The following is a 144179-nucleotide window of genomic DNA, read 5'->3' as shown; positions in this document are numbered from 1 at the left end:
GTAGTGTTCATGAACGAGTTTTCCAAGATGGAAGTGATGTTGAGGGGATGCAAGGAAACGCAGTAATGCATGAAAAGTCGCTCTTGGGCCAAACAATCCCAGGACTGTCACCAAAAGTAAACAATGTTATTTGAAGTAATGCTAGTTCACTTTTTCTTTTTAGGTTTTTACATAGCCAACATAACTACGTCACTTCCGGAATTGACAACCTTTGAAACTACTTAATTCTTTACATTTATGTGCAGTTGTTATTCTTTTGAAAGTCTGTTTTTATAACAGTTAACCAGGATTTTTTTAGTGAAGTAGTTTTGTAAGGTGAATGAAACGGCAGCCTTTCTTGGTGCCTAAATTTGATAAAAGTAAAAGTGAAATGTAACGAAACAGTGAGCCCATTGAATGGGCAGGGAAATCTGTTGTTCTTACTTGTATAGGCAGATAAACCCACTAGAAGGTAAAATAGGAGCCCACCCCTTTTGTTATTGGCTGATAAATGCACATTATTCTGGTGGATGATGTGTCCATGTTGTGTTCTAGTAAATATTCTTATTTTCAGGTTTAACGATGCTAACTACAAAAATCTGTATACCATTTTAGAATTGTTACAATAATGTCCAGGATAAGTCATTTATTGTACACCTATTTACATATTATTGCATATAGTTTCATAAAGCACACAAATTAACCACAATATGCCCGGAGCATGTGATACTTTTGGTTCTATTTGAATTTCAGCCGCTGATATTCAGAGTGATTTTTAATGGATGACAACCATTTCATTACCTTTTCAAGGACACAGACGGCAGCAGGGATGGAAACTGTGACATTTTCGTTGTAACACAGCCATTGTAACCACGAAGTCAATGAGTCATCCTTTCACTGTCTTCTGTTCTGTTTGAAGCACCTGGCCAGGATTTCGGCTGTACATACACTATCCTCTATTATAGAATAACAATAGCCTCGGGGCTAGGTTCCAGTCTCTATTGTCCTGATGGAGAGGACAGCAGCTCAGCCTGTGTTTATCATTTCCCATGCAGCCAGCGACTGAGCAGATATTAGCTTGGCCTTATCAGCAGGAGCCACAAAGGGCTGAGGGTGAAGTGGAGCCGATGCTGAGGGGATGACGGTTCCTCTGGGAGGCGGCTAATGATCGTCCCCACTGACGGAGTGTGACACTGGGCCTGGGGCGCCGCCACCAGTCTCTCTCTGTGGAGGACCAACAGCAACAGCCATGTAATTTCAATGTTAAGAGACGAATCTGCACTGAGTCTGTGACGTCCAGCTCTGATTGTAATTCAGTGGAAGCAGCCGAGTGTTTGGAAAAACCTGCTGATGGTTGGCAGGTCACTGGATCAGACATGTTGGGAAAGATCTGACACGAATGATTACTCACATCTACGGTTTACTCCAGCTTCTAAAATTATTGAAATTATTTAAACTTTATTTAAAAAATGATTGCATCTTCATACATGATGTAAGACATATGTTTGAATTCAAAGGGTAACAACAATGTGTGTTTGTTTTATAGAAAAAAAAATATTTCTATGCAGTTGAATGCTCTGTTCAAATTCAACGGAAAATGGACACTACCCAACTGAAAGATAGTCTTCAAGGGTCCAAAACTACGTGTTTAAATTCAATCTAAAGGTACACTGTGTAGATATTGTATTGTAACTAGTAATGCTTTTAAGACATGTTTTTTTAATGAGTCCCCATTTTGCATATCTTGTGGACATGCATGAGGATGCACATTCCTGATGATTCCACAGTATTCCACTGATTGACAGCTGGTGGTCATGGGGCCAAGAACCACAAGACAAAAAAAGAATAGAAAATACCTGGCCTGGTTAGACTGACAACATTGTCAGGCAACTGTCAATATTTCTGGTATATATTTAATTCCAGTGAAGCCAGCAGATATCCAGATAACTGATATAGGACCAAGACTTCCAGTTCCAGTTGTTCCAGTCATTGTTTACAGTACAATTGGCAACTTCATCAATACTATTTGTAAGTGCTGTTGCATTTGTGCACCAAGCATAATTTGTGAATACATACTTTAATGTAATAAATAGAATAATAATTGTTTGATGTAAGGTTAAAAGGCTTAAAATGTGATTAATAAGTTAAAATACAATAATCTGCTGATGTTTTATAAATAAGCCATGAGTCAATTTTTAGTTGTTTGCATTTTATTTTGTATTGTGGCGTAACTACGTTTCCTGCTCCTGTTTTGTGTTGTGAAGTAAGCCGATGGTTAAATGCACTTCAAAAGACTAAGAAGACTTTAAGGAACTCTTTTTCATGACAATCAGCCAACAAGGTATTTGTTCAAGTTTAATGCCTCTCAGGTTGTTGTCGTTAAGCTTAATTTGCATATGAAATGATGTATGACATTTAAATGATTTGTTTGCACCTGATTTTAATGCAGTTCTTACGGCATGAGATGGAGGAATGAATGAGAAAGATGAGACTTTCTCAATAAAGGTGCTTTTCAAAGAGCCACCCTGTGTTGGTCGTCGTGAAAAGAGCTACACTATTTATGAGTGTTTTACGTCCATACGGCCCGCCAGCTCATCTCTTTAAACGGATAAATCTGCAAATCGCCATCAGACAATAGCTGCCTGGTCCTGAGATTGTATTTCGGCCAATGTGTTCCACCTCCTTTGAGCTCTTCATGAACTGTTTATATTCAAACAAAGCCCACTCAATCATGATTGGTTAATACTACTTGGACTAAAATAGGTAGTGAGTTGTTTGTTTCCAAAGTGGGACGTCTTTAAGGCAGCTTCCTCAAAAAAAAAAAGAGTAATATTTGTATTTCATTATTCTGTCACTCCCCAGTAGCATGCTGTGAGAACTTATTAAAAAGGTTTTCATGATAGACGGAGAACCCTTCCAGCTCTTAAAGTAACTCTCCACCTGCAGTGAAGACATTACAATTCGGATCCACCGTCATATCTAACAACAACAATCCTCTCAGCTGGTGTTTGTGAGGAAAACATGTTATCAGGTGTTGATCTGTGGGCTGGAGCACGCGTCCTGACATGAAGAAGAATCTGAGCCTCTGAACCAGAGGCTGCACAGCATGCAGTTTGTTTGCTATGTTCCTGCATGGATCTGTCTACTTTCTATGTGCTATTTCACACATGTCTGCCTCCCTGAGTGCTGTGATTGGAGGTGTGACCGCTGCTGTACGGTTGAAGAAGTCGGCAGCTATGGGTTTAAGCAGATAACTTCCTCGCTGAGCTATCACTTTTTTGAGGTTATAAATCATAAAACCAATCAGAAATTCCTGTTGAAAGAATCCTAAAGCCTGCTGGAGAACAAACACCTCTGTAATGTGTGGCGGCACAAGAGATATCTAATACATTTTTTATGCAAGAGCAGATTACTTTCCTGTGGATCTGATGCACCGCAGCAGTCAAATGCGATATCAGAGGCCAGAAAACAGCAGGAAAGTCAAAATTTGGCCCGATATTTTCCACCGCAGAATAACAGAAAACCTTTTCTCCTCTGCCAAGCGCTTTGCATTCTCCTTCTTACACCATGATATCGCTGATAAAAGAATCCATTTGCAAGCTTTAACCCACAGCAGACATCAAAGATCTTGCAGATTCATTTCTAAAAGGAAAACTGCTGCTTTTGTGAGCATCCACACAGAAAAATAGACTTTGTGTTACGCTTCAATGTGATTTTGTTTCTAATTCTCCTTTGGAAATTGTTGTCTGATGTTTGTCCACAGCTTTTTTGTGTTTGAAAAGGGAGATCTAATCTCAGGGAAGGCTCTTGACAGAAATCTGACAATGAGACTGTGTGTGTGTGTGTGTGTGTGTGTGTGTGTGTGTGTGTACACTGATATTTATATTTCAGCATGCTTGTATTTGTACCTTCTGTTCCTGCTGTTTATGTGTATTTTTTTGCACCTGCAGTCAATGGATGTCCCCTCTTTGATAAGATGTAAGTCCCCACTTGGCGTTTCTTTGAAAACTTCAAAAAGCACATTTGCAGTTACATTATCAGAAAAGACCTTTAAAGTTTCTGTTCTTTTTATTTTTTTCAAAATGACCAGAAACAGAAGTCCACACTTGGCTAGTTTAGTGTCTCAGTCCACTGTTGGCAGTATAGGCATGTATGTATGTGTGGTTGATGGATCATGTTGCTTGCTCCGTTAAGAGCACAACAAAAGCTCTTTGTCAGTAAATTTATTAGATGTTGCTATCAGAGGGCTGTCATGCTGACTCATTCCCTCTATGTTTCACTACAGGAGGAGTGGACAAAATAATAGGAACACCTGAAGCTGTAGTATGTTAATTGTAATGCAACAACATAAAACTACAGCCTGAAAATCACTCTAGAATTCAACATGACACAAATAAAACTGTAGAATCTGAAACAGCTTCACAGGTCGGATTAATGGTTGGACCAATAATGCTTATTAGCATTATTAGATTGATCTATTGATTATTAAATGCATCCACACAACAGTCACATTGTAACATGAGTGCAACACCTTTTTATTCAGTTTTTTTTTATATTTTCAATGAGGTTTATTCTATTGTAAAAGTTGTTTATGGTTTTTTTTTCTCTCTCTCTGCTGTTTTTAATGCTGCTTCTCCTTCTGTTTATGTGTGCCTCACCTTTATTTTGAAAGCACTTTGAACTGCAGTTGTAGCAGTAAATCCAGCATTTGTTCTGGCGTTGTGCTCGGGGAATGACTTCTGATCCAGTTATGTGTAAATTTGCCTTCGGCTTCCCAGGTTGGTTGAAAGGCATCATAGTAAATCACAACACACACAATAAATAACACAACATGTACACAACAGGCAGTAAATTACAGTACATATAATGAAAAGCACAACATATGAAGTGAAAAACAACAATAACAGACCTGGTTCCAGTGTTAATTCTTTGCAGAAACTTGGCAAAATAAAGAACTTTTTGTAAGTGTTATTATTTGCTGCTGCGTCTTCCTGAGGGCAGTTAATCGAATTCTTCAACAGATTCAGACACAATTGGCTGAACTTTTATTTTATCTGTGTTATTTAAGTACATCCTATTTGTTTCTGCTCTTTACCAATAATTTTTATCTTGCTATGATTATAATTCTGTAATAGGAATGTATTCTACCTACCATGTCTGCACATTAATAGTTCAAACTTTCTACGGCTTCTGTAAACATTCTTTCAAATGTTTTTGCTTATATCGTCTGGATCCACTGTCATGATTAGATGCAAGTGCTGCATTGCTTTATTTTTTAAATGTATCAAAAAAGGTTTCCTCAATAATAAACTTCTCTTTTGCTGCAACCATCTGATCCTCAATCAGACGAGCTGGAAACTGTGTGCAGGAATGCAAAATTCACAATGTTAAGCATGAAGTTCTTTACAGGAAGGAAAAACTAAATGATTTCCTGTGCAAAATGAGCGATAAAGGTACCAAATACAGTATTTTTGTTTCCCCCAGAAACAGCGATGATCCTAGAGCAGCAGGAATAAAAAGTGGCATATCTTGTATGTGCAGGGTTGAGATTACAGTCGAGGTTTACTTTTGCCCCATTAGGTCAAACCAGAGAGGCACTTGAGCTAACCAGAGGGGCCGCTGGGGCGCTCCAATTACACTCTGATGTGACTTCAGATGGGTTCAGGTTTAATAGCAATTCACTGAATCTGCTCACAGCATTTCAAGTTTGATAAAAATGCATAAGCTCAATGACAAAAATAGATAAGATAGATAGTTAAATAAATTTAACTTGTGTTCATTTATGAATTTATTTATTTATAAATAACTAAATAAACACCACCTGTTTCTTGTTTTATGCTATTCCTCTAAATTGCTTATATTATTTTTTACATTGATCTTAAAAGAAATAATGTTTAAATTTTTTTTGATGATGATGGTTTGGTCTTAACTAATCTAAATTAGTTAATCTTTAAAAGTTGGAACTGAATTTAAAATAGAAAAAACTAGTAGAACTAGAGTAAAGAAATAAGAGCAAACAACATTCATTTCAAGAAATTGAAAAAAAGAGAGAAAAATAAAAAAAGGTTTTTAAATAAATATTAATAGATGAAATAATTAAACATATAGGGGAATAAATACAACATTTATTCAATAAAGAAGCAAAATCAAAACATCATTTTATGTCACATTGTTCACAATATTATTTTTGGTAGATTTAATGGCATATTCATTTCTATCAAGTCATTTTTTTTTTTTTTTATTGAGTTTGAGTTTGAGTCCTCCATACAGCAGCACCGTTCTTCAGTGGTGATGTTTTGGTTATACCAGAAGCAGTTTTACCTCTAAATCTTCAGGAAAGTATCTTTTTAATACATTATGAAAAGATCACATTCTGAACCACACTGGGCTGAAAAAAAAACAAATTCCAAAAGAACATCTGAATCCTGTACAGTGAAAGAAAGTCACACTGGCCTTGTTCCTTCATCCTAACCAACTCTGATCCAGCTGAGGATTTCAGTTTTGAAATCTCTGTTCTCTGTGGTGAGACAAGGGTTCTCGTCACCATTCTGGGAATATTTTTCCCTTCTCTGCTGCACGTTGCTGCCCTTCTGTTTGACATTTCTATTAGAAGTTGGCAGGCTGATCAGCTTTTCAGCAGCTTCTCAGTGAACTGAAGATTCAGAGCGGCTTCTCTCTAAATATTATATGATCATCTGAGTGCAGAAACAGTGAAAACACCTGAATTAATCATCACATGTGCAGGGGGTGATTCAGCATTGTGGTTCCAACTATTAACATTGTTAATTTATCCCCACATTTTTCTCACCTGCACAAATGTTAATCATATAAAACCCATGTGTTTAATTAGATTTCGGGGGGTTAGTAAGAATAACATCATTACTTATTTAAAGGTGTAGATTATCAAACTTGGCAAAGTGTTTAGTCTAAAACATTCTACAAATGATCAACAGAATGTGAAAAAGAGACAGTGTTGATGTTAATGTCAGTGACAACAACATATCCAACAGCAGAACTACCTATTTGATCGTTCGCAGTACGGAGCAGAGCAGATCGCTCAAAAAATATTGCACGTTATTATACATACATTTACAGTTTACGGTTGAAAAAAAACCCAAAGATTTTGGCTTTGTTGAATTTAGGCTACACAACTACTGATCTTTGAGGTTTAGGGCCAAAATTGCCTGGTTTGCCGTTATAAAACACAGTTTAAACAGTTAATAAATGTACGTAAATGCCAGAAGTGAAGTAGTTACAAGTGACGTGACGGAAATGACATAGCAACGTAAATATGTGAGGCACGGTAGTTCAGTGATCACATTGTTTATTTTTGTTTTCATATTGGACACGGACCTCATTCTCCTGGGTGAGAGTCCAGGGTCTGTTCAGTAAAGCCAGGCTAACAGCAGCCCCATACTACTGGCTCACCAACACCTGGCTCTCTCATCAACAAGCTGGACAACATGAGATTGAAGATTAAGTCCGCACACCAAACTATGCTTCACATCCGCCTGTGACTGCTCCTCTCTGCAGGGATGTTGCTCTCTATGCCTCAGCTGAGCAAATAATCTCAGTCAGTATGGTTTCTTAAATGTAGAATTTCAATCCCGGTATTATAGTCTAGAAAGTTGGCTATACATTTTTGAGGACATTGCAGATTTTTTGTATGTGTAACTGTACACAATCTTGACAGGTTTCACTGCTGCATTTAGTTAAAAAAAAAAATCAAGGTGAAATACTGCCCCCTATTTTCTTGGAAAGCATAATTACAAATTGCACTTTAATAAGCATGGCATTTGTCTTCCCAATAAAATCTCATTACAGACTTTTACCTTCTTCTGCTAGTGATTTAATGTTTGTTTGCTTGCAGATTTGGTTAATATTGTACGAATGGGAAATGCACCACTGAGCCATCAATGCTAAGGACAGACCTTTTCATTCTGCTTTAATTTCACACAGGTTACATTAATGCTTGCACCTGAAATGGCATGCAGACCCCCTACATGGAGGGTGTGAACTCCACCACTGAGCGATCAATAATATGTTGTGGTTGAAAGGGCAGTTGTTGTTATTCTTCTCTGATATGATTGAGTTTAAAAAGGTTATTGCAATTTCCAGGAATCAAACTTTGGCCTCCTGTGTGGTAGGAGAGCTTCTACTGAAACACTGCTGCTATATTGTTATTACAGGGAGCATTAATGGGGGCCCCTGGAGACCTGTCACCATTATTATTTTCCACACCTGAGTTGGTTTATCATGATGCCCATAATGAGCCTGACACTGCATCATTTGTTGGTCTTTTATATGTCAAGCATTTGACAAGTACTGCTTCTCACACTCTGATGTTGCTGTTTATTGGTGCAACACTGGTTTGTAAAAGAAAATCATGCACTATCAATATTTATGGCTCTGCATAAACTCATTCAACAAGTGATGTACGAGCCATTTCACAAGGCTCATTTCCAGTCATAATGAGCTCCACCTGATGCAGATAAATGATGACAAGCGGCGGTGCTGGGAGGAAGTTACCCTCATGCTGACCAGTTATTTGTTTGGAAATCTTACAATTGATGATGAGGTCACTGAAGGTTTAATATATCAACATTGTCCTTCCTGAATATTCCTGTCACAACAGCTTATTAGAATTCAAAATTCATATTGACTGTGTCGTGATGCACTCATAACTGCTGCTGATCTGTTGCCTGCAGCCTGCAGAGGAGCCTTGTTTTCTCCATTTTTAACTGCCTTCTGCAGCTGTGACACCACTTATTCCCTTTAGTATTTTTGCCTATTATTCCCTAGCCAGTTGGATCCTCCATTTAAAACAAATTAAAAGCAGTGGTTTATTTAAAAAAAATGCTACAATTCAGAAACAGCACAGCCTTGTACAGTTATAGAACAATTTCAAGGTTTGCAAACTGTTTATACTCTGGAATGTCTCTGTTTTATGGTTTACCATCCATCTTAAAGTCATGTAACATGATTTCAGTGCATTTTGGGGCCATTTCAAGCACTTTATTAAAGAATAACAGTATGGAAATTAAAGAGAATACAGGGAGAGATGTAAGGAGAGATGGGAAATAATATGTAACAAAGGTCCCTAATCTAATTTAAACTAGTGACTATGTGATTCATGGTTCCACTGCAGCTCTGATTAACTTATATTGACAGAAAAAGACTGAAGAAAATGAAAATGTGTTTTTCCCTTTTTGTGTAAAATATAAAGTCACATAAAAGAATAATGAATGTACAAGTCTCTGAATGACACTTTATCTAGTTTTGTTTAGTTTCTTCTTGAAAATGTTTTTATTTATTTCATCAGTGCATCTTAATTCTTCTGTTTCAAACAATCAGTTGCAATCTTTTGAGTGATAAACAAGAAATATTTACTAAAGCTTCACAACATCACAAATTTAAGAATATATCTGAGTGAAAATGGGTGAGAAAGCCGAAGTAAAACAATAAAAACGGTTCCCAAAGGGCAAATATAATCACACCCAAGGGTGATAAAAAAATGTTCTTCCAGCTTAGAGAAAATGTGTGCTTTTTATTGGTGTTTTCCCATAAGAGCAACCAGTCAAATAACACTTTAATTTAACAGACAATATGATTTCTTGCCTCGTTGGCTTTTTTTTCTCACCATTATTATTTACAGCTCATTAACCACAATTTATCTTGCTATATAATGTAGTTAGACGAGTATATTTCCTTATATTCCTTGTCATATAGGGTAGGAAAAAGTAGAAATTTTGCCAAATTGTATGTAAAATACCCTAAAATTATATTGAAACATGGTGCTTGAGCAAATTAGATCTGCAAAAGGAGGATTTCTAGTGGAAGAAGGGTTAATGTATAAGGCTTGTTCTAGGTTGTTCTATAATTTACTTGTTAAAATAAAATAATTAATTTGATTATTTGTTTAGGTTTATTATTATCATGAAATGAGGGATAAAATGTGCTTTTTCCCCCTGTTTTTTTGTTTTGTTTAGTTGACAATAAAAGAGAATGAATATCTACCTCAGCCTGTGTTAGTCAGTACCAGTGTTGGCCTGCAGGGGGCAACCTGTAGCCACTCATCCCACCGGAAGACAGAACAGACATGTGACACTAAACAGGAAGTAAATAAACCGCCTTCCCGCGCAGTCAAATCGGCTAAACGAGACGGCAGCTTTCACGGATAATCAAACAAAAATGGACGAGCTTTATTTGGATAACATTGACGAATTCGTCAACGACCACGATAAGATTGTGAGTGCACTCTTTAATCGTTTTAGCTCCTCTTTTCTCGACGTTGTCCCGGGCGGGATGATGCCAAATTACCGACGTTAGAGCCGAGTTAGCCCCGACATGATTAGCCGTTGAACTGCATATGAAATACTGCAATATTTACTGTTTGCTCTCTTCCAAGCTAATGTTTATGTTTCTCATTGTGTATCTTCAAACTATTCATGATTTACTCGGGCTTTTCGTTAATTCGGCTAGTGGCTGATCTCGAAAATATCTTTGAATTGAACTAAAACGTAATTGTTAAGTTAACTATAACTATATTTCCCTTACTGCTAGTAACCGCCAACTGTGTCTTTGCCATGGACCAATACCGTAGGATTTATCAAATGTTGATAACAGTCAAAGGTTTAAATTGTGTTAAACTAAATGAGCTGTTCCCATACATATTCATCGTGTTTGATGATGGAAACAAAAGGGCTAATGTTACAAGTAATGGCAGGTTAGCTAGCCTGGTACAAGACTGTCTACTGTAACTTTTGATACTGTAACGTTAGTCTGGTTCATTAAACGTTAATAGCGGTTCTAGACCCACATGGTTACGTTGGTTCTCTATAGTCTTTTTCTAGCACACAAAATGTGAATGTAATTATAATATTATCGTGTATTTTGTGTTTAACAGGTGACCTATAAATGGCTCAGTCTAACTCTCGGAGTTCATGTCAACACAGCCAAACAGTGAGTTATTCCTCTTTAGGATAACGGTATACAACTTTGCCAAAACTGGGACAAAGATTTATTATCAGAGTCAGACTTTGATTGCTCAGGTATTCCTATCCACATTAGGTAATTGGCTTGCCAATCACTTAAATCACATAACCTGAACGTCAGCCAAGTCTGTCTAGGGCTTTTTGACAGTGGTGTCCTGACATAAAACCATATATTGATTGTATATTTGATGCAAAGTGAAAATATTACATATCTAATACATGTCTTTTTCTTTGAGATACACCTTTATTTTAAATACATTTATATTATCCTTTTTATTAAAAGGAATAGATTGATTTTCAAGCTTATTCAAGCAAAAGCTTGGAAATAGCATTGTCAAATCATGTTTGAGTAGCTTTTTGTGAGGTTTTATAGCTGTTATTTATTGTGTTAAATGGACATATAATGTTACTTGTATTAATCGCAGGCCCCTGAATTAAATCTATGTGAAATCGTAACATGGCATACTTTGTGATATCGGCAAATAACTTGTTGTAAAAAAATGCAAAAATACAAATATGTCAACAATGTTAACAATCAACAAACCCTGCATTACCAAGAAAATAAGGTCAGAATAATTACAATGTCTGAGAATTTCTTTAGAATAAAACGAAAACATGTGTCTTGTTTTCAGAATGCTCTACCATTATTTGGATCACAAGAGGAAGGAAAGTTCAGCTCAGATCCATGCCACCTATCTGGTGTCAGGAAAGTTTGTGGACAATGGCCAAACGGTGAGAAACAATAAATTAAATCATGTTTTTGTATTATTTGCATATTTCTGTACATAATGACTCTTTTCATATCAGGTTTTTCTTGTGTTCATCGCTGATGTTGTGTTTCCTTTCAGTGTCACAAGGTGTCAGTTGTCAAAGAGGACCAGTTGGAAGGTGTGTGAAAGTGTTTCCAACATCACCAGGGTTTCTGGCTGGTTGTAGCTGTTTGCTTTTAGCCTCCAGACTGCACACTTAGGCTGTTTTTGGAAATTGCATGTGTTCTTCAGTGTGATTATTTGTTTTTGTTGTTGTCGAAGCAGAGGCAGCTAATTTCTGGTGTTTTCTTTTGCAGATTTCAAATCCAAGTTGAGCCTCCTAGTCAGTGTTCACGTCTACAGCGTCCAGAAAGCTTTACTGAAAGACAGCGGGCCTCTCTACAGCGTTGACTATGATGCTGTGAAAGACAATCTAAAGAACTGCAGCAGGTATGTTGATCCTATTTTGTGCTACAGAGTTGACAGTAATCAGGGTTTTAACACAGGGGAGGAAAAACATTTTTATACAGGTATGCTGCAGAGATTTTGCAGATGTTGTAGATTGATAACTTGAATTGATAGTGCCTATAGGAACAGTTCAAATTATTTCCTGGAACATCTGCTTCTTCTGTCCAGTTTCTACTTCGTAGCCTACTGTAATTCAAGGTAGCGTTATCTAGTGAATGAAGTAGCCCAACCAGGAGTCTATGGGTTAGAAAAGGCCAGTCAGTTTCAGGAAAGAAGTCAATTATTCCTTCTCTTATCAGATACAGTGCGATCCGCTGTGCCAGTGCTGTGCCCATGTCTTCTATGGAGCTGCAGCAGACGAGAGAAGTCCAGCGAGCTGTTACACCAGAGCCAGAAATCAAAAAATCTGGCATGAATGGAGGTTCAAATCTGACTTCAAAACCTTCCACCAAGCCACAGAAAGGCATCATGGGAATGTTTTCAAATAAATCGGCTCCTAAGAACCAGGACAGCGGGAAAGACGTGAAGTTGGAGCAGAAAGAGGAAGCACCTGTGGTACGGATTGGTGGTCTTTTGAGTGGTTAACTGCTGTTTAAAGAGAAATTAATGACTGCAGTAGCAGAATGATTTCTGTAGTTTTTACCACTTTTTTTTGGTATTTTTTTAGGTTGATGCACCTAAAAGCAAACCCGCCGCAAAGGCCAACCCTGTGATGAACTTCTTTGGGAGTCAAGCAGCAAGTGAGTAATGTCACTAGCTTCCTCTGGTCCTTTTTTAACTGGATTGTCTGGAAAATACTTGTAATACAGTATCAGTCTGTGTTTTTAATTTTAGAATGCTATAGAACTTTGTTGATTTAATTAAAAATACTTCAGACTACTTCAAGCTCTTTAACCTTTAGATAAACCCAATACAGACAGCGAATGCCTGAAATGATCGGTTTTCTTATGATTGTTGGTTGTTTCTGATGTTTTTTTTAAAGATTTTTTTTTAAATAAATTTTTGAGCACACCTTTTGAGGAGAAACTAAGTTGAACAAAATCTTTTGAGCGTTAGTCCACAATTATTTTTTTTTAACAACAATTTTTTTGTTGTTGTCATGGACAGCCCGTTTTTCTTTTTTTGTCATGTTCAATTCATGCAAATAAGTAGCCTGGGTATACCCATACTGCCTTGCACACTCGATTTCGAACTGCGAAAGGGTTTGGCAACAATGGCCGTTTCTTAGCCCTGTTTTAGGGATCCAGTCACAGAACGGGGAGGGGCGGCAAGACGATGACGCATACTACTCGACAGATGGAAGCTTGTAGTTTTAGTAGTTTTCTTACGGATACAACATGGCTGCAGCAGACGCGAAGCTCTCTTTCGATCCAGCTGTAGACGACTTTTTAAAATAGTTTAGAGCGAAAGTTGATTTTAAAAGAAGAACAACGTTTGACTTTACACTCTTATTTCACCACCAAAAAGAATGTTTTAGCCTTGCTTCCGGCAGGATTTGGCAAAGCCTAATCTACCATTTAGCCCTGCTACCGCTCGCTGCTGTAACGCCGGTGATCTTGATACGAGCCGGGGGGCAGCGGAGCCCCCAGAGACCCGCAGCAGCTCGTCTATTGCCCATATATCAGTGGATGTGTGTGGCTGAATGACATGAGGGGGAATGAGGCGTAAAAATAAATAATCTTGCAGAAAGTGAGAACTGGAGAAGCAAAGCAGCAAGCAACACTCTCTCACAGACACCCACACCCCCGGTAGACTGTGAGCTGAAACTACAGAGCAGCCAGAGTCAGAACATGCTACAGAAAAACGTTGCAGAAGCAGAAATGAGCATTTTAGTCTCACAGTAGAGATGGGCTAGTCTGGCTATGTAAACATAAATTTCTGTCGCTCTGCATACGTCATCTTGTATAACTGATACGATTGGCTAAGAGCTACCTACAGACGCTTTTGATAGACATTCTTAGCGTCCAATAAACGGCTCTGGGGGATCGTAAACCACGCCTCCTCTATGGAGAAATGAATTGGTGGTGTCCAGACTAATCTCATTTGTGATTAGTCTGGCGTTAGCCAGGCTATCGAATAAGAAAGTTTGGCATGAATGGACATGGCTGATGTTTTAAAAATGTGATGGTAGAAACACATTTTTTTAAAAGTGAGGGCTGGTGAATGTGTGGTTCCGTTATCACCAGAGTTACCGATGTGCTGCCTTTATTCTGCCACTAACTTTCCAACAAAACCTTCCTCACTTCTGCAGAGAAACAAGAGAAAACTGTGAAGCAGGAGGAAGCAGCTCAGTCATCCTCAGCAGAGCTGCAACGTCAGAGTTCACAGCCTGAAGAAAAACAATCTGCTGCTGCTGCTGCTGCAGTGGAGCCACCTAAAGACACCAAGAAAGACTCCAGGAGGTGTGTGTGTGTGTTTCAGTAGAACACTTCAGGGGAGAAGGGCTTCAAGTATAGATTATTTCACACTATATTATTGATTTGTGCTCAAAACTTAAGATAGAAATAAACAGTTTTGTCTTGAATTGAATAACTTACTTTAGAAAGGTGAGTTCTAAATTGGTGATTGACTTGGTTCACAAAAGTCAAATATGGCTATAAATGTATTTAAATAAGTCTTTCTCTTGTTGAAGCAAAACTAAGCGGCTTGAGGATTCTGACAGCGAGGAGGAGAAAATGGAGAAGAAAAAGAGACGAAGGATTAAGAAGCCTGAACCAGACAGCAGCGATGAAGACGGTGAGCTGTTTAAGCTACTCTCTTGTTATTTTTAGTTTAGTTTTTTATTTGAAAACTTATGAATAAAGATTCCAGAGTCTAAAAAGTACATATTGCTAAATAAAATGTTTATATCAGAAAATTTAATGGAATCGTAATCTTGGAGTTGAAAATCTAATCGTGCATTATGACACCATAAATAATATTGTGGTGTAGGAATGTTTTTGGCTACAGTTCAAAGAAATATGGCTCTGTTTATGCAGATTGTAAAGCCAGAATATTATAAGATATAAAAGACCTTGTGTGAACATTTCAAAAGCCCCTATAAGAGCAATAGTAAAAACTAATACTCATTAATCTCTTCAGTCATCCCAGATTCTCCACAGCAGATGGAAACTAGAGAACCGTCACCGAGTCCTGAGAAGAAGGTCGAGTCTGTTCCACATTCACATGTAAGTAATAAAACCTGATGATTAGATTTAATGGTCAGTATGGGAAAGATTAAAGCAATTTGTTCCTCTATTACACATTGATAAAACGTTTGTGTTTTTGTTTCTGCAGCAGGGAAACTCTGAGATGAAGACGAGGAAGAGGAGACGAGTCCTGAAGTCTCGCACCTTTGTCGATGATGAAGGATGCATCGGTATGAAAAGCAGAAAGATGACTGAAAACCCAAACCCTTAATGGATTATGTTTATCGAATACATACTAAAAACTGCAGCAATATCCAGAATTTTGCATCTTCATGACCTAGACTGATGCAACAATCAGTGCGTTTACAGGCACAGTTTAATCGAGCTATGCTTAAAATTCTAATCAGACTTCTGTCCTTGTCCCAGTTTACATGCAACTTAAAAAATCAAATGACTGACGGGAACGTGTCCTCCTCAACACAGGGCATCGATATGCGTTGTTTCAGTGGGTTAATATGGACCCCTTTCCTAGTGACCCATTACGTCATAATAAAGTAGAAAAAGGCGGGAAACCGGCATTTTCGAAAAACAAAAACAACTTCACAGTTTCACTTTGACTGTATCAAAATAATGAAAATACTCTCAGAAAAAATTTAGCAAGCCTATAATAGGGCAGCTGTGGCTCAGTTGGTAGAGCAGGTTGCCCCCCAACTGAAGGGTTGCTGGTTCAATCCTTGACCGTCGCAGCCTACATGTCGAAGTATCCTAGAGCAAGATACTGAACCCCAAATTGCTCCTGATGCTGCGTTCATCGGTATGTGAATGAATTCCCAATGGTGGCAGGTGGCACTCTTTAGGGTAGCCTCTGCCACCAGTATGAATGTGTGTGTGAAAGGGTGAATGAGCGCAGTCTGTAGTGTAAAGCACTTTGAGTGGTCGCAAAACGACTAGAACATCGCTATATAAGTGCAGAACCATTTAATATTATGTTTTTATTGACATTATGGATGTGCCATATCATGTTGGTCACGATTAAACCGGTATAATTTTTTATGAGTAAAAAATGTTATCATGATATTGGCAACATTTCTACTTCTTGACATAGTGGCGGAAGGGTTTCCCATTAATAACCTAGACTGTGGCGGCCCGCCAGTCTAATGCGCTGAGCTAACGTCACATTTCAAGCTACTGAAACTATATGTACACTATTCATAATATAAAGTTATTTTACGTTGTATTGCCATTGCTCAGTGTCCGTCACCGGTCAGTCAGTCAAAACCCAACCCACCTCTTCGTCCTCCTCCGAGACATGCGCAGAATATACCGAGCTGCTGTGCCTAATTGTCTGTATCAGTCCCGTCCCCACATCATCTCTCCGTGTGTCACCACCTGCGAGTGTGCGCACCCCAAACTAAATCCTATCAATCAGAGGTCCAAACAGTCCAAACATACTGCTGCATTATGCCGTTCGTTAGCCACTAGCTAATGTTAGCTAACAATTAAAGTTATGTTAATCACTAAAAGCTACTATTACTTCCTGTCGCTAAACACATGCAGTTTTCAAAATAAGAGCACAGTGTGTTAACAGAATCCACCACAGAATTTACTAGAATACTGTCAAAATAAGATGCCTTAAATAAAACATACAAGAATCCTTAATCTTCTTTTCAAAATTTCATAAATATGCAATTATTAAGACCAGTGTATATGATGGAATAGTGGCATTAGAATGTGTAAGAGGCACCAAATATGAGCTTTTATAAAAAAAAAAATCTCCAGTGGGACATGCACTGTCCTGCTACTCCATGTCCTAGTGGAAAGTGCTGTTGACTGTAAAAAATGTTATGTGGGGTGTTTGCTCACATTTAGCTCTCAAAGTGGACGAGATTGATGCATTGTACTTAAAAATGTACAACATTTTCTCCTGGTGGGGCCCCCAGACCTCCTAGAGGGTTGTTGTTATTATTTGCTAGTAATCAAGAGTCAAGAGTATTACTTTTAGTTTTATTCATTTATACAGACTAAAAAAATCATATTTTCTATATATTTTTCAGTATTTTGTAATATTGTCAAGAATATCGTTATCGCAAAAATACCCTGAAATATCGTGATAATCTTTTAGGGCAATATCGCCCACCCCTAATTGACATGACATTTTTTACATTTAGGCCTGCAAATATAACTTTGACATTTTTTGCTAAAAATAACAAACTTTTACTTGTAAAAAATTGTCAATTAATTGAGTAATGGTGTGTTCACACCAAAAGCTAACTTTTTGGATGGCCTGATTGCGTACAATGTCAATTTAGAGACATGAATTTGCATCATAATTCATGTTTGCCACTGAATCGTAAAAGCAAATCAGCATTGAGATTATTGTGCAGAGCATAGCTCCAAAAGATCCAAACTCCATTTGGACAACATTTTAGAGATTGTTTTCATTTTTCAAGCAGACAGATTGCATAGTGTATGTACTAATTTCGCATTGCTTTTTGATATAATGTGTTCTATTTTTGTTTTTTTTCCCTCAGTGACAGAGAAAGGCTACGAGAGCGAATCGTACTCTGAAGCAGAAGACGAAGTTCAGGCAACCAAACCAGCTCCAAAAGATCCTTTCTCTGCAAAACTACACGCAAGTAGCAAACAGGATGAGAAGAAGAGTCAGAAGAAAACGTCTGCAAATGCAAATAAAGGAACTAAACAAGCTTCAATCATGGGATTTTTCCAGAAGAAATGATGGACGACAGAGTCGGACGCTTTTATTGGCACTGAGGAACAACAAGCACTGCTGCAGACTTTCTGTAATGATCCTTTGCTTAAAAAAAAACAAAAAAAACAACCTGAAACACAAATGGGGACTATCAAGGAATGGAAAATCACTTCTCAAAAGGATTTCAACTACATAGACATGTCCACATCAGGAACATTTTACTTTTCACCTTACTGCTACCAGCTGTTAATACATGACTTATTCAATAAACATTAAATAATGAAAGTAAACATGTTTCTCTCAGAATTGATGCAAGCTTTGTAATGTTTGGGAGTAAATTATAATTGCTGTGCAGCAGTGGTGGTTCTAGACCAATTAACTATGGGAGCCAAAGAGGGGCCAGTGTTTAATGAGAGGGGCACAATAAAAACGATGATATTTAGTCATTCAAAACCTTTATTTTAGCTTATTCAAAAATCTCTTAAGTATATTTGGAAGATTGAGTACATTGATTGAAACAATGAGACTTGCCAACAATAACAGTTATTTTTGTAGGACAATGACATTTGTCATTTTTGTGCACAATTTTATTTATTTTGAAAGTGCAGTACAGTGAGAATTATCTTCATTTATATATATATAATCAATTTTATTGCACAATTAAACTAGTATACAATGCACACATTCTGGGTTACTTTGTGTAAAATGAGATCAATCAAATCAAAATTACTTTATTCATCCCTAAGGGGAAATTCAGTTAGTCTGGTAGAATCTCTTGAAGAATATTAAGATATTGTTTGAACAAAAAATAGGTAAGAAATGTTCCATCGTTCCATCAATCATTTTATTATTAATTTGACACAAGGGCCACAACAGAGGCCAAGGGCTTCTTCACGGGGGCAGTGGCCCCTGTAGGCCCCTGTGTAGAACTGCCTGTTAGCTGTTACAAAAATGATGCTCCAAGTAAAGCAGAAAATTGGCATCTTTGCCATAAATTTACCACATTCTCCGAGAAGGGGATGCACCAATTTTTACTTTTTGTTTAAATCTTGTAAAACTAAAAACTTCTAAAACCTTAATATGGGATTACAAAGTGAGTGCAGAAATAAGAATTTGCCATCCAAATCTTGTATTAGCCCAGTACGTTATTTTAATAAAATAATGCTATGATTAACTGAGTGTTGAAATGGTAAATGGACCTGCACTTATATAGCGCTTTTCTAGTCGATTTGCGACCACTCAAAGCGCTTTACACTACAGACTGTGCTCATTCACCCTTTCACACACACATTCATACTGGTGGCAGAGGCTACCCTAAACAGTCCCACCTGCCACCATTGGGAATTCATTCACACACCGATGAACACAGCATCGGGAGCAATTTGGGGTTCAGTATCTTGTTCTAGGATACTTCGGCATGTAGGCTGCAACGGTCAGGGATTGAACCACCAACCCTTCGGTTGGGTGCCAACCGACTCTACCAACTGAGCCACAGCCGAAATGTGGTTAGTGTCTTGCACTGTGTTCAGCAAGTATTTAAATTATCTTAAGTTATCTTATTTTCAACCATTTTTTGTGTAACAGAGCCTCAGGTGTCTTACAGTGGAGTTTTATGAAGTTATTAATTCAGCCCTAAGGGAAGTGCAGCTCAGAAAGCTCTCAAAATACTTCAAATGCACAGAACAGAGCAGCCTTAGTTAGTTCTGTATTGTACTTTTCTTACTAATGTGTGTGTGTGTGTGTGTGTGAGATAAACGCATAAACGATTATCATGACTCATGCACTAAAAGAAGATATTCTCTCATAAAATTAAACTAAAATTGAATTTTCGTTATTCACCATGGTAAATTATATATTAATTTATTAATTCTCAACCACTTATCTGAACTCGAAATCAATCCCAGCTGACATCGGGTAAGAGGCCTGGACAGGTTGCCAGACCATCACAGGGCAGGGCAACATAGAGAAAGACGACCATTCACAATCTCATTCACTCCTACGGGAAATTTTGAGTTACCAATTAAACATAAGCTGTATTCTTTTGTACTGTTACTGTCTAGAGGGACTTTTGGTAGCTTGGTAGGACTTTGAATATGAAAAGATTTTCACACGAGTCGGAACAACTTCTCTCATATTTTCAATATGAGGACGTTTATTTACAATATCCACAATAACTATAATAAAACTATAAAATTTCCTCTGGGGAAATTTTGAAAGGGCCACGGGGGCTACTGCCGGTGTGTGTACACTATGATGAGATTCTTCAGAGATTTAAATGCCCTTTAACCTCAAAGTGTGTGTGTGTGTGTGTGTGTGTGTGAGAGAGAGAGAAACATGTATGTGGAGGAGTGTGCGCGCATACGCGCACATTTGTGTGTGTGTGTGTGTGTGTGTGTGTAGCGAAAATTGCATAAAGTTACCTGTGTGTGTAATTAAAATCACAAAGTTACCTGTGTGTGCGTGTTTGAAGCAGGTGTATGCATGTGTGAGGAGTGTGCGCACTTAAAAGGCAATCAGATCAAAGCAATCAACTGAATTAACTGATACCACCTGTTAAAGTTCCGAAAGAGTGACAGCAGCCAGAGGTGAACTGGAATTTCTGGCCTCGAACAGAAACCATTTTTGGCAAAACCATAATACCTATCATTGTCGACTTCACTTTGAGCGTCCTGAGTTCTTCCTGAGCGTCTACATATGTTTTTTTTTTTCAGAAAAATGAAAAAATAGCTTTGTTAGAGCGATCTAAAAAAACTTTTCCATATCCCTTTTTCAAATATCTCCCTGCGTTTTTAATATAGGACCCAATGAGGCTGTTGGTGGTGTTGGTGCCGCATCTGTGCGTTGTACGCCCAAACTATAACTCTGACAGCTTTACCAGAGGATTGTGAGGGAGAAGACAAATTTTCCTACGTTTCTATGTATAAATTATTTCTGTAGCGTGAAATTTGCGGCCTGGAGCGCAGTTTTAAAATACATTTTTTGACAGTTTTAACCCTCCCTCTACACTCTGAGCGATGACATCACACACTCTGACGGTGTGTTCAGACCGGACGCGTAGCCAATATTTCGCGCGACAAGATTACATACAAAGTCAATGCAAACACGCGAATAGACGCGAATTTTTTCCGGCGGCGCGAATCGCAGGTTTCGCGCGACGCGAATGCCGCGATTGACGCGAATGTCGTGGCGCGAATGAAACAACGCGAATGAAACAACGCAAATTCGCGTGAGTTCAATAAATTCAACTTTGGCGAAATATTCGTGTGACGCTGTGTCGGGACAGCCTATCAGCGTTGAGATTCTGGACGACAGTGTCCGAGATACATACATGAGAGAGAGGAGAAAAGAGGCAGGAAGGAGGAGTGGGTCGGCAGGAGGGACAGGAAAAAGGTGGAAGTACTCTGCGGTCCTCTCTCCGTGCTGAGTGCGCCTCCGGATGATGTCACTCACCCAGACACGACGGTTTTCCGACGTATCTCGGACTTCCAGAGCAGGTACAGGGACGCTATGCTTGTCATGGTTGATGACAGAATGAAATGGAGGGAATTATTTGGCGCTAAATAGTCTCTTGGGCGAAAATTCGCGAGTTATTTACTCGCGCGAGTGACGCGAGTAACGCGAGTAAATTCAACTACTCGCACGATCAACTCGCGCAAGTAACGCAACGCGAAAATTCGCTACGCGTCCGGTCTGAACACACGGCGACACAAACATTCCGTGCAATACACACCCATTATAATCTCAGAATTTCTCCAAAAATGATCATGGTCATTGAACAGGGATTGATAAAAAACGATATGACCTATCGAAACGTGGATTAATACACCGATACACAAGACCTGTGTCTACTGTTTAAAGTTTAAATGGAGTCTCTAGGTGAAATTATGCCGGAGAAGTAGACGTTTAGAAATCTCCAATGATTGTTCTTTTTCGCTCATTTTTTGTCGGCCGTCCCATTAATTTCAATGCAAAATTTTGAGCATTTTTTCGCGACTTACGTTGCGAAAAATTCGTATTCTGTCAAGAAAAGTAATAGCACACCGATCCCGATCAAACCGCACGTTTTGATATATAATTTGTCCTGCAACTCTTTAAGTTGTAGGACTAGTAGCGGGACGAAATTGCGTCCGCAAGAGGAATAAGAAGAAATCCACAGTATAACAGTAGTGGCCCTACAGCTATTGCTGTATGGGACCAGTGCTCGGTGCGATTGCCCCGAGGCCCTAATAAACAAACTCTGTGTATGGAGGCAGCCTCCAACTAAACTCACAGTCAGGAAATGGACACCAGAGGCAACTGAGGCTCTAAAGGACTGTTTTGAATGTACAGACTGGAATGTGTTGCTGGAAACAGAGGAGAACAGTATGGACATTGACAGACAGGTTGACTGCTTTACTGATTACATCAACTTCTGTAGAGACACAGTCATACCCACTAGGACTGTACGATGTTTCCACAATAACAAACCTTGGATTACTAGTGATTTAAGGCAATCCTCAATGAGAAGAAGGCAGCTTTTAGAGATGGTAACAAAACATGGCTCAAACTAGTACAACATAAATTGAAGAGATTAAAGATGTCAAAGGTGGAATACAAGAAGAAACTGGAGAGAAATCTACAGAACAGCAACATCCGTGAAGTGTGGAGAGGAATCAACACCATCTCTGGCTACAACAACAAGAAAAGACAGTGGCGGGTGATGTAGAAAGAGCTGATGAACTCAACCAGTTCTTCAATAGATTCAATACAGCGGCCTCACCCAATGCCAATGCTGCTGCTCCTCATCCTCCTTCTCCTCCTCCTCCTCCTCTTCAACATGTGTACATCTCCAAAGCAGCATCCATCCCCCCTCTTACACCTCCACCCTTGTCTGTCACAGAGATGGGAGTGATGTTGGAACTGGGAAGACTTTGCTCTGGGAAGGCTGCTGGCCCAGATGGTGTGTGTCCAGAGTATAGAGTGACACGTCTACAAGGAACTAAAGTGATCATCATTCTTAAAGTTACTTATCAGAACAATCTAAGAAAAGAGTTTAAAATATAATGTTGGGAGAGTAAATAAGTAATAAGTGACTGCAGCAGTGTGAAATATTTAGAGATAGATGCAAAAAAGCACATAGTGATATTACTCATAGCTGAGAATTATACTATTTCAGCTATTTCTCACCACAAATACAAAAAAGTGAAATGCATCAAAACAAAGTTTTTAGCTAGTTGATATATGACTCAATAAAACAGATAAAAAAAGTCTAATTACATTGATTTTGCAGGTCACACTAAGTCCTCAGTTCAACAGTCATTCCCTCCTCTTCCATGTTTCTCCTCTGCCAGGCTGGCAGCACAGACAGACGCTGGAACAAACAACACAAGTTAGTTGACACACTGACGCAATCATCAGGACAATTACAGTAAACAACAAACCATTTAAACTGCAGCAGATGGACACCGACCTGTCTGGAGGTTCCAGCTGTCACACACATCTGTCCAGCTGAGGACAGACGAGAGGGTCATTGTCCATCCGAGTGCGTACGCCCAGTCAGGGAAGATGTAGCGGCCGTTAATCCTGAGGTGTTTGTAATCAACCAGGTACAGGAAGAAGGAAATCTGCGAATGTGTAGAAACAGTTTTTAGGTCTTAGTTATTCTTCACAAAAATGTTTCACATTATTGCTGCAAAACTGGAAAACTGGAGAAAATCAAGACCCGTTTACATTTTGTTTCTATTAAAACTTTTCTGACTCACCAGTGATAGCAGAGGAATGATGTGTTTCCAGCACAGTTTGAAGAAAAGAGATGGTCTCTTTCCTGTCATGTCCTCAATGATGTTAATAACATGATCAGCTCCTGGAAGAAGTCTGAAAATAATCATGCTGGTAATTTCCTTTGAAGAATGCTGTAGTGACTTATGAATTATGACGTGAATTATGACATAATGTTCGAGATATTTTACCTGGATACCATTATGTGTTAATATAATGTATGTATGTATATATATATATATATACGAATACAAACTCACTCCCAGAACTCAGTAGCAGCAGAGGTGATGTGATTGGTTGTCAAATTAGTTAAAGGAGAATCCAAAATCTGAAGACCGATAGTTTGCTGGTTTAGAAAACAAAATAAATGTAAGAAAATGACTGTTATACAAATGAAGACATAAAGATAGACTAAAGTGCATATGTTGTGGTATATTGAACATGTTTGCCAGCTGTAACCATTAAAGCAAATAGTGTAACCTCACCTGTGTTCCAGGTGTTCTCACAGGTGGCCCAGGGGAGCTTTGACCTGAAGGAGAACACCAGGTAGAAGACAGCCCAGACCTGGATTATAATGTGGCTGAAGTCATAAAGTTTGATTATGGTATTTCCATATCCAATTCCTAAAAAAAGAAAAATAATCTTTTTCTAGAGGTTTGCATTTTTTAATAATTGAAGATGGTTTAAATATTTAAGGGAATCACATTTTCAGAGCTTGATGAGCTATCTCTTAAATATTTAATTTTTCACGTTGTTGCAAGTCTTATGTACAAAGTAAAAAAAAATGTATAACGATACACCTTGAACTCCAGCACAGATCAACTCACCTTGTGCCAGTGGACACAGTTTCCTCCAGCAGGTGATGAATCCTTCCTGGGTGTATGACCGACTGAAGTCTCCAGCAGAAACAAAGGTATTCAAAGGCTCCTGTGGTTAATACAGACATATACACTCCAGGAAATGACAAATTATATGAGAAATATGTTTTTCACTCACCAATCATCAATATTAATGTTGCACCAAACCCAGAAAAATAGTTTGTATGATTTACCTCCACTATTCTTGTAGCAGAGGTAAGGAAATCTCCACACATTGCCGAGGCTGACCACATTTCCTGCAACAACCAGAATATATTCTGTTTTACTGGCCTTCTGTCCTCTGTCTCCAGCCCTCTCCTGAATTTCTGTTTTTCTTCTTTGCCTGTTCATCTCAAGATTAACAACTTCATCCATTCTGAGTTTATGTTACAATTCAACAGTGCTGCAAACTGATCTTTGCATCTTTTATTATACATCTTATACTAATTTGACTATTACCTTGTATCAGCCCATGAAACAGCTTATGGAAGAGCCAGAGGGAAATATTCAAAGAATCACCAGTTCTGACTCTAGTTAGAAGCATTCATTTGAATGTGTGCAAATTGATCGTTGCTGCTTTTATTATGTATATTTTCTTAATTTGAGTATATTTTCTTAATTTCAGTCCTGGTGTTTTGGGTGTGTGTAATGTTTCAGAGGAGCTATGATGAGCAATTTAAAGTAGCTTTCTGTTGTAACATGCAGAAACATCCCAGTTACAATCACCCAAAGGTTCACACTCATTTCCTGCAACAACCAGAATATAATCTGTCTTTATCGCCCCTCTCTCCTCTGTCTCCAGCTCTCTACTCTATTATTATTATTATTATTACTACTCTATATTAACTTTTTCTTATTCGTGTGTTCATCTTAAGGACTGTAGGAGCAGTGTCTAAAATCTGCTGCGCTATGTTAACAGAATGTGTGCAGCTTTTTTTTTTAATGAATTTTATTTTTTTATACATGTAACCTAGTTGCAAAACATGGTTAGTTAAAAAAGAGATAATTAGAAATATACAAATCTATATATATATATATAAATACATTTAAACGAAGTATAGTGAGTAAAATGTATTCAAAAGTATCTTAGAAATGTTTGTTATCATTTTAAGATTTTATTTGTTTATTCATTTGGGTAGGAACCAATGTTCTGGTAATTGTCTGTACTAATTGTATGAGGTGGTCTGTGCGTCCGAGAGGCAGGTGTTTCTCACGGAGGAAAAAGGGAGGGGACAGAGAGTAAGGGGAAGAGAGAAGAAAGATGTATGGAAAGGCATGAGTGAGCATGAATGTAATGACCAAGTAGCTAAAGTTTTTCTAGAGTTAAAAAGTGTGACACTGTGTGTATTTGTGACTGCGAGTGTTAAAGCAACAGTCGGGACAGTGCGAGTGCATGACAGTTTTTGCCGTGACTTCAACACGAAGCTGCACGGTGGGTCGCGCTGATTAAGAAGGAAGCTAGCTACGAGGACGGTGCATTAGTTGAGTTTCGCCACAACACGTGGGCGTACTAGAGGAACTGCCAAGCTAACGCAGCTGGACGGAGCCGAGTGGAGCCGCTGTTTCAACGAGATACGGAGGAGACCGGAGCGGTGCGTGTCATCCCGTGGACGGACGTGAGGACGACTGCTGGAGGACGTAGCGGCACCTGTGCGGTTGGTTGCAGACACAGACAGAAACGTGAAGGTACCGATTCATTTATTTTGCTCAGCTGGAGCATAACGGTCATTTTGTTTGAGGCCGCAACGAACCCGAGCCACGCATCAGGCCTGCAACTTTATTTTGATTTGCATAATTAAGTAGTGCCGGCTTGTATTGTTGTGTGTGTGTTGTGGGCCCACATAGTGTGTTTGGTGTTCATGAGGGAGATTTGAGTGTTTTTCTCATATATTTGAAATAGAGATATCTATTTTGTTTCATATTGGTGAACATAATTGCATAAAAAGGTAGAAAATAAGTCATTTTAATTTACTATTCTGTATGTTTAAAATTGTCTTTTTTATTTTTGTTCAAGTAAATAATTGAGGTTTCTTTACTTCAAACTGGTGTTTGATCATTTTATTTGCATGATTCTGAATAAGGATTTATTTCATAGGTTAAAAGGACAAATAGGTTAAAGTTTGAATAAAATAATTTATATTAAAACCAGTGAATTAGAGTGTTTAAAAAACAGAGCATTAATAACATAGAAATACAAGATTATATTTAAAGTCTGTAAAATTAGGGTTAAAAGTAATATTGCTAACAGAATAAAAGAACCCAACAGCTCTCCCCTTATTGAATATTATTGAGGGAAGCGCTACATAAAATGGAGGCACCGCTGGGATAGTCTTGTATTTCTTAGTCAAAATAAAGTTAAATGTACCAGTAACTAATCTAACGTGCAAAAGTATAACAATGGAAAGAGCAGAATTAGTGTCAGAATTAAAACGCTGGTGTCGAGGTGAGGGTTTAGATGAGACACATGCCTTAATGACCATTGTTCCAGAAGATGTGGATATCAAGGAAGTGGAAGAAACCTTGGAGTCCATCAAGACTCTAGGACGGGTTCGTGTCCGTGGAAGAAATTTCAATGCCGGACTGAACAGACGGATGGTTTTGTGTGAGAGTAAAGAGGTGGTAGAGGAAGATAGGGTTCCCCCAGAAGTTGTGCCGTTTGATGGTGGGGAGGCGTGGCCTGTTATCATCAGTGGAGAAACACAGACAGATTCGACAGAGTTCAATAGTAAACTCCAAGGACTGTTGCAGTCTGAAGGGAAAACAATGGAGGACCTCAAATCCTTATTCCCGAGTGCACCCCCGCCCACCAACTCCACTGAATCCATTCTTCGTGCTGTCGGAGAGCTATTGGACAAGACAAAACCATCTGATGGTGGGAATTATGGTCGACTACGCATGTTTTCAGGGGCCTTACCAACCCCACCAGGTGAAGAACCATTTGACCATTGGCTAGAACAGGCATGGCTTATGGTCGAGGAGACTGAATGCTCCGACAGAGAAAAGAGACGCCGACTATTGGGAAGTTTGAAGGGGCCCGCACTGGAAATTGTAAAAGCTGTGCGGCAAGCCAATCCTGACGCCACTCCAGGCGAGTGTTTGAAAGCCTTAGAAAGTGCCTTTGGAAGTGCTGAGTCTGGCGATGATCTCTACTTCGCTTTTCGATTGATGCAACAGCACAACGGAGAGACCTTGTCAGAATTTCTCAGACGTCTTGAAAGATCTCTGACGAAAGTGATCCAAAGAGGTGGACTCCCAGCGAGCCACATGGATAAAGCCAGATTAGAGCAACTGTTAAGAGGTGCTATTGATTCAGACATGATGCTGATCCAGCTGCGCCTGAGAGAGAGAAAGGCTGCACCCCCCAATTTCCTGCAGCTGTTGACTGAGATCCGTGCTGAGGAAGAGTACGAAGCTTCCAGGAAGAAGCTCAATGCCTCGGTACGTCAAGTACATGCAAATCCAGATGTGGATATCAGGCAAACTGAGATCCAGCGTTTAAAAGCTGAAATGAGAGAACTGAAGTCAATGATGGCATCTGTAGTGACCAAAGCAACCCATGCCAAAGATGAGTATAAAGAGGCTGCAACACTTCATGCACCCTCTGAGGCAGAGAACCGCCAAGACACAGAGCTGGCTGCTTTGAAAAAACAACTGAAAAGACTACAGCAGAAAGCTAGCCACAAGATGCCTGAGCCAGAGGCAGCAGTTTCAGTTTCAACCATGGAAGCTTCTAAACCAGTCTCCAACTTTCCTAAGAGCGCACCAAAAAGATCAGAGGAGAACTTCTGCTATCGGTGTGGCGAGGGCGGACATTTTGCTTCAAAGTGTCGCAACCCGGAAAACCAAGCCAAGGTCATCAAAAAGCTAATTCAGGCTTTGAAGCTTACCAAAAACAAGCAGTCATTTGGTGATGCTCCAGACAGTGAAGTTAACTGTGGAGTCAAGAAGAGTGCTGTTACCATATCAGAGCCTGTTGGCATCCCCGAAGGTTTGATTGGCCCACCTAGTATAGTACCAGTGAAAGTAAATGGTCATTGCTGTGACGCCTTGTTTGATAGTGGATCTCAAGTGACCATTATCTTTGAGTCCTGGTATCAGACTTACCTGTCTGATGTTTCAATTCACCCAGTGTCAGGCTTAGCTCTGTGGGGGCTAAGTGAATCAGAGATCAGCTACCCCTACCGTGGATATGTAGTGGTCGATGTGGAGTATCCAGCAAAAGTCGCAGGTGTAGACCAGACAGTTGCAGTCTTGGCTTTAATCTGTCCCCAACCCCGCACTGCGGACCAGACTCCTATCATCGTGGGGACCAATGCCAGTCACATTCGCCGTCTGGTACAGCAATGCAAAGACAGTGGCATTGATATCACTCAGACCTTGGGGATACAAGCATGCCACCAAGACAGCAAACTAACCTCCCATAGCACAGCCGAAGCCCTGGGAGAAGAAGGTGACATTGGTTGCGTGTTATGGCAAGGTCCTGGCCCACTCACTCTACCCCCGGGTGGTGACTGTACTGCAGACTGCAAAGTCCAGTACAACCAACAATTTAGCAAAGAAATCCTGATGGTAGGCTCGTCCCCAATCGCTCCGCTCCCAGCTGGTGTGCTGCTGCAACCTATGGTGGTGCCCAGCGAAGAAGTGAATGTAAATCATTTCAGGATCATGATTCAGAATGAGTCCTTGACAGAGACTGTTATACCAGTGGGGACAGTTATCGGGCATATGTATTTGACAGATGCAGTCACTCCCCTCTCTCCCTCAAAAACAGCTGCCAATGGGTTTGATGCAAATCTGATTCAGTTTGGAGACTCACCTGTCGCGGAGGACTGGAAAGAGAGACTTCGTCGAAAGCTATCCACAAGGTCCCAGGTGTTCTCTTTAGATGAATGGGATGTGGGATTGGCAAAGGGAGTCAAACACACGATTCGGATGTCAGATCCACGGCCATTTAGGGAGCGTTCTCGTCGCCTAGCTCCAGCTGATCTAGAAGACGTGAGAAAACATCTCCAAGAACTGTTGCGTGCAGGGATCATCAAGGAGTCTCGCAGCCCCTATGCATCCCCCATCGTGATCGTTCGCAAAAAGAATGGGGCGGTGCGAATGTGTATTGACTACCGATTGCTGAATAGCCGAACAATCCCGGACCAGTACACAACCCCCTGCATCGATGATGTGTTGGATTCAATGACTGGAAGCAAGTGGTTCTCCGTTTTAGACCTGCGAAGTGGATATTACCAGATTGCCATGGCTGAGGAAGACCAGGAAAAGACGGCATTCATCTGCCCACTGGGGTTCTTTCAGTTCGAAAGGATGCCGCAGGGGATAACAGGAGCCCCAGCCACTTTCCAAAGATTAATGGAGAAGGCTGTGGGTGATATGAACCTCCTTGAGGTACTGGTTTACCTCGATGACCTGATTGTGTTTGGCCGAACTTTGGAGGAGCATGAAGAGAGACTCCTTAAAGTCCTTGATCGTTTGGCAGAGGTTGGACTGAAAATCTCAGTTGACAAGTGTCAGTTTTGCCTACCAAAGGTAAAATACCTTGGGCACATTGTATCGGCTGAGGGGGTATCTCCTGATCCAGCCAAGATAGAGGCAGTTACCAAATGGCCACAACCTACACACCTGAAGGCTCTTCAATCCTTTTTGGGGTTCTGTGGCTATTACCGCCGTTTCATTGCCAACTATGCAGCCATTGTCAGACCGCTGTCTGAGCTGACAAAAGGCTATGCCCCAACCCAGAAGGGTAAGAAACAGGACAAAGACCACACAAAGACTTACCTGAAAGAGTCGGAACCCTTTGGTGACAGATGGGACGAGACATGTACAGAGGCGTTCCATAAGATCATCTACTGTCTCACCCATGCACCTGTTCTGGCCTTTGCTGACCCCAATAAGCCATATGTCCTGCACGTGGACGCCAGCTTGAAAGGGCTTGGTGCTGTTCTTTATCAAGAACACAGTGAGGGCCTGAGACCAGTTGCATTTGCCAGCAGGAAGCTGAAGGCATCAGAGAGAAACTACCCAGTTCACCAGTTGGAGTTTCTGTCTCTTAAGTGGGCCGTCGTGGATAAATTCCATGATTATTTGTACGGGGTCAGGTTTACCGTACGTACGGACAATAACCCACTTACATATGTGCTCTCAACTGCCAAACTAAGCGCTGTGGGGCATAGGTGGCTCTCTGCCTTATCCACCTATGACTTTGATGTCCAGTACAGACCAGGCAGACACAATATAGATGCCGACCTGCTCTCCAGGAATATGCCTGATGAGAGTTCAGATCAATGGGAGACCATAACACAAACTGGTGTCAGATCCATCTGCAAAAAGATCTGCATCATTGGGGCTGCAGGCCATCCACCGAGGTATGTGGATCAGTTGGGAGCTTCTCCCGAGTGTGTGCCGAACATTTACGCTTTCCCGACACACTTGGAGCTGAAGTCTCCGATGCAACTGTCGAAGCAGGAGCTTGTTAAAGCCCAAGAAGAGGATGTCGTCATCCGAGCTGCGATACAAGCTGTAAAACATGACAAATGGCCTGAAGATAATGTGTTCAGCCCAGAACTCTCTCGTCTCAAAAAAGAGATGGGGAAGTTGATGATGAAAGAAGGACTGCTTCATCGCTTGAGCAAACGACCTTCGGGAGAAGAACTCACTCAACTTGTCCTACCGAAAGAGTTCAGAGAAGTTGTGTTGAAGACCACCCATGATGATCTGGGTCACCTGGGCATTGAAAGAACTACAGACTTGTTGAGGAACAGATTTTTCTGGCCCAAACTGGCAAGTGATGTTGAACAGTATATAAAGAACTGTGGAGAGTGTGTTACTCGAAAGACCCCCTGTCATAGAGCAGCACCATTACATCACATTACAAGCAGTGGACCAATGGACCTGGTTTGCATTGATTTTCTGTCCATGGAGCCAGATTCTTCAGGCATTAGCAACGTGTTGGTCGTCACAGATCATTTTACACGTTATGCTCAAGCTTTCCCCAGCAGAAATCAGAAAGCGCAGACAGTGGCAAAGATCCTGGTGGACAAATATTTCATAAATTATGGCCTACCAGCAAGAATCCACTCAGATCAGGGGAGAGATTTTGAGAGCCAACTCATCAAGGAGCTCTTGAAAATGATGGGAATCCGAAAGTCACGGACCACTCCCTATCACCCGCAAGGAGATCCGCAGCCAGAGAGATTTAACAGAACTCTTCTTTCCATGCTGGGAACCCTAGGGTGTGAGAAGAAACGGGCGTGGAGCAAACATGTGGGCTACTTGGTTCATGCCTATAACAGTACCAAATGTGACGCTACAGGGTACTCGCCCTATTTTTTGATGTTTGGTCGCGAAGCAAGACTTGCCGTAGACTTGTGCTTTGGAACTTCTCCAGACGGCAAAGCTGAGGGTTGCCATTCACGCTATGTGGTCAAACTCAAAGAAGACTTGCAAAGAGCTTACAAGCTTGCATCTGAAGCTGCCGGTAAGACACATCAGAGGAACAAGAGGTCCTATGACAAAAGAGTGGGATTCCAGACACTGGATGTTGGAGACAGAGTGTTGCTAAGGAATCTGGGACTGAAAGGAAAACACAAGCTGGAAAGTCGGTGGAGTCCTATTCCTTATGTCGTTCTGTCAAAGATGCCGCACATTCCAGTGTACAAGGTGAAACAAGAGGATGGGGGAGGAATAAAAACTCTCCATCGTGATCATCTTCTGCCCATTGGACAGTTGGTGAGATTGCCAACAGTGGAGACTGAAGTCAAGGCACCATCGAAGGCAAGGACAAGAGCTGAAACAAAGAGCAGATCAGAAACACTCTCACCTGAAGCACAGGACACTCTTCAGGAATTGCAGGAGTTTTCAGATTCCTCTTCAGAGGTGGAGTGCTATGGACCTGCAAAACCCTACAGTACTTACCTGAAGGAGATCCTACAGAATGAAAGAAATACTGCAGGACAGTCAGCCCTCATTCAAGAGGACAGTGATTCTTCTCAAGCATCTGACGTAAATCCTGAGGAGGACATTGTAGAAGAGGAACACGGCAGTATGGCAGGAGCAGAGGACGAGCCAGATTCTGATGAAGAGAGTGACCTGGAGTCTGACAACGCTTGTCATATTGATCAGTCAGGGACAGTCACTAAAACTAGTGCAGGTAGCAAACCTGAAAACCATCCAAAAAGAAAAGTGAAACCAGTCATTAGGTTAACTTATGATGAGCCTGGTAATGCAAGGGATCAGCCCATCACTATTGTGCATAGGGGGGTAATCATTAAGGTTGGCAAAAGTTAAGTTGAATGAGTCATTAACCCTTTCCAATAGTGAACTGTAAAAAGTTGCATGCTATATTGTTTGATGAGGACATCGAAACCATTTAGAAGGGGGAGTATGTAACCTAGTTGCAAAACATGGTTAGTTAAAAAAGAGATAATTAGAAATATACAAATCTATATATATATATATAAATACATTTAAACGAAGTATAGTGAGTAAAATGTATTCAAAAGTATCTTAGAAATGTTTGTTATCATTTTAAGATTTTATTTGTTTATTCATTTGGGTAGGAACCAATGTTCTGGTAATTGTCTGTACTAATTGTATGAGGTGGTCTGTGCGTCCGAGAGGCAGGTGTTTCTCACGGAGGAAAAAGGGAGGGGACAGAGAGTAAGGGGAAGAGAGAAGAAAGATGTATGGAAAGGCATGAGTGAGCATGAATGTAATGACCAAGTAGCTAAAGTTTTTCTAGAGTTAAAAAGTGTGACACTGTGTGTATTTGTGACTGCGAGTGTTAAAGCAACAGTCGGGACAGTGCGAGTGCATGACAGTTTTTGCCGTGACTTCAACACGAAGCTGCACGGTGGGTCGCGCTGATTAAGAAGGAAGCTAGCTACGAGGACGGTGCATTAGTTGAGTTTCGCCACAACACGTGGGCGTACTAGAGGAACTGCCAAGCTAACGCAGCTGGACGGAGCCGAGTGGAGCCGCTGTTTCAACGAGATACGGAGGAGACCGGAGCGGTGCGTGTCATCCCGTGGACGGACGTGAGGACGACTGCTGGAGGACGTAGCGGCACCTGTGCGGTTGGTTGCAGACACAGACAGAAACGTGAAGGTACCGATTCATTTATTTTGCTCAGCTGGAGCATAACGGTCATTTTGTTTGAGGCCGCAACGAACCCGAGCCACGCATCAGGCCTGCAACTTTATTTTGATTTGCATAATTAAGTAGTGCCGGCTTGTATTGTTGTGTGTGTGTTGTGGGCCCACATAGTGTGTTTGGTGTTCATGAGGGAGATTTGAGTGTTTTTCTCATATATTTGAAATAGAGATATCTATTTTGTTTCATATTGGTGAACATAATTGCATAAAAAGGTAGAAAATAAGTCATTTTAATTTACTATTCTGTATGTTTAAAATTGTCTTTTTTATTTTTGTTCAAGTAAATAATTGAGGTTTCTTTACTTCAAACTGGTGTTTGATCATTTTATTTGCATGATTCTGAATAAGGATTTATTTCATAGGTTAAAAGGACAAATAGGTTAAAGTTTGAATAAAATAATTTATATTAAAACCAGTGAATTAGAGTGTTTAAAAAACAGAGCATTAATAACATAGAAATACAAGATTATATTTAAAGTCTGTAAAATTAGGGTTAAAAGTAATATTGCTAACAGAATAAAAGAACCCAACAGCTCTCCCCTTATTGAATATTATTGAGGGAAGCGCTACATACAAACCAGAAGAAGGACAAACCAGTGATTCCAGTATAGAGTGCTGTCAGTTTTCTAGCATGCATAACATGTTACATTTGCATAAACAAATATTATCTTTGTTTACCTGGTAACTAGTACTACAAATCATCAAAGACCTGTGAGTGCAGCATGACAAGGGGTTAAAAAGATTAAAGATCAGGACAGTATACAATATGCAACGTGAATATTAAAGGGTCATTCCAGTGTTTTTGCATGTTTTACCCATAGACTAGGGAGATATTGTTCAACAAATAACTGCATAAGTTTTGAGTGGAAATAAAGTGATTATTTCCTAATTTGTGAGCACTAATTAAGCCTGACAGACAATGCAGATTAATGTAATGTTATTCCCCAAACACATCTACACCCACAGTCTAACGAATTAACAATGAAAGTTAATCTACACGCTACAAGACTATAATAACCAAGACACAGCTGTCAACTAATAGGCTTAGTTGGACGCTGAGCCCTTTGGTACACAGTTCGGGGTGGGGTGGAGGTATCTGGTAAATATGTAACTCAGTGTGATAAATTGACACGTCAGCCTGCTTTCAAAGTATCAGAATGTGTGAAGAAAGGTAAAACAAGTACAAAACCAGCTCATATTACTGGAAAAACACTCCCATTCCCATAGATGATGAAACAGTAGACAATGTGGTCTTTGGGGACTTGTTGCTCAAGGACAACTAGACGGCCCTGTTAGCTCACACAGAGGCACCACACCCTCTCGCTCCCAGTCAAACTGGTATTTGGATTAGCTGAGCACTCCGACGTGAAAAAGGATATCCCTCACTGTTACTGGGAGTGGCCAAAAAATGTGTTCAGCAGCTAGTGGTTTGCTGTGGCTTCTGCTACATTAAGGGCATCTGTTGCATGAGGTCAGGCATGATGCATTTTTATTTAGGAGGAGGTCTCACAGCTGCAGCTCCTGCTCTGTTAAAGACAGCTGACTCACAGGCTACAGTAATATCCTTTTTTGGGTATAACAACAGCACCAGTGTTCATCACACTTACCTTATATTTTCCTCACAGGAGCTTACATAACATGTCCTCCACCCTATGAGACATCATACTCTGTGTCTTTGAAGCTTTATCACATATGTCACAAAGTCACCAGGAGACTTTTTTGTGTGTTTTGCAGTGTATTGATTTATCCTTAATTGTTTTGTTTTTGAATCATTAGCTGTATCCCAAAGTCAAGGATCCTTCCTTGGTAGGATCCTTCCGTAGGAGTCGGGTCCTCCGGAGGCGAGGCCAGAGTCCTTCCTTTCACTGGTGTAACGCACAAATGGGACAGCCTACAGAGTGTGCAGCTGTGCGTCATTGCGTAATTGGACCTCCTGCTTAAATTCAGCGCCGCTCTCTGCCTTTTGGCTAAGATCAAGCATCTGTTATCAGTTTAATAAAAATAAATAAACAAATTCAGCGCCGCAATTTCAAAATCAGTTCACGACATGGATGTGGCTTTGGCATCAGCACTGAATGACAAATGACACATATTTGTGAAAATGGAAGAAGATGCTTTAAGGTTGAATCTGCACGATTTAGCAAGTAAAAGCCACAAAGTGGATTAAGCCTGAATATTTCACTGATCCTGGCTGAATTTGGCCGCTACTTAGTTTCATAAAAGCAGCGGCGAAATATGTTCTGTTATTTTATATTTTTTATTTTACAGTACAGTACAGTACAATAACAGTTATTTATGAATAACAATAACGGATAATAGCGGACTTTTGGAAACCTGTGACTTTTTGGCGTTGTCTGCAGGATCCTGGTCAGCTTCGACTCGTTAGAGGACGTGGGCTCGTTTCTCTACCAGCGCCGTGATGACTCGTCCCAGCGTCAGCAGTGATTGGTTGATGTTTCCCGCCTCACAGGCTCTCTTATCCACAGCGCCAGAACGCCCAATGTTCTCACTGCCCGCCAGAGCCACCAGGTTGAGTTTTCTGATCTTGACCAGCTCCTCTATGTCCACAGTGACCTCCTTCATGTGGATGGAGACGGAGAACAGCGAGTGGGAGCGACTAGAGTATGCATGTATGAGCGTGGACGCGGTCCTCCTCTTGGCCGATCCTCTCTCCAGGATCTGGTAGACTTCGTCCTTGATGTGGACTGTGCCCCTTCATCACCCCCAGCATTTTTTTACTGTTTTTGCCTGTGTGAATAAATTGCCTTAAGTGATCTCTGACTCCGTGTACTTGTGTAACCAGTGAACAAAGAAACCTGTGACATATATTCAGTGAAACATTTAAATCTAAGACGCAGTTCTTTTTTATGGCAGCACTTTATAAAAAAGCCATCATTTGTTTCTTGAACTGCGATTCCTCAGAAGGCCACTTGAGGCTGACACCAAAAAGGAGTAAATCTTCATTAGGCAGGTTTAGATTAGGGTAAGAAGTGGCCGCTGGGAAAGTTTCAGGCCACGCACTCTCACGCTCACTTGGCATGTCTCCATCACAAAAAAAGGCCCAGAGGGATTTATGAGACTCCAGTGGTGACATATGGTTTTCTATTGTCGCTTAGCGGCAGTTTCTGTGACTTCATATATGCAACGGATTTAACATGGAAGACGTGCCAAAGTGGAAAGTGCCACATCGGGTGGAGGAAATGGGTGGCTCCAGAGCCATCCTTTTCCAATGACTTCTAGCTCCCAGCATAGATATATATTTTTACATATTTAGCTAGTGCCAAATGCCTTTAATGATGACCCCTTTTCATTCGTAATGAAGCTCTGCCTAATACTGGCGTCCCCAGTCTGTAAATTCACATTGCAATTCACATTGCAGTCCAGCATTGTGGAAGGAAGTGGGAGGAGAGTGTAGCGGCAAGTGCAGTCAAAACAATAATGGTGGAAGAACCGCCCGTCATATATTCTACAAACTCAAGCAAAGTTTTTCTGCATTTTGCTTTACATGATTCAATTACTGTCGGATTAAAGTGAGAGGCATGTTTCAGTATTATAACATTATCGTCTGTTACTACCTCCGAAGGTGGTACAGAGACGGGATCACATGGTCCCCCCTACGCCACTGAGATGTTCAAATTAAAAGTGTAAGGTCACAGAGGTGTAAATGTTGCGGTTTGAAATGGCAGTAAGCTATATAATTATACCCCCTCAAAATTTTCATGTAGGGGGTAATCATTTATTTCTGCTGTAAAGTTTTTAACATTGGGGTCAATGGGTGCGTTTCCACTATCGTCAAATATCCAGAGTGAGGTGCGTCTCCCTCGTCAAAACGCCCCTAATTTGAATGTGAGCCCTAGCGGCCATTTGACCGGCTATTTTTGGCCCTGTCGAAAAGCAGGGCCATTTTTCTCCCCTGAAAAAGGCCTGGTTGCTGATTGGATAGAACGCTAAGCAGGATGGACATAGTACTCAATGCCACAACAACACACATTTTTGAAAGCCGGCAAAGTAACGAGTAGTCACAACAATAAGCTCTGCTCCTTCCATTTCAGTGTGTCCTTATTGTTTACGTTTGGCACGTCTTCCATGTTAAATCTGTTGCGTATATGAAGTCACAGTAGAAATTGTCTCTAAGAGACAACAGAAAACTATATGTCATCACTGGAGTCTCAAATCCCTCTAGGGCCTTTTTTTGTAATGGAGACATGCCAAGTGAGCAGCCAATTGAGAGTGTGTGGCCTGAAACTTTCCCAGCAGCCACTTCTTACCCCAATCTAAACGTGCTTAATGAAGATTTACTCCTTTTAGGTGCCAGCCTCAAGTGGCCTACTGAGGAATTGCAGTTCAAGAAACAAATGGCTTTTTTATAAAGTGCTGCCATAAAAAAAGAACTGCGTCTTAGATTTGAATGTTTCACAGAGTATATGTCACAGGTTTCTTTGTTCTCTGGTTACAAGTACACAGAGTCAGAGATCACTTAAGGCAATTTATTCACACAGGCAAAAACAGTAAAAAAAATGCTGGGGGTGATGAAGGGGCACAGTCCACAACAAGGACGAAGTCTACCAGATCCTGAGAGGATCGGCCAAGAGGAGGACCGCGTCCACGCTCATACATGCATACTCTAGTTGCTCCCACTCGCTGTTCTCCGTATCCATCCACATGAAGGACGTTTCTCTGGACGGAGAGGAGCTGGTCAAGATCAGAAAACTCAACCTGGTGGATCTGGCGGGCAGTGAGAACATCGGGAGTTCTAGCGCTGTGGATAAGAGAGCCTGTGAGGTGGGAAACATCAACCAATCACTGCTGACGCTGGGACGAGTCATCACGGCACTGGTAGAGAAACGACCCCACGTCCTCTAACGAGTTGAAGCTGACCAGGATCCTGCAGACAACGCCAAAAAGTGTCACAGGTTTCTTTGTTCTCTGGTTACACAAGTACACGGAGTTAGAGATCACTTAAGGCAGGTTATTTACACAGGCAGATTTTTAAAAACAGTAAAAAATGCTGTGGGTGATGAAGGAGCACAGTCTTTTAAGAGTCTTTACCAGGGGTTCTTTTACTTCTCCTTTACTGCAGGCTCTCTCTGATCTGCTCTACTGTGTCTTTGTCAATTCCCCACTGCATGTTGCTCTGCCTCCTCCTTATCTATCTGGAAGGTGATTAGTGTTTGCAGGTGTGCCAGGTTGCTGCAGGGGGAGGTCCTTCAGCCACAGGAGAGAGAGGCACCTCAAAACAATGATTCAAACACAAAACAATTAAGGATAAATCAATACACTGCAAAACATAAAAAAGTCTCTCCTGGTGACTTTGTGACATATATATATATGTAATAAAGCTTCAAAGGCAGAGTATGCTTTCTCATAGGGTGGAGGACATGTTATGTAAGCTCCTGTAAGGAAAATATAAGGTAAGTGTGATGAACACTGGTGCTGTTGTTATACCCAAAAGAGGATATTACTTTGGCATAGTGGAAACGCACCCATTGACCCCCATGTTAAAAACTTTACAGCAGAAATAAATATGATTACCCCCTGCATGAAAATTTTGAGGGGGTATAATATTTATATAGCTTATTGTCATTTCAAAACCGCGACATTTACACCTGTGTGACCTTACACTTTTAATTTGAACATCTCAGAGGCGTAGGGGGGACCATGTGATCCCGTCTCTGTACCACCTTCGGAGTAACAGAGGCGTTATATTGGCGATAATGTTATAATACCGAAACACGCCTCTCACTTTAATCCGACAGTAATTGAATCATGTAAAGCAAAATGCAGAAAAACTTTGCTTGAGTTTGTAGAATCTACTTCTTCCACCATTATTGTTTTGACTGCACTTGCCGCTACACTCTCCTCCCACTTCCTTCCACAATGCTGGACTGCAATGTGAATTGCAATGTGAATTCACAGACTGGGGACGCCAGTATTAGGCAGAGCTTCATTACGAATGAAAAGGGGGTCATCATCAAAGACTTTTGGCACTCACAGGTGGTTCACTGGTGCATTTAGCCCACCTCAGCTCACTGCCACTCCACCTCTTTGCCCGTCTTTTGGGCTAGCCCGAAGCTAAATAGCTAAATATGTAAAAATATATATCTATGCTGGGAGCTAGAAGTCATTGGAAAAGGATGGCTCTGGAGCCACCCATTTCTGACACCTATGGGTGATGTCGTCGAGAGTGCATCCATATTTTAAACAGGATATGATCATAAGTGAAGATACTTTTGCATGAGTCTATGCATTCGTTTAAAAAAAAAAATCCTGCATAGTGCAGCTTTAAATCCTGGAAGTAAAAGTGTCCATTATGCAGAATCATGACATATATTTAAATACAGTATGTATTGTATATAATGTACTCGTCACTTTAATGTTGAAGCTGGCAAAGTTTAGTTTTTTTTACTGTTAAATCTATCATTTTATGTCAAATTATTTGTTGATTATCTCAATCTACAAACTAACTTAAGTTTAAAAATAAAAAGTGCAAATCAAATGTGGAGTAGTGTAAAAATGAAAATACTCAACTAAGGTACACGGTACCTCAAAATTGCACTTTTAAAAGCAAAGCATTGAACAAATCAAACAGTGCTGCATGGCAGAAGAGATCTAAATAGGGCTGTTTCCTGTTTAAATAAAAATGATAAAATAAAATGAAGTTAAATGATTGAGTTTCATGACAACAACAGAGACACAGTGAGGAGGGGAGCGGCGGGGTGACGTCATGGTGATCCACATCCCCAGCAGCAGGAGGGGCGAGGCGGCCAGCGAGCCGCTCTATGAGCCGCTCTACACCGGCATCATGGCTTCCTAACAGCAGGGGAAGCGACTGAGAGGAAAACAAGGCTTTCTGTTGAATCCCCAGGCAGATTATCGTCCTTCACAGAACCTGAGCTTGGGACAGAGGGGCTCGGCCTCCCTTTTTAGCCCCCCGCGGCCGCCCCTGGGATCCAGGATCCACTTTAATTTTTATTGGTGAATTTCCATTCGTGAACCGTGAAGATGGCCGACCCGGCGGAGTGCACCATCAAAGTGATGTGTCGTTTTAGGCCCCTGAACAGCTCCGAGGTGACCAGAGGCGACAGATACATTCCCAAGTTTCAAGGGGAAGAAAACATTTCAATCGGGGTGAGTTTTTTTGGTGCTGATGGAGCTTTAGCTACCTGTTTGACAGAGCCCTCTGGCACAGTCAGCAGTACGCCATTTCTGATTGTCTCGTAGCTCCGGTAGTTAGCACCTTAGCTTGTTAGCTTAGCGGTTAGCTCGGCTGACCTGCTCACCGCTGCGTTGTCCCGCTGGCCCTCAACTGAAGACAACAAAAACAAGCAATTACATTAAACTTGTTTCTCATTATGTCTGTAGTTCATGGAGTAGCGTTTATTTTAACATTTCTCAAAGCCAGCCAAGTCGACGTTGGCTTAAAATGTCACTTTTCTCAGTTGCCCTGTCATGGCTAGGAGCTGTCATTCAACAAAGCCACAAACACTCCGGCTGGTTAAGGGTTAAAATGTCGCCCGCAAATCCCAAACGCCATTCACTGCTCTTATTATCACGATATTAATGAATAAGCAGCCGTGCATCTGTAGCGATAAAGCTATTAATTATAAATAGTTTGCGTCAGCATAAACGTAAGCCAGCTTTGATTTAGTAGTGGCTAACAGACTGCTGGCTAGCAGGCTAGGCCAGCTGCTAGCTGACAGATTAGCCGGCCTTGGTTAGCTGGCTAGTTTTAATACTGTTGCTTAATTAAAGCTAACGTTAGCTAGCTGACCAGCTGGCTTCAACCCTTTTTGTAAACAAAGTTTAAAAACTAACCTGTTCTTGAGAAAGAAATAGCAAACAAAGACAGTGCAAATGTCAAAATGTTATTGGCAGTGGAAATGTCAAATTATATCAGGCCAGTAACACTCTGTTGGCCTTCAGTGACTGGACACTTTACAGTTAATAACCCAACAGCTTCTACATATTCAACATTTTGGATAAGTACTTTCTGTTAATGAGGACATTCAGGTTGGGATCAAACCAAAGTTTGTTGTCTGTGGGTTAATTAGCCCTCTAGTGATACAGATCCAGCACTCGATAAGGATAATGACATGGGCACAGTTTCCATTATGACAAAAGAAGGAAATGCCTTTACTAATGCAGTGCCATGTTACCTCCACTTTACTGAATAAACAAAGAATTTGCCCTGAGGTCCATTCACAAATGATGTGCACTTGATGCTTTGTCATCATGCGCCTTACAGTATGTCTTAGAAAGGAACTGTTTACACAACCTCTGTTCATGCCATTGCGTGCCTCTACACTATATCTTTAATGGCAGCAATTACAATCATGCACAAAGGGGAAAAGGTTTGTCTTTTTGTGATGACTTCAATAGGTAGAGAGCATAACAACAGCATAAAATCCAGGCAGACATCTCAAGTTCGTACATGCTAAACATGCAAAAAAAACAATGTGGTATCATAAAAAAAAATCATAAAAAAAAGAAAAGAAAAAATATCATGGTTAAACATTAGGTTTCCTTCACGACATTATCATTCTCTTTGTGGACTTTGCATCTTTGCTTACCTATGCGTTAAAATGGTTTACAAGGCAATAGAAACTGACATTCACAAAGTTGTAGGTTTCGGTCAAGTGGATATGAATTACATCCTCTTTGGAGTTGAACTACTAATTTAGGTGGTGAATTTAGAATACAACAGGACTATTCATTTTTTTGCCATGCATAACAGAGAAGACTGCTGTGGCTGTGGTGACTTCTTGAATAGTTTTGCTGACACTGACTTGAGGCCTTTAACTAATAGCAAGCACACTGTCTGTGCCCCTCAAGCATGATGTGGCCCAGCCCAAGTTCAGAGTGCCAGTCATGGTGCCAAAATACCAGTGCGCATTGTGAAGGGCGCAAGTGTTGCAGGCAGAGCCCAGTAACCTATGCTGGTGCATCTGCTTCGAGAAGTACAACACTTACAGTGCCCATAAGCAGCAGCACAGCCTCCTGGGTAATCCCCCTGTGTTTTCTCTCCTGGTAACCAGCTGTTCGACCAATCAGAGCAGACAGTTGGCCGGGCGCTGGGCGATCTCTCCGGGTGGGGAGGGTAATTATTATGGTGATGTACTTTGTTTTGCAGATGCTCTTATCCAGGGTGACTGACTCACTTAGCTCATATTTGTATCCGTTTGAAACAATCTAGGGTGTGGATCCTGTATTAGGGCTGAAGCCTCAACAGCATCGCTGAGCCAGTCATGGAGCTGACCACATTGCAAGTTGTAAAGGCATCAAACAAGCAGTTTCACCATTGCAGGCTTTGATGCTTGCAGATATTCATGTAGATATTCACTACACCAGTGACTTTGTTCTCCCAGAGCATATTCCTGCAGTACGCCCTTACTCAGCTGTGGCTTACTTAAAAGTCCTGCCAGTCTTTTACCGGAAAGGGAGGGAGACAAAGTTTCCAGATGAGGTGGTGTGGGTGTCTTAACTAGCTTGGTTTGCCAAGCTAGGCTTGCCAGCGTAGTGTGCAGCAGGTGAATTATTCATGCATCCATTACTTCCGTGTCACTTTTGCACATAAAAGATCAGGTCATTCCCCTCATGCTTTGCTGTCACATCTCTTATTTGCATGCAGCAGCCTGGGAAGCCCTGCAACAATACAACTCTGCCACATTTAGTTTAATTGTGGAGTTGTGTGAGATATGATAGGGAAGAAATGGATTAGAGAGATCAGTAAAAGTCCTCCTAACACATTTAAAAAAGTAAATAACATAGAAGCTAGTCACACCTCTTTCTCCTCTGCCAGCTCTGTACCAGGAAGCAAAATTGCTGAATAAACAAAATTGATAAAATGTGGAATGCTGACCTATTTTGCCTAGCAGCAGTAATCTAATTAGATTTCATGCATTTTACAATAAGGATCATGTGAATGCTGCAGAATAACCTTGGGCTGTGTGTTACTGGCTCTCCTGAATGGCTTAGCCTGGGCAAGTATCATAACAAAGATATCAGGAAGCATGAACGTGACAGAGCACTTATTAATACTTTAACAATGCTTTTCAATGTAATTACATTTTTAGCAAGTAATCCCATTAGGCAGAAGTGTAGGTAACGCGGCCAGCAGCGGCAGCAACAATGAGGGCTTTAAACTTGGGCTGGGCCATTGTTTGCTGACAACGTCTGGCAGGCTCGATAATAGCTCAATGCTCTTGTTCTGGACAGGGTTAATTGCCAGGATGTGGCTAGCTGGACTGAATTATCAACGTCTTAAGATGCTGCAGCTCTGTGTGCTTTAGATGTGACCGTCTGTCAGGGGGGATTATGAGACGGAGTGCAAACTGAGGACATCTCGGCTGTAGTAGTCTGAATCATTCTGGTACTGGTAAAGGTGCCTGTAGTTTTTAATGCCAGGCAGTGACACATTTGTAATTTCACCTTGAGTTATAATGTATCTACATGTAAAACTATCCCTAAACAAGACTACCCTAATCTGTGGTGAAACCACCTGTTTGTCAAAATTCTCAGATATTTTCAGCTCTTATAGGTGTTAACACCGAAAACTATTTAACTAACACTAAGACATGTATGTTTTATAACTTAGGGTATCACAGCAAATCTAATAGGGACTGTCTTGTTCTTAAACTCTTAATGCACCATACTTGAACCCCACCCATCATGCTGGAGATGAGATGAGTCAACTGGGACCTCAAACTCCCTTAAGACAGCATGCCATCTCGGTTGAACCTCAGAATTGCTTGTAGCATAAGTTTTATAACCCTGCGGTTGCCTTTTTAAATCCAGATATTGATTGCCATCTCACTGGAAGTGTGCTTTGAAGTTTTAACACACCCGTAGGATTTCACAATCAGCTTCACTTTTGCTTGTTTGAAGCCGGCTGGCTCTGTAGTCAGTCGTTAAAAGCTCTGGCTCTAGTTTAGTTCACTGTTAATGTTAAAAGGAGTTCAAATAGGATGGTAAAGTTGTACCAGGACAGTTGACTTTCCAGCAGAGGAGGAAATAGATTGAGAACATTAAAATTGTGACAGCTTTAGAGCGTCCTGGTGACAAGGCTGAACCATGTAATGTAGGGCCCGTGGTTTGAATCTGACAGGGGACCTTTGTTGCATGTCATCCCTTCTATTTTCCTGTCACCTCTCTGTTGTCGCTATCAAATAAGTGCAAACATGTCTGAGAAAATACTTGCCCATCAGAGAAGACATGTTTTGAAACCCTAGGTACAATTAGCAGTTAACAGTGGTCGATGACTGTCAGCAATCGCCGATGGTCCGTTGTCCAAACCCTAATTAGCAGTGAAATGTCTCAAGAGTCAGTAGGGACTGCCTGCATATGCTGTTTTTTTAATGTGTGCCTTTGTGAATAGATCTTTTTTTCTTCCCCTAAGCTATCACAGCAACCACTGCTCATGCTATATTGATTACAAACAAACTACTGTAACTGCCACTGGATAAGCAGAATGAATAACATCCTGACTATGAATAGATGTTTCTCAGACACCTATCTGATGCTTGATGTCAAACTAATGTTGAATCTCTTTTGTATTTGTTGGTTAATTAATTGGTGAAAGAAAGTCGCCCACACGGATCTCTTTACATATTGTTATTGAGGTTACACAATAATAGGTTTGTTTTTGAGCTATTGCCATTACTCACTGACCCTTTTTTTTTTTTTTTTAAATCTTCTCTTAATTTCAGGGCAAAGCGTACAGTTTTGACAGAGTGTTTCAGTCAAATACAACACAGGAACAAGTGTACAACGCCTGCGCCCAAAAGATTGTAAAAGGTAAGGTCTCACTTGTGTTTTTTCAGTATGTTTACACACCAGGCTTACTATTTAGATACATGTATACAATAATCATCCTCTTTTTATCCTGATTTAAATACAAAAACCTCCTGTGGTGTCTTGTAGATGTTCTGGAGGGATACAATGGAACGATTTTTGCTTACGGGCAGACATCATCTGGCAAAACACACACCATGGAGGTAAGGATGATTTCTCACAACTGGTGTGATTTTCCAGTAACGCTTACATCACTTCACATCATCACATTAACTTTGTTTGCTCTCTGTTTGCAGGGGAATCTCCATGACACAGATGCAATGGGCATTATCCCCAGGATAGTTCAAGATATCTTCAACTACATCTATTCCATGGATGAAAACTTGGAGTTTCATATCAAAGTAAGTAGTTAAAATAGGTAAACAGCTGAAAATGGAGGGCTATCCTCCAAATAGAAAGTTCAAATTCAGCTAATTTAAATTCCAGCTTCAGATAATGTGATATTCTGATGCTTATGGCTAACTAACACGATCAAATATGAGAGCTTGCAACAGACTACGTGCTTCCTGTTTTACAGTTTGCTATTACCAAGCATTTTTGTATAGATAATTTAAATTATGTGTAACATGTCATTTGGTGTTGCATCATATTCCCTGGCTGACTCTCCACTGTATTACAATACATGGTGTACAATTTTTGGAAATTTAGAGAAATAACGAAATTTAAACATATAAGTGGTGTGACCTTAACTTGATTCAGTATGTTTTGCTTTTTCTAACTCATGTTAACTTTAAAATATCTATCTTATTAAGCTTTCTGTCTCAAACATAAGAAACTAATGTCAAAACTCCTTTTTTTTCTGTGCCTCTTGAGTTTTCCCCTTTATGTAATTCTGACGCATGAATGTCATCTTTGTCTTTTGTGTATTTTTTAAAAACCTGTTCATGACTGTGCTGCTTTTTAAATTTTTTTTATCATCTGCAGTAAACAAGACAGCCTTCTCTGTGTGTGTTTTGATTCTCTGGGCTGATCTCTCAGCTGGATTGCAAAATAATGAGGTGCTTTCTCTCCTCACAGGTGTCATATTTTGAAATTTACTTAGACAAGATCCGGGACCTTTTGGATGGTAAGTGATGTGATGATGAAGTAAACACTTTACCTCTCATCTAGTGTCTAGTTTTACCAGACATTTGTAACAGAAGTGAAACAACAAGCTGTCAGAAAAATTAACGAGCATCTGTGTAAGGAACATGGAGGGAGACGTTAGATTTAAACACACTTTAATTGTCAGTTGTAAGGGTGCATACTATACATATACAACAACACATAAAACACATGATATTCTCAGCTGAGTCAAATAAGAGTCTAAGACAACTGTTTACACCTGAAAATTAAGGTATCTTTTTGTTTTATCCGTTATGTTTTACTTGAATCCTCTGAACAGAGACAGAGCAGTTTCACATCCTTTCACATTAGAGAAGAGAGAACTCAAAATTATATTTTGTGCAGTATAACACGATTATTGGAATTTATGAGTACAATATCTATTCTTAGTGTCCACAAGTGTTAGCAATATTGTAGGAAAAAAGCTGGTGTCACATGCTATACAAACTGAATATTTACATTTTTACAACTGCTCTTGTCCTCTCTGCTCTGTATAAATGCTGCTGCGCTTCAGTCCAAGTGTGACTGAGTTTGTGTCACATGACTGTTGCTCTCAGCTGAGTCACTCATGGTTTCCCAGTTGTTCTGCAGAGTGCAGAATTATGTTTTTATGGGATCTCCTTAGTGTAAAATGATAAATGAGACATGTAGAGTAAAGTGATTTTTGTGGAACTATCATTGGATCAAGATTAGATGAGGGGGGGGGGTGGTTCTGACAAAAGTTTGGCATTTCCCACTCCCCAAAAGAGAAAAACATATCTTTAAAACCCACCGGTGGTTTGTGAGATTTAGGTTCTTATATTACCCGGTACTGGTGCTGACTTGGTAACATTCATATGTATTTGTAGTTAATTTTAGTTTAACGAAAAGGAAATTTGAATACAGTATCCCACAGTACTTGTTATAATTGGCCAACAGGTCTATCACCTCTATTTCAAGGTATTTAAACCTGCTGAGTGGACATTTAGTAATTTGTACACTGTTAATTGGGCAATTAGGACATATTTCAAAAGTAGTTCACTGATGAGTCAATGTTCAAGAACATTTGAGATGTGTTGACCAGAGATGTTCCTCACCTGCAGTGGTTTTAGAAACTAAGGGTTAGAGCTGTGATACACCCACACTATGCCTTGTGTTCTTCATGCAAGCTCAATTTCTCTGATGCCTTTTTCTTCTCATCTCCAGTGTCAAAGACCAATTTGTCAGTGCATGAAGACAAAAACAGAGTACCGTATGTCAAGGTGAGACTTCACCTCCTGCCACATGTCAAGTGTCCAGTAAAGCTTGTTTGTGAAGATCAATAATCTCACTTCATATTCTGCTTTTCTTTAAAGGGCTGCACTGAGAGGTTTGTCTGCAGCCCAGATGAGGTCATGGACACGATTGATGAAGGAAAATCAAACAGACATGTAGCAGTTACAAGTACGTAACCCTGATATCTTGTAGTCTGTCACAAATCCATTCACAGTAATTTTTGCTGTTATCCTGATACGTTTTAACCACGCGGGTATCGTTTCTCCTGTAGACATGAACGAGCACAGCTCCAGGAGTCACAGTATCTTCCTGATAAACGTCAAACAGGAAAACACTCAAACAGAGCAGAAGCTCAGCGGCAAACTTTACCTGGTGGATCTGGCTGGCAGTGAAAAGGTACAGAAAACCTTTATACATAGTAGTAGATTTTTTGGGCTTTGGCATATTTATTATTTAGTGATAAAGTATTGGGATCCATATATTTTCTTTTGACTTGGGTTGGGTTCAGATTAAAGTGTGTTCTCAAACACTGAGACCTTGTTGGATTTGTTGTTTGTGATTATCAGGTCAGTAAAACAGGAGCAGAGGGAGCTGTGCTTGATGAAGCCAAGAACATCAACAAGTCTCTGTCTTCCTTGGGAAACGTCATCTCTGCTCTGGCTGAAGGAACGGTCAGTAACTTTATTTCAGATCTCTTTGGGATTATTTATTTTAATCTGTTGGTTAAATTAATGCTCGGTTCACACGTTCTTATGGATCCCACTACATTTCCTCCTTACACTTACCGCTTACCACACTTGACCCTAACCGAAAAGTAACGGTTACCCGAAAGTTAGCAAAACTAATGAGTGACATTAATGTTAAGCCACAAGGACGTAAGGCACCAACCGGACCAATCCTAGCCTCACAGGGGCGGGTCTTGTTAGGAAATGCACTTAGGATCCAAAACAATGCTCAGTTCTCAATACATGACTTTCAATGTTGTTACAATTCCCAATTCGGCATTAATTACATCCACCCACTGAGTTTTCAGTCAACAAAATCTGCTTGTGTGTTAACTGCTTGCCAAAATAATCGGAGCACACAACGTCAAATAGCCTCCTCAGTTATGACTTGACCAGTTTCTGACAAACAATGCATAATTTAAAAGGCTAAGTTATTTTTTAAACTGAGTCCATTGCATCCCCCTTCACATAATACGCAATGGAGCTACAGAAATACTTCTGTTACTTCCAAAAGACTTCAAAAATAGCTCAGCTAAGGACATGAACACACAGAGTCTATTAGCACACAAGCGGGTCTTTAGCGGTTGTTTACTACCAAGTCTGCTTACAGAGATTATCTTGTTTCTCCTCCCTTCTTGTCTGTATGTGCAGCACGTTGCCTACACGGGAAAGTGCTGCTTCGATAGTCAGTTTAGCAGCTTCTGTTGATTATAACGGACATGCTCTGCTGCGGCAGACTTGTTGCAGCCATACTGCGTCTGCACCCCATGTTCTTCAGCTGTACACAAGAGCGGATGATATGACCTTGTGAAATTTTAGCTGCAACCCTCATAAATCTGTAGCTGTGGTGCATAGCTGCTGAATGAATGTAGGGGAAACACTGACTTTTGTTGATGCTATAAATGCAACATATAAAGTAAAGTTCCTATTGCTTTCATCCACTCATTTGCAAGCACTGAGCCAATGCTAATTTGTCTCTGATCTCGAGCTAAACTTCTTCACTGTAGTGTGAACTGGGCTGAAGGAGATCCATTAGTTGAGTGTATTATGGTGGTGTTGTTCTGTGGATTTTGGTCTTTTAATTTGCATTGTAAGTTAAGTGAACGATCTAATGTGTTTCCTAATTGAGTTCTTGTGGCACAGTTAACTGTCTTGTCAGTTAAGCTTTAATCTTTGCTTCAGGAAATAATGACCCTAAATTTGTGTTTCCTATCGTCAAGCTTATCCAGCACCAAAAATGTTGGATCTTATATAACCTCAGGTGATGATTTTTCCCCCCAAATTTTTTATAGCATTTTGAAGTGACACACATTACTGTTAATGTAGAAAACAGAAGGAAAGTGTATAGTTTAGCAGCTGCACAGCCCAGAGCAGGTGCATCTGGAAAACCTTCATCTTTTTCAGTGATCTTACTGTGAAAGTACCATTTTACACCATCTACAGGTCCTTTGTGCTGCAATCATAACACAAGCAGATAAAAACTTACCTCCCAGCAATGTTTTGCTTCAGTTGGTTCTTAGTGATTTCACACTCTCACTTTGATCAACAATTGGTTTGTTCTTTGGCTCCTTCGCTCTGTAAACAACCTGGGGCGGACAGCCTGTGATGGTCCCAAACAAGTGAACTATTGTACAGAGATGTCTCTCTCCTGACGAGCATCCTGGTGTCTAAAGATTTACAGCACAGTGCTGCAGCTTAGCTGTTTGTATCCATACTAATAATATATCAAGTTAGCATTGCACTTCAGCTTTGTTTTTTATTGAACTGATTAACTGTAACTGGAGACATTGAATCCTGTTGGCATCACAGGCCTCTTCTTCAGTTTCAGAATGTTTAAGTGTATTATCCTAACAAAGATATATTTTTTTCCTCTGCCTAATTCTGGGGTTTGTCATGTAGAGTGTTTGCATTTCAAATCAAGGGTCTCTGTAACGTGGTGATATGTCTCAGTCAAAATTCACTTTGTCATTATTTTTACTTTTTAATGATGGATAGAGAAAAGTGATGGTCAAGCATGTCTTTTTAGATTTTCCACTGCACTATGTCAATTTATGTTCTTCTCATATTGTATATTTTCCTGTGTATACCAGGCCTACATCCCATACCGAGACAGCAAGATGACCCGTATCCTGCAGGACTCGCTGGGTGGTAACTGTCGAACCACCATTGTCATCTGCTGCTCGCCTTCCTCCTATAACGAGGCCGAAACCAAATCCACCCTCATGTTCGGACAAAGGTTGGTAGGCCATTGAAAACAAACCCCGCTGCTGCTTTATGTAACTTCTTCTGTTATTATATAAATATATTTGAATTGAGATCCCTATGGAAAAAATGCAGTCTTCAAAAAGTTGCTCTGGTGTCCTTCAAAGGCAAACATTTCATCGTAAAAAAACCTACTATAAAATGATATATTGTTATTTTCTTCCATCGCAGAGTTGTTTTTTTTAACATCACAACATCACTCCTGATTGTAATAAGCAAATATCCATTCATTTTCAGACTTTTTTTCACAGTGTGGTATATGTCAATGTTAAGCAAGTTAGATTTTTATTTTTTGTGCAGTGTCAAATATAAACAAAAACACTGTTACCTCAGAGGACAAAAAAATCCCTAAAACTGCTATATAAATAATATAAATTAATGGTATTTTAACTTTTAACCCTTTAAATGTTACATAATGCAACTTTTTAATTAAAAAAACTAAACAAACAAATACATAATAATCATTTAATAATTATTATCACAGTTGGTCCAGTCCATGTTTGGTTGCTGATACATCATGTCCCTTTTTTTTTTTAAGGAATAAAGGAGCATAAAATGTCCTTATTAGATTCCTTTTCAGTGAAACAAAACCTGTTTATTTCTTCCTCCAGAGCAAAGACCATTAAGAACACGGTCACTGTCAACGTTGAGCTGACGGCAGAGCAGTGGAAGCAGAAATATGAGAGAGAGAAGGAGAAGAATAAGACCCTGAGGAACACCGTCAACTGGCTGGAGAACGAGCTCAACCGCTGGAGGAATGGTGAGGATGTAGACTGTAACTTATTTTATTGTGTCATGAAACAATGCTACACAACCTGTTTTATCCAGATTCTGCAGTTTAGGTTCCAATGTAGGTTGCAAAATATTTTGTCATACATTCTTACTACAGGAAAGTACTCCTCTCTGTATGTGTAATACACCAATACATTGGTGTGATGGTCATTTTTACTGGTTACAGTCTGCTCACTGCATTTAATTTAAAGGGCTGGTTTTGCTCTACATTATTTGTTTATCTAAACCTATTAACGGATGCAAACTTAACGTGTGTGTGTCTCATACCCCAGGTGAGAGTGTGCCAGTCGAGGAGCAGTTTGACAAGGAGAAGGCTAACGCCGAGGTGCAGGCCCTGGACAACATAATCAACGAAAAGCAGGTCTCCACACCCAATGTGCCGGGTGTTCGTCTCACAGACGTGGAGAAGGACAAGTGTGAGGCTGAGCTGGCCAAACTTTACAAACAGCTGGATGATAAGGTGAGTGAGGGCAGGATGTATGAATGGGTAAATGTGGCTTTGTAGTCTTGGAACATTAGGTTTTATACACTCCTGACTCATTGAAACAATAGTATGTAATAGTGTATTTCAGCATAAAATCTGCAAACACTGAAAGTGTTGTAGGTTGAAGGGAAACCTCTCTGAATAATGTCATACCGAGGTAACTAAAGAGTGATTAACAAGATTGAGTCCTTCAGATATTCTTCTGCCTCAAGCCTCCTGGTTTCCATTCAATTCATCTTTAAATAATATCAGAGAGAAGTAAGGCAACTGTTGCTGTTGGTCTTAGGCTCGTTTGCTCACAGATGTGGAGATTATTCTTAAAATTTCTCTTAAGTAAATGTTAATCCATAGAGGTCCCCTACTGTTAGATGTCCCGCTGGCTGGTCTCACAAAACTCATTGATGCTAGAGCCTGAAGAGAGAGGGGGACTTTGATGTTTCTTTCAGAGACTTTCACATTTATTTTTATTTAATAACATTTTCTTTCATTCACCTGGCTGTTATATATATATGTGTGTGTGTGTCACTATTTCTTCTAAACAAATTCAGATATTTCAAAAGAGAAAGCAAATAAAAACGGCGTTCCTTTTTATTTTTTTCAGCACTTTTTTAAATTCGTCAGCGGTTTATAATTTCCAGTAATACCTGTGGTGCTTGATGTGAATGCTAATGTCGCTATGTGTCTCCTTACTTTACCAGGATGAGGAAATCAACCAGCAGAGCCAGCTGGCTGAGAAGCTGAAGCAGCAGATGCTGGACCAGGATGAGGTGAGTAGTGGAGGTCCAGCAGGTGGAGGGGAGGCGCAGGTGCAGCGTGAACTCTTGATCTTTGTAGTTTCAGAGGTGTGAGGTAACACAGAAAGCTATAACAGCTGTCAGGTTGTATTTGTATTATACTTACTCCTTTCCTGTTGTCTCACGTAGGACTACAATCCCTTAATTATAGTGGGAGTTGCTAATATGCTAATTTTGTCTGGTAGTTTATTTGTTATTTAATCTTTTTTAGTAGCAAGCTTTTTTTGCACACTTTATACTACAGTCCAAGCCTGTATGAAAGTCCTTGTTTAAATGAGGTTCCTATTGTAAGAACAGATGCATACATCTGTCTATCAAATAAAAAAAAAAAGGTCAGCAGGGAGGAAAGCTTTTGTTTGATAACAGATCAAAAATGCAAATCTCTTCCACGTCTTTATTGTAACAAACACAAACAAACAAACATGAAAGTAATTCCTGTGTCCCCAGTGCATTTGAAAACATAATTACACTTCTCTCCCCCCGCTCGCAGCTTCTAGCCTCCTCCCGCCGCGATCACGAGAACCTCCAGGCGGAGCTGAACCGCTTGCAGGCAGAGAACGAGGCCTCCAAGGACGAGGTGAAGGAGGTGCTGCAGGCTCTGGAGGAGCTGGCCGTCAACTATGACCAGAAGAGCCAGGAGGTGGAGGATAAGACCAAGGAGTTCGAGGCCATCAGCGAGGAGCTTAGCCAGAAATCGGTGAGCTGGGGACAGATATCAGCAAGACCAAAGTCACTGTGATGCTTTAATTCAGTCATATGCCTTTTGTTTGTCCTTCGTGTGGGCTATGTTAATATGCAGCACGCAACACTATAATTACAACCTGCAGGGATGAAAACAACTACAGACACACACGCAGACTTGCATGCACACATTTACTGCTGCTACAGGTCCTTTCACAATTTAAAGTCATTCAGTGGTTGGTTTTATTCCATTCATTCATGATGCACAACATGATAGATTTATATAAGAGGAAACCTCACTTACATTAATCACAAAACCGTTCAATTCAGGTCTTTATTGTCTCTCAAAACTTAATTTAGTCCAGAAACACAACATAAGAGAGGACATGAGACATTAACGGTAACAGCAAACAATCGTATTTGTCGTTAACGTATTGTATAACGTTATTATACATTATTGTATAATACATCTACATTGTACATAGATACATCTATTAATTTGTCAACTATAAAGTTATCTTTGGAGAAGTAGTTCTACATATTTCACCTGTTTGCTGTCAGCCGTCTGTAGGTGATAAAAGACAGATGTTTTTATTTTTCCAGCGCTCTGTTGGAGAAAACATGTGACAACACAATGCTCAGTGGAAATTAAGCGTGTTTATTACACTTGGAACAAAGGAAAATTTAACTTTTTAATTCTAAGTGGAACTTAAAATGAGAATCTTTGGAGAAATGTAACTTCATGAACATCATAAGTATGTGAAACAAAAGAAGTAGTTAAAGTTAGACTCTACACTGTTCTCTGCTCCCAAAATGTAATTTCCATTTCTGTTGCCATTGAAAACATTTATTTGAACATATCTCTGTCCTCCTGCAGTCCATCCTGTCGTCTCTGGACTCTGAGCTCCAGAAGCTGAAGGAGATGTCCAACCACCAGAAGAAGAGGGTGACTGAGATGATGTCTTCACTGCTCAAAGACCTCGCCGAGATTGGCATCGCAGTAGGCAGCAATGACATCAAGGTACTGCCAGGGCTTGTGTGTGTCATTAGCAACATCAGAATCTAGGGAAAGAAGAAGGAATTGTTTTGGATGATGAGATAAAATCATTTTACAGGATGTTGTAGTGATATAAAAATATTTTAAGGCCCAGTGACCATCATGATACATATTCAGATATTGTATGCATGAACACCTGGTTCTTTCTTCTGTCTCTTCAACTCTGTTTCCTCCATGTGGTCATCTTTCCTCTTCTGCACTTCCAGCAACATGAGGGCAGCGGCCTGATAGATGAGGAGTTCACTGTGGCCCGTCTGTACATCAGCAAGATGAAGTCAGAAGTGAAGACCATGGTGAAACGCTGCAAGCAGCTGGAGGGCACCCAGTCAGAGAGCAACAAGAAGATGGACGAGAACGAGAAGGAGCTGGCTGCCTGCCAGCTGCGCATCTCACAAGTGTGTACAAAATTGTGTGAATATAAAAAAAAAAAGACTTCCGCTTTCTTAATCCTCATAAGGAATCGTATGCATAAACATCTGTATTATTTCTTCTCTCTCCAGCACGAGGCTAAAATCAAGTCCCTGACTGAGTACCTGCAGAACGTGGAGCAGAAGAAGAGGCAGCTGGAGGAGAATGTGGACTCTCTCAATGAGGAACTTGTCAAGATCAGCGCTCAGGGTATGTCGCTGTTAGAGGGCAGAGCATGAGATGAAGCACCAGCAATCACTTCCAGTCCCTTTAAATACTGCTGGAGGCAGTTAAATCATAACAGGAGCTGTGGTATAAAAGTTAAATCGCCTGTCAGGAACTTAAACCTCACAATATCTATCGAACCCAAAAGCCTGTCCACAGTTGGATTTCAATAACTGTTTCTGAGTAGTTACAAAGCTCCATTTTTTTAAGAACTTTGGATTGGTTATAACACAAGATTTATAGTTCCAGTCATTGGTTCCTGATCCTCAAGTATTAATCTACCGTATCTAGTTTATAGTGTTCAGAACATGGCAGATCAGAGCAAGCGATAAAAAAAAAAAGAAACTGTGCCCAAGAAAAAAAAGCACCTGACATCATGCACTCTTTATCCACTGTCCGATCAGGTGAATTGAGCAGCAAAACTGTCCCAGACTCATTGTGAAATAAGCCTTGAACCGACCATGCCGGGTTTGTGCTGGCTGAATTTGAGTTGCTACAGCTTCTAACTAAGGGTCCGTCTCCAGAGCTGCCGTCCACTTAGCTCCCAGCGAAGTATCCTAGCAGTGGGGAATGAGGCAGAGCAACCACAGAGTGCTCTAGCTTGCTAATTTGTGTCTCATTTGTAGTCTGATAAAGGGTAAATTCATCAAATTCAGTGCTACAGATCCATATCCTTTTTTTCCACATTACTTTAGCTGTCATATTTTGCGGGGTCACGCATGAGCACAATTTCCTTTGGAACGTTGCCGTCTATGCTTTTGCCACTTTGCATTAGAGGAAAATTCTGTTTTTGTGCTTTTGTTTATTTGGTTGTCATGACTTCGCGAGTGATTGACATACTGTCACTCTTCCAGTCGCTCATCCACAAAGTGGAGAGAGAGCGGACGACCTTTCCTTTGAGTTCAATGGAGCGTACAGCACTGCAGAGTCGTGTAATTGCAACTCCATGACATTTCATAAAATTATGAAGCAGTGGTGGCAATAATTATGTACATAACAGACACACTGAAGTGGAAACAAAACCCAACTCAACTAACTAATTTTCATATTTTTAGGGTTCAGTGAACACAGACTCGCTCTACTCCATCTCATGACAATGAATCCTGTGTTTTATGTTTTACAGAGAAAGTTCATGCTATGGAGAAAGAGAATGAGATCCAGACTGCAAATGAAGTCAAGGTATGTTCCCCAGTCCCATTAAACAGCTGCCATATGTGAACACTACTCAACATTTCTGTCTTGTTGCCATCAGCATTTTAAACTTTGACTTGCAGAAAATTGTTTCTAAATATAAACGCTTTGTGTAGATCTTTTACCACAAACAAGGTATAAAGAAGCTGGAAAGTGTAAATGTTGGAGTTGTCAACTAACAGTATGTCAAACAAATTGTACGCAAATGTTTGTTTGTGTGTGTTCAGGAAGCGGTGGAGAAGCAGATCCACTCCCACCGTGAAGCTCATCAGAAGCAGATCAGCAGCCTAAGAGACGAGCTGGACAACAAGGAGAAACTCATCACTGAGCTGCAGGAGTAAGACTCACATTTCTGGTTTCAGTCTTTGCTTCATTAGGAAGGAAATGCTTCATGATGAGATTTTGATGTAGTTATGAGATTTAAAAAAATACGTAGCTAAAAATATTTTTTATTCCAAATGTTATTGCGATAAAGAATACTTGCCGTTTATACAGTTATACAGATTCAGTCAGTAGGCTCATATTAACCTGACACTCTATTGTCTCTTCCAGTCTGAACCAGAAGATCATGTTGGAGCAGGAGAGGCTCAGAGTGGAGCACGAGAAACTCAAATCCACCGACCAGGAGAAGAGCCGCAAACTGCATGAGCTCACGTATGTTTTTATCAAACACGCCAATACATGACCAGTGAGGGCAGATCTGACCTGTTATCACTAACCAATCTGCAGTTATAACCAAATCAATTTATTAATAGCTCTGACTATAACTGACCTGACTCAATGATACAGCTTGTGAGAATCAGGTAAATATCCTTAACTAGGACTTAATTGTGTGCTGTAATGCCCTGCAGTTTGCCTCAATGACTTACTTTTGTACTGGTCATCCAGACTCTATTATTAGCTTGCACACAAATAAGTCATGACAACGTTTGCATACAACATCCGCTGTCACCCACCAACACAGAAGCTCCCATTCTGTTTGTTTTACACCTTCACAATGATTATTTCTCACTAACAATATTTTTTTTCCTGATGAATGTTGAATGTCTCAACAGACATGTTGCTGGAGAATATTTGCTAAACACGGTGCTAATACTAACATAACTTGACAAGTAAATAATAACTAACAAGTCCTTGACGCTTAATGACGGTCCACATTTACAGAGGCACATATATTTTACTTTTAGCCCAACCTTCGGAAAATGAAAGAAACCATGGATAGAGCTAGCTAACGTTAGCCCTCCTCAGTACCATTAAATATAATTTCTATTTTAATTTCTGGTCAGTTATTGATAACAGAGATCCTCAAATACATGTAACATACTGCTGGCTTGGGACAGACCCTTCCTTCATTTATAAATTCTTTGAAATAAACTAGGACACATGGAATGTGTGTTTAAAATTGTGAAATGATGAATTGTTGTTTTTGTTTTCAGTGTGATGCAGGACAGAAGGGAGCAAGCCAGACAGGACCTGAAGGGTCTAGAGGAGACAGTGGTGAGTTCATCTCAATCAACTAACGATAAAAAGCTCTTATTGTGGGTCTTGTGAAATTTCTTCTAAAAATGTTGAGAGTTGACAGACCCTGTGTGAATTAGAAGTAAGATTTAAGAAATAGAGAGATTCAAGTTATACAACAGATAAGACAAAAGTCAATACAGAAATTAAGAAAAACACAATAATGAAACACTACACACAACCCTACACTGATCATACCCTAACGTCCATCATCATGTTCATGTTTGTATCAAATATTTGTAGTAGAAGTATTTCTTTAATCAGAATGCCAAAAGGGAGAAATCAGAGAAACAAACATCAAACCAGTAATTCCCACTCCAATTCTTTTAAAAAGTTGTTTTTCCTCCTGCTAGTATTGCCAGTAAATTCAATCTTGAGTTTGTTTGATCTAAATGTATGTCTGCTGCTGATATCTTCAATTCTCAGATTAAAAAATGACTATTTCACTTTGTTCAAATCATCTTACTCAAGCTATTTTTCCTGATATTAATTGTCTTTTTTCCATTCAAGGCAAAGGAACTGCAGACTCTGCACAATTTGAGGAAGCTCTTTGTCCAGGATTTGGCTACCAGAGTGAAAAAGGTAAATACTATGATTATAGATGTCCATCGTCGGTTGACAAGAAAATATCTTTAATTGCATATAGTGGAATTTGTTCAGCATCAAGTGCATAATAGAGGCAGAACTACTGTGTCATTTTCTCATCAAAGAGCAATAATGTTAGGATGAAGTGTCTGATACTGGAAAGGTATTACAATACTGTACTGTTAAAAGAACACTAAACCAAAGTTTATTACTACCAGAAGCTGACTTTAAGTTAAGAGCCGGGGCTTTTTCCTATGAGTTGTCTCAATGTGGTGATTTTTCCAGTTTTTCCCTCATAAACTTTTTACAGAACATCATCTGCATTTATTATTTTGTGGGTTTTGGTTTGGGACAGTGTCTGTGCTGTCTTTTGTGCTGCAGTACCACTCCCATCCTGAACTGTTACTAATGCACTGGTGGGGGCGCTGTTTTGCAAAAAGTCATATTAAACACTGTTTAGTAAGTGACACCAGGTTGAAAATCTGAAGTTAACTGTCAAAGAAGGTTTAGAGGACATCAGATTATTGTATCGTAAAGATGTTTCTGTCATATTTTATTCCAGTAGTTTTTCTAATGTTTTATGTTTTTGCTGTGGTAATGTTTCAGTATCAGTTTGGAGATATTTAGGCGGGCTATTTTTGTCAAAGTCATAATTTTAGAAGCATGACAACAAAATTAGGATGACTGAAGCGCTATAAGTGGATTAAAGGATTTTAATGCTGTGATTATTTAAGTTTTAATGCGTGTGTATTATTCATCATCCAGAGCGCTGAGATGGACTCCGACGACACAGGCGGCAGCGCTGCACAGAAACAGAAAATCTCCTTTCTTGAGAACAATCTTGAACAGCTCACCAAGGTTCACAAACAGGTAGGATTTGAATAAAGCTTCCAGATTATCACTGTCACATTACCCTTCTCTGACTGATCTCCTTCCCTATTCTTCTTGCTGCTCTCTATTCATCGTACTCTCTGCCTTTTTATTTCAGTTTGTTCTACAATATTGTCCTAGCTGTCATTATCTTTGCTTAATCATGCTTCCCCACCTATGGGTTAACGTTGAATGGTAGATAAAAGAAGTGATTTTAACACGATGCAACCTGTCCCACAGCTGGTACGTGACAATGCAGACCTGCGCTGTGAGCTTCCTAAACTGGAAAAACGTCTTCGTGCTACAGCTGAACGGGTCAAGGCCCTGGAGTCTGCTCTGAAGGAGGCCAAGGAGAACGCCGCACGCGACCGCAAGCGCTACCAGCAGGAGGTGGACCGCATCAAGGAGGCCGTCAGGGCCAAGAACATGGCCAGGAGGGGGCATTCGGCCCAGATCGGTCAGTAGAAACATTCCTGTCATTCCACTATGATACAGATCATTTACGTTATTGCACATTTCTTCTTTCTAGCCACATTCAGAAGTGACTTGGTCCCAAAATTTGTTTTTATGAGTGGAGAAGTAACCGAGGAGTAAATTGGTTTTTTTTTTAACTTGAAATGACAAGACTGGAGTATAATTGAAAACGGCAAACCAGAAGCTTTGTAAGAGCTGATGTTTTTGTTAAAATTCTCAACCACTTACTTGAATAGAAGTTGTTTTCTCATTAGATTGACAGGAGATCGCGGTCTAATTTGCGTTTTGTCGACAATGAAATGCAAATTTCCCTGACAGTGCTAAAACATCATCTGTTCATCTGAAACGGCCTGTCCTCAAACCCCTCTTTCTCCTCTCCACAGCCAAGCCCATCCGGCCCGGGCAGCAGCCGGTGGCGTCTCCCACCCACCCCAACATCAACCGCAGCGGAGGAGGCTTCTACCAGAACAGCCAGACGGTGTCCATCAGGGGAGGGGGCACTGCTGGCAGCAAGCCAGACAAAAAGTAAGAATAACACCGCTCTTTCTTTTCAGCCAGATAACGAGATGAAGTATGGAAACATTAAAATGACAGCTTAGGTGATCGCAAAGAACCAAGAGAAGCATTTAATACTGTAGGTTTCCGTATGATGAATTATCTTCATTAATGTCCTAACTGCGTTTCTGGATGGAAGACTTTGTTAGAAGTCACGCTGCCACACTGTCTTTATTTCTGTGTTTTTTTAGTCTGTATCTTCACTATGATCCATCCAATTAAGGCCACATGTCATAACATCTTACAAGAAATCTCTAAAGATATAATAAAACCACACATAGCTTCCCTATCTTCAGTTACATGTTTTTTTAGTGGACCGCATCTGGTGACTACAGAGTGAAGGAGCCAAATTAATATATAATACCTTTATTCATATACATAGACTCTGTATTTCACATTGTCATATTAATTGGGATGCTAATTTTGGTTTAGAAGTTGAAAAGTGAAGTTTTACTCCATTATTAAAAGCCATAAACTTAAAAAAATATATGAATAAGATTCAATAAATGGAGAGATTCAGTTCATACCACAAATAGGACAACATCATTACAAAGTATTTCTTTAATCAATTTGGAATCCAGCTTTTAGTTTACTTTGTGATAATCAGATTTTCCTTGATTGTGACTCAGCAGACGCACGAATGAAAAATCTACCTTCTTGTTTGCGTGAACTAAAATGAGTTTGACTTGTCTTGATGGATAGTAGCAGTTGTAATTGCAGAAACTGTGTGACATTCACCAACAACATCTTTTCTTTCTGTTTATCTGCAGCTGAAGAGCAGCGGGACAGAAGGACAACACCACAGAAGAAGCCAATATCACCCCCCGCCCACCCCGACAACCTGTCATTCCATTACAGCGAACAGGCTCCTCGTCGCTGCTTTGGAGCCACGAAGGAGTTTCTGAATTATAAATATATATATATAAATATTCCTGGCCTGTACAGCTCCAAGCCCCCCTCACCTCCACCCACTCCCCCCACTTCCCCTAATTCTCATCATGACTTATCTCTTTTTCTCGTACTGGATATAATAAAAAAAAATAATTTACAAAAGGCAAGATAATATTGTTATCCACCGAACCAAACGCAGTCTGGAGCGCAGCCTCGGCGAGCGAAACCAGCCAACACCTCAAAATGTGTAGAGCTTCGGTTTCGTTTTTGTTTTGCACAGTCTGTCGTCATCCGTCGTCGTCGTGCGAGTAGTTCTGCACTGTGCCATGCTGAATGTAAAAGGGTAGCAAGATCCAGAAAAAATAAAAACAAACGAATAAAAACACACAAAAAAAGACAAAAACAGAGACCCTACCACGAGAAATAGCTTGACCCAATAGGCTAACCTCTGTACATTTCATCATTACTATTATTGGTTGTTAACCACACTTTTCTCTGAATAGATTTTACATGCTACTTTAAGGGAAAAAAATACAAAAAAACTGTATGGTTTTGAATTGACTAGATGGCGTCGAGCACTACTGTTCTGTCCGGTCTTGTACAGATGTAAAATTGGCACTACTGCACATGCTTCCCCCGGAGAGAGCGAGAGAAAACGAGGGAGACAGCAAGGGGAACGGCTAAAAAGAAGGATAAAATAAATATAAAGCCACGACGTGCGACAGTGTACTGTAGATGTATTTAACTAAATACCTGTGGAGGCCAATTGTTTTTATCATTAAGTTAAAAATAAAACCTATACTCGTTATTGGTGACTTCATGAGAAGGATGTAAGGAATGTAGTAGGAAGGAAGAGAATGATCCGGTTAACACAACAAACTTCCACCTTTTTAGCATAGCCTATGCTAAGTAGCTAAATGTACTGTTTTTACTTCTCTCAGTGGTAAATGCTGTTTTAATGGGCGCTATTTATATCTCTCTGCACATTGGAGCACATAGTCTGCAGGCATATAGACTGAGATAGCACACCACACAATGCTTGTCCTGTCCTAGCTGGGTCACTCATCTCCAGGACCTATTTTCTTTTTTTTTTTTTTTTTTTTAGCTGTAACTGTTTCCTGCCGTATCATTTTCTTTTCAAGGGTGCCTCGCCTCAGTTGTTTTTTTGGTCCTCCCTCCCCTCACACTTTTTTTTTCTTAGAGATTTAGAACCTGTGATGTCAGTATCCGTATTTGGTTGTAAATTTGCAGAAAAAGCAATGCTGGGTTTAATGTACTGTATCTCTTTCATTGTTTCCATAGATCGTATAGATGCATAATTTGAAGGGGTGTGTTGGGCGGGGGTGTCAGTCGATGCGTCGGACCCTTGCCGCTGATCAGCCAGTCAGGAGAGCAGGGTCTTAAAATTGCACAACAATCTTCTGTCATCATCTGTAGGAGGGTTTTATTTAACTAAATCTAGTCGGGGTGTAGGATTTATTTTGTGTTTTATTGTCTTTTTGTTGTGTTTTAATTCCCATCACAGCTTGTTTTTGTTTTTTTAAACCCTGTGAAGCCCCACTGCATTGGCAAAGAGCTTGTTGTGATTGTAACCCCAGCGTGAGAACACTAACATCTAGTGCAAGTGCAATATACTGTAAAATACACTGTATATCAGTCAACTGGCAGGTGTGATTAGGGTGTGCTTGCAGCGATTATCCTGCCACATGGAGTCAAAAGTCCTGCCCCTCTTCCTTGTTGGCTTCTGTTTCGCTAATTTTGGTTCGTAGCGTATTTTCTCAACAAACTTTTTCTTTAATCGCCATTTCTGAAAAGCTGATATAACAGTTTTTCTGGACCACATTCTAAGGTAAATATCTACTTTTGTACTAGACGGTGAACTACCTGTCGTCCCTGTCCAGTGCAGTTTAAGTAGTAGATGTTTAAATAAGCTTTTGAGAAATACAGATTAAAGAAACTTTCTATGTTTTCGGCTGAGATTAGTTGAACAAATCTAGCTTGAAAAGGGGGGAGGATTTCAACTTTCTCGCTCAAGATGTCACACTAAAACTTGTCATCTTGTAACAGGAAAGTTGGGTTTAATATTAGCACTTCTTCACAATACCTGCACTCAGAAAAAAACAACAAACACTCCATTATGTGGCTGTTTTTGACTGGAGGAGGGAGACGTTTCCAAAGCCCTGTAAATGGAACTGGCAAATAATTTAAGGAGTAATAATTGCTTTCTGCAAGCTGCAGGGAGGAGTAGCTCCCATGTATCTATGACAGGACAGTGTTTGGTGTCTATCGAGACGTTTTATTCCCTCTGTGTAATCTTCTAGATTAGTTAAGACTTTGCAGCATGGACCTCAAAATGTTTATCCTTTGACCTTCCACCAAAACTGGATATGTAATGGGGAAAATTGTTAATAAAACAGCAAAGAATATAAACAGGTGTTTACCTCAATTGGATTTTTGCAATGATTCTAAATTAAAGTGTAGCCACTTTTTTATTACTGTGTAATAGTTGGTCAATTTTTAAAGGACAGTTTTGAGGATCCATCAGTGGACAAAGTACTGGATCATTCCTGGAGAACTGGGGCACAAATAGCAGGGCTCTGATATGGACGGAGATGGGAAGTTCATGAGATCACAGTTTTGGATTGATTGCATGATGTAAATGTATGTGTGATTAAATAATTATGAGAAAACGTGCATCTCTCCTTGCATTTGTCGGCATCATTTAAGACCTTTAATGCTGAACTGGTACTGAGGTTAAAGTGTATTTTCTGAAATCTGATACTGTTAATCTTAAGAAAACTATTGTATTTCTATGTACATTTGGTTTGATACTTTTTTAGTGGTTCAACACATTTGGACTGAAGAGGAATATCCAAACCTTTTTTTTTTTTTAAATGTATCCTTTCTTTAACCAGAAAGGTCTGATGAAGAGACAACAGCTCTTCTGTCAGGGTTTAGATATAGTACAAGTACAAATGGGGATAAATAACAGACACAAAACATACAGATATCAGAAGATAAAATACTGCATTGAGGTTCAATTCATGTTAAATCCTGATTTAATAATTGTAAATCTGTTCTGTAGCAGGGTGGGTATTAGTGGATTATGTGGAATCAGGGTCTCAAAATCAGATTACAAAAAATAAATAACCATAATAAACCCAGATTATATTTAACCAGTGCAATATGATTGTAGTTACATTCTCAATGAATAATTGGTAACTAATAACATTATGAAAATGTTTTTTATATATATTTAAGTAAGTTACTCTGCTCAAGTTTGCTAGTTTTGTCAAAAGTGACAAACTCATTTTTTAAATTATGATTTATGGAACATTTGGTTTTTATTTACATTGACAATGAGTAATATTTCAGGAAGCTGTCCTCTTTAGTTACAAGTTACCCTGATTGAAAATCAGCCGTAATAAAAAACGTACACAATAAAAACATCCCTGTACTGTTTCTTTTTTACATGTTGTAAAATACAAACAGTACACCTGTAATTTGTGCCAGTAGGCCTAGTATTGTTACGGTATTTATTTTTAGTATACGGTGCAATATTTTCCAAAAAAAATCTAAGGTTGAACTTTTCAAATAACGTGGTGGCATGTTTATATATATATATATTGAATGGCGTTTCCGCTATCTACCCAAAATAATCAACTGGTTCCCGCAGGTAAAGCCAAGGCTCAAAATTATTATTTTTTCTCCACAGTTTTTTTGCGCAGCGCACTGACCTGCTCTTTGCCTGGCAACTCCATAAAACCACCTAGTGTCATTTTTGTCATTTCTTTTTTTGTAAACAAAAGATATTTAAAGTGTTAATTAGCTTTTGATGTGTATACTGGATGATTTTGTTATTTTTGGACAGAACCAGGACATTTCTGCCATTAGCCGGTGTTTACAAAAAAAAAAGCTACCTTCCGTGTTTTCTTGCATTTCCGTCAGCTTTAGGACTTCTTTATATGCTTTTGATCACACACAAGGGCGTGTACTGTAAGCATATTTTGATGCATTATCATTATTGTTTATTTAAGATTTTAGGGATTTAGCACCTTTCGATGGATTAATGCCCCTCATCAATCATGCTCCCACGCATGCGTAGAGCGTAGAGCCGCTAATGTGGACAGGTAGAATTTTCCGACAGAACACCTGGCTAATGCTGATGGCTAGGCTTCTCAAACACATTACTAAAACAAATGTATCTTCTTTGGAAGTGGAGTGATCAAATGATTAAAAGTCATAATCATGCATTCACAGTCTTGGAACAAACATGAATGGGAAATAACTGTAAAACAAATAGTTGAAAAGTTGTCATTAGATGTATTTATCTTAACAAAACTAAATGATGTTTGGAGCGTCTTGAAATGAGCTGTACGTGCAGTTTATGGCCGCCGGGTGGCGCTGAATCCCCGTTTGCGGTCCGAAACACTTGAAGGCTCCGATCAAAGAATATAGAATTAGACAAGAGGTCTCACTCTGTCTCTTTTTCCACTCCAGACGGAGCCTCTCTTAATGAGTTCATGAATATGTTAAAAGATGATGTGAAGTCAAGTTGGGCGGCAAAATAAAAATAAAAAATCAGTCCTATATATTTTTCTCCATTTAGAGCAATGGAGTGAAAATAAAGTCCAGCGTATATATATAGGACAAAAAACTTCACCAAAAGTGTAACACATGATATTTATTTATTGATCATTTCACTCAAAAATGATCTAACAAAGGATGGCTATTGGCATAGTAATAACACTGTATGTAAATTATGTAACTTAAGAGAAATAAATGACTTAGGCAATTTTTGAACATGCCTTTGTGACCTAAGCAAGATATGGTAACACTTTATTTTGAAGGTGTCTACATAAGAGTCACACAAGCCTGTCAGAAACATGACATGACAAGTATCATGAGCGTTAATGTTACTTCAAAGTGTCATTAATGTTCATGACACATCCCATGTCATGTTTATGACACGCTCATGTCACTCTTATGTAGACACCTTCAAAATTAAGTGTTATCATATCTTGCTTAAGTCACAAAGGCATGTTCAAAAAATTGCCTAAGTCACATTTTATTTTGACTTAGGCATAATAAATCCGCTTAAGTCACACACTTGACATACGCCATTATCTTAAAGGGGTAAAATCACATGATCTGATCAACTGAGGATGGGGGCGATTTTACCATAGGTGGCCGGCGTCATGAGGAGATGATTTAGGCCAGGGATTCCCAAAGTGTGGTGCGTGGACCCCTGGGGGTGCGTGAGCTGCTGCTAGGGGGTGCGCGAGATGAAAAATGTAATGGCGGTCTGATAAAGACACAATTAAATTTTTTTTCCCCCACACAATAAAGACGTGTCATTAATGAATTAATAAATACAGGCTATTCAATTTTGTGTCATTTTTTGTTCATTTTTGCATGTATTTTGGTCATTTTTGCATCTATTTTTTGGTTGTTTGGTAATTTTTACATGTATTTTTGGTCAATTTGTGTCTATTTTGATAATTTTGTGTCATCTTTGGTCATTTTTGCTTGTTTTGATCTTTTAATGAAGCGTAGAAGAAGTTATCTTCTTGTTCTTGTATCATTTTTCCAACCTGTGTTATGATGACGGGGTTGTGTTCACTCCACGCTCATTTAAATTTGCTGCAATTTTTGTTCAACGCAGCTCAAAATATTTTCCCAACATTAACATTTTCCCAACTGATCTGCTTTCTGCCTCTGATCCTGAGCCTGTCATCATCCTCCACCTTTAATATGGCTATAAAAAATCTTATTGCATTTTGTTTTTTTTGAAGGTGTGGGGGATTTGGGGTGCGTCAACCCGGTTGGGACATAGAAGGGGGTCCACGGCTAAAAAAGTTTGGGAACCGCTGATTTAGGCAAAGAAAACAATTTTGACAAAAAAAAAAAGACTTAGGCGATTATTTTAGCAAAAACACGAGTGATACATCTCTTTAACATACGATCTTTGCTCAAAGGTAGTTGCCAAAGTTGTCAGATCAGGCGTGAGTCCACGGGAGCGAGCACTGCTGTGGATCACACCGGCCAGGAGACACGGGAGCGCCGCTATCTGACTAACCTGACAAGTAAAACAACCAGTTTCACTCGGCGGTCGGTGGACAGGAAAGTTTACAGGGATTTTAACATCACTTGGGAGCATACGGAGCGTGTTGTCCCCCTTTTTCTTCCACGGAGTGTCCCACGCCAGGAGAGAAGAAGGTGGGTGAAGGTGTTTGTTTGGGACACCGAGGAATGTTTAGCAGGGAAGCTAATTAGCTAGCTAACGTTAGCGGCAGATTAGCTCCCGTAATTCAAGACACACGCCCAGAAACAGAGCTGTAGCTTGATGTTAGGACTACAAACGTGAATTTAACTCAAAGGTAAGTCTTTAAAACATTTACTGAAAGTGGCAAAAAGTATCCCCATAGTGAGTTAAATTTAGAGGAATGGGGTACAAACAAGCAGGAACTGTAAGGTTAACTAGTAATCCCTGTAGGAATACTGGCTAAAGTAGAATCATCAAATAATCAGAAAATAAACATTACAGATGCGTATTTAGGGCATTTATTTGACCATAACTTTGCTTTTAAGCAGCAAATAGCAATGTTATAGGTTTATTTGGGATTGTGTGTTTAAACCTCTGAAGTCCAGGAGATTTTGGTTCAAATCTGTCAACTTCCTATACATTCATTTCTGTCTCTGTTTAGCTTCTTTCAGTCTGTCCTTACATCACATGCATGGCTCCTTTTTCTCAACACAAGCTTGGCTATCAGTCAGATTTTTCAATTTTATTTAAATTACAAGTATAAAGCTGCCAGGAACCCAAAATACAACCAAAGGACATAGGTTTTTATGGAGATGTACCATTTTTTTTCACTATTTATACATACAAAAACAGCAGAAACTAATGAAATAAATAAATAAATAACTATAAAAACATCAACAACATGTCTATTTGCATGTTAATTAAAATAGCAATAGTTTAGTACAAAGAAAATTCACATTTAATAATTGTCTAGAAACATAAATGGCACACTGTGTGAAAGCCCCTATGATTGCACTTTCAACTGGCTTTCTCAGCTTGTCTTCATATGATATATAAATAAAGTTATCACTGTAAATAAAACATGCTCAGTGTATTTTCAATAAATAGACGAACTCCAGACGGTTAAGTTGATTAGCTGTCAGCAGTAACATGAACCTGTCAGGTTGCAGCACAAAGCAGGTGACAGGTCAGTTTACCTTTTTGAATGCAATTAAATGACAATGAGCGTGAGAAAAAAACGTGCCTCTGTTAGAGGTTTGCAGATTCAAGATAAATCTTTGTGGCTTGAATTTGGACTAGGCCTATTAATCACAGTAGAGCTGCTTTTATAGTGTTGATGGATAGGAGCACTGATTTTTCTGAGGTGTGAAATCACTTAACATACTTACCAAGTCTTTAAACCACCATGCAATTGTTTACTTGCCTGATAAATAAAGTGATTAGTTTGTTTGCAGAAATGTGACAATGATGTCATATATCGGACATGACTACCAAACTTGCGCCTGTGTAATCTGAGGATTTTCTGCTTTTTGTTGTTGTGAGTTGAATATATCTTAGTTTTGGACTTTTATTTTGGAAAGATAAGCAATTAGAAGTTGATTTGATAGGTATTTATTGCTATTTTGTGACAAAGACTAAATCTTTAATGGAGTCTGTGCATGCATAATCACTATAAATTGTTAATTACAACTCCAAAAATGTATTGGAATAGATAAATTGTGAATAAACTGTTTGAGCATTCATTTTCCTTAAGTGGTTGTGATGCACGAGTGACTGGCAGGATGTACTGTAAGGTAGGGAGGTGCTAAATGGATTTGTGTTGCTTTATCAGACAGATCTCTCCTCTCTCAAGAAGTCCACATTAAGTGAGCTGCAGCTGGCTGTGGTTTTTGATGAAGTGTGACAGATCGTGGTTACTGACAGTTTCAGGGGACGTCCTCCGAGGAGTTGGGTTTCGAGGAAAGTCGCTGTGAGGGGTGCATAACTGGGACAGCCTGTGCTGAATCTAGGCTTTTTAGGGATACGAGGACCTATATTTGCTGTGACTTTCGTGCGAAAGTCACAGTGTAGTACTCGTGAGGCTTTGCTATTTCCAGATGTTGCAAATTGTGACATCAATCCCCACTTTTAAAGGTTCAGTTCACCCAAAATCACAGAAAAACATCTGTCACATGAGCCATTTTTATAGTTTCTGAATGATGTCTTTATCTCTAAAACTAGGAGGTAAATAGTGTTTTTTGCATTTCAAAGCAATAAAAACAGGACATTTGCTAAAGTTATATTCAACTTGTTTTCCAGCTTTTTTTTGTAGAAAGAAGTTCCAATTAAAAACAGTTTATGCTTCTGAACAATCTTCAGTTAAATCACAGCTTTCTTTCTGAATAGTTGACCTCTTGGCCGTTCTATAATGACACCATGAACATTTCAAAAGAGCCTAATAAGAGCCCTCATTTCCCCTTTCTTTAAATAACTCAATAATGGGAGTGAAATGTGCTCTCTCTGGTGTAAATAACTCCAGTGGCTGGTCAGCACTGGACCGAAAACTGTCTGAACTCTGCAAACAAGTGTCATGTGAGACCCGAAGCAGAGCAGTGTCTCTGCTGCCTCACTTCTCTGTGTTTCAGTGGAAACATTTAACCGTTTAACGTTTGAAAAACTTTTTCCAAGGTACTGTTTTATTTTTTGCTGAGGTGTGAGAAAATGAGAGGGTGTGTTTCCTGCATGTGCTGACAACGGCAGATTTTTCCACCTCATATGAGTTCAAATAGTCCCACACACACTTCTTCTTCTACCTTCCCATCGTGTCTTCAGCCGAGACCCTGCCGTCACTTCTTGTAACTCTGCTTGGCTTTATTCTCCACCCCACAGCCCACTGTAAATCTTATTACCATCACATCAAATTAAGGTGCTTCCTCTGATTTTGCTGATTGGACTCTGAGAAGATTTGTTCTGTCTACTATAACGGCAGCGCTGATGCTGGAGCTTAATCCAGGCAGGGATAAGTGAAAGAGACAAGAGCCTCCAGGTACTTAACCGTCTAAATACCTTTCAATATGAGGAATAAGAGCAACCAGAGAGTCTCGAGCCACAGTGTATTGTTTATAGAGTTGCACAGCTTTATTCAGGATGGTTATGGCACTTACAGAGCATCATTCATTTCATTCAATTCATTATAATGCTAGGATATTCTTTGGAAAGTTATTTTTCTCATCAGATTGGCAGAAGAACAAGATTGTTATAAATTATAAATTAAATAATTAATAATAAAAAAAAAATGTTAATGCTAAAATAAATCTATTAATTTGGTCAGAAAAAGCGCAACGCACCTTATTTTCCCCAACTAGCAGTTAAGTAGAAGTTCAGTTGATATTCACATACAATAAAAAAAACAGCAAATCCTCACACTTGAGAAGCTGGAATGCTTGGAAAAAAAAAATCAATCAATCAATGAATTACTTATGAAAAAAAGTGGCCAATTGTTTTCTGTCGATTGACAAACTGAAAAGGGCTGCAACAATTGGTAAATAATTGTCATTTATTATGATTAGCTATATTTGTAAAATTAATTTTCATGCAAAAAATGACAGAAAATACTGTTTTCAGCCTCTCAAATACAACCCCAATTCCACTATTTTAAATGTCATATTTAAACTGAATTATTACAATTAATTTAGTGAACGGGAAAATTATTGGCAGAGGAATTGATCATTATTGTTTCAGCTCTAAAATATTTTGTTTTCACAGAGGTAAGCCTACTTGGATTTGACTTAAAATACATTGAAAAAGATATTTTACAAACTAACTATGTACATTGTACTTGTTAAAAATGAAAGAAAATAAATAAATAAAATGTATAAATAAGTTGCAATCATCTTCTCATGTAAGCTGTAATGTCTGGAAGATGTGTTGGTAAAAAAAGCCTGTTTATTGTTGGTTTTAAATTAAGAACTATGGCAGCTTACAAGTAAACATGTGAAAAGAAAACAACCAGGGGAAATGTTGCAGAAGGAAGGCAGGAAATTAACTTTTGTATATTTGCTGCAGTGACTTCACTTCCAAATTTCCCCAGCCACTTTAGTGTCAAGCAATACTTCTCGAATAAAGGCTTAAAAGAATTATATTTGGTTTCTATTGAGCAGGTAGAGAAAGTCTGGCCCACTGTTTGCTTTAAGTTATTATTCCCAGAACTAGAGAAGAAGTACAGGATGCAGCAGGACTGACCAAACGGACGAACCACAGACTTTTTATACGAAGTGCATCACTGTGACAGATTATGTAATGGAACGTTCAGTGCAGCATGTGCACAGATAAAATCTCACACCGACTGTGGACGATGTGAGTGAAGGCTGATTGATTGATTGATAACCCCGAAGTATGGCTGTTCTGTTCTGGGCAAAAAGCGTTTATTTGGATTCATACCGGATTTTTTATTTATAAGAAAGGTGTATTATTAGCAAGACAGATATATCTGTTGAATGTTGACAGATATTGGCTGATTATTGGTGTGTATGCTGTCTGATATGTGCCGTAATGAAAAAAATGTGTGTGTGTATATATATATATATATATATATATATATATATATATATAAAGTGTATATATATATATATATCATTAGATATATTGCAGAAAATGTTGCTTGTCATGATTTAGAAATGGTATTCACTCATTTTTTAATTTTTTTTTTAATAGTCAGAACTTGACTAAAACTGAACAGTAAAGATGTTTTTTTTAGCATTTATAGAATTGACAGGTAATGTCATACATTTTTTTGTTTAATATATACAATTGTAAAATATTATTTATTAAAGTCTTATGTTTGAGAAAGTAGCTCTCTGGGTACATTTTCAGAGTGGGGAAAACTGGTGCACAATCCACATAAAAAGGTCTATTTTCATTCCAGCTCATTTCTATATCAGCCATCAAATCGGTTATTGATGAATTTTCCCCCTCTTAAGTCTGTATTGGCATCGGCCTAAAAAATCCCATGTCAGGTCGGGTTCTACTATAGGGGCAAGTAAAAGTAGATTTATAAACATTAACGTTGAACCCTGGAAGAACTTCCAAATGATCTGATCCAATTGGAATTGTATGCCTTTGATCTTATCAATTCCTTGTCAATGTCAGCATTACGTTACATTATATTACATGTAATTTAGCTGACGCTTTTATCCAAAGCAACTTACAATAAGTGCATTCAACCTGATGGTACTAGCCTTAGACCACAGGAACCAAATAAGTACATAACTTTTAAGACCCAACTGTAACGCGCTACAGGAGTGCTATATGTTTAAGAAGAAGAGCGTTTAAAAAAATAAAAATTTAAATTAGGCGACCATGACTTAACCGAGGTTAAGTTAAGTTGGGTGGTGGAAGAGGTAGGTCTTCAGCCTGCGGCGGAAGATGTCTAAGCTGTCTGAGGTCCTGATGTCAGTGGGGAGCTCATTCCACCATTTGGGTGCGAGAACAGAGAAAAGTCTGGAAGAGGTTTTGAGGCAGGTTGATCTTCGCAGGGTGGGAGTCGCCAGCTGTTTGGCTGATGCAGAGCGGAGAGGATGGGCAGGGGTGTAGGGTTTTGCAAGATCATGAATGTAAGCAGGACCTGAACCATTAGCAGCAGAGTAGGCCAGAGCTAGAGTCTTGAAGCATAACCGTGCAGCCACCAGTAACCAGTGGAGGGAGTGGAGGAGGGGTGTTCTGTGTGAAATATTTTTCTAACAGTTGCATGTTGTAAAACAATGCCATTACATGCTGCTGGAAACTTGGAGTCGTAGCAGAGGGGAAGAAACACTCTGCAGGCCTACTGCTTGTAATGTCTCTAAAATAATAATTTCAACTAATCTTATAACACGTGCAGGCTGAGCAGGTTTATTTCTTAGACTCAAGAATCCCATATCAGACAGGCTCTACTTATTATTCAGTAAAAGCCCGGCAAACTTTCTCGACCTGAGTCTACCTGTCTTCAAAATGAGGATTAGATAGAAACGCTGTCCTCTTCCAGCCAGCTGAATTAGCAGGTCACAGGTTAACGAACAAGGCTGCCAGTTCTTGTTATGATACGCCTGTCAGCCAGTCTAATGCTCTGGGAGTCTGCTGTGTGTTGTTACTGTGAGCTGTGAATTGGCTTCAGAGGTTGTAGTATTTTGTTTCATTTGGCTAATGGACGTTCTGTATAGCCGGTAGATTTGGTGAGATTTCCCTCAGTGCCTGTTAGCATCAACCAGCGAGGTAATCCATAATGATATTATCCCTGCGGCCACTGTATCAGGAGTAATCCAGCCAGTCGATATTGGCCTAATCACTTCTAATCACAGATCTTAAGCTGATGCACAACTGGTAAAGAAAAAGAGAGTATTATTGGATAATATCGCTAAATAAATCATGTTTACTGGCTGTAAAATGATGAGCCAGTTAATAAGCAGCTTTAAAAGGGTGAAGCTGTGTCTGACTATCTTCCATGATATGCTTTTTATGGATTAATCAGACTCTAATAGTGGATAAGAACAGGATAGGAAAATAATTCTCTATAAATATGCTCTGTGAATAGATCCATCAGGATTTTGTCTGTTTCGCAGCAGCAGACCTGGCAGCGGAAGTTATTTGTTGTGTTGTTGGTGCCCAGTCGGCTGCTGGCTCAGAGTCTGTGTGTGAGCATCATGAATATTAGAGCTGAAAGAAAGATTTTAAGTCTTGATTGCCCATTTAAAATCATAGTCTTTAAGTCGTTTTTTTAAGGCAAAGTTCTGCCTGGATGGGACTCACTGATGACTGATTAAAATTATGACGGCCATTTGTAATATCCTGTTTTAACTGCAGAAGACGCTCTAATATCCTGCCACTTCATCCAGACGACATCTGATTTCTTTGGAAACCACTGTCTGGGTTGTTGCTCAGCTGGGAACAAAAGGTCATGTGAACTCATTTAATTTTGTTTTGGATGGCTTGGGACATTAGATTAATTTTAAAAAGGCTAAAATGTTCCTGTTGAACCACCAGTTTAATTATTTTATTACAACAATGAGGCTGTGTTTTCTCCTTTGAATGTGAACATAGTAATGTTTTCTGCAGGTAACTCGTGTATAAGACTGCAAGCGGCAAGTGGTAAAAAGGAGTTAAACAAATATTTTTTCATCAGAGCTGATGATGGAAATAGTTAAAGTGTGAGCCATTTAATTTCCTTCTCATCTCTGTTGAGAGTTGCACAAGCTCAGCACCAGTAAACATTACATTTTTTGTTATTTCATAACCACTAATAGATAAATTTGTATGGGATTGAGTAAAAATGAACTTTAGGCAGGTAGATTTCTTACCCCCAAACATTAAAGTTACATCGATCTAAATCTATGTATTGCTACAGCCCTATTGACAAACTTAGAGGAATTAAATCAATTGTCAACAGCACAGATCAGGAATTAATAAAACAATCAAATCCATAAAGTTACAGACCAATTAACATAATCAATATTCACATTTGTTTTAACAGAAATCTTAATTCAATCAATGGCTCACATTTAGGGATTTTTAGAAGAAAAGTGCTATATATATATAGTAAAGCAGTAAGTTGTGTAAATAATGTACACTAAACAGAGCTGCACTGATAATATACTCTTTTTTTTCCCCCTTTTTTTGTTAGAGCACAGGATATTTATTTTCCAACTAGCACTGGTTCCAGTTTGGAGCAATCTATGTCTATCAAAGTAGCCCATGCACAGAGGTAGCCTGAGGCAGTGTATGACAAGATCTCATCATGTCGCAAGGCCAATACGTGCACAATAAATTGAATCAAATATTTCTTAGCTCTGAGCTCTTGAGCATGTTATTTACTCCATGGATTAAACAAGTTTCACATCAAAGTTCACTACAGATAAGACGTGCTTTTGAAACTAAGGTTTGGCTCCATTGCATGCTTCATGCTGTCACAATCAGTTGATTTATAAGCATTTTTAAAATATTTAAAGAAAAAAACACACTTAAAAGCAGAGCTTGCTCAAGGTGTGTTGGAGCCTCCCCTCGTGTTGTAAGAGTGTGAGTGTGTGTGTGTGTACACATGTGACTTCAGCAGGAAACTATGTGTGTGATTCGACTAATCTCTCCGCTCAGCAGCAACATGCCTCAGTTTCTGCTCCACTAGCTGTCATTATCAGACACAGAGGGAGAGAGAGAGAGAGAGAGAAACAGAGGGACAGTGGTGGGAGAAGACCATGTGAGTCACATTACTGCCTCCCCTCCTCATGTCAGACATTATGTGCTGCTCTGAAGCCTTTGAAGAGGATTAAAGTTCCTCACTTTGTATTTTATTCATTTGATTAGATCAGTGGAGGAATAGGTTTTCAGAGGCATAGTTGTTTGTGTGGTTTGTGTTGTGTAAGAACACAAAAATTAAAGTGTTTTTACTCATAAATACATTACCAAGACTGATTATTTTACTTTTTTGAAGTTCTTCCTTGTTTCAGGAGTCACTCACCATAACTTTAAATATTTCCATTTCCATTATCATAGCACCTTTTTCCGCATGTTTTAGTTTCCTATCATTATTAAATATTCATATTTCCCTTGACTGTTTTTGATCAGTATTGCTGCTACTGTTTTTTTGCATTTTAAATAAACTACTGTCGTTGCTGCTTGAAATGTAAAGTAACACAACTTCCTGTGTTAAAAATGTGTTTTCTGGAAGGAATTTTTTCAGAGTAATATGTTTATACATTGGGAGTAGGCTTAATTCTCAGCCTGACAACATCTTACAATACAATAAATGCTTTTCACTGTAAACATAATTTGACATTTTATTTAGTTTAACTTTTCAAAATCCAGCATTATGAAATTGTTCCATGAACTTTATACTATTATCTTTCTTGCAGGTTTTTGTAGCAGATACCGACAGAGAAAATGCATTTGTAAAGAAAACAAACTTTACATAATCCTAATAAATATTTACTTTTGTGAAAAAAGTATTGCCAATTATTTGACATAGCAGGCCTACAGCAGTGAGGCAGACATGAGAAATGGGGAGAGAAAAAGGTGGATGACATGAAACAAATGTCCTTGAGGAAATGAAAAATTCACCCCCAAATCAAAAATACCTATTTTATTCTCTTACCTGTTATTGATTAACAGCCCTTGTTGTGAGCAGTTTCATGTAGGGACTATTTTCCTTCTACTAGTTTCTACATGAAACTGCTCACAACAAGGTCTGTGGATTATCTTGAGTAACCAGGTCATAAATTCTGTAAAGAGACATTGCTGTTTGAACGCTTGTGACACCTTGAGCACCACAAGCTCACTGCCATATAGTTTCATTACATTCAAGAGAAGGCAGACAACTCCACAGATGAAATGACCAACATTTGGCTACTCGGACCAAAACAAAACAACACTACAGGGATATTATATATAAATATATATATATATATATATATATATATATATATATATATATATATATATATACTGTATTTCCTCAATTTAAAGCCGGGCCCCTATTAATGACCGGCCTCATTTAGTAACCAGGTGTAAAAACAATTTTTAGTAAATAAAAGCCGGCCTCTTTTATAAGCCGGGTGTCTTACCGGTGTTATGTCAAAATCTGTTCCCCCGACGATATGTGTCCCCCTTACCTTAACCTGCACCAACCTGACCCCAACCAGTCCTCCTTTAAGTTGTTAACATGACCCCAAGTTTACCTTAACCCCAAACAGTTGTCTCTATAAGGCCTAACCTTAAACTTAAATCCTAACTCCAACCGTGGAGGTGATGCTACGGAGAACACCATTCAGGAAACATCATTTGACGGGGTAACAGATTTAGACACCTGTATTTTGAAGTTTGGCCACACGAGTTAGTACTGTAGGTAAATATGGTTGTTTCTCCTGCTGTCCTAGTCATTCTCTGTAAAGTCGAGCCGTTTACGCACGTTCTTCTGGGCTTTTTAGTAGTTTAGACATTTTAAGTCCTGCTTAAAATGAACATTCAGCGTGCTGTTCATTGTTTGTTTACATCCGAGTACTTCCAATATGGCTGACATCCGGGTAACTGGCTACAATGCGCTGTGTAAAACACTCTTAAAAAGTGCCAGTCTGATTTTCTTTTTTTAATAAAAGCCTCCTTCAAATAATAGCCTGCCCCTATTATTAGCTGGGTCCCAAACTGAATTTTTATTAATAGAAGCCCCGGCTACTATTTGAGGAAATACAGTATATAAGTATTTTGGATTTTCTGCTGTTTTTACGGTTTACTTTTACGGTCTAATGGCAAATCTGTTAAACCCAAGAAACCATAATCACCAAAATCATGTTTGTTAAGATAGCAAAGTGGAAATGTATTTTTTGTAGAGTAGTGTCAGATACTTACTTTCTGTCCTTGTTCTCCCTCCAGCTGTGCTCAGGAAGCCATGCGGTGAGCTGTCTGGTGGACAGTCAGAGGCATCATGGCGGAGCTGCCGATTGCCCCGGGCGAGGTCTACATCGAGGTGGAGTACGACTATGAGTACAAGGCCAAGGACCGCCTCATCACCATCCAACAGGGGGAATGCTACATGCTGGTCAAGAAAACCAACGAGGACTGGTGGCAGGTGAGGAAAGAAGAAGGGACTAAAGCGTTCTACGTACCCGCTCAGTATGTCCGCGAAGTGCGTAAAGCCCTCATGCCGCCTCCTAAACCTCTCCCACATCCTCCTGCTCATTCTGGCAACACGCCTCCACAAACTGGGGCCACACTCTGGGTAAAGCCAACCAGTCTGGATCTGGGACCCCCTGACCGGTCCACTGAAAACCTTCACAGACGTGATTCCAACTATCAGCGCTCACCCTCCGCTCACACTGCCTCTTCTGGGCACTTCAGCCCCCCCAGTCAGCGCCGGGACAGTAACCACCATCACCCTCCTACCACTCCCACCGACCACGACCGAGCCCTGGCTGACATCCTTGTCCACGGTGGAGCCCCCCAGCCTGCTGAAAAAGGACGGTCCAGCACTCTACCCCGCACCAGAGCTCGATCCCCAGACCTGGTCCGAGCCCCGCTGGACGTAGACAGCACCCAACACTGTGACTCTGCAGGGGAAGAGAGGCGCACCAACGACTCTGAGTCGGGAGACGAGCTGAGCAGCAGCTCCACTGAACATCTCCAGGTAAAGACATGCTCATTTCAAAAACTGCTTGTGCTTGTGTCAATGTTTTTGGGTTACTTGTCATTCGTTTTGGCTCTGAGAACCAGTTTAAACTCCGGGCCCAGTGCAGGCTCTGTGTTAGTTGAGTTTAAGCAAGGGTCAGGCATTTCAAAATAACACAACACAACAAACATCATCCCTCAGGCATCATGAGGGAGTCAATAGTCTGTGTCACATATCATGAAATGGAGCCGTCTGCAGCCATTTGCCAATATCAGACCACTGTCAGTATTGTACACAGCTGTTTTGTGATTGTACTGAACTTTTGAAAATACAAGCAATAATATAATTTTGAAGAGGCATCCCCATTGAAGCTGTGGGGATCATTTGCAGTTTAACAAATGTAAGTGTAAGTGTATTAAACTGGCACTAAAAGTTATAGTTAGTTACCGTAATTTTATGCTGCTAAATGACACTGAAAGTGGCTCAACTTATTTTTGACCGACAGCTCAGTCTAAACATTTTGCTCATAGAAACTAAAGACAAACCCCCAGCTTTTGTGGCTAAAACTGCATGGAAATATTAAGAGATAAAAACCTGCATCACAGACCCAATCCAAAGTGTTAAAGGATCTGAACCTGAACATCTATTTTCAGTGTTTTAAAAAGCTGTCCATGTTAAAAAGTGAATCACACGTTTGTTAGCGGGTGTTCTCACTGTCGTTCCAGTAGCTATCTTGAATTTTAAAGTCTGGCTCTGCAAGTCTAGACATGTTGAAATGGTCTGACCTCTAAATCAAAAAGTTTTGTAGAACATGGGGTGTTGATCTGTCGCTCCAAAGCCACTGAGGTGCAGACAAACGCAGCTTCAGTGAGATGAGGCAGCTGATTATCTGTGACTCTGGTCAGTGGGGGTGTTTGTTCCTGAAATCATTAGCTCAGTCTGCTGCTGAACAAAAGCCAGACAGAAAATAGAAACCAGCTCTGTGTGGTGCTGCCACTGGGTGTAGACCTCTTTTTTTTGGGTGTAGAAAAGAAGTGAATGTAGTATAAGTTCAAATTACACATGCATAGAATAGTCCTTTTTACAATTTGTAAAACTTTGACCTGAATACAAATGTGACATAAATATAAAATCTGCCATGGCAAACAAAAGTAATCATCAAGCACTGCTATTGCTTCACTAAATTATATGTGAAACTTGATACTGGAAGATTTTTCCTTTTCCTTTAATGCTATAACCGCAATTTAAACACAATATGACATTGCACTAAAACTCTTTTCTTGACAAAGAAACATCACATTTGTCTGCTCTGTTTTCAGTTTTTAGCTTAAAATATACAAAGTAATCATAATAATAAACACCTTTTTAAATAAATACTTTTAAAAAAGTGTATTAAGTAAGTATTAAGTAATAAAAAAAATTGCATTAGTCATTCATGGTGCCTTCAAACTACTCCCAAAAGTAGGTTTTCTTGTTATTGACTAAACATTTAGCTTCAGATTCATAAAATAACTGTTAACACTTCACTACAAGTTAATGCATTTCTCGCAACAGATTTTGACCCTTTCAGAAATACTGATTTTAGAGTGATGCATCACTCTGAATGACGTAAATCACTGAGTCACTATGTGTTGTTAAAGGTTATCTAAATGTGACAGTATACAATTTCAAAATCCGTATATTCTCTTGAAGCCGTCCAGTCCACAATGAGGAGTTCCTTCCTTCCTCGGCCTCTTTGTTTGCCATTTAAATGGCAGCAGAAAAGGTCAGAGTAGTGGAACTTGTTTTGGTAATCTAGACGACCAGTTAAGCTCTGTGTGAAAGTTAATAAACACGCTGAGATTTTCTTATTCTGGTCTGCAAGTGTAAATATTACAACAAATACAAAATCTCTTCCTTTGGTCACAGGACTTTTCTATTTGTTCTATTTTTATCTTCCTCCCTCAGATACTTTTTGAATGAATGGACGAGGCACTTTGATACCGTTAAAACAAAATGTATTTGTTTATTTTTATGTCAGGACACTGTTCTGTGTCATGGCAATGTCGTCTTATAAAGGCTGTTAATGTCTTATGCAATGTAGGTAAGAAAGTAGAGAACAACATTTAAGTTATGTTTCTTGGTGTTGCAAAAGTTTAGTTTATATTGCATGTTTCTGTCGGCACAGGACTCTGGAGTAAAATAGTAATCTTTAAAACCTTAATTGTTATTTTAATTATTTAAATGACCCTTGGGTAAGAGTGATTATACAGTTTGAGGTGTTTATAGTAAAGAAATGATGTCTTAAGGGTTGTCCACACCAAGAATGATAACTGCAAAGACCCTAAAACCATAAATGTATATTTTAAAAAGGTTGTAATTTAGGTGGATGGCATCCACACCACAACTGAAATAACAACAAAAGTGAAGAAAATATTGTTGAGATCACTTTCAGAGTGTTTAGATGAGTGATAGAAACACTGACAGCCAATCAAAATACGCTCAAACTCTATATAATAACAAATTGTAATTAACTGTTCCTGTTAAAGTCAACAGCATCCCACTTTCTCTCTCTCCTGAAAGACACACATCAGTCAGCAGCAGCTACTTTTAAACTGTTTTGTTATTCTTCTTATTCATATTCTTATGAATAAGAATAATGATTAAGTAAAGCTTAATCAAGTACTACTACTACTACTACTACTACTACAACTAATACTTATTAATAATAATAATAATAATAATAATAACTTTATTTATATAGCACCTTTTAAAAAGAGCAGTTTACAAAGTGCTTCGACAGAGAGCAGATAATCACAACGAAGATGATGCCATAAGGTTAAAAACAATTCTTACATTAAAAGAAAAACAATGAGAGACAGAGGAGGAACAATCACAAGACATTCTCAAATACAAAGAAAATAAAAGGTAAAAAAATAAATTCAAAAAAGTGAAGAAGTAGAAAGGCGTGATGTGATAGAAAGCATAGAAAGTGTTTATATCTGCTGTTTCTGACTGCACCTTTTTTGTTGTTATTTTTTGTAAAACGGAAAGTTTTAGGGGGTTTCCAACACAGCTGGAGCCTGCAGCGTGTTCTTTATCGACCATCCGTGCTCACATCGTTAAAGTTATCAATATAGTTCTTGGTGTGGACAGCCCTTTATTCTTTACTTCCACCTCATCTAGCATTTTCCTATATCTGGACATGTAAATAGCTGTTGTTGTCAACACCATGATTTAGTGATTGATTGTTGTTTGATCAGGTGTGTACATGGTCCTGCACAGCTCATGTGAGTCAGAAGTGTTGATGTAAAAGTGTTCCAGTTTCTGTCACGTTGCTTGTTTGTTTTTCCTCCTGTCCTGGCAGCATGCTGCTGGTAACAACAGCTCAGATGTGAGTCAGGACTTCCTAAAAAAGTGCAAGCCCCGCCCCCTCCCCTAACTCTCCTCTCATATCTTTCCCTACTGCAGCGTAATATTTTTTTTAAAGGGAACAGGGAATAAAAACATGACAGAACATAAAACCAAAGCAGCAGTGTTAACGCAGAAAGTAGAGTTGATTTTTCCGGCTGGCAGGCCTTATTCCTTATTGCCAGCTCAACCCGCTCCTTCTGATAAGCTCCGTGCTTATAGGCAGTAATGAGTGCGTCTGGAGAGCAGCTCTTATCTGCCACTCTGGACCTGACAGTGGGGCTCACTTTGTCACTACTTCTGTTACTCGTCATCTTTCAGCAGTCGCTGCTCTGTCGTGTTCCAGGCTTCAGTCCTTGGTATTTTTTAGGGGTTAGACTGTGGGGCTTTGATTATATCATGCAATTGTCATTATATCAGACAGCTGGGCTGCTTTTTAATGAAGCTTGTGAAAGTTCCATGTCTCTTTTTGTGTTGAAAATATTACCAATGTCCCCATATGGGCTTTTATCAAATATCTTAGACACCGCTGAGGATTTTGATGATATCTTAGGCACTGATTAAGAAGTATTGAGTTATTTTCTCTCCATATGAACGTACAGTCACACCGGAATTTAAAACCGTGACATTTCAGCTCAGTGGATTTGCAATAAGTCCATGTGAATCTTTTGTCTTGAGTTCAGTTTTGTGGAACTGCAGCCAATAGCAAGCTGCCTCGACAGTGCAGAATTTACAACTGAGAGAACAAAATGTCAGGAGGGACAGAATGTGTATAACAAAAAGTTGTGATTTGCCCAACTTGTCTCTCTTGGAATTGACTGGTTTATAAACTCAAGATAATATTGGGTAATGAAGAAATGGCAAATTGGTAATTTATGCACAAAATTGCTCAAGATTTGTAAATTAGGCCTATTTTAAGTTAGGTTGTAATGACATGTTATTAAAAGTATGGCACCAGAAGAAAGGGGTCCATCACATGTCTGTAAATCAGTGGATAAGCTTTTTTGGTGCATCCTGTATGACTTTTATATCAATTATTTCAATCATTAGGTCCTAGAAGATATCAAATCCCCCCACCCATTCATGTTAATGAGCCCAAGACTGAGCAGTAGAGAGGCGGGGATAAATGAGCGTTTCAACATGAATGGGTGGGGGGGATTTGATGTGCACATTTTATTTAGGCCGAGATGCAAGATATGGATAATTTTATTCAAGAGAGTCAAACTTGTTTTTTAGCTTTGTGCACCACAAAGCAACTGTCATAGAAATAGAGGCAACCCTGCCTTTAACACTGTATTCTCCTTAACACTGCAACTCCTTGTTCATCCAGGGATAAACTTCACTTTACTGTGTGACCAGACCTTAAATCTAAGTCAGACCTCCTGTTTCCTTTACTTCAAATGCAAGTCCTGCTGTTAATGCAAGCTCAACACTTCTGGTAAAGAGAATTGATAAAAGCATTTCTCAAAAAGGTGGCCATAAGAAGTGCTGAGTTGTAGTTTTTGCTGACAATTCAGCTTAGTTCAGGTCAGGTTTTAGTGAAGGCTCAAAGTTAGTTTAAATTTGCATTTATGCATTACTGGAGAATCTGTATGCAAGGGTATGGGTTCAGTAAAATACATACTTTTTTTGCAGTCAACCTCAACACATAATCAAGGTAAACAAAACTTCCCTATGTTATTATCCCCACCGTACTGTTATCACCATTTGGTGCTGCTCTCTGCATCCAAAACAGAAGGAATATAGTTTAGAGGCAACATGCTGCAGTGCAACAATAAAGTAATAAAATAAATTGTGCAGGCATGTTTGAGAAACACAGAGCTGTCACAACATTCATATTGAGTTTCCCCTGAGCCCAGCAGCCATTGATCCTTAGTTGGAAAATGTTGAAGTTATCAACTGAGATATCACTTGATATTTAATGCATACGTTGCATCTTAAAGCGCCTAGCTGCAGTGGATTGGACACTGTATCCACCAAAGCAGATGTTCCCCTCTAGCCACTGAATATAATGGCTGTCAAGGTCTCAGTGTGTTTTAATTTGCTGCTTCGCTGCACCGCCTCATCTATTCACCTCTTCCTCCAGGATCATAATAATCCAACAGTACTTGTGAGAAACTCTGAGCATGCTAACTGTGTGCTCTGTATGAAAGAACCTCAAACAATACGTTTCTTTCTCAGTTTTTGCTCCAAAAATATGAAATATCCAGAGCTCTGCAATGTGACTGTAGCTTAACAAAAAAAAACAAGTGGAGGATACCACACTAATGACAAGCCTCATATTATCCGATGTTAGTATTAATTGTTCTGTAAAGCTTGTTATAATTTATTTGTCATAAATAACAACTTGACAGACTCAGTAATTATTTAATGGTCATGCATGAACAAACTTTACCATATGATTTGTTTTTCTAAGGTTAAGATTAAAAGACAAAAGCATTTGCTTGATTGGGTTGATGAACTAGACTAAATGTGTATTTTCACCAGAATAAATGAACAGGAATTTAAATCAATTATTGATAGAAGTGGATAGATTATATTGGAAACTTACTGTCTTGCAAATTAAGTCCACTGACTTGGTTGACTGAAGGTCTGTAGCACGTTTGACTAGAACATTTTCCCTTTTTTGGTTTAGTGCTCTGGTCATATGTTTAAGCTTCCAAAATACTAGTCAGTAGCTGTGTAACATTCACATATTTAATTTACATTTTGATGTATCAACTTAGAAAAGCTAGATGGAAATGGACACCTTAAAAAAGTTCCTCAATTGTGCAAAAAGTTTTTACGATTGCTTGAGGTGGTTTTTACCTTTTGTCAAAAAAAACAACTAAAAACTAAATTGGAGACGGAAACACCTTTTATCAATATATTTTGATGCAGCAAATATTTAACTTGCATGACTGATCAACTGTTCCGATAATATGTACATTTATCTTTGTCTCTGGACAGAATGGAACATGATCAATTCTAGCTGACATAAAAGGATGGTAAAACTTGCCCAACCAGGTTCATGACATCCATTTTCCTCTCGTAGATGGGTTAGTTGGCCAAGGCAACTGTTTGCGGTTTGCATCCTCTACTCTGTTTACTAGCCGATTACAGTGGTGCGTTGTGCCAGCTTCTGACACTGTAGAATAGTTTATCCGCTCCAACACACTTGATGGAAATGGGCGATTCCACAAGGAAGCGGTTGAGCTGTATCTGAAAGAGCCACCAAAACAGAACATTCAGTTCAGATATATGTTTCTTCATTGTGTCCTTACAGTAATAGTGGGTCATAAATAGACTGATTACCTAATTTAAACCCAATGCAACACTGTTTTGGACTGAATTTGACCCCGTAGCATGATGTTTTGGTACCTTGACTATCCATATTATATATTTAGATCAGCTTTAGTCTACCCAGTGTCCCGTAATTAACTGGAGGCTGCAACATTGCGAGTTAACATTAAACTAGGTCTGTCTCTGTATGTTTCCTGTATATGTCCCCCCCAGATTCAAAGTGATCCCGATCCGCGCCCCCCCCCCCCCCCCATTTTCAGCGACAAACATCGTCGGTAAAACAGTAAGTAAGAGTAATGTTCCGTTAGTTATACTATTTACATTGCAGCGCACATAGAAAGTCAGGCGGCTAATGGTGCGTTCAAGGTCTACACGACTGTCAGAAGTTTCGACTTTGAAGTTCTGACTTTGAGTGTTAGACCCGCCTTCAAAATAAAAGCAAACACATGTAGCTTTCAAAATAAGAGCACATGGATGTGTTAGCAGAGTCCACCACAGAATTTACAAGAAGACTGTCAAAATAAGATGCCTTAAATAAAACACAGAAGAGTAGATTTGTTGCACTACTGTTTTGTATACTGTTTCATTTAAAAATAAATGTAAAAATAAATGGCTTGAATCTTGATAACACAGTCACAGTCATGCAGGTGTAGGCTGATATATCTTTTTTTATAACATACTGGTATCGGATCGGTACTCGGTATCGGCCGATACCCACAGCACAAGTATGGTAATCGGTATCGAGAGGAAAAAAAATGGTATAGGAACATCTCTGTCTGAAAGTCCTGGAAAGCATGTATGAAAGTCCTCTAAAGTTTGTAATCAAGAACGAGGATCCTTGAGAAGATGCTCATATATCAGTTGTGTTTTTTTAGCTTCTTCTTGGTGTGTCACTTTTGAAAGTTGTCCCCCTCTCTCTGTATGCAACACCCACTCAACCCTGCAGAGTCTGTAGCTGCAATCAGCTAAAAACCTCTAATGACTCTCAGCAGGATGAGTGATTGGAGGAAGCACTTCCTCATTTCTTTGATTACCTAGTGTGTGGCAGGAAGTTGAGTTGGCAAGTGTGTGTCTTTCCACTGCCACACCTTTTATGTGCATGGAGTGGTTGAACACACCCGTCCATGCACACTAATGTACGTCCGTAGCACATAAAATAAGTAATCTATTCCAGTCATTCATTCACCACACACTCATTTCTGTTCAGTTATGCAAAGACACACACACGAGCATTCATAAACACACACGCACAGTCTGAGGGATCTGTTAATGGGAGCCAGACCATCTGCACTGCTGTTAATTCTCTTTCTGTGCCTTATTAAAAAAGGCTTATTATATCACATGTTGGCAGGGAGAGTCTGAACTCACTGCAGGGTTATTTAGATGCTAAATCATCCTCTCTTTCAGGGAGTCCCAAATGTTTTCATGCTGAGGACCCCCAGATGGAAACATAATGAACAATTGGCTGCAATTTGGGAAGAATTTTAATAAAACATTAATTAATTGCTGCTTTTTAAAGCTACCCCTCGGTTGTCCATTGATACATTTTTGCCTATTTATATTTCTTCCTCTACTTTCGACTACTTTGCAGCTTCACTGCAGACACTAAACACCTTGCTCAAGGGCACTCTGACGCTAACTGTTGACAGAAGGGGAGTAACATTCAAATAAAAATAAAAAAAACACTTTTTCCCAGACTTAACTGCTCTTGCTGTCATCCCAGCATTTGTAGTCATATTATGTTTTGGTTTTTTTTAACCTTAGCCGTATGTTTATGTTCTTTCTTTTTGGTCTTATCTTACTCTGTCATGTTTCCTGACAGATTGTTTGCAGATTACAACCAGTGACCTTCTGTCACAAAGCCGCTGCTCTCACATCTGGGTCACTGTTGAGCCAACCCGATTACTGTGACTGTCAGCACAATGACATGCTGTGTTTATTAGGGCTGCAGCTAATAATTATTGTCTTTTACTATTGATCTGCAGAGTATTTTCTTGATTATTTGGTTAATTGTTTGGGTTTATAAACTGTCATTAACTGTGAAAAATGCTGCATTTTCCCAGAGCCCAAGGTGACAAGTTCTTGACTTGTTTTGGCTGAAAAATGTTTCCACATAAAGTAAATTTACTGTCCTATAAGAAAGGAAAAAAAGAAGCTAATGTTTGATTAATTTGTCTTCCTGTCAGTTGATCATTTCAGATCTAACGTTTGCTGTGTAACGATACGTTCACACTGCAAGCTTTAATGCTCAAATCGGATTTATTGCTCAGAGCTGATTTTTCTTATTTGGCTGTCCACATTACTTTTTGAATATGACCATATCAGATTCCAGCTTGCACCAGTCGCGCTCCTGAACATCTCACACAGCAGGTTGGCCACTAAAATCAGCTTATACGGTGTCATGTATAAGCTGCTGTGCAGTATATATATTTAGCTACTTTAAAACTTTCGGCATTTTCTTTCACAGTGCTTCCAAACACGGACTGGTTATGATACGACCCCTCAAGATTTTGCTTGTACAGACGTATCAAACCCAATACTTATGAGGGATAACAGCAGAGATGGCATAGAAGCGAGACTGTCGAGTCAGTTCCTGTACATGCACCACGTGGGTTTCGACAGATTTTGATCCTTTGCTCCAGAGGCACTAAAGTATTGAAGCCACTTTTCATAAGCCACGTTTGCTCTTCCAGCAACTCACTCATGACATCTGGTAACATAGAAAGCATTTGTGTTGCCCAAATCCCAAAAGATCTGGTAACGGCATCAGCCAGACTATGTCAACACCTTTATGATCGTCCTAACCAGCTAACTAATTTTCGTAATGCTAAATGTGATTGTAAGCTGTGTAAACTAATATAAGAAAATAAAATTCGACAACATCATTCTTGACGTTCAAAACACTTCAGAACAAGTAGCAGAAGAGGCGACCACGCCCACTGAGGAGACAGGAAGTAGAGTATCTTTGAAATCACCTCACAGCTGACCTCTATCACAACTCTTGTCCATTTTTTTGTCTTTACTGAGTGATGAGAGACTCTCGCCGGCGTAGAATTGTGACTTACGTGGATCTAAGAGTGACCTAGGAGTCCTATGAATTCTCATACTGACTGACTGGTCAGACTGAGGTTACATTACAAAAAAACAGGCCTGTATCTTATTTAGGACGGCTCCTCTCTCTCCGTTGCAGGACGGAGAGATACAAAAGATCCTTCGCTCCTACAGCCATCAGGCTGTCTCATTCTAACAGAGATTCTACCAGACTAACTGAATTTCATTTGAAATCTGAGAAAGTCTGAAAGTCTGAAAGTGATTGATAGATTGATATATGAATGATATTGATTGATCTTTTTCAATTCTGAACTAGGCATCATTCATATATCAGATTGTGTGGTTCACAAAGTTAGGACAAGTCCCAGATCTGAAGCCACATAATTCACTGATGTATGGATTAATGAAGACATCATTTTTGGTGCAGTTTTTTTTACACTGCTTGTGTTGTGGATTTAGTTGTTTTTCTGGAAATCGGAGCCTCAGAAGAACTTCACAGATGTCGCCTTTCAGGAAAATCACCATCAGCAAACAGCTGTTCATGTGGGAATAAGATGGAGAGTCTCAGTGGAGCACTGCAGACTGTGGTTGTGTCAGTTTTGTGTGCTCACTGCCAATGTTATGAAGCAGCCCAGAGCCCAGAGGGGTTTATAGTACTGTTCTGTTACTGTTCTCAACCTGCGACACGCACACGCACACACACACACACACACACACACACACACACACACAGACACACAGACACACATACACACAGACTGAGGGCTTCAGGCGGTCTGGCAGCTGACCCACTCCCTTTTTTTGTGCTCTTGTGTAACAGAGCAGGGGTAGGGCTTGGTTTGACACCCTCACTTTGCATCTCTTTCTTTCTCTCTGATCCTCTCCTTTTTGTCTGCCTTTTATATCAAATTCACCTGCTCCTCCTGCTCCAACACTCCTGCACTAAAGTCAGTTGTAAAAGAGATGCTCCATGACAGACAAATACTGCAAAATTATACATGTTTTAAGCTGTGGGTAGATGATATGGATAGAATCTTCGATCTAAGTCTAAGTAATTCTATACAGCAGTATCCATATACTTCATAATATAATGCATTACTCGAAATTAGACACTTCTAGAGCCTGACAGATATATCTGTTGTCAGATATTTTCAACTGATATTGGCCTATCAAAGGCATATAGGTATCGGTGTATATGCTGTCTCATATGTGCTGTTCTTAAAACTTTTTTACACAATTTATAATGCAGAAAACTTTGTTTGCTGTGATTTTGAAATGGTGTTAGCTATTCATTTTTTACAGTTTTTAAAAAAAATAGCAATTGATTTTATTTAGCTATTTATATTATTCCTATTTATTCTTAATTTTCTCAGTTAGTCAAAAAATCCCATATCGGTCAAGCTCTACTCTTTACAGAGTAAATTGAAAAGCAAGTGTCTCTTTTGGCTTGTTCTCGTGAAATCTACATATATAACAGTGCTTACTTCATCACGTTGACAAAACAAAGCTGTTGGGCTGTCACTTTTTGAACAAATCAACTTTGAATAAATTTAAATGAAACACAATTAGTTAAAATAAATTTGAATCCCCCCCCCCTTAAAAAAGTATAATTATACACAGCTGTTGTAAATATGAACAGCTGAACATGTGCATTTGTCATGAATATATTACTTTGCTCGAGAGCAAATGACAAAAAGAAAAAGGGAAAAAAATAAGTCCACTTATTAAGTCCAGTTTCATTTCGGTATCAATCCAGTGAATCAGACTCACTGAATGACAGCTCTCAAATACATGAAGAACCCGGAGGTGTTGTTTTTTTTCTCCATCTAAATCAATTTACATATCAACAAGATTGTAGGAGTTGCGTCAGAAATTGCGGCCAAGTTGTGAAGATTTACAGCTTTCACACTAAACCAGAAATAGACTTTTTTATTACGTTAGAGACATTAAGTACTGGAGACTTTACATGCAATTTTTGCTGCATCATAATGCAGATTAATACCTTGCAGGTTCAGGAGGAATGATGGAAGTTCGACTCTTCACAAGCAACAAGGGTTAAAAGAAAACAGTGATAAATATCATGGATAGTGATTAAAGGGGATCAAGCGTAACTCTGCCCCGTATGACTTCTTTGATTAGAAACAAAGAAGAGATGTGTGTGTGTGGGGGCGGGGGGCACAATGTCCCTCACTTTATGGAGCTTTTCTTAATCCCTCTGGAAGCTTCAATTGGATATCTGGTGTGTGTGTGTGTGTGTGTGTGTGTGTGTGTGTTATTTCAGCTGGGGCGTCCTGTGTTGTGGCATTATGGTGGAGCAGGTCAAGCAGTGTGTGTTGTTGCAGCTCAGGGAGAGCGAGCATCACTGAGCTCTGGACGCTCTCTCTCTGTCTCTGTCTCTCTCTCTCTCTCTCTCTCTCTCTCTCTCTCTCTCTCTCTCTCTCTCTCTCTCTCTCTCTCTCTCTCTCTCTCTCTCTCTCTCTCTCTCTCTCTGTCTCTCTCTCTCTGTCTCTCTGCCTCTCTCTCTCTCTTTATGTAAGAATGTGTGAGTGAATAAGAGTCACTGTGTGTGTTTGTGTGTGTGTGTGTGTGTGTGTGTGTTTGTGTCGGGGCCCAGAGTGACATTATCTGGTTTGCCACAGTGACATGTCAGTCAGGGAGAGAGTTTGTGAATAGGCAGAGGCTGCTGTGTTTTTCTCTGCATCATCAGTGTCCTCGTCAGCACCGCCGGCTACGAGACTTGTTCCTCTGCAGCGGCAACTACAGCTACAGGACAGTATGTACCCAGATGAGAATGAGACGGTAAGACAGCTTCTTTACCCATACATGTGTAGTGGCAGCAGGGATGCTCGAAAATACAGAAACTTCAGATGCATACAACTCGATCTGCTTTGTGCACATTTTTTTGCCAAGTCAGCATGCACTTCCTGCAGCATATTGTGTTTTATCAAAGTAACGTCTTGCACAGTAACACACTATATAAAGCTTTCACTCATGCCAGCTGGCATTTTTCATCTACTATGTTTGCTGCATTACGAGAGAATTATCTTGAAATGAAGTCCGGTTCAAATTTAATAAGGCATGCTGCTCTGTACTGCACTCCTATTTCGATTCCAGTCATGCAAGCAGAGACTGATGATCCCTAAAGTTATATACATGCACTCAGAGATAATGCCATTTCTTCTCAGCTCTGTATTTCTCTTTACTCTCTCTCTCTCACACAGAGAGAGAGAGAGCTGATCTTGCAGTTTTTGTTCACAAGCTCAGGGCAGGACTTGTCTGTTTATTACCCATTTGTTCAGCACGAGCGCTCCACAGTGATCCGTAACATTGATTATTTGAGCCATAGCCACTCTCTCTGGCCAGAAGGAACAGACGCGGGGGGTTCTGTTCTACTCTTTGAGATGTTTGAACTGATGGTGGCATGCAACAGGATAGCTAAGAGGATGCGCTAAGCACTTGCCATGCTTCATTACATAAGCGCTGGCTACGTAACATTTGTTTGGACAGCTGGCTGTTGAGACGAGCTCGGGGCAGCAGTGATGATGGGAGAGAGGAGGAGGCGGGGAGGCAGAATATTCTCTAATATTTTATTTGGGTTTCAGATAGCTGTAATTTAACATTGCTAGAATGACTTATAGTTTAGATATTCAGTGCACTGAGCCGAATATATTTCACAGAACAGTGCTTTATCTTTCAAAATCATGAAGAACTAAATGTAAACATTACTCTTAGTTACCTTTTAGTATCTATTAAGTATAGATTCAGCAACAAGCCATAAACGTCTTAGTTTAAAGGTAAATGTCCTTTTTTGCAACATCATTTGTTACTTTTTTCCCAATGGTAAATATGTCATCTTGCATCATTTGGTGCATCATCAATGAGCATAATGCACCAAACGTTCTCTGAATCTGCTCTTATACAGGTGTGCTGAATAGTGAATCTCACTCGATCATCATTGTTTATAAGCATAGGCAATGCCCCTCAAACTCTATGTAAGGGCAGATGTTGTGCTGTGTGCAAATACTCTATGTCACCAAAACAGGCTGCTATAAGAAAAACCTTAGGCGTAGTACAATTGACACTATTAAGTAAACTTAAACAAAATGATGAGTGATGGGTGTCAGTACTGCTGTTACAGGAAAATAATACATGTACACAATTATAATTAATAACACACACACACACACACACACACACACACACACACACACACACACTTTTTGTTTTGTGATATCCATTTTTCTCTGTTCCTCAAATTTTGCAAAACACCTCAGAAGCACATTGTCTAACGTGAAAATATATGTTAATTGCAAATGGTTTAAGAAAATGAGAAGCTGTCTTAAATAAGGAATGGCTTAGATTAACCACATTTTTGCAATGACTGTATGTTTTGCAAGTTGGACAGTGTGCTGGAGATCTTTTTGCAACTTGTGATTTACTTATTCCTCTTCTACACGCACCTGTCTCATTAAATATGTGCAAAGTTTTCCTGTTCCTGGTCCAGTATTCCTCAAATTTAAAATGTATGTTTTCTTGCATTGGACAAAAAAAAGTGGACTTTTAAAATAAGATGTTTTCTCTTATCTTGGTAACAGTGGTCTTGACCACTCATAAAAAAGTGTAAAAATAAGAAATGATTGACAACCTTCTTTCTCTGATTTCCTTTATTTATTATTTTCTGTCTTTATTTTACAAGATATTCCATATTCCATTAGATTTTTATGTAAACATTATTCTATAATTATACTTTCTTATCTTACAAGATATATTATTAGATGCTTATGTAAACATGACACTGTTCCTAATACATAAAAAGAAGCTCCTTTTTTAATGTAGTTATGCCTTTGTTATGTTTGAACACGACTCTTTCTCTGCGTTATGAGATCAATCCCCTCCAAACCACCATGTGGTTGAGCAGCCACTAAATGACAGAGAGCAGTTTGCACCATATAATCTCCTGGTCCAATATAAATAAAGGTTTGCTCGTAGCCCTGCCCATGTGTACTCATGCTTGTCTGGCTGAAGACAGCGTGCACTATAATTTCTCACTTTCCTGTAGAAAGGAGCGTCTTTGTGTGCACTTTGCCCCCAGTGAAGTTCAGACTCAGAGATTATTAACTTTGCAGTATGGCAACAACGTCATATTTAGCCGAGTTCAGAGGTGAATATAATACATTATGAAAGACCTGGATAGAAGAAGAGAATTTCCTTGAGTAATTGTGCCTTTTTCAGAACATTTAGCCTTATAATAACTAACCCTAACCCAGATTGTATTTATTTTTATTTGAAAAAGTTCAGGAAATTAAAAATTAATTGTGAAAACACAAGCTTTAAGTTCCCAAAACAATGGAAAATTAGCTTATTACTGGTACAAACTACATACCCGGCAAGAGCCTTAGATCCCAACAGCGAGGACTTGTAGCTGTTTCCATGCTGAAGCTGGTAACTTTTTCCGACCCTGATGAGTGTAATGAGTTAAATATGTTTAACACTTTCTGTGCACGTCACTGACAATTTCCTGACATTTTCTGCTCTTGTATGTTTTTTCTTTTTTTCCATTTTCTTCAGTACTTTTTAAAAAATTTTTGGGGAAATCGACAATTTACGGTTCAGAGTTGAAATGATTCAATGAATGAAAAGACTGACAAGTTAATCAAGCATTTTTACATAAGCAACAGTAGAAACAATTTGTGAGTCACATTGTTAAGGTTATAAGTAGGATTTTTTAAAATTGTTTGGAAAAAAAACAACCAATTTGAAGACCTTTTTTTGTCACACTATATCAGCGCTGGGGACCAGATGACTAAAGTCACATGTCTGCACTATATTCACACTTTCTTGACTAATGAAAAAAGTAAAGTATTCAACAAAGTAATTTGCAGATTACACAAAAATAAACATCATTAGTAGTTGCAGGCATATTCTAAGAATTATTGTAATTTGATTCTTCACTTTCTTCAACAATGTGTAATTTGGTAAAGTTGCTGTTTTGCCACACCATACCTAACATAACAGTTGCCTTAATTTCCAAGTCAACATGTATAGGAGCTGTCCATAGTATGTGTATGCATGTTGGGCTGTGAATGTGAATGGGCTTGAATTATAAAGACCTACTCCCCCCCCCCCCCCCCCACAGAGCTCACTGTGTGTTTCTTATGGACGTCACAAGTTGAAGGTTTGAGGTCAGTGGGTCACTGCATCTTCAGCAAATTCGTTTTTTTTCTTTTTTACCCTTTCAGTGTACATGCAGCTCAATGATCCATCAATGCTGCTTCTAAGAGTGTAGTTACAATGAGGTCAGGGGTCACAGGATAAAGAAACCAGTGAGTAAATGGTTGTAATATGAACTGGTTGGGGATCATTGACAGGATGATCCCAGCTTAAGCTTTGTTCTAGTTCTATGGTAACTATGTATGCATGTGAAGGCTTTCTGTTTCTTATTTTTTCCTAATAAGTAAAGCTGTAGTTGCATGCAAACCTGTGGTTATATATAAACCATGACGTCAGATCTTATGTACACTGCCCTGCACACTGAATAATGCATTAACACTGTCAGGTATGTGTGATATCATTGAACAAGTTGCAGAATTAGAAAAAATATATGATACCTTTCTTAAAGAAATATGTCTAAACAATCGTAATGGTCAGCTTTTTTTAAATGTTTGTTCGTAGCTCAAGGCTTCTTTATTTGGAGTTTATTCATAAATGAACTGACATGTTTAGACAAGTAATACAAGTATTTGCTGCAATCTTCACTCCTCCGCATAATCGGTAGGTCTCAGAGTGGCGTAATCGTTAACTGCCTAGCTACGAGTTCAAACCCAGCTCTGCAGCTTTTGTGTTTATTTGTCAAACTGTCATTAAACAGCTGTGCAGTTATGAATGCTCGCCCGCTCCCCACGCGTCTATTGAAAAAAAAACAGCTCCCAAACACGCGGTCTGAAACATTGTTCTTCTTTGTGTTATCAGAACAATTCAATCACAAAGTGTAGTAGACGGACCTGCAGAGTCATGCTGGGAAAATTAGCTGCACCCTGTCAGCTTGCAGAGGTTTAATGTCAGCTCCACTCCTGCAGGATAAAAGCTCCTTAACTTCCTGTTCGGACTGTGGCCTGTGAGATAATTCCATTTCAGATTAGATTAGTAGATTATTCTAGGAGTCTTGCCTGCATGTGCCTCTTCCTCTTCCTTTTCCTCTTCCTGCCTTCTGATAATTTACAATACCTGATGTAGTATACCATCCTACATTGTATGTGTAATTCTGTGCTGTTGTAGTTATCTGAAAAATGCACTTAAACCCTGCAAAGAAAACCCAGCGATCCCCCTTTGACTCGTTGAACTGGTTAGACTTGAGCAGGGTTTTGTACCTCGTTGAGGTTTTCTTTCTGTGATGTGAAGCACACTTTTTTTTTTTCATTTGCATTCAAGACCAGAAATACAGGTTCGGGCCCAGTGAATGGCTGGTATTCTGAATAGAGAAAAACAAGAGTTTTTCCCCCAAGGACAGTTGGATTTTTAGTATACAGAGTAAACACAAAGTTAAATCATATGATACTCGTTCCTTCTCTGTGCCGGGCCTTCTGTTCACTGTATTGTGGTAATTTATAATTGTTTAAGTGGAAGCTGAATCTGATCCTTGTCCTTGCTGCTCTGCTTCACACTGTTATAAAGTAAATCTACCAGTGAAGTGTCACTGAGCCACTAAATCTTAACAATATGGCAACCACTGCAGCTCTGGCTTTGTGTTTTATTTATGGACATAAAAATATGTCCAACCAGAGAAAGGCAGCTCATCTTTATTTTTTCCCCTGTAGTAATACCTCATAGAAAAAAGAAAGAGGATAGCGACAACCAGTAGCGTTGTGTGGAGAAACATCTGGCTGCGCCCATTATCATTCTGGGATACTGGCTGATTTGTATCTCTTCAAATCAATCCCAATCGTCTTTTAAATAGCAATATCATTGGTAGGCAACCAATGAAAGGCTTATATCAACAGTCTACATCTGCTAAGTCGGACTAAGAGTTTAGTGTTTTATCAGAATCATAATCAGAACCATGTTTATTGCCAAGACGGTTTTCACACACAAGGAATGAGCTTTAGTATCGTTTCATATCATAAACAAGAGAAAACAAATATAAAAGCAAGTACTATAAAGTCAAAGTGTGTGTGTGTGTAAAGAAAATTACAATAAAAAACTTAACTTAAAAAAAAAACAAACTTAAAAGTATCTGAACTTTGAGTAGTTTTCTTGCCACAGGAATGTGCAAATATTCACAGTCTGAAGTATAAATAGAATATCTGCAATGTACAGAAATGGTCAAAAGGTGTTTGTTAATAGATTAGAGATTAAAATAAAATAAATTTAAGATTTATCCTTTATTAATCCCACAATGGGGAAATTCAACCTCTGCATTTAACCCATCCTTATTTATTTTTTTATGTATCACATAGAGACAAATGTGAAGACTTTGATGTAATGTGTAGCGTCAATAAGAAGCTGTGTTAGTGGGGGTCTCGTTCCTTGTTCACAAGGCCAACTGCAGTCAGGAAGAAACTTTTTTGTGGCATGAGATTTTGGTCTTGATAGACTGAAGCCTCCTGCCAGAGGGAAGTGATTCAATCATGACCAATGTTTGCCAACCCAGACTTCTGGTGTATTACAGCTTGAGTCTTGTTTTTACAGTTTTTGCCACCATTCTTATCAAAATTAGATAACGTTGTACTCACAAAGTTTATTGCTGAGATCTCAAAGTGTAGCATTATTGTAAAAACGAAGCCAGACAGGGCTAGAAACAGGAGCAGTCAATGCTTCTTTTTTGCAGAGAGGACAAAGACAAAAAACTTCCTGCTTTAACTTGACCAACCCTTCTCACTGCAGTTGTGTGCAAAGTTTTCCTGTGTAATAGATGATTATTAAATACATTTCAGGTACGTGCACCTTCACTTCTACCACCAAAAAAAAGAATAAAAAATATCTTGGCTGGGTCACAATCTGTTCTTGCACCTTCAGACTTTTGCCAAGTTCGCAAGGCTTAGAAATTAATTTGGTGAGTACAATGTTATTATAACAAATAAAAATGATTGCCAAAACTCCACAAATAAGATCAAAGTTGTAATAAACTGTACAGTCTCAACCCTCTAAGAGATTGACAAAAGATCAAAATGAACTGGTAAATATTGTTATTTATGGTGAGACTTAGTATAATCAACGTCAGGAGAACAGGAAGCTGAGATTGTGCTTTATGATGTCACATTGACGTCAGCTTTTTATCTTTCATGGAAAAAACACAAACTTATCAGATTGTTCTTGTCTCCCTGACCCTTTTTTTTGTGGAGTCTTTTATCTGAGTCATCTAGACAACAACAATCTACATATTGTGACGTGAGAGTTCAACTTCAGTGAGTTTTGTGGTTTTTGTTACATGGAAAAAAATTCAGTAGCACGTATGGATTGATTTGTTACTCAATCTCAGTACAGTCACACCTGAGTAGTCCTGAGTGCTTTATTGGCAAATACTCACTTTTCATTCCAGGTTGAAACTTGTCTGGGGGAAGCAGCTGTCTGGTACAGTCAGACCACACTTTTGAATAATTGTCACAACTGCATAATTTTGTTTTCACTCTACCTCTCTACCTCTCTGCCTCCCTGCGTGCCTATCAGAATGACCTTGCAGGATTTGCATGGTCATTGAAGGAATCGCAGCCAGCACTTTCTATCTCTGGCTCCTCTCTCCCCACGTTGCTTCATCCTGTGGAAGCCAGTTGATGGAAAGCTGCCAGGAGTCATTTTGAAGGCAAGCTAGAGCAGCTGACAACTCAGCATGTGCAATGCAGTTTTCCCAATTTCTTTTTGTTTTGTACCACTTTGCCTGTCGACCCCATACTTTTATTTTTGTTTACCGTTTCCGGGTTGGTTGACACTTGTTTTGCTTGTAGTTTTGTATTGTAGCCACAATATCTTGTCAGTGCAACTGCTGGGATGAGGTGCTTTTCTCAAGGGCTCCTTCTTTCCTTTCTCTTACAGTAACACATATTTGTTTTCATTTGATGGATGATGGATGAATCATCATAAATGATGATAAAACTCACAGAAGAGTCAGTTAGTGAGAGTATGTCAAAGCTCTTGTCTGTTGTAAAGCTGTGGTTAAGGAGGTTAGGTTTTAAATCTTTCTTTTTTTGTCAGCAGGATTACTGAAAATCTATGGTCCGATTTTAATGAAACCTGACTGAAAGGTGTAGCATGGACCAATCAAGAGCACATTCATTTTTGGAGCAGATTAAAATTGGGGATGGATACTCAAATTATTTTTCATTTTGATGAACATTGCTAGATAGTGCATCTGTCCTGCTTTCATGTGGTGTCGGAATAATTGGAAAGATGAGTTCCTGAACATGTTAATAGCTCATCTGATTGTTTCGTTTGTTCGTCTTTGTAACGCAAACTCTTAAAAGAGCTGGCAACATGTTTAAGCATCTTCTTTGTAGCGTTTGTGTTGTTTTCACATTACGACGTAAAGATCATGAACACCAAAATTCGAAAAAAACACTTTTCCACTCGATAAATGGGGCCATCCGGGGAGCATGTGAATGCACCAGTTTTAAGTTTGCAGTCATGGCTTTTACTGGTGCATTGCACAGTTTCTTGGCTCTTTACAGCCACATCTAGATCAGTGAAATGATGTGAGACCATTGGCAGGACTGTGATCAAATCCCACGCCCTACTGTCAATGTTTCTTTATATGCAATAGCAGCTGAGATATTATGTCATTATCTGCACAGATTAGGTTAATAAATCCAGGTGGTAATAGTGGAATATAAAGCGACTTGTGTATGTTTGTGTCAAAGTGGAGATCTACCACGAATATTAAACTCTACTGATGGAGTTACATAGTATATCTTTATCATACAGTATTCAATTTGTTAAAACTGAATCTTAAAGCAGTGCTCAGCTTGCCAGCCCAAGTTTTGCACACTTAACATGAGCCTGCAAAGTGTTTTTTCAAAGGAGGAGTCGTGACATGCTAGAGGCTGAATGAAGGATCATCCTTAGCCAGGGGGATCTCTCTTCCTGCCTCTGTCTTCCTCATACCTGCCCTTTACTCTCCTCCTCCTCCATAAAGTGGTGCGCTGTCGAGGCATGCGGCTGTAGGGAAACTGGGACACGTGGCCTCTTCTCTGTAGCTGGAGGAGGTAAAAAGTATTTGAGTACATTTATTTTTTTTCTCTCTCCCTCTATTGCGCGCGCTCTCCCTCTTCACCACATTCTTCAAGGTGTGCAGAGGCAAGTCGATACATGATTCCCCGGTGAACAAAAAGAGTGTGAAATGAGCTGTGAAAGATTGGAGAAAAGATGCACTAAAAACAAGAAAGTGGGGAGAAAAGGAGACATTTTAGAAGAGACAGTTAGTGTTCTACCTTCTCTACAGCAGATGTTTTGTGCTGATATACAAAAAGCACTTTCTTTTGCAAAATGATCTGCCTGCTGTGGAGAAAATACAGTAGCGTTGGCCTGTTTTTGTAGAGGCAGCCCTCTGCAGCGTCCCATGATTCAACTGGGATACATGATGATCAATGAGGCTCTGGCAGGAAACACAGCAGGATGAACTACATGGGCTGAGAAAGATGCAGATTTTCTCCACAGAAAACAGTGAAACTAAAGTGTGCACTGTATAGGAGTTATCATGATGTCAAGTCATCCTCTGAACACTTAAATCAGGTTGAGAGGTGCTATTCATCAGGTTCTTTTGTTGTATCTTTGCACAGATTGACTCTAGTTGTACATTATTTCCTCATTACTCACCGCCAATTACTCTGCACCGTTGTTGACCTTGCGAAAAGACTTTAGTGGGAATATTTGGGCACATTGTCAAGCTTAATTACACTCTGAGCTCTTCTAATTGCTGTGTCATTTTGTCGTCGCTTGCTGCTGCTCAGCTTCCCCGCATTGCAATTATTGAGCCTCTTCACTTTCTGTATCACAGTGTGTTTAACTGGCGTTGTGGACCTGAAGGCATGTAGTGTTCTTCTGGTGTTTTCTTGTCTTGTTAAATATCATTTTAGGTTTGCTTTTGAATCATAGTTTTGAATCAGGGCTGCAACTGACAGTCATTTTCCTTACTGGTTAAAGTGCTGATTATTTGGCTACCAGTTCTTACAGCAGCAGCTGGAGTTCAAGTCCAGACTAGAGCCCTTTGCTGCATGTCATCCCCTTTCCTGTCTGTCTCTTTTGCTAAAAAAAAATAAAGCAGGCATGCCTTATTTTCTTTTATACAAAATCAGAAGAAGTGAAAAAAACAACAACATAGAAATGTGAGAATGCACTGATACCGGATCAGATATCAGACCGATGCTGACTTACATTGGTGGATTTGGTAACAGTGGCACTGGGGCCAATACATTCAATTCAATTGTTTTTTATTATTTCCATAATCCATACCAATTCAGTAAAGTTATATCAATGCACTTATTTTGAAACATTTTGTTTTAGAAAGTGAAGAAAGCTATTCCTAACCCTGACACACAGTAAAGATACTCAGAGTTTAGGTATCAATATTGGGACTGAAAAAGTCAGATTGGTGCACCCCTAATAGAAACTTTCCAGAATGTAACTTTACGACTTCAAATTTCCTTTCCTTTCCTTTTGTCTGACTGAAAGTCCAAAATCCTAAAATATTCAGTTTACAATGTGATATAAGAGAGAACATACCAAATTGTTTTTCATTTCATTACAAAAGCTGGAACCATTAAATGTTGTCTATTTTTGCTTTAAAAATCACTTGGAGACTTTTTTTCATTCAATTGACTACTTGACACATTAACCAAGCAGCTCTACATGTACTTTAATATATTGCTCAGAATTCATGTTCCAAATTTCTGCAGATGCTCTTAAAGATTCCCAGGGAAACAACATCACTACTTACTACGCATTTCCTGTCAAAACTGGCCAGTGACAAATCAGTGTTGCGTACTGGACTGTTACTATAGAAACATAAGCAGTTTGATTTGATAGCACAGGCAGAAACATGTGTTTGTTGATGACTTATTGTTTGGATTTTTAGTCACAGCTACTCGTGTAGCATGAGGTCATCACTGAAGAGCTGTCCAGGAAGTTTGAGTGCTCCTTTCATTGTCTCATAAAGTTTTTAAAAGATGGTAAACACCAGTGATACCAAAGGAAAACTTTGCTTTATATTTAAGTATAAAACTAATGTGGCCCTTTGATCCTATCTCTATCAGTCAGTAAGGCTTCTTAAAGTAATAAATGCTGTGGAAGTACAGGGATTAATCGCTGTATCTCATCCCAAATCTGTCTGTTGGCTTTCTCACTTTGCCTAAAATACAACTAGATGCATCTGATATAAATGCCAAGCCTGTAGCCTACTTATCATAATCAGGTCACAGCTGCACTGACCTCTTAAAAGCAGGAAGTTTGTTTTCATTTACTCCTGAAGTACAACAGCGTAAGAAATGTAAATTAGCACATTTTTGGTATTTTCAGCTCATTATCAGGCTGTTTTATACAACATTGCAGAGTTATTTTAGGCTACTAGACTGGGAAATAAACAGCAGCCAGTTAAAGATGATTTTTATTTACTACTGCAGCTGTTTATAATCAGTAATGTAATGCTATTTTATTCTGCAAAGGTGCAAGGCTGTTAAAGTGGACTAATTTGGTTCTGGATTTTGCCAGATGGTGGCCTAAGGGGGAAAATACTTATTTTAACCAAATTTCAATGGAAATTCATTGTGTGAAAGCATCTGACTTAAAGTGTGTGAGGAAGAAGGAATACGTTTCACCCAGAATACCATTAGGGTTAGAGCTATTGTAACACGATTCTCTGTCTTAAGTCACAAATTCATCTCACTTCCAGTAATCCCTTAATGTCTGGTTTCTTCCATGATTCGTGCTGTCAGTAAAAAGGCCACTTGTGTCATGTCTCAGGCGTGACTCACTCTTTTCCAGTGCCCACTCATGTACGAGGTCCACTCTTACGTCTGTGCCTTCCTGACAGTGTTTCTGCTATTTGCACAACCATATAAAGCTTGTTTTTTGTCAGGGTTTTTTAATATCTATAACTTTCTTAATTGTGCGCCTGTTTCATCTCACATCTCATTAACTTCCTCTCAGCACTTTCAGTCCTCACATCTTTAGCCCTGACCCTGAAATGTTCGTCATCCGTGCTCATTTATTAGGGAACTTTATTGGCAACATTGAGTCATCATACAGGCATTTGACGTGTCTCCCACACTTTTGACCTCACAGCCATTATTAATACATCGAGGAGAAGAATGTGGCTTTTCATGAGTCCAGGGGTGGGAAGAAACTGCTGTGGGCACTAAACTAAAGCTATGATGCTGGGATGGGGTCTGCAAGACCTCCTGTCCTTGATATTGTTCCAGGAAGTCTGATGAATTACTGATTTTCACTTTTTACTAGGAAAGAATGACTATTCTGATTAAAGCTTGATCTTTTCCTTTTTCTTTCTCTTCATGGTCAGAGAGCATTTACCTAGATGTCAGTGATCTAGTTTTTATTTTCATCATCGGTTATACTGCTTCTTCATTTAATGATTGATTATTGTCTGTTAAACATCAGAAAGTAGTGAAACAATGGTCAAAACCCAAATATATTCAGTATATTATCATGTGAGACAATGGAAACAACCATGTAAGATTCAGCTGTAACTGGTTATCGATAAATGACAAATGTATTGCTTTTATTGACTTGTTCTACTATACTACTACTTGTTGACTACTTGTTTCAGCTTTACAGAAATCCCTTAAAAAGATATGAAACTGTTGTCTGCATGTATTGTCTTTACATGAAGAAAAGTGTTGTGTTAAAGGGGCAGCTCAGGTAGTTTTTCTTTTTTTTTGTACCATAGTTCATACATGAAGCTTCTCATAACAAGGTCTGGGGATTATCTTGAGTTACCGAGTCATGATTTGTAGAAAGAGACATTGCTGTAGAGGTTTTTTTAAATTATGTTTTTGGCACTTTTAGCACCCCAAGCCAAGTAAACGCCACTACAGGTATGAGAAGAAAGATATTTCTATTTTATTTTAGGGTGAAATTTTGGACCCTTTCAATAGCAGAAGAGCTAAATTAGTTATAAAATATTTAATTTAACTAGTCCACTTTTTCTTTGCTTGCAGTGTCAAGCAAAATTGTACAACACTTTACTTTCAAAAGGATGAAATAAGGGGACACTGTGACTTTGCGAACAAAGAAAGTTAATACTGCTTTAGAAAGCTTAAATTTATTTAAAGAATAGAAGTTGTATAAAGCCTGAATAAAAGGTGACTTTTATAATAGGACATTTGTCACTGTTTTGTATAGAGTGAATGCATTAATGATGGCCTCAATTCGGGAGGTTTTTGTCTCCTGAGGTTTGCAGTTTTATTACGTATAAATTATGGCGGCACAACTTGTGACACTGACACCTTGTTGGGGGTGAGGTGCCTTCATGTTTACACCTAAATTTGAGGAAGGCCAAGAGACGAGCATTAATTTGAATGTGGACAACACGGGTGTATTCCAGCCGCTCGCCTCACTCGAGGCTTTAACTGAATGAAGTCTACTTGGATAATTACCTCCTTTTATCTCTGTCAGCTACACTGTGCTGAGCTCAGAGCACCGTGGTTGTGTTGTGTCCCAGTTTGCTGGGTTAATGGACATATAGCCTCATTCATGTCCATGAATGGACATCCAGCACATTTGAACTGATGGCCTTAAAGGACCTGTGTCTGTTATTGAAGGAATAATACTCAGTTCTGTTCCTCACTACTGGGTTTTAGTCTTAACCCATTCAGTGTTGCCCAGCTGGGTCAGGCTGCTCAACAGTGAAGCTGTGTTTGTTGTAATGTGATCTGACAGGATGAGCAGGGAAGGAAACTAATGTGTTCGACTCCTCAATAACATGTTTGATGGTGTCCAAAATTCAGTGGCAAGAGGTTTCCAGCTTCTCTTTTTTGCCAGATAGGTTTGGTTCAATAAAAGAGACTGGTTGATTAATTTCAACTGGTTGAATAATCATTTTATTATGATCTGACTGTATGATCCTTGTGTTAGAAGTCATTTTTTGATATAGACGATGTTGCTGTTGGCAGACTGCAGTTGAAAGCACACTGTGTTCTGAATGGGAAATGAACTGCATGTGCCCTGTGTGCCACAGAGGGATTACAACACACTCACACATTCATATGCACACACCCACATATGCAGCCATCTGCCTCGCCACTTTCAAATCAAATCAGAGGTCTGGGTTATCAAATTAGACGCGCAAAGGTCAAACAGTAAGTTAAATGCTTTCAAAAGCCTGTTGTCCCCTCAGATGTGAGGCTCAGGTCAGACTGGGAGGCCTCAGAGGTCAGGTGGTGGATCTAGTGGTGCATCATGGTAATGTACCGTGCTCTAGAAAAGACTAAAGGGCTAAGAGGAAGGAGTGGAGTGGACAGGTGCATCAGGCTGCAGGTGCTCTCTCTCACTGCCCTCTAACCCACATTTTCCCATTTCCTTTTCAGTGGGAGATGTTTGGCATGCTGTATGGGCTGTTCTGTTGACATTCACTGCTGCTGACAATGAGGAGTAAATGTTGTCTGTGTAAACTCTTTCACCCCTTCTGCTCACTTTGCCCGTGACATTTTCTTGCATGCGACTTCAAAACACATCTCGGCAGAAATGCACTCTAAAGTTGAAAGAAAAAAATGCATGTTTTTAGAAAAAGGCTAATAATTACAGAAGGATTGGATGCAACCATTGAAAGTTTTACATACATTACAAAATAGTCATTTGTAAGTCCTTACTTGAATCTAGGACTGCAACCTACTATCCCGATATAGGTAATTTAGTATCTTGATAACGATATGATGATTTTACATGTTCTCTTGTATTTCAATGAATAAAGAGTCTACATGAATTAACACATGGCATTAGTGTCACTTAAATACTTAACACATCAGTATGTTCTCATTTAATTAAGAATGTTGATGTAAAATTAACATAATGGTTTCAAGTTATTATGAAGGACATAAATAAATAAATATGCAGACATACATTGATCTGATTTTCTGAGAAATTTGAGTTAGTATGTACTTTATTATAATAAGTTTACATGATGTAATTGTGTCTTGGGGGCTCGGCAGCAACATTTAAAAAAAAGGCAAACAATAGGGACAACAAACAGCAAAATGATGCACCCCAAATAAATACATTTTAATGTTTGTTGCATTGGTAATAAATAAATATTGCTGCGAGAGTCAGAACTGTGCTGCTATTTTGCATACCAGGAATTGAGGGTGGCCATGTTTTCTGATAGCACTTAGGATTCAAATTCTATAAAGCATCAGATAAAATACAAACTACAAAGGAATTTATTTAGTTACTTCAATAAAGATTGTGTTCCTTTATGTAAAATTGCTTTGATCAAATTATAAAGTTACTACAAATTGCAACCATTCATTTTGGGCAACCAAAATCTGTTGCATGTTCATGCCACTTGATCATTATATCTTAATATATGAATGAATCAGGATCCAATTCCACTGAAATTGAATTATTCCCTGGTCTTACTTGAATCTTGAAAGATGTTGGATATCTTGATGAGCTCAACAAAGAGTAAACCAAGAGCAATGTTCCCCTGCCAAACTGTTTAGTTTGGATATTTACAGTAAAACAGTATTTCATGTAGAAAAGTCAGAAAAAACACATCACTTTTTGAATAACTCCTTTCCTATCCTAAGGATGTCATAACTCCTCATATTTATCTTGTAATAACCCTAAACCACCCTAAAAGTTCTACCCATAATTTAATCAATAATTCATTTGCCAGAACAGTAGATAAATGTCCGTTTCTACCCTGCGTGCTGACATAGATGATGCTTTTTTGTTTTTTCTGGGTCAGCTTTCTGGCTCTAACTCAGACTCAGGGGAGCAGATGTACATTTGTGGGGCTTGTGACCAGAAGGTCACTGGTTCCAATCCCCCGACCAGCTGGGAGAAATCTAAATTTAAACTGCTCCTATTGCTCTTGAGCAAGGCATTAAACACCAAACTGAAATTTCTCAGCAGCAAACGGTAGACAACTGCCTCTCCTTTATGCCTGAGAGTGTTCAACTAATGAATTTAACACCCTGCTCAGAAAGCACTCGTGTGCCGAGCCGCCCCATCCCGAGATAAATAGATGGTTTAAATAGAGGAACGCCAATTAAATTGGGTTTTTTTCTGCTCAGGACTCTCATAAGTCTCTGTTTAATAGACGTGGTGTTGCACTGGAAGAACAGATTCAGATAACCGGTGCACAGGTGTCGGGAGGATGTTGAGACTGGCATTAACAGAGCTGCAGGAGTTCATATCTTCATCCTCTTGTTGAACCAACAGTCGGATTGAGATAACAGGCGTCAGGATGTAAAGCCCCATCACTGGAGATTTAGATACCGTCTCAAAGCTTGTTGTGATGTGGTCGACAATTTATTTCTAAGAGATGCAACAAAAGCAGATAGGCTAATCTCAGTTGAGGCTTTTGTGAAAGAGAAAACCTTATCTTTCTAATTTGGATGGTTCTTTTATTTTAACTTGTACTGAAGGATTTCATTCTTCTTTTGAAAACTATTGTCTTTTACTAGCATCATTCTAAAGCTACATTTTCTACCTAGAAACAGGGCTCAAAGTTTCTGCGTTAGATAATAGCATTAAATCCTCTGCAGAACCCAATTGGAGTAGAAAGCTACACACAGCGTGCATCTTTCTAAGTCACATCCCATTGCATTATGTGTCCTGAGCAGTGACTGCACCTGCTGCCCTCTTACATAATCCCCTACACACACGCACACACACATATATATATATTTATATATATGCATGCCAGCTGTCCTTAGTGGACCCCTCCAAACTCCAGCAAACCACAGCGCAGCAGAATTAGCGTCATTAGCCGCGACCAGCCAGGTAGATGGAATTAGAGGATTAATCATTCGGTGGAGGCTGTCAGCCGCCTCGCTGCTCTGTTTTCCCTCGAGCTGGTTCTGCTGTGCGGCCTCGAAAAAACAACGTCACCACTGATCATATATTTAAAGCCAAGTTACCTCTGACAACAAGCATTTTTAGACTATTAAAAAAGTGCATCACTGTGAGAAAGGAGAGTGGAAATATGTCACAGAGCAACTCTGAACTCCCTCCTACTCACTAGTTTTAAATCTCTGTGGTTCAAAAAATGTGTCTGAAAACTAAAAGTGTTTCTGCAAAATTAGATTCTCTGTTCAAAAGGGTCGACCTGCAGGGAATAGCCCTCATCCCCTGTGGAGAGGGCAGAGCAGCTTCCAGACAGCTGCTTTTAGAGACACGCAAGCATGTGTTCGTTCACTTTACAAAGAAAAACACATGCACACATCTGGAAAAGTTAATCTCCTCCTACATTTGGGCAACTCTAATTACTTTTCACTCTCTCGGAAAAGCAATTTAAAAATCTATGACATCATCTCAAAGTCTATGACCCATAAGCTAGAAAGCGTATGTGCCAGGCGAGCAATTCCCATTGGATTAAATAGGCACCATCTTTTGTTCTGGTATCCAGTCATTATAATATATCCATGGTCCCCAGTGAAACCAAAAGCCAATGTTCTTATTTAAGTTACGTATGTAGTTTAACTTTTCATGTGTATCTACATCACATTCTGACCATGTAGTTTTGTTTCCCAAACCTAAAGAAACTGTATTTTAAAATGGCGACTACAACATTTTGGCATGATAAGTTGTTGATCTCTTGCCAGCAGTAAAGGTGCTAGTTTTGAAAACGTTCCTGTGGGTCATATTTGAGAGTTAAAAACCAACATCCTGTGTGGTCATATGGTTTGGAGGACTTGTTGAAAAGCAGCCCCATCACTTTTTGGAATTCAACACAGAGGGCTCCAGCAAAAAAGTCATCTGGCAACACGGTGCCTTGGCCTACCCCAAAACATTTCGAGTGCTTCGTAATATTAACGTCACATTTTCACTGTTTACTTCCCTGTCACAATGAAAGATTAAATAATTTCCACAGTGACAACTTTCCAACTTTCCTTCCTCATAAAATTGTAAGCCACTGTGCAGTGTGTTGGCATTTCAAAAACCCTCAACTGGACGTCCTCAATTGCACCCGATTGTCTCATTGGTACCTGAAATAACATGCCCCCTCCACAGAGCCTGTTTTCAGTCTGAACACCCACTAAAACACACAAAACTCCTGCATAGTTCATTGTTGAAACGGTGGATTTATGAATTTATGTAGGCTGGTCAGTTTATTGAGCTTATCTTTGAAAAACTTCTGCTTATAGACAATGAAACACAGGACAGCAGCTGTCTAGACTAGGTATGCCTTTTTCTTCTCATGGACTGTTCCAAACTGAATCAGGCAGCATTAGAATTGAATTAACTGTTTCTACTATAAATGCTTGATATACCAAATGAACATCTTTGAGCAGCTTTCTGTGTCACTTTCTCTGTTTCTCTCTCTACCTCCTGCTGTTTCTTACATTTGACCCATTTGCAGCTCGTGTAGAGACACGAGTAGATCAGAGATAGATTCAGAACAAGACCAGGATTCCTCTGTGGACCCACAGACTTCAGCGATGCTTCACTCAGGCGGGATTATGTAAAAGAGGGCACCGTACATAACTTCTCTCTGATCTCTAACTGTGTAGACCCTCAAAGAACAAAGAACTTTTTCTTTTTTTCTTTTCCAAAATGCACTCCAAACAAATCTTGTTGCACATGTGAGTCGGCCCATTAGGGTAAATACCTAAGTGCGTTCATTGTCATAGCAAGTTTTTGCCTGCGATAAGATGCTGTGATTTGGTTCACATTGATTACAAACTGATATATACTTATCATGGATTATTGTTGGTAACGTATCATTCACAAAATGACAAATATTTGCTGGTTTCATCTTTTCAAATGTGAGGATTTGTCTTATTTTATTAATTCATTATTTTTATTTACTTATTTTTTACTGTTGGTCATCTCAGAGTTTATAATGATAATTTTTAAGGAATACTTTTTTTTTTCAAATTCAATTATTTTTCCTCCATTTTTTAAGACTAGATGATTATTTAATAATACATTAATAAAATGATTTGGAAAATTATCAGTTTCAGCTAAGGCTCGGTAAAATACAATGTATTTGTGTCTTTTCAAGTAATTAAAAGCAACAAATACATTATAATAATAATAATTTTTAAGTAGTTTATCCAGAATTAAATTGACTGTGGTATCTTATTGTAAATGTTCCAACTCTAACTATTACGTTTTTGTTTTGTGGAAATTTAATTATTAAAAAATGCACACCGTCATTAGTCAAAAAAGAAAAAATGCAGGTTGTAGCTGCTTACTTCAAAGATTCTGTATATTTTAGTAGCCAGGATAAACGTTTAAAATATTTCTCTAATATATGCAATGGTTTTCTGATGTACCGTGGGTCAGTAGTATAAGAGTATTTCACTTCCAATTTAAGATTAAAAATAAAAACAAGAGTATCACACTTGTTTTACTTCCTCCCTGTAATGTTGAGTGTCAAAAATTGTCTCCTTGTTCCTCTTTTTCTATTCATGAGATTTTATGCAATAATTAACACCTTTCTTACTCAATTAAAAAGCATCCTCTCATTTTGTATTTACATGTTGTCCCAAAACAGACACATGGAAGTGTAATGTCCGTTATTTATGTAGCTACCTGTACCGTTTCCTGTGGCCACTGCTTCAGGAGGTCTGACAGACAGTTCACTGTGTTTCCCTGCATTTCATTGTCTCCTCTTTTCTCCTGTGATTGCTCTGGAGTTGCATAACTGCCTTGGGTGGTGCCGATGTTTCATGGCCTTTTTTTTGTGTCAACTTGCAGAGGGTTTGTCCGCGGTTAGCTTTTCTTCCCCTAATATTAATTTCAGTGAGATTTCGTGAGATTACCTCAGACCAGACTGAACCAGACAGCTGCTGTACTGGACGTGTATTTTGCAACCTTGAGGGTTTTTCAGGGGCTCTTGAGGATAACTTTTTAGCTACATTTTTTATATAAACATGTTTTTCCTGCAAATCTTTTCCTCTTTTTCAAACGGCTAATTCATTGGAAAGCCAATGAGGCTTTTTGAACGAGTTAAAGTCTGTGATGTAATCTTACCCGGCTGTTTTCCATGTGCACAACTCCTCTTTAATACTTCCTGTTTCGATCAGGCTGCCACACTCTACTGACTGGTTTCACTGGTCATTTGTCCCACATCCAGCTATTCATGCGGCTTCAAGCACTATTGCATCAGTAACTGCTTCCATCCCAAACTGATATCTGATAAAAGAAAAAAAAAAATACAGTGATATTGAAGATGTATGTACACAAATAAACATTTCTCCCACTTTTAATCAGCTCAGCTAGAAGGAATTCAAAGTTAAATGCATTCAAAATTGCTTTGAATGGATATTTTTGACAGTGTGAGTCTGAAATATTGGACTAAATTAAATATTTTTGCACAAATTAATTAGTTAGATTTCTTGCTGTGGTAAGTATTGGTATTTCTTGTTGTCAAACATGCTGAAAGTGACTCTCCAAAGCTGTCAAAATTATGATAGCTTTCTTGTCAGACAGGTGACATATAAGGTGTAATGGGTCCGTTTTTTTAACTAATAGGAATCTAAAAAGTGATTCATGAAACTTGCAAAAAAAGGCAGTTATATTGGGAGTATTGCCAAAGAAATATTTCCTACTTGTGTTATGCAATATATGTCACTGAGACGCCTCTCAGTTACCAGTTCAACACTGCACTGACACTTTGCCCCAGTGAAACTAAAGACTGAGTGGACAGGGAAGTTAGAAACGTAGGTGTTCACTTTTTGTTTGTTTTTGTGTGCACGTTTGTGCATGTGCGAACTTGCACGCTTGTGTGTCAGTCTAACCCACGCACTTACAGGGTTGGCACCAGAGTGTGTGTATGTTTACAAGTGTGTGTGTTTTGTGTTTGCGAGGCCCAGCTCCCTGCAGGTATGCAGCCCAGCAGGTTCACCTGTGTCAAACAGAAAAAGGGAGGAGAGAGGAGGGGAACACGTGGAGTCCCACCTCCTCCTCCTCCTCCTCCTCCTCCTCCTCCTCAGGCAATGGCCAATCCCTTTTTAGTCTTAACAAACATTGTTCTCAGGCTGCCACCTAAAGGATGGCTGCACCTCTGTTCTGTATGGTTGTAGTGTGTACAAAACAGAGGAAGTATTTCAAGCTGTAGTTCAATAACAGTCTGGATTTGGTGTTTTTAGTATTTTTATTGGTCAGCTGGAGAACTTAAACATGTTGACTGTGGAAAACATGCACAACTGAAGTTTTTAAGGATGCAGATTGTCATGTAGTTTTCAAAAGTTGTGATCTTTCCCAAGATGTGTTTGATTGTGAGTCCACATGAGGCTTGGAAAACATGAGCAGAACAATTCAGCTACTGATAAAAACCTCCTGAATGATGAACATTTAAGGAATCCTAACCTACTTCACATCATAAACACATTGTACATTTTTATATTGCTTTGATTGAGAGACCCCACAGCGGCAGAAAATTACACTTTGAGAATTTTGTGAAGTATTTTGTTTTCATCGCAAAACTACAAAACATTGGTAATAGCTTTTTTTCATTGTAATCTTTTTGAGAGTATGTTTTTGTGTTTTAACGACCGCTCAGACAGAATAAGTGATCTGAAGACCAAACATTGAACCAAATGACCCAACACCATTAAAAGATCCACTGAAACCACAACTGAAACAAACAAGGAAAGCACCTAAAAGCTACCCAGCAGTTTGACTCCAACTTTCTGTGAATTGGGACAACAGCTTTGCATATAATGAACACTGTGTTCTGAATCTCACACCAGACGGGTCTAAATATAAACTTTGTGATGCCAAAGCATCTGCAGCCATTTCCGTCTAATATTAGCAGTGATGCATTCAGCGCCTGAAGCTCGAGTCTTCTCACATCTCTTCTTCTCTCTGCCTCTGATGTGGTTTATCTGCAGCTCAAGAACACTGGACCAGTTGATTATTATTCCACTGCAGAGCTGCAGGCAGCACAGATAAGACTGTGCAGGTCTCCTATCTGGCACTGGCAGCGTCACTCTCCGCTCCTTCCTATTCTCTACTCATTAACTCCTGCTCTGGTCTGAAATAGGAAATTAGGAGTGTGCTGAGCTGCAATCAGAACTGTTGTTTGGCTGCTGCAGTGCAGTGCGTCCTCAGACAAAGTGCTTGTGACTGCAGGCTGTACAGGAGATGTCTGACTTCTGCTGTGGGCATTGAGACTTACTGGTCAGATCACTTCAACTAATGGCCATCTTTTGCAGTTTTTGTGATTCTTCTTCTTTATAAAATGACAGAAAATACTGAGTTGTCCATAACTCAAAGATAGTTGAAAAGCAGCAATCCCCCACATTTGAGTAGCTGGAACCAGAGCATATTTAACCTCTTTGCTTCATAAATCACTCAAACAATGAACTGATTATCAAAAGGGTCGCTGCTTAATTTTCAGTCGGTGCTTGTCAATGCAGAAGAACTTGTTTATTTGACAATAATAGGGCTGCACAATATAAGGAAACAATAATAATTGCGATAAATATATGCAAATACTGAGGTGTGCTCAGTTCTTGCTTTTTGACTGTTTTCTGTATCCTGCTAAAACACAACAATTTAAAAAATAATAATAATAATTTCAAGTGTGATACTCTTGTTTAATTCTTTTATTCAACAAATTGAACATTGAAGTGACCACAAAAGGCAAAAACATTATATCACATTTTAAAGGACAGTTTTCTACAGATATTGTCAATATCACAGTTTTTCATAATGTTTATTGCACATTAATGTCATGATTAAAAAAAAAGACAAGCAAACAATATATTGTGCTGCCCCAAACAATACTATTTAAGAGATTGTATTCAGTATTTAATAATTAATTATTTATCAATTATGCTTACATCCTCTCTAAGAGTCAGTTTGTTCTGGTGAATAGAGCAATGCAGCCAAATTAAAATGCTTTATCGTTGCAATTGTGAACAACATGCAATACCGTGGTTGCTGACTTTCTTTAACATTAAACATATTTAAACTGCTGAATGTATCAGACATAAACTTAAGCTTTCACTAACAGTAACAGCCCATGCAACACATTTTTAAGCTCAATGATTTGATGTTTTTTACCAAATGCTCCTTTCAACATGTCTCTTTACATTTCCACAGTTATACACACTTTTACTTTGAGATTTTTATCAAAGTAGCCGATATTTTCTAATCCACTTGCTCGTCTCCAGGAGGTTTTCATATCTAACCAACTGTTCACCACCAAACATTACCTACGCAGAAAAGATCAAGACTTGTACTTTCTAATCCCAGAGTTCCCGCCACTTCTAAACTCTAAAGTACACGCTAACACTTGTACAGCTCGACTGCAGCACAATGTACTCTCACACAGAGCAGCTCCGTCCATGTTAGAGGTCAACCCCTTAATGTCCCACTGTGGTTCAGTGGTTTTGGAGCTCAGTATTGATTAGGTGGTCAGTCTGTTCACAGCAGATGTCCAGCACCAGCTGCTCAGGAATATGCCGCTGCTATAATGGAGTCAAGAAGACACTCTGTGCATTTTTAATGAGTCAACCTGGCAGCGCAGCCTTTAGTTACATGATGAGTGCTGTTATTTGACATAGCCCGCATTGCTGCTGTCAGTGGAAGACCTTAGTGCAGTTTTAGTGGTTGTTATTTTCTAGCTTTACATGAACCACATACTGAGAGGGTTTCACAACCTTGTGGCCTATGAAAACCATTTCAAAACCAATGATATAAGCATTTCCTCTGTCTGGCTTTGAGGCCACTTCTTGAAATTGCTCTTAAGTTGCCTTTTGAGGATATGACATTTATTAGACTGCAAAAAACTAACAAAAAAAAAGTTTTCTCCTTTTTCTATAAAAAGATGTTCATAGAATTTTCTTATTCAAACAAGTAATTTAGAAGAAAAATATTACATAAAAAGTACAAACAAACAACAACAATCACATTTAAAAAAAAAATGACAACACAATAAATACTGATAACAGATTTTCTGTAACATGCTGCAGCTCAGCTGTAAAATTCCCCACCTCTTCAACATTTTTGTGGACAGTTTATAGAGCTTCCGACCACTTAAGTGAAGTTTAATTTCAGAACAGCTTTGGGAGGAAAATGTGGTTTTCGTGGCCGCCACTGAAGTGGGCTAATAGCTTACTGGCTTTTTAACGGTTCATTGACAAGCAGGACTTCCCCTTTGACAGATCCATGCACTCAATCACATGTTCACTCAGCATAATCCAGGAAGACCACAGAGCTGTGTCAACACTGAACGCTGCATGCGACTCAAAATATTATAGCGTGGACGATGGCAATGATCCGTTTGAGGAGAAGCTTTTTTCGAGCAATTTCAATGCTTGAAGAGGATGATGTGTTTACTAGTTGTTCCCCACCAGAGGTAATATTTGATATCATTTGTTTTATTTTAGCTTCTTTAAAGCTGCACCTTGCTTCACAGTTTTGCACAACAGCATCGCAAAGGCGTTTCGGGTAAAATATGTTTTTATTTTGGAAATCAAGGTTTGCCTAATGGTTTAATGGTAGAAGCTGCAAAGAAACTTTCCTGGTTTTGTCCCTGCCTGTCTGTTAAACTGCAGCTACTCCGGTAGTAGCAACTTATGTAATATATATTTATTCTGTATAATATACGCTCTATAGCTTTATGTCAGGGTGCTGTGATGTTTTACTGAACGGCACACTGCTCTGTCTTCATCCAGTCCACTGAATATTCGATTCTCCCGGGCACCTCCAGCTGTTTGCTCGGCTCCTGCATATTTCATCCCTATTGATCCCCGTGCAATAAAAACATCACAGAGCCAGTGTTAGGAGGCCTCGGGGGCACCGGCATTATTTATGGCTCTCTTTGGCCTGTCGCTCTGCAGCCAGGCAGCGTCTTTGTAATGCCAGCATGAAATAATCATGACAAGCGGCCCATTGACCGGATCAGTCGCGCGTCAGGGTTTTTCAAGAAAGATGCTCTGTCATTAGAGGCGGCATGCTGGCTGTACCACAGCAAGGACATGTTGTAGGAACTAACTTTTAATTCACTAGTGTTGTAATTCAAAGCCATAGTCACCAGCTTAATTCACTCTTTTTTTAGCCATAATATCATGATCACCTGCCAAAGTGGCGGCTGATTCTCCCGTGTTCAGAGTAAGGGCATGAAAACATTTAGTTTGTGGTCAGTCTGGTTTCTAATCCTGTTTCACAGGAAAATGACTGCAGGGACTTCTTCTGATTTAAAAATGTAATCTGAAAAGTAAAGAATCCAGAAACAACATGAATGTTTTTGTTCCCGAAAAAGTAATAGTTAAAAATATTTTCTACCAAATGCAATAATATAGATATTGCAATAATATTATAGGGTTGATTATTGGTGCTTTTGCAAAATATTTACACAAGGACATTTTCTGAATACAAAGAAAAAGAAATTAGGAAAGGCAACTTTTTATGCCATATCATTTATTTGATAAAAATTGTGATGCTAATCATTAGAGATCATATTATTTATCATTTAAGAAAGCAGTTAATTGAAGAGAAAAATAATTGGCTATTTTCGTAATCAGTTAATAGTTAATCCTGTTTCAGGCAAAGGTGTCAAAACATTTGATGCTACCAACTTAAAACATGAAGATATGTTGCTTTTTCTTGTCTTATAGTAAACTTATAGTAATTTGAAGACGTCACCTTGGGCTTTATGAAATTCTGATGGGGCATTTTTCTCTTTTTCCTGACTTTGTATTGGCCAAGCAATTCATTGATTATTCCGGAAAGTTTTCAGAAGATTAATCATCAGTGACAATAATCATTACCTGCAGATCTACCTGTTTTTTATATAAAAAAAACAGTAGGTATTGGATATGAACTCTTGTTCTTTATGTATTAACTCTGTTTTGGAGTGACTCTTTTTTTTCAACATGATGTTTAGCAGATTTATAGATCCACATATCTGCTTTTACTTACAGTTATAACTTTATATATATATTGATATTGTAGTCAGGCCCTTAAACAAAGTGAAAGATGCTATTGTTGTACAAATGAGTGCATCTTTATTGAATGGAATATTTTTTTTGGTAAAAAAAATTGCCGCTAGTTGTCTATTTATGCAGCTTTATGGATGAGCCCGGGCAAACACTTATACCAATGCATCTTGATAGTCAGTTTTACTTCCTTTTTTTCTACCTGACTTTGGTCACTGCCACTCTGAGTTATATAACGACAACACTTCCTTCCCCTCGCCTCCTCCTGTTCATTCAGTGCTCCGCTCCACTGTGGTCAACAATGGCGAAGTCAGCTTAAACTCCAGATGTTGTTTGACATTTTAGCCACTTCCTTTATAATGCCACGCGATGTTCAGTAGAAATACTGAAAAGATGAAGTGATTGACTCCTTGTGGAGCTCAGGAGGAAAATGACAGTAACAGTGGGGGCGTGAGGTGTTTGATGTGCGCTCAGGGGGTGTTTTGTGTGTTTTAGTGCTGCATGTGCAGCTGTTGATTTACACTCTGAAAGCTGTGAAGTTCTTACATCACTCTGTCGACTAACTTTCCCCCGATTATATAACAGACTTAAATCCACTCACAGATGACTCACAGTTCCGCCTCTTTTCTTTTCTCCCCATCAGACGGTGTCGTCAGGCCACGGCCGCTCCGAGTCGCCCGTCTACACAAACCTCCAGGAACTGAAGATCACCCAGACCAACCTGCCCCCCTATCCCTCCGGCTCCCCGATCCACGTGCTGGGTGACTGGGAGACCTTCAAGGACCAGAATGGCCGCCACTTCTACTACAACCGCTCCACCCAGGAGAGGACCTGGAAGCCGCCCCGAGCCCGGGACACCAGCACCGGGAGCTCCAGAGGGGAGAGCCACAGCACGGGAGAGAGCTCCGAGGTATGTGTACATGTAGAGGGTTCAACAAATCACACAAATATATACACGTTATTTAACATGTATCTTTATTTAGAACCTCAAGTGAGAACTCATACCCAAAATCCACCGGGCCTGTCTGCGGTGCGTTGCGTGAGCGTCCTCCACACGGTGTTAACAGCCACCAGGAGCGTTTTAAAAAAGCGGCGCGTCTTGCGTGCGCCAGTGTTTACCTTTTATACGTTTTTCCACTTCCATAATGAATCTCTCATCGTCCATTTCTCCTTGTGACCTGCCTCCAACTGACTTCTGGCCTGGTGCCACAGGTAGTGACATAATGTTGATGTAACATACGACCCGGAGTCTGCTCATGTTGTTTTATTTTGAAAAACGACCGGTTTTGCTCTGCAATTTCTGTGTGACTTCCTGTCAGAACGATCCGCTCTCTGTCCAGCTTGATGCGTGCTACTCGCCTCCAGCATCAAAAAATAGAACAGAAGCGTAATTCATGCGTGGCGCGAGCACAGAGACGCGTCCGGAACACGTCTGAAATACTCGGGAGAGGTCGATACATTGACTATAATGACCGCATATTACTTGCAATGGCTCTACTCTCACGGGACGCGCCGAGGACGGGCCCTCTTGATTTTGGGGATCAGAGTCCTAAATTAAGGACTGACACTTATTCGTCAGTCTTTGTCAAATAAATAAAAAATGTCACAATGGCTGGTCACTTTTTTAACATTTACAATTTAAGATAAACAATGGCTCTGTCATTAGTCAAAACTGATAAAGATAATGGTTTATAGTTTATACCTTAGAACACAAGTTTAGATGATGTGACCCACTGGGTCAAATCATAAAACTAAGTGGATTCCCTTAAAAAAACCATTCAGTATTCTCCAGCCTGGACCCTAAGTGACTAATGGAAACAACAATTTTTGAATATTGTCCAGTATTGGGAAGAAGCACTAAAAACGCCTGTTTTTTTTGCCTCTGATAAGCTCAGATTGTTACTATAAGTGTCTGACAAAGTTGTAGAAAGAACCTTTTAGGAACCCTTTAGGGAAATCATATGTTTTTCTTTACCTTTCGTTTGATCCGGTCTGTTTATTATTGTGTCTAACCAAGTCTCACACAAGGAGAAGTCTCGTTATGAAATCTCACGTGGCTTCTTCCACTTTGTTGAAATCAGCTAAATATTTCGACATAAAAGAATTGTGTAGATGGCCGCTCGCTTTCTCCACCGTTCTTACTCACGTTTCCACTGTTGTTTTCTTGCAACAAGTTACCTCTCCTTGAGCAAAAGAAAAATATTTTTTTATTTCTCTGAAGGGTCCTTTCCACAATGTTGTCAGACACTTAGAATAACAATCTGAGCCTATCAGCTGAAAAAATAAGACCCTTTTAATGGATGTATTTTTGCGCTGGTGAATCGACCCAAAAGATTGCATTCAGGGGTGGACAGTAACAAAGTGCATTATTTACTTTAAAGATTAGCTTTGAAGTCAGCACATTAAGGTTCTTCTCTAAAATGCAAATTGATAAAAAAACATGCAGAACAAGCAGTTTTGAATACTTAAAATCAAGAACTACAAAACTCTAACTCAAGAAAAAATTTGGCTAAATAACTTTCACTTGTATCTGAATAATATTTGAACAAGAGTATCTCTATTTGACTCAAGTAATGGACCTGTGTCGCTGCCCGTTTTGTGAGGGGGGTAGCAAATAATCAAAAGAAAAGCGATAGAAATAAAAAAATTACTTTTATTGATAACACACAGGAAGCCACATTGCCTTTGTAAACACTGACAGTAGACCATGTAGGAGTTGGAGAGAGTTTGCAAAGCATTTAGGCTCTTGTCATTTTACACGTTCAACCACTGAACTGACTCATCTAGAGTCTTTAAAGTTTATTAAAAAAACTTCCTTTTCAACAGCTCTTCTGACAGAGTTATAACTTTGCCATTAACCTTTATTGAGTCGAACTTATTTATTAGATTAAATTCACTAAGAATCCTACTTTTACTTCTAAACTAATTGTCAATTTGCAAAGATGTCACCCTAAACTCACAAGCATAGATTTACAAGAACTGACACTAATATATATTCAGTCAAAGCATCGGAAGTCAGACTTGGATGTTAAATAGACCGAATACGAATAGAACAAATGCTGCATGCCAGTACTTCATCACATATTGTGGCGGCCTCCTGATTAACAGTACTGTACATGCAGACAGAGCGAGGCGTGTGCAAAATTATTCTTTCAGCACTGACAGGCTGTCAGAGAAGACAAAATGCATTCCAAAGAAAATTAAAGTTTTTATTTTTTCTTCCTGACATGAGGCTTGATTATCCACCTTCCCCAGAATAGTTATTAAAAACACATGTAGCTGTTTGCTGCAGGGTGGAAATGATTACAGTCTTGATTCATTTGATGAACAGTGAGCTATTTTTTGTGCTCACACAAACACACAAACACACCAACACTCTGTGTCATTCTAGATTAGCCTGAATCATTTGGGAGTCATCTTTGATTTTGAGCCTCTTGTGTCATTAAACGGCTGTACCACACTGCCACCTACAGGCAGAAAACAGTCACTGTTTAATCATTCCCTGTCCAGCTGCAGCAGTCGGCTTCAGATTTACACTATGTCCTCCAAAATCAAGCATGAACATGAGTGATTTCAGCTGTCTGATGGGTCCTCTGGTTCTCTGTTCTGTATTAAAGTGGGTAGTTTGGTGCAACACTGTCTCTTCTTCTCTGTAACTCCATGGTGAAAGATGCCCTCTCTCCCCCTCTTCTCTCTCTCTCTTTGCATTGATGGTAGACTACTCCTCTCTCGCTCTCGCCGTCTTTCCTTCCCTTCCTCTCGCTCTCCATCGGTCGCCTCCAGCCTCTGTCATCCGAGGACACCTGCTTCAGTACCTACTCTAGCCAGTCAGACAGTCAGTATGGCTCGCCGCCCCGCGGTTGGTCGGAGGAGATGGACGAGCACGGCCACACGCTGTACGTCAGCTACTATACTAATGAGAAGGTACTGGCTGCACGGGGGGCTCTTCTGCTGTCTCATTACTGTGGTGGTTTCTGGGAATGCATGCGGGAGCGGGTTTTGAGATGATTTATGGTAAATTTCTTCCTATAAGCTCACAACTGTCTTTTTTTCTCCACACTGATGCAGCATGAGAATGATTACACATACAGAAAGGATTAAAATATCAAACTGCAGATTCACTCACAATGCACTTAAAGACATTTTCACATTATCCGGATACCCAGAAATGATTTTTTTTGCATAGATTTCAACTAAACACTTATAGTATGTATAGGACTTTCCACAGCATTAAGATCTATATATATATATATGTCATTATAGATGACAAAGAACACTTAAATTATATTTTTTCTGTTAAGTAGGTTTGATTTTCTTGCACAAATACTTGCGTGACGTCAGGACTCACACTAATGAGTCTTGTGTTTTTCCACCGCCAGTGGTTAAAACACGTTGACGAGCAGGGCAGACCGTATTACTACAGTGCAGATGGTTCAAGGTCAGAATGGGAGCTGCCGAAGGTAAGACTCCGGAGCAATCATTAGAATTCAATATATGCGATGCAAAAAAAGCAGCTCAAAAGCATGGGTATGGGTAACTAAAAAGAAAAACTTCTGCACCACGAATTAAAGTGATATGGCATCAGTAAAACTGAATATAACATGCTCAGTTATTAAGCTGGCTGTTTAACCAAGAGGTTTGACAGGAATAGTCTGCAAGTAATGACTGCTTTCATTAGGTATTAATATAAATAATTATTTCCCTGAATAGTCAAATAATTGTTTTGAGTAATAAAAAGAAAATTAGGGCCCACAAGAGGTTCCCGACAGTGAGATTAAAAAATAACCCTTCACATTATTTCAGTAGATTAGTTCTAGCCACATATCTGTTATAATGGGATGCGGGCTTATATTGTTGCTTCCCCAGTTTGTGGTTATGACTTATGATGATGTTAAAACTGACCATTCGTCTGCAGTTATAACCACAAATAAATACTTATATTCAGGTGAAAGGCCTTGTATGTATGTATTTGCATATATATATATATATATATATATATATATATATATATATATATATATATATATATATATATATATATATATTCTAAGATAAGAATAATTTGTTTGTTACAGCAGCAGGAAGAATGACAGAACAGCAGTAGTTCAGAAAAATTGAAAAAGTACAAGAAGGCATAATAAAATGATTATATCAAATTAAACTAGAGTACATAAAAAAACCCTGAAAAATTATACAAGAACACAATATAAGACAACAATTTGCACTGCAAAGTGACAGCAGTGATTAATAGCACCAGAGTCAGTAGGTCAGCAGTGAACACAAAACTGATGATATGATTAAATAATGGCTCTTAGTGTTTGTCTTTATTCATATATAGATGTAAAATAGCTAATTTAGAATATGATGCACATATTAGAAGTCAGAAGATACTAACATAAATGGATCCCTGTTTCCTGCCTGCAGTACAACCACTCCCCTCCGCAGCTGCCTGGAGAACCTCCAAAGAGTCGCAGTCTGGACAGGAAACAAGTCGAGCCCATCGTCCTGACCAAGTGGAGACACAGCGCCTACGTCCAAGATCCCAACGACAAGGTCTGACACCCAAAACCTGCACACTACACACCAACCGTACTTTAAATGCTTTATTTCAACAGCAAAAATGTCCACAAATAAAAGTAAAACCATTTCTTTAACACATAGTTGTGGTTATATTTGGAGCGTACAGAAAGAGATGGTGTCTGATGTGTTATTACATGAGTTTCAGTTGTAGATTGGTTGCTTTGCAGCGGCTGTTAAAAACCAGGCGTTTCCGCTCAGGCTCTGCCCGCCTACACCCGTACAAACACCAAGTCAGTAGGCTGCCGCACCGACCACTCAGTGACTGATCCAAGCAGAGAATTGGCTTGCATGATAACAATCACACAGCAGGAGTAATCATCACTCCCCCATCTTCTTGTCAAATTGGTTTTGAATATGATTTTTTGCATTGATTGGGTTTATTCATAAGAATCATTCCACCAACAAACCACAGACACACACCACACCACAGTTTAAAAGAAGTGGACTATTGTTTTGAAGCTTTGATTTTGGCATTTTGGCCATTACCAGCTTGACTTATTGGAGCCAGAAGTGACTGTATGAGGACGAGCAGGTGGATCTGACCGAGAAGGTAGACACGCCATAAAATATACCCTGCTTTATCGTCTATTTTATTTTAAATTCAGGGTTCGTACGGGTGCTTGAAATCCTTGAAAATGCTTCAATTTTAATGTTGTATTTTCAAGGCTTGAAAAGTGCTTTGATTTTGGATAAAGTGCTTGAAAATGCTTGAAATTCTTACTGTATTTCTTGTGCAATCTGACTATAGATAATCACATGTTCAATGAAAAAAATAATAAATTGAATATTGAGATTAGCAAACTGTACTTTTGGTTGTTAAAAGTGTAAAACCATCGCTGTTGGTATGGTTGAGTGAAATTACCCCTTTTAGCATGTAAGTACTCATCTAAAACATGCAACTTACAACCGTTGTAAGTTCCTGGAAAAGCTTGAAAATGGACCTTGAAAGTCCTTGAGAAGTGCTTGAATTTGACCACTCAAAGTGTATGAACCTTGTAAATTGAACCATAATTTACAAAACAAACTTCATGCTGTATTAAATAAGACTTGAAGCTAGTGATTGAGGCCATAAAGTCATTCGGAAAATATTAAAGTAGGTTCATTTTTTCATCTCATTCCTTACAATCAGACTACTTTTTGCAACCAGTGGAGTCGCCCCCTGCTGGCCATTGGAAAGAATGTAGTTTTTAGGATTTACAGCTTTGGCTCCGTCCACTTCTTTTATACAATCTGTCAATAAATAAACTGAACATTCAATCATGAACTTGATGAAATATTTGATGGTTTCACCACAATGAAACAGAAATGATTTGCCTTTAAAAACACCCTGAAGATTAAGTAGTTTGTAGCAGCAGCATGAGCACTGTGATAAATACCTGCCTCCACTTCTAATTAATAATCTGTGCGTGCCTCCTTGACATCACACAGGTACTTAACAGCAGAATTATAATCTCACTGCTAATTGCCATCAGGCTCTTTGAGCTGCCTGTGTCTTCTTAACCTCCCATCATCTTCTCATTAACCTTCTGTTGTTCGCTCCTGTGACAGTGTGTTCTTTTCATCCCTTGTCTCCTCACTAGGACGCTCCTCTGGGCCTCATGCCCCCCTCTCCCGACTCTGACTCCTGCCCTTCGTCTCCCAAGCCCCCCGCCTCTGTTAGTACTGACCCCTCACCTCTCCTCTATTCGCCTCCTCACCGCCCGGCAGGCTCCGCCCTGCAGGGGTTTATCTTGGTCCCTGGTTGTAGGCAGTGGCACATGTTGCAGCTTATTGCAGGGTTTCTACACAGGTGTGGGAAATCTGGAAAATAAAAAGGGGAAAGGATTTGTTTTCCACTATAAAACAACCTTTGTCTTCTCATATATTCTGATATTTGTTGCAGTTAAGATGTGTTTTCTAAGCATTAAACACAAGAGCTGAACAATTTTTTTTATTAAAAAATAGCTAATTGCAATTATTTTGATTGAAATTACTTACTTAAGTACAGTTTTAATATATGAGGCAATGATCATTTTCATATATTCTTCTGAGATTAATTGATTATGGTGTGATTTCTGTGGGGATCTGTACCAAACAAAGATTTTTTCTTCTTAAGAATATAATGTGTGGACTAAGACATCCTTGCAGCATCATAGTATTTAATTTTAAATAGTATTTTAATACATATTTCACTTTTAACAAATATTGAGCCTCCTGTAATTTGAAAATTGCAGTTCATGTCTTGATTTCTATACATTTTTGATTAATTGTTCAGCTCTATTATACAGCAGAAATACAGTTACAGTAAGAGAGTAAAATTAAACTTGAACCTGTGTAGAATCCCTGTTAATAAACAGTTTGTTATCAGGAAATAGTTTGGACTGGATTTGGATAAGTTGTTTGGTTTGTTCACGGTGCATTAATCGTCTGTGTGTCCTCAAAAATGTCCGTGTGTGAGTTTAAGAATAGCTTAGAATCAATGGTTCAACGTTTTTCTAATTTGGTTTAATCTGAAGTGTGTGTTTGTGTGTGTAAACTTTCCTGTTTCGTCAGTTGTCTTTCTTGAGTGGGAATAATGTTTTTCCTTTGAACTGAAGGCTGTGATTGTTGAGGTGGCGGGGTCTTTTTATGGTGGTGGTGTTTTTTTTACAATAAAGTGACACTCTCATTGTTTACCAGCATTTATTTTTGACAGCAGCTGTCTCTCCTGTCACCCTGCTGCGGTTCTTAATCATAGTGATTGATGTGGAGGAGACCTGCTTCTTCAGAGTGTGTCCTGATGCTTTTTTATCTTTATTTTTGTCTTTCCAGCCATCTGAAAAGTGCGGCGTTCTGAATGTGACAAAGATCACCGAGCACGGCAAGAAAGTACGGTGAGTAGCACGGACTAAACTACACTACGGAGCAAGTGTGTGTGTGTGTGGATTCCTGTTTTGTTTGCATCATGTGCACACACTTTTCTACTAATCCAGAGTTGGTTGCATTAACTTGATGTTGTTGTGATGCAGAGGGTATATTCAACACATTTGTTTTGACCTCCACAGATACACATACAATACATATTTTTTCCAATGGGGAACTGAAGCCATTATCTAAGCTCTCTTCAATTTTACCAACCAGAACAAATGAGATGCTGATCTACCGCTGCCTTGATTAGTTAGTTTGTTCATGTTATTGTGTGACTTTGGTGTTTTAAAAGCTGGTTTAGATTCACCAAAGTCACACAATAACACAAAAAACGAATCAATCCAGACAGCCGTGGACCAGCAACTTCTGTCTTCTGCAAACTAAAATTACTGTTTTTGTCAAAGGAGTCCGGTGGCTTTGATGAGAGTATAGATAATATAGATAATCCCCACCTGCATTAACTTTAACAGGGCTGGCTTTGCCCACATTTGCCCATATTATTCAAATAAAGAAATATCTAATCCAAGTACAAGTAAACAAGAATAAGAACCTGTCCAGTACTTCAATATTATCAAAATCATCAGAAAATCTCGGTTTAATACGCAAAATGCTCAAAATTGGAAAGGCCAAATAGAATCACTTTCAGTACATTTACAGTGTTTGTGAATGATGTGTTGCAGGAAGAACTGGACTTCTTCCTGGACCGTGCTCCAAGGATCCACGCTGCTATTTGCCAAAGGCCAAGGAGGCGGAACCAGCTGGGTTAGTGCCTGGAAGCTTTTAGCTTTTCTGTATCAACACAGCAAGATCCTGTTTAGACAAAATAACCACTGTTCATTCACACGATGACATGTCCAGCTGTGCCTTTTTAAACCTGCAGCATTCAGTTTTTATGCCTCAAAGTTTATTTTCATGACTAGTTTGTCAGGTCACTGGATGGGAGTTGGGGTTGAATTTTCTCTCTTCTAGATGTTTCCTTTTCCTTCTCTTTCCATGCCTCCACGTCTTCACCTTTGGCTCCATCTTCCCCCTCTATCTTCCTTGTCTTCATGTATCTCCGTCCCTTCCATGCAGCCATACTACCACAGTGACTCCTTCCCTGAAATTCTCCTGTCACTGTTGAGTAACTGGAGGCCGTCTGCTAAGAAACGTCCTGCCGTCTCCTATGGCTGCTCTGGGCTCGGCAGAGCGTCCTCTGTATGTGCTTCCTCCTTCCTTTTGTGTGCTCCTCCTCCTCTGCATGCTCCCTCTCTCCTGTCGGTCATGACCCCAACCCCTCTGTGTGTTATTAGTCACAAAGATTAGAGACAATCCTACTGCGTCATTATCTGTTAAGCCATTTCACTCTGTGGCTTAACTGGACTTTAAATATACATTTATTACTTACATTATAGGCAGCTAGGTTAAACCAGAGAGTTGTTTCCTTAGAAACATAGAAGTTCATGCAGGTCTCTAGAGATGAAAGGCTTCTGGTTACACAGGCAGGATTACTTTCAGTGTTTAGGTGCACGTATAAAAGCAGAGGGAGCAAAACTCCAAACACTCCTTTGCTTACGTGAACTTAAGTTTCTGCAAAGTTTTTTCTGCAGCTAATGAGCTCTCGAGGTGAAAAGAAATGGTAATGAAGTTTGAACTGGGTCATTTTCATTCATTTTGAGACTTTCAATGCAGCATGTAAATGCATCAAATTACTCAGAATGAATTCAGAATTAAACATGCGGAATAATATGCATTTCTTTCTGACCCTGTTGGTTTTAAGATGTGTTTTGGGGACCTGGACACCATTGGACAGCTGAGACACAGCGCTGTTTTCACCTCATGCGTCTCAGCTGACGTCTTTTGTTCAGATTTTATTATTATGCCTGTATAGCTGTGTAGGTACAGTTGGAGATATCTAGAATCCAAGACGTCTCCTGCCATATTAGGGTAAAACTATAGATGTTCATGCAACACTTCATCCCACTCATTATAGAGGCTTATAGAGCATTGACACAGTGTCACCAAAACAACCAAAACGTCATGCACTGATGATGTATTATCATCTTACATCCTTGTCAGGGGCCTTTTAGCATTCACACTATAGAAGATACGTGGTTAAATGCATCCCTGATCAACTCAGCAAGTGGTGAACAGATCACATCTCATCTTGGTGGTCTTTTACACTTGACACTTTATGAAGTGCTGTCCATGAGAGATCTGATCACCCAAGATGCATTTCTGAACCACGTGTAAACAGGGTTTAATTAGTTTTGATTATTGTTGTGTCCATGGTAGTTGTCAGACAACAACAAAAGGCAATAAAGTTAAGGACAGTCATTAAATACAGAGTGCTCCACAACAATGGCATCAACAATCAAGAGACACGAAGTACAAGTATAAAAAAATACAAGTGACACAAGCATCACACCACAATAATTTGAGTAACAGAACTAAACTGTTGAACTGTTTTTGCAGAACAGTTCAATCTGAAAATTGAATAGAAACTTTGGATCTGCACTTGTTCTTCTTTATCTACACAAATTGTTGCATGGTTGAACAGTCCAGGCTGAAGGTGTGTGTGTGTATGAACAGGCCCTGTTGTGTGTTAATCTGCCCTCATTTGATTTATCTCCTCTCTCTGTGCAGTTTGGAGGCGGTCAGTCCAAACCAGAGTTCACTGTGGATCTGAGGGGCGGCTCAGTGGAATGGGCTTCTAAAGACAAATCCAGCAAGAAGCATGTTATTGAGGTGGGAGAGAGCTCCTCCATATCTCTCTTGTTCTGAATTCATATTCTTGTTTTGTGCATAATTAAAGAAAACACCGAAAAGTCTCCAAAAAATCCTTCAGGTGCAGTTCATATCACCTGTTACTGCTTCTAAGGATTTAAGCAGTTAACTATAAAACATCACATATTAAAGATGTTATTTATGTTATAACTAAATATAACTAGTAGCTCTAAAAGTAAAAACTATAGCCTGATACATCCAGGCTTGTATAGGCACGTCAATCAATCTCCTTATAAAAAAAGAAGCTAAAGATGGTTTCAATAATACAAAATCAGGCCGGTAATGATTGATATTGATTTATTTGAGTCTCTCTCCTGGTTGCAGGTGAAGACTCGGCAGGGCACAGAGCTGCTGATCCAGTCAGAAAACGACGGCGTTGTCAGCGACTGGTACCGAGCGCTGCAGGACACCATCAGCACCCATGTGAGCACAGTTTTTGAAAAAACAAAAACTCTGGATGTTAAGATGTGGTTTGGTTTTAGATCTCATTTGCAATCAGCAAATCAAGTGTGTTATTTTCCTGCCCCGAGAGTCCAAAGGTGCAGCAGGTTTTTACAACCTGTGTTTTATTTCTGTGTGTGTCTTAGGCGTGGGAGTCTGATGAGGCCATTGAGGAGGACATGCCAGAGTCGCCCGGTGCAGAGAAACATGACAAGGAGAAAGAACACAGAGACTCAAAGAAAGGCAGAGGTCTGATAATCAATCATCAAAAGTCTTGGATTTAAGTGTTGAATAAAAAAAGCATATATGACAGCAGGACTTTTTTAAAAAAAGAAAGAAACATTATATATATATAAGACTGAAAATGAAAGCATGAAGTGTCACACGTCATGTGTCATACCTGCCCTATAAAGCAACTGCATGTCAGTTTCATTCCTTCCAAACAACCATGGCGATCAGTGTGTTGAGACGAGTGGTAGACAACACTGTCCTGTCCCATCTGTCCTCTGCAGCCATGAAGACCTCCACCAGCATGGACGCCTCCGACAACAAGAAGACCAGACACAAGCTGAAGAAGTTCCTGACCCGCCGCCCGACCCTGCAGGCCGTCAGAGACAAAGGATACATCAAAGGTACCTGGGAGAAACCAGTTTTTCCTTTGCCCGTATTTGTGAAACAAGCTCGGTGTCCACGCTTTTTTTCCTGGGGTATTATGGTATTCAGAAAGAAATTACAGGCAGCAAAGAGTTTGATTAACTTTGATGGGGAACCAATAAATATCTAGTTATTTTAACATGTGGATTACCTTTGTGGAATATTAAATGTTTGTGGCATAAGCTGCTTTGTTTAAACCAACGAAAGCTCAACTGCAGAAGAAAAAGACCAATGATATACAAAAATAATGTGCAATTTCAAAGATCCAATCTCGAAAGAATGACTTAGAATCTTAAAATAACAAAACTTTCTCAAAAGACACTAGCTCATTATTTTGAGTTACTAAGTCGTTATTCTGAGACAGGTTTCATCATTTTGTTCCTTTGGATATTTTGTTTTATATCAGGAGTTTTCACAGTTGAGTGCCAGTTTGGGGAGCCAGCATGTGACGGAGGGCTTCACAGGAAAAAAATCACACATAAAAAACAAACGTTTTTTTTATAGTCTTTTCTTTTATCTCTAATGGAAAGTAATAAGGCACAGGGAGGTTTCTGGATCTAAGTGAAGATAAAGCAAACTTTTAAAGGGACTTTGGACAGTTTTTATGACGCTGTTTTTTCTTTCTGTGTCTTCAGATCAGGTGTTCGGCTGCAGCCTGTCCAGTTTGTGTTACAGGGAGAATGGCACAGTGCCAATCTTTGTCAGGATGTGCATCGACCACGTGGAGAACAATGGTGGGTTCAGAAATGTGTCACTTTTAGTTTTGAGGCAAGCATATGACTTAACCCAAAGTTATGTATTGATAGAGCTCTTTTCTTGTGGAAAATGTGGTTAAATAAAAGGATTCAGAAACAATTTATTGAAATCCTTCCAGGAGTTTGGTCTCCCTCAATCTATTATGGGGCAATACTTACAACTGAGGCACCAGTTATCTGCTTCATTTGTCTCTCCTGCAACAGCACCTTAGCAAAGCACCTATTATTCCATATTATCAAAATATTTGGAGATGGTCATGAGGTATCTCAGTATAATTCGAAATTCATATGTCAAAATAACACATTTTTAAAAACTTTCATTTCCCCAAAAGCCTCAGCAAGGCATATAAACCTCTCATGTAGTAATTCGGATTGGAATAATGTATTTTATTATGATTATTTAGTATTAGTATTGTAATTGTATTTACTTTAATTACTATCTGGTGTTGTGTACTGTATAGATTGTTGTTTCATTACGAAAGAAATGACAATAAAAAAAATCTAAATAACATAAAAGAAATGTCAGTTTAACGGACTGATGTTAGAAGGAAATCATTCTAGTTTACTGTAGCTACAGTAAAAGAAGGGTGGGGTTTAATGCCTTATGATAACCTCAGGTGTGGACAGATCACTGTTCTCTTCTGGTGCAATAATTTGCAGATATCACAGTACTGATTAATGTTTTCCTCCCATGATTCCCTGCAGGTCTGTGCATAGACGGGCTGTACAGAGTCAGTGGGAACCTGGCTATCATACAAAAACTACGCTTTGCTGTCAATCACGGTGAGTAAATCACCAAACATAATGTGAAAACAAAAAATAAATATTTAGAAGTAGCAGAAGCAGTTTTCTTCTGCTCATGTAAGACTTCCTTGGTGTCCATGGAGAGCACTCTGACTCAAGAGTTTGTGTATGTGTGTGTCCAGATGAGAAGGTGAACCTGGTGGACGGGAAGTGGGAGGACATCCATGTGACCACTGGAGCTCTAAAGATGTACTTCAGAGAGCTGCCGGAGCCGCTCTTCACCTACGCTCTCTTCCATGACTTTATCAGCGCCATCAGTACGTGTTACATACCATCTATATGTACCGTATTTCCTCAATTTAAAGCCGGGCCCCTATTAATGACCAACCTCATTTAGTAACCGGGTGTAAAAACAATTTTTAGTAAATAAAAGCCGACCTCTTTTATAAGCCGGGTGTCTTACCGGTGTTATGTCAAAGTCTGTTCCCCCGTCGATATGTGTCCCCCTTACCTTAACCTGCACCAACCTGACCCCTGACCCCAACCAGTCCTCCTTTAAGTTGCTTAACATGACCCCAAGTTTACCTTAACCCCAAACAGTTCTCTCTATAACTTAAATCCTAACTCCAAGCGTGGAGGTGATGCTAAGGAGAACACCATTCAGGAAACATCATTTGACGGGGTAACAGATTTCGACACAACACCTGTGTTTTGAAGTTTGGCCACACGAGTTAGTACTGTAGGTAAATAAGTTTGTTTCTCCTGCTGTCCTAATCATTCTCTGTAAAGTTGAGCTGTTTACGCACGTTCTTCTGGGCTTTTTAGTAGTTTAGACATTTTAAATCCTGCTTAAAATGAACATTCAGCGTGCTGTTCATTGTTTGTTTACATCCGAGTACTTCCAATATGGCTGATATCCGGGTAACTGGCTACAGTGCGCTGTGTAAAACACTCTAAAAAGTGCTGGTCAGAGCTGCTCTGATTTTCTTTTTTAATAAAAGCCTCCTTCAAATAATAGCCTGCCCCTATTATTAGCCGGGTCCCAAACTGATTTTTTATTAAGAGAAGCCCCGGCTACTATTTGAGAAAATATGGTATATATATATTTCATTTTTATTTTTTATTTTTAATGGAGAAATGTTTTGTACATATTTCTTCATTGCGTCATTAGGAATAAGGCCTTATTCAGAATCTATAAAGAGAATATGCTGTTTATGTGACCCTTGCCAAATTCAAAATAATGTCATATTATGTATATATATGTATTTATTTATCTATCTTTATTTATTTGTATTGCATCTGTAAAAAACATAATCCACATGTATACATAAAAGACAAAGGCGAAACAACTACAGGAAACATGAAACATATCCAAGGACGTGATAATAAAATAGGGCTTGGAAATATATTGATAATATATCGATACTGTGATATGGGACTAGATATTCTCTTAGAATTAGTATATCGTAATGTCATAAGTGTTGTCTTTTCCTGGTTTTAAAGGCTGCATTTTAGTAAAATTATGTAGTTTTCTGAACTTTTTCCAGACTGTACTTACTGTTTTAATATTTACCTCTACCCAATTAGTTATTATATCCACTTAACTCATGATTATTTGTTGGAAATCTAATATTTTCCTCTCTACTCTACAGTATCGTCACAATATCAGGAAATTGGCCCAAAACTGTTGAGATATTTTGGTTTCTCCATATCAGTCAGCCCTATAATAAAGCATATACTGATGCCAAGAAGATTAAAATATAATAATAGTAATGAAAAGAAAACACCTATAATCAGCGCGGTGATCAATAAATAGGTAAAAATCTAGCTCTTTTAGTTTTCATCTCGATTCCTCCTTATTTATTTCAAATGCATCTAAATGTTAAATTGAAGCGGGGATAAAAAACTTTTTTTTTCTCAATATTAAGTTGACAGAGTGGTATTATACACCTCCTCACAGATGGTAGTCAGCACATTGGGATGCTGCTTATTACTTTTTTTTGGATTGCCTTAAAACAGCCTGTTCGTAGGTAGACTGCAGCGATGGATGCTGTCTTACACCTGCTGTATTAAATGTCAAGCATGTTTCAGGCCTCTTTACTTCAGGAGATTTACTGTTACAAATCCCCAAACCCTCAAGTTGGAGAAATTCTTCTTGTCAAGTACCTCAGCTTAATAAGAATTTCTTTATGGGGAGATGTTTCTTACATATTTCAGGCTTTCTTGCAAACTATGGCTAGTTGGTTGAGATGACCTGCACAAGCAAGAAGCTGTGTGTCACAAACTGCAGTAAAAACCTGAGTTGAGGTGCTTCTAAAATATAAATAATATTGGCATATCCCACATACCTTAATCGGAAAAATCTTAATTTGGAATAAGGCATAATTCAGAATATGTAAAGGGAATATGCTGTTTATGTGACCCATATCAAATTCAAAATAATGTCATATCCAGAATAGTAGTGGAATATTAGTCTGCATGTAAACACATAGTGAATAAAAAGAGAAATGCATGTAACCCTTGGATGAATGCCGGTTGTCACTGAGACTTAAATAAATGTCATTTTTTCTGTTCTGCAGAGAATCCAGACTACAAGCAGCGAGTTCAGTCCATCAAAGATCTGGTGAGACAGCTGCCCAAACCAAACCACGACACCATGCAGGCTCTCTTCAAACACCTCAGGAAGTAAGAAAAACACGATTCCCCCTCAATACAGAACATTTTAATGCAAAATAAAGATGAATAGGCACATACCGAGATTTACAGAGCTGATTGTGGATTATTCTGCTGTGTCTAATCATCCCTTGTACCTCCAGGGTGATCGACTACGGTGAGGAAAACCGTATGACCACCCAGAGCGTGGCCATCGTGTTCGGCCCCACACTGCTGCGGCCTGAAACGGAAACCTGGAACATTGCGGTCCACATGGTCTACCAGAACCAGATAGTGGAGCTAATACTGCTGGAATACGAAAACATTTTCGGCAGGTAGAAAGAGACCCGAGGGATGAGCCTCTTTTTGTTTCTCTCTCTCTGTCCCAACGCAGAGTGCTTCCTAACCCAGCGTGGCCCTGCCGTAAAACAGCCTTGCCTTGCCTGGCCCGGCCTGACTTGGCCTGGCCTGGCCTGGCTTGGCTTGGCTTGGCTTGGCTTGGCTTGGCTTGGCTTGGCTTGGCTTGGCTTGGCTTGGCTTGGCTTGGCTTGGCCTGGCCTGGCCTGGCCCGGCCTGGCTTGGCTTGGTCTAAGCCGGGCCCGGAGCAGCTTCTCTTCATCTCAAACCAACCTGCGTTCACTGGCTTTTTCCACTTGTACAAACTCCGGACCAAAGCCACGCAAATACGTCATGAACCAAAACATATATGTAACTAACTAGCGACCAAAAAAAAACAAAGTTTAGACTCTTTGCACTTTTCAGTATCTTATTTTCTCCTGCAGCTGCATTTGTGCCACTTTACTGCAAAGGTGACATCCTCCTGTCCCAACACTGGATTTCTAAAACTAAAACACGGGCCCAACAAGCCTCGACTACTGCACAGACTGACTGAGACCAAAGCCGAAGAATGGGCCTCAGTAGCCTCAGAGGAGGAGGCTTCAGTATTGGAGGCTGGAGAATGTACTGTACTGTAAATCCTATGACCTGTAAAGACTCACCACTCCTGTATGAACCACACTGGGGAACCAACAGAAGAAACCAAACTGCTGAGCTCGGCTTTAGACACTAAGAGACTAAACAAGAAAAAGGGATGATATGGAGGTCTTTTATTTAGGAACTTTATGTTGTTAAAGAACTTTTTCTGCCCTTTTTCATACTGTTCTCTACAGAAACCCTGAGAGACAAGTGGGAGAAAAATCTAGTGATTTATTCTGTAAGTCAGATCTAGTTTGTTTTCTCTCCTGTGTTTATGGCTTAAGAAAAAAAATCATTAGCCAGAATACTCTTTCTGAGTTCCTAAAAACATGTTTAATTTGGGAAACAAGTAGAAAAAAATTGATCTGCCGTGAGAACTTTTTGTCTTAAGAGTGAAACTTGTAATACCGTATATTTGTCTGTAAAGGGGAGACCACACACACGCATCCACAGACTATACATCAAATATCTTGAGGTGATAAGGACCAATTTGCAAATGACTGTCAGTTTTCAGTTTTCAGCCCAGAATGTTTAACGTGTTAAATATTTCAAATTAAAAACTAAGCATTAATCTTGACAGCACTAGTTTAAAAAAAATAAATACAAAAATTTAGGAGAAATGTGTGAACATTGTCACAGTTTATGGTGTTGCATTTTGGTTCACTTGGATTTTTCTCAGTGTGAAAAGAAAACATTCCAGAGACCACCAACCATAGATGTGAAAACGACCTGAAAGAAAGCCACAAATGCTTGTGTGCTGATATGAGTATTACAAAAACAAAAAAACATCTACTGCAAAAACTCCTTTTTTCACTTGGGAAATACTATATCACCTGTTCTTAAGTTATAAACACAGAAGAGAAAACAAAGGGGTTCAAACTTGAGAAAAGTAGAAACTTGTTGTTTTTTCCTCACTTTCCTCTCAAGGCTTCTGTAGTTCTTTATTTCACTTGTACTTCCTTTTTAATATTTAGTTCTCCTTCTTCCTCTTTTCTAGCTGAATATATCTCTCCTTCTTTTTCATTCCTGTAATCCTGAAATACTGGACCGGGGTCCTCTGAACACATAAAGAGGTTATCACTCTGTATTATATGTGCACGCCACCTTGTCCATTTGGCTTCAAGAACAAATCAACTCACAGCAGCCAGAACTTGAAACAAAAAACAAAACAGACGGTACTCAGCTGTGTCTTTCCTCCACTCGTGGATATTAAATGTTCAGGCAAGCAGCCTTTAAACATGACTCCATTGATAAACTGTACAGTGTTCATGTGTGTGCATGTTGGATGAGGGTCGGGTGGATGGATGAATGGATTTAATGACAATATATTGTACAAACAGTGAATATAAGTATGTATGCCTGGAATGTTAAAAAAAAATATGCTACGAGGGAGAAATCACTATTTTGTGATCGTTGTAAGCAACAGATGTGACGAGTAAGGTTATGAAGTGGGTTACCTCTTTGTCAGGTAAAAGGAGGATTGTTGAATGTAACTTTGGAGAGAAACTGTTGGCTTCATCAAACTGGAATAAAGACCTCTAATAAGAGATGTTTCCAAAGGAGATATTCTGTGTTGTTTTTCTACTGAAGTGTGAAGATAAAAGCCCATTCTAACAAGAAAATTAAAATGTTTTTTAAGAATGAAAGTGTTAGAACCAACATTTAAAAAAGTCGAAATAATTGAATAAATGAAAAAGTATTAGATAAATCAAAATTCTGGGACACCTAGCCAAAATGTAAATAATAAGTTAACCCTTTGATTTCTGACATTGGGCGAGAGGGGTACACCGGACAGGTCGCTAGACTATCGCAGGGACAGACAAGCACACTCACATTCACACCTTCCACTGTGGGAGGAAGCCGGAGTATCCGGTGAGAACCCACGCTGACACGGGGAGAACATGCAAACCACACAGAAGAGCTGCAGGCGGGAGGTGAACCAGCGACCCTCTTGCTGTCTAAGAGCGCTAACCACTACTCCACCGTGTTCCCTCCCCATGTTATTTAATGCTTGCTGTGTGTTTCTGTGTTCTATCTTTTGATATCAACTTATTTTATGATTGAATATTCCAAGTACTCTTTAAATATCTTGATTTTGATAACAACAGATCATTATTTCCATTTTGCCTCATACTTTATGAGGAGAGAAAGTTTTTGTATTATTAAATAGCTAACTACTTGGCTAAGTAGATTGCTAAGCTAAGAAGTTAGCTAAGTAGTTAGCTTAGCAAGTTAACTAAATACTTTTTTTTTTTTTTTAAGATTATTTTTTTTGGCATTTTTATGCTTTATTGAAAGTGATAGAGTGAAAGGGGGTGACAGAGGGGACGACACGCGGCAAAGGGAGCACAGGCCGGATTCGAACCCGGCTCCGCCGCAGCAAGGACTCAGCCTACGTGGTAAGCGCTCTACCAGTGTGAGCCACCGGGACGCCCCAGTTAACTAAATACTTAGCCAAGAAGTTAGCTTAGCAAGCTACTCAGCTAAAATAAAATGGATATGGGTCATTTTTGACATGATTTTTGACTCATGTTGTGCATTTGAAGAGTAGTGACACAAAAAGGGATTTTATTAAAAAATAATAAAGGAAACATACAATTAGGATGTATGCTGATCAAAAACAAACTGAGGAAAACCTTGAATACTGAATGATGAAAATAATTTATTGCAAAGATATAGAACATGAAAACTGTCGGGTCACTTTAGACCTTTAGACCCATGTTGTGCTTCACAGGATTAAGCTAATCAGCTAACCGCTTTAGCTAACTAGCTACTTTAAAAATAGTATTACCGAATATTCAAATGGGTCGCGGATGAGTACACTGTGCTGCGAGGCCGACTGAGGAAGTTTATATGGACATTTTTGTTACACATTTTCGTCGCCATGATTGATAACCGTTGGGATTGGGAACCGAAAATGTCAACGTCTGAATCGAAACTAACGTCGGCTAACTACAACTGCCAAGACAAACTTCAACCCAGCAGGATGTGAACATTTTATTACATTTATTTAAATGTTTATATTTGTGGAAGCCCATTCTTCCAAGACAGGAAGATGAAGGTCAAACTGATAAAATGAAGGTACAATGGCAACAGGTATAACCTAAAAACGGCAAATTCAAATTACTATTACATTCAATTGCCCAGTAGTTAACCCTAATGTTACCTTACTACAATGGCCGTGCAAAACATCCTATTTTCATCAAGGTTATAATGTAATGTTAAAATGTGGTTACACTTTCTGGCTTTAATTTATTTTTCTAGTTCCTGTTTAATTGTATTGTAAGTGCTTCAATCTGAATTCCTACTTTTTTTAAAGTAAGGTTTTAGTGTTATGATAATTGGAACACCACCATTCCTGCATCTGTTTCCAACATCCAACTTGTAGAAGCCCATCATACGTTTTTTTTATTTTAAATATATGGTACTATGTCTAAACAATTAGAGTCTAAATGAAGAGTAGTTAGGTTTAGAATAAGGCGAAATAAATTATTTCGGCCAATCTGTTGGCTCAATTGTTGCCTCAAATTAAATGCAGTGTGGTTCATGGAAGATGATAAACGCATTAAAACCTAATGAGAGACGAAGCAAGTGAGGCATTTAAAATATATTGATAAATAATAAACAAATAGATGATGAAGCATATGTAAAATAATTGTATTCTTAAGGTGAATTTCCACAAGATTTTCATCACTCACTAAAGTAAGTGATGGTAAAAGACAATTAATAGATACGACTCTGTGACAGTCTTAACAGGCATGGCACGAATATCACAGTAAGCAAACTGTTCAACTTAAAAAAACAAACAAACAGATAGCTGCATCAAACAGGAATTTTCAAGGGGCGATCACAAACAAAAATCACATTTAAAGGCAAGCTTTTGCAATGCAGATGGGGGATTGATTCAGATGAGATCTTTGATGTCAGGTCTGGGTTAAACCTTGATAATGGATTCTTTTATCAGAGATTTCCTGGTGTGCGAAGCGAGATGCAAAGCATTCAGCAGAGTGCAAAGGTTTTCTTTTATTCGGCTGTGAAAATATGTATGTTTTGAAGAAATTGCCAACATTTTGACTTTTCATAAATGCTGTTTTCTGGCCTCTGATTTAACATCTGATTTCTGTGTTGCATCAGATCCACAGAAAAATGAATACATGCCTTTCAAGAAATGCACATTAAATCTATCAGCTTTCTAAGCATTCGCTTTCCAACTGGTTTTAGTATTCCCTCAACTGAACATGCTGATTAGTTTTATCATTTAAACCCTCTATTAGCCCTGCGGGGACGTTATCTGCGAAAATCCAAAGTCACAGGCATCCTCAACTGTGCCAGCTCCCACCACAGCACTCGGGGGAAGCACATATGTGTGAAATAACATGTAGAGATAAGAGAGATACATGCAGCTCAGAAACTGTGATGTTACTGATGTGACATGATGTGCAGGCTCCTACAGAAGTCTAGTTCAAAACCACCAAAAGCTTTTCATGTCAGGAACCCTGCTTCAGACCACAGATCAACATTTGATAAGATGTTTTCCTCAGAAACACCGAGATTTTTCTTGTTAGATGCAACTTTTTAGGCAGCAGGACTTATCATCAAAGTAGGCTTTGTACAGTCTCTCAGCATGATATCCACTCGGGGGAAAAAAAATACAAAGTTATAATGATCACAACAGTGATTGATGTTGTCACCCCCCTCTGCTCTCCGTTACAGATTGCATGATGTCTGTTCACACTGTAATCAGTGAGAGAAAATTGTTAAACAACCAAAGAGACACAGTTGCTCTCCTCTTTCTTGGTGATTGAAATTTAGATCAGATAAAGTCCCACCATGTCCAGGCCCATCATATATGTTAAGGAAATAGATACTCATTACAAAATAATCAATAAAAAGTAGTTAAAATAAGTTAGGCAAGCAAAGGAAGAGCTGTAATGGATCATTGTGGTGTAAAACTGACTAAATTAGCAGAGCAGCAAATTGTTGAATATTAATATCATTGTTTGTGGGGTTAGTGGGTGAATACAATTGTAAATCAGGTCATAAATTAAAGTGTCAGTCCATTTTCTCACTTGCTTCTGGTGGTATCTAGAGATTTATTCATAGTTTTAATTCATCCACATTTTAAGATCTCTGCCTCCACTTAAATGTAATGGATGCTAATTGGATTTGTTTGGTTCTCAGAATGAGATCAGTGGATTATCTTAATTGTACTGTTGTTTAAGACAAGGCTAAAGTGAAGTGAAAGCTTTAAATATATTCAGTAGTGATAAAGGTTGAAGTCTAACGGATCAGCAGTCTGTAGTCATGTGTGGTGGGTGTTTTAAAATCATTGTTGTGTTGCTGTTGCCTGGATCCAGACCTTTGAATCCGCCAACTCCACAGATTTGTCTGGCATCGTGACATCAAACAGCGGTGTCTTGGTCATCACTGTTGCGGGTTTAACACCACTGTCAAGCATCATCAAACGGTGTGTTTACATAGACGGCATGTCTTCTCATTATCACCTGACACTGTAGTTTGTTCTAGGGTGCACATCAAAGGGAAGAAGGGTGTCTCTGTAGACAGGAGACTTTGGAAGGTGTGGGCTAACTGTCAATATTTTTTTTAAGTTGGTGAATCAGAGCTGCATGCATGTTCATGGACTGGGCTAACTGGCCATTCCCCAAGTTGTAAATAGCCCTCATGACTCATCTCACTTTTCAGAATTTGATCTTGACGGTTGATAACAATTGATTTATTTTATCCCCTTTCAAGTTAAACACAATGATAGGTGGAAGGCTGGTAGAAGTCTCTGCAACCCCCCCTTCCCCCTCAATGTAAGTTGGGTCAATGTTAGACTAGGGCTGGGCGATATATATCAATATAAAAGGTATATATCGATATATTTTTAAATGTGATATGGAATTAGACCATATCACATATATCGATATAGTTCAATTTTTTTTTCTTCTTTATATATAAATGCAGCCCTTAGTAGGGTTTGTCATATTTAGTTATTTTGTAATGTTCGTTATTCTTTTTTGATATAAATGTATTTATTTCAGAAAAATATTGGCCTTTTTTATTTCATAGGCTATTTTTATTTAAGATATTTTTTTCATTTAAATATGCACTTTATGGAGCTTTGGTTTTAAAAGAAAGGTACTCCTGTTGTATTTATGTTCACTTAAATAAACGGTTTCAATAAAACTCCTTGTGACATGTCATCTTTGACTTTGACTGAACATTTGCTCTCACTTTGTGATAAAAATATCGGGATATATATCATGTCGATATTCAGCCTAAATATATTGGGATATGATTTTTGGTCCATATCGCCCAGCCCTATGTCAGACTTAGGATGGAAAAGAGTGTAATAAGTTGACAATTCTGTCTAATATCAAGTAAGTGTCGCTGTCCATGGTGCTGATCCTCAGGCCCCTGAATGCAGACAGACAGGGACCCATAGCATGTGTTATTTCAAGGTAAAATATGCCTAACATGAATATTGCCTCATAGATAGCTGTCCCAAACTCATGTTCATGTAATCTGTATTTTTATATTTACAATGAATCAAATGACTATTTATATGTAAAAGGGGTATGTATCACCAGACTCTCAGTTATAAGAAGTGTTCCAGTGTCTTTCAGCTATTGCTGAGTTGTTTTTGGCCCACAACTGACCTGTTTTGGTCCAGTGTCAATTGCAGCTTCTTAAATTACAGACAGACAAAGTTAGCGACTCTCTGGTGAACATATTGGAACATATTGGAACATTAAGTAGCTAAAGAGCCAGTCAGTTTGACTGCCCCCAAATGGCAATAAAGTTAATGCAGGAATAGATAACTTGTGTGCACAAGATAGCAACTTGTGTTCACAACATAATATCTTGTGCTGACAAAATGTTTTTCATATTTTGGGTACTCTATTGTGTGAACTGATTTTAAAAAAGGCAAACCAAAGTTAACTGGTATAATCTCATGGGCCTGAGTGGTCTCACAACATCGCACCTTCATTTATCCAGGAAAAGGGTTTTTGCTGAGCTTGCATGCTCCTTTTTAAGACTGCCCTACTTTAAATTGCTCCCGTTACGCCTGATAAATGAGGTCAGGACAACCGCTGATCATCTGGTAGCCACTGACTGAATACACATTTGCCAAATAAAGCGTGTTTTCTAATGACTTTAACCTGAAAAAGCCACAGTCACAATAGGGAAATCCAAATTCAGATTTTAGTTTCCGTATTGAAGGACATTTTCTGCAGCTTAATTAAACTAAGACATGTTACCAAATGTGTATAGCTGAACATTGGGACAGGGCTAAAGGAGTGGAAATCTAATGTAGTTGTTTAAACTGGATATTGTTCTTATTACTGATGAACATATTTGAATCAATTCAGAAATTCATAAAGTAGTTACAAAATCCCCGTCACAATTTCCAAATGCTAAGCATAAACATATTTATAATTTAATTATTTTAAACCAGCAAATCTTCACATTAAAGAAGTGAAAATCACTAAATGTTTTAAAACTTGGCTCAGTTCCACAGCTTTTAAACCAGAATATAAGTAGAAATCACCCTAGCATCCAATTAAAAGAGCTTTGGGTTACTGCCATTAATTTAAATATATTGTGAAATATGAGTCGAGGATCATGACTTCAGGCATTGTTGAGGGAACTTCATGTCTATTTTTTGTCTGACGAGTTGAATATTGAACTTGGAGTCTCTCCTCTGAATTATGATTCTTAAATTTAAAAAGTTAATATCAGCTCTGTGTGAACTAAGCCTGTGGAGAACGAGGAGATTTCTCTGTTAAAATTAAAATTACATGGTAGCTGTTGCTGCCGCTGTTGGTCCTCCAGAGAGAGGCTTTCGTGGCACCGCCCCGGGCCCAGTGTCAGGCTCTGTCAGTGGGGACAATCATTAGCTGTCTCCCCCAGGAACCGTTACCCCCATCAGCATCGGCTCCACTTCACCCTCAGCCCTTTGCGGCTCCTGCTGATAAGGCCAAGCTGATATCTGCTCAGTCGCTGGCTGCATGGGAAATGATAAACACAGGCTGAGCTGCTGTCCTCTCCATCAGGACAATAGAGACTGGAACCTAAATCCAAACATGCAATTGGATTTTAATCTTTTACATCTCAAAATCATGTTTAAGTTATGCTGAAGCATTTATATGATGTTATCTGAGACTATAATTAACAATGCTTTTAGTGAATATTGGCTCATGCATTTGCATCGAGTAACCCTCTGAGACCCAGATGACATTGCTTGTCTTTCAGAGGCTGTAGCCCAACGGCTACAGTGGAGATACTGGTGGCATATGAAACTAGATAACTATTGCTCCAGACCGCCTTCCTTTCCTCTCCAATCTAATCAACACTTCCTTAACTACTGGCTGCTTTCCTAACTCTTTGAAGGAAGCAAGGTTGAATCCTCTTCTAAAGAAACCCACCCGTCTCTCGCCTGCCGTTCTCCAAAACTCTGGAATGGGCTATCCACTCTCAACTTTCATCCTATCTTCTTGACCCTCACCAGTCTGGTTATAAGAAGGGCCACTCAGCAGAGACTGCCCTTCTCGCTGTGACTAACAGCTTCACAAGGCGAAAGCGGCCTCTCGACAATCAGCTGTCCCTCATTACAAACATTACTGCTACCACCAGATCCTGCAGATTCTTACTGCATAACATCAGGAGAATCTGCCCGTTTCTCACTCAGTAGGCAGCTCAGGTCCTGGACCAGGCGCTGGTCATCTCACGCCTGGACTATTGCAGCTCCCTCATGGCAGGTCTGACTGCCAAAGCCATCCGAACTCTACAACTCATCCAGAATGCAGCTGCTGGGTTGGTCTTCAATCTTCCCAAATTTTCACATACAACACCACTCATCCACTCCCTCCACTGGTTACCAGTGGCTGCACGGATATGCTTCAAGACTCTAGCTCTGGCGTACTCTGCTGCTAACGGTTCAGGCCCAGCTTACATCCAAGATCTGGTCAAACCCTACACTCCTGCCCGTCCTCTCCGCTCTGCATCAGCCAAGCAGCTGGCAACTCCCACCCTTCTTGGGGCGACTCCAAATGGTGGAACGAGATCCCCACTGACATCAGGACCTCAGACAACCGATACATCTTCCGCCGCAGGCTGAAGACCCACCTCTTCCAACAATATCTCAGTTAAGTCATGGTCGCCTATATCTATAAGGCTCTTTGCTAGCATAAAGCACTCATGTAGCGATTACAGATGGCTCTTAAAGTTATGAATTTACTTGATTCCTGTGGTCTTAGGCTTGTACCATCAGGTCGAATGCACTTATTGTAAGTCACTTTGGACAAAAGTGTCAGCTAAATGACATGTAATGTAATGTAATGTACCTTACAGAATGCATTAATACCAATATCTTGTTGACAAGTGAGTTAAATAAAGTTAAAAGTCCGGCTAAAATTTTGATAAGGGGCAAAAACTGTCGGAAAAATCGTATAATTATCAAGATATCTGAATGGAAATGGGTTCTATGGATACGCACAAGTCTCCTCTTTACAGACATGCCCACTTTATGCAAATACCATGTGATTTGAGGCAAAAACATTTTTCTAAGGCAATTCAAATGTGTTGATTTTGCCTATTATGTTTGAATATGTCTACATACTAGGGTCCTTTGATTGTGAGAGAAAGCATTTTCTAGATCTTAACCTCACCATATAAAATAACCTGCTGTGACCTGTTGGATAATCATAATCACAAGCCTCAAGAAACTTTCGAACAATAAACTACAGACATAGAGCATTCAGAGGATGGATGGCTGTCCTTCGTATATTGACAATAAGTGGAGTAGTTCACCATCCAGTCCCTGAAAAATGCAGTTCTTACAGAAATATCAAAAATGTCAAAAGTTTTGGATATCAAATCACAGCATGGATTTGTCTGCAGTGTTCCTCATGGTTTTTGTTTCTTAAAACGTATCATACATTCCTCCAAATTACCACATTATTTATTCTAGAGTAAAAAGTAAATTTATTTACCTAATGAAGATTTTAGAATGGAAACTTTGTTAATGAAGTTAGTACAAAGAGTTGACAGCGTGTGGGATTATTATTATTAATGTTAATTATTATAAATAATGCAGTTTCTTGTAGAAATGCTCTTGACTTCACCAAGACTGTCAAAAACACATTCATTAAAGTTGATGCTTTCCACACCTCCACATCAAGTTTGTTTAATTTAATGGCTCTGTGTTTTCATACGACCCTGAGTTCAGAGAAGTTGGGATGTTGTGTAAAAGCGTGAATAAAAACA

The 144179-nt window shown here is 39.2% G+C and overlaps 3 protein-coding genes and 1 long non-coding RNA gene across 9 annotated transcripts; 3 read left to right on the top strand and 1 right to left on the bottom strand.

Annotated features, from left to right (window-relative positions):
- Positions 1-10071: 10071 nt before the first annotated feature.
- pold3 (polymerase (DNA-directed), delta 3, accessory subunit) lies at positions 10072-18236 on the top strand. Its single transcript, XM_059344737.1, has 12 exons — positions 10072-10227; positions 10886-10941; positions 11606-11705; positions 11822-11861; positions 12040-12172; positions 12490-12745; positions 12858-12930; positions 14442-14592; positions 14823-14926; positions 15272-15357; positions 15467-15548; positions 17850-18236. Exons 1-12 carry the CDS (start codon positions 10171-10173, stop codon positions 18053-18055), a joined length of 1344 nt encoding a protein of 447 aa, XP_059200720.1. The 5' UTR covers positions 10072-10170; the 3' UTR covers positions 18056-18236.
- A 20058-nt stretch (positions 18237-38294) lies between these two features.
- On the bottom strand, positions 38295-38924 carry LOC131980904 (uncharacterized). The gene is made up of 2 exons (XR_009395258.1): positions 38850-38924; positions 38295-38685 (listed from the first exon to the last, which is right to left on the bottom strand). It is a non-coding gene; the product is annotated as an uncharacterized LOC131980904 (long non-coding RNA).
- Positions 38925-40579: 1655 nt separating this feature from the next.
- LOC131979989 (kinesin-1 heavy chain) lies at positions 40580-64210 on the top strand. Its single transcript, XM_059344090.1, has 26 exons — positions 40580-40928; positions 45506-45593; positions 45720-45793; positions 45887-45991; positions 46668-46716; positions 47940-47995; positions 48089-48176; positions 48280-48404; positions 48575-48679; positions 50824-50969; positions 51607-51755; positions 52060-52247; positions 52970-53038; positions 53556-53762; positions 54624-54767; positions 55010-55198; positions 55304-55421; positions 56560-56615; positions 56855-56964; positions 57180-57281; positions 58064-58124; positions 58656-58727; positions 59496-59600; positions 59841-60057; positions 60458-60599; positions 61400-64210. Exons 1-26 carry the CDS (start codon positions 40803-40805, stop codon positions 61401-61403), a joined length of 2895 nt encoding a protein of 964 aa, XP_059200073.1. The 5' UTR covers positions 40580-40802; the 3' UTR covers positions 61404-64210.
- A 3346-nt stretch (positions 64211-67556) lies between these two features.
- LOC131980355 (rho GTPase-activating protein 12-like) lies at positions 67557-135432 on the top strand. Of its 6 annotated transcripts, none has more exons than XM_059344581.1 (19): positions 67557-67739; positions 77938-78688; positions 117098-117364; positions 120172-120378; positions 120834-120914; positions 121879-122007; positions 122202-122264; positions 123615-123689; positions 124825-124886; positions 125601-125682; positions 127546-127647; positions 128011-128109; positions 128274-128376; positions 128640-128759; positions 129417-129515; positions 130242-130319; positions 130463-130597; positions 132860-132965; positions 133097-135432. In XM_059344581.1, the coding sequence occupies exons 2-19, from the start codon at positions 77990-77992 to the stop codon at positions 133269-133271; spliced, it is 2682 nt and encodes an 893-aa protein (XP_059200564.1). In that variant the 5' UTR covers positions 67557-67739; positions 77938-77989; the 3' UTR covers positions 133272-135432. The 6 variants fall into 6 exon arrangements, with proteins under 6 accessions (XP_059200564.1, XP_059200565.1, XP_059200568.1 ...); XM_059344582.1 differs by having other exon boundaries at positions 67557-67900; XM_059344585.1 differs by lacking the exon at positions 120172-120378.
- The last annotated feature ends 8747 nt before the right edge of the window (positions 135433-144179 follow it).

The sequence above is a fragment of the Centropristis striata genome, chromosome 11, assembly GCF_030273125.1.
Source record: "Centropristis striata isolate RG_2023a ecotype Rhode Island chromosome 11, C.striata_1.0, whole genome shotgun sequence".
Classification (NCBI taxonomy): domain Eukaryota; kingdom Metazoa; phylum Chordata; class Actinopteri; order Perciformes; family Serranidae; genus Centropristis; species Centropristis striata.
Note: the sequence above shows the minus strand (reverse complement) of the source record. Positions and strands in the feature narration are given on the sequence as shown.

Excerpts from the sequence above, each read along its gene's own strand:
- pold3 (XM_059344737.1), top strand. The coding sequence starts at position 10,171 with ATGGACGAGCTTTATTTGGATAACATTGACGAATTCGTCAACGACCAC. Across the intron at positions 14,927-15,271 it reads AGACAGCAGCGATGAAGACG|TCATCCCAGATTCTCCACAG; the intron begins GTGAGCTGTTTA and ends TAATCTCTTCAG. Across the intron at positions 15,549-17,849 it reads CGATGATGAAGGATGCATCG|TGACAGAGAAAGGCTACGAG; the intron begins GTATGAAAAGCA and ends TTTTTCCCTCAG.
- LOC131979989 (XM_059344090.1), top strand. The coding sequence starts at position 40,803 with ATGGCCGACCCGGCGGAGTGCACCATCAAAGTGATGTGTCGTTTTAGG. Across the intron at positions 40,929-45,505 it reads AAGAAAACATTTCAATCGGG|GGCAAAGCGTACAGTTTTGA; the intron begins GTGAGTTTTTTT and ends TCTTAATTTCAG. Across the intron at positions 46,717-47,939 it reads GATCCGGGACCTTTTGGATG|TGTCAAAGACCAATTTGTCA; the intron begins GTAAGTGATGTG and ends TCTCATCTCCAG.
- LOC131980355 (XM_059344581.1), top strand. The coding sequence starts at position 77,990 with ATGGCGGAGCTGCCGATTGCCCCGGGCGAGGTCTACATCGAGGTGGAG. Across the intron at positions 122,008-122,201 it reads TCCAAGATCCCAACGACAAG|CGGCTGTTAAAAACCAGGCG; the intron begins GTCTGACACCCA and ends GTTGCTTTGCAG. Across the intron at positions 124,887-125,600 it reads GAGCACGGCAAGAAAGTACG|GAAGAACTGGACTTCTTCCT; the intron begins GTGAGTAGCACG and ends GATGTGTTGCAG.